Raw genomic sequence first — 144179 nt, 5'->3', positions numbered from 1 at the left:
GTAAATAAACAAATTAATAAAAACAACTATAAAACTTCTGTATCTAGTAAATAAACAAATTAATAAGAATAACTATAATTTTATTGTAAAAAAAACAAAGAAACAAACAAACAGAACGCTACCATACTGAAACTTGAGCCACAAGTTGATAAAAGAAGAATTAGTAAAGCCATACTAATTAAAAGTATCTGTTATTAACAAAGAGCTAAGTATGTCACTGTATATATCTTTTTCAATTACCATTTCCTCGGATTATTTTCAATCTAACTAAACGCCTACTACACACACAAAGATAAACTATAGTATTTACTTTACAATTGATTAAAAGTAGTATAGAACAAATAATTGTTCGTTGATAGATCATTACATAAAAATACGTTATGTTTTACTCTAAGCCTTGTGTACTTCAGAATAATCGCACCTATGATCGGAAAATCGTACAAATGAAAAATTTTTAAAGATATAGTTTGATTTTTTTTTTAGATTTTCGCGCTAGCCGTCCCTAATTTAGCAGTGTAAGACTAGAGGGAAGGCAGCTAGTCAGCACCATCCACTGCCGACTCCTGGGCAACTCTTTCACCGACAAATAATGGGATTGACCGTCACTTTATAATGCCCCCACGGCTGAAATGGCGAGCATGTTTGGTGCGACGGTGATTCGAATCCGCGACCCTCGGATTACGATTTGAGTGCCTTAACCACCTGGCCATACGGGGCCCGTTAAGAAATAGAACTCGCTGGAAAGTTGTGGCTTCTTCAGATGTATGTACTAAGAGTAGGTATACTAAAGACATTTTTATTATTAATTTATTTGATTGTGCAGACACTATTTCCGATTCCATTGTAAGACCAATGTACTAATTAATTTCATTGTGTATACAGTATAGTAGTAATAATTTTATTGCATTTACAATTAATTCGCTGTGATTACAATCTCCTATTTAGTTATTTCATTGTATAGCAGTTACATTTTTATTAGTTTGTTGTGTAGACAATCTACTATTAGTAATTTAATAGCGTATTCAGACTGCGATTAGAGATTTCATTTTACAGACATAGCGATTTAATTGTATTCACCCTTTACTTTTAATTTAGAAAATAGTCCTCAGCGAATTGTCAGTCCATATTTCACGGAATTTTAATATTCATTCTAGCGATGTATTTTAATTGAGTATATAAAAGTAGTGCTCATAGTAGGCGTATGAATTGTTTAATAAAACTAGAGAAAAAACGCTTGTTAAGCTCAGAGACTTGATAATAATATGAAACCACATAGTGTCTGAACGTTAAAACAATTTTGTTGGTTCAACTTTGGTTTCTAAAGCTGCAAACAGAATCTGATGGAGTATGGAAATTTAGTTTGATTGAGTGTGATGTATAATAATTATTATATGATTAAGAAACAGCTGGTTTATTCATGAATATGAATTGTATCTATATCTTGTATTATAATGTACCTCTTAGCAGTGGCGTAGCTAGGGTTTTCAGCGCCCGGGGACAAAGTCAGTTTTTGCGCCCCCTCGTGACAAAATGTAAGCTATAATTCCTAATTATGTAACATCAAAATCAATTTGGAACCCCCCCAGATGCTACGCCCGGGGACAGATGTACCCCCTTACCCCCTAGCTACACCACTGCCTCTTAGAAACATTATCTTAACTAATTAAAAAAAAAAAAAAAGTTTCTTTGCTTAACTAATTTTCTGGCAGCACTGTAACATGTTTATCCCAGCTGTCATTCATTGGCTATTTATACTTGTTACTTATTGGTTATGCGTCGGAAGACCGTATCAGCTGGATGTCTGCAGTTATTAATATGACCTCAGGGGAGAATAAATACTTTGTGAATGTTAAGAAACTTGTATTGATTTTTTCGTGAACAAAACAATCGTTTTCTTAACTACAGATGTTCAAACCACATCTTCTTATGCTCTGGGTTATCAAGGTGTCATTTTTCAGGATGTTTCTATGGCAACCACGTCATAGTAGACAAAGCTGGAAGAGCTGGCTACTGATAAGAATTACCGTGCGTGAAACAAGGTGGAAACCAGTACACTAGCATAAGCTTCAAACGCTATTTGGCCGTCTGTTTCCATGACTACTTTTCTCAAGTTCACGTGGCATAAGGCGAGACAGTTTGCAAGCGACAGTAAATATGTGATTAAATTAGGGTATGCCATAGGATAGGGAAAAATTCTGAATGTGATACAGAGTGTTGAGTAGGTTTAGGTTAAAATTTAAATACGAACAGTATGCGTCGTAGGTGTTTCTATACATAGTAGTTGACTGAGAGCGGAAATTTTACCTCATAAGGTTTCAGCCAGATCTAGAAAAAGAAAGCGAACTATTTTGTCCACCATGTGGGCACTAGCACTTTGACTTGCAGGAACGACTGAACCTTCGTTAAAAATTCGTGACACACCCTCGACAACAGTGAACAAGAGAGCTGCCATAAGCGCCGCGCAGCTACGGATCGATGAGGAAACATACCGTCCTTTCCGTTCTTCTCCTACAAAATACTCTGTCGTTGGTGAAAGATGCTGAGGTATCGCATGCTACAAGATACAGCTGTGAGAAGACAGGTTTTTAGGAAGCTTTAATAAACTGCCACGTGAAAACCTAATGTCTAATAATAACGAAATAGAAAAGGTGACGACAGAGCTCACCGTTACTCCTAGTGAGGAGAAAGAAGAACAGCCCCTTCATGAAATACAAATCACTCCTGCTCCTAGTTCTCCCAGAGAGGATAAAGGACTCGATGACCATTATGTTCAAGGAAGTGACTCTCCTGCAACTGTCCACAACAGTTATCTTGCATCTTGCGATCATCCTGCTGTGAGTGTTCGAAGTTCAGATTCTAAATCTCATAATGATATAATTAAAAGTAACGATAATGCTAACTTCTCTAGTTCTGATAATGATAATAAAATAAATATTACTTTTGAAGAAGTTAACCCCAAGTGTCATAATGACTTTTTTGCAAGTAGTGATACTAAGTATGGAGACGAACATCCTGTAAGTGATCAGGGTGATGATCCAAAGTATAGTGGTAATATTGACGATAGTGATCCTAGTGGAACTGATCTAGAAGAGCAAGCCTTATTTCTTCAGTTGCTGGAAGATGGTTTCAGCCAGGTTCCAACTACGTATGTGGAGGAGTCTATACGATTAAATCAATCAGAGTCAGAGGGCGTGATTAGCACTACAAATTCCGGACAGCTTCAGGGACACGCTGATGAAGGTTCATTTCAAGCAATACAAAAATTACCCAAATCTATCTTGAAAAAGGGCCCGAGTTTAATACATAAAAACACAGGTCGTAGAGTAAAGTTCAATGAAACTATGAAAGTTTTTTCTGAAGACTTTGATGAGCCACAAATCACAGCTATGAGGGTCACTGACCTCACTCTAGCGGAAATGTGTTTGATGTACGATCCTCCGCCAGAGTATCAAGACTGGCTAAACTTTGAACCACCAGCTGAGTATCGTGACCCTGCTGATGACCTTGCATTTCTCCTGCAAATGGAGTTTCCAGATGCTGTGTTTGAAGTCACTGCATTTACCTCTGACCCCAATAATGGGGCTGAAACAAAGATGTGGCATGATAGTGATCAAATAGATGAAGGAACATCAGATGACGAAGAGGTAGGTAGAAGTATTTTAGAGGATTCTGTTACAGATAGAAATGTCCTGGAAGTGACACCAAGCCAGGGTAAACAAGAAGATTTTATATCTGAAACTGAGAATAAAAGATCCGAATCTACACATGATATGGATTTAGAAAAATCAGAACGTGATGTAAAGGTCGAAGTTACTCCTGATCATGAGATCTCTATGCTTTCACAAACAAAAAAACAAGAATCTCTTGAAGAAGCAGCTTCTAAGACTCAGGAAGATAAAACTGAGCTCTTGTACAGTGAAATTATAAGAAATGAGGACGAGGGTGTGGAATCGCTGGACGAACTAATGTCTATGAATACACTTAATCAAGAAACAGACAGTGACTCTGGTATCTCCTCACAAGACACAGCCATTGTCCTTCCTGGTTACAACCTCCTTAAAAAAACCACTCAGATAGCGACAATGCTTTTCTAGAGTCAGCTGGAGACATTACTAGTCCAAATGACTGGATGGATCCATATGAGGTCTCAGGAGTCTTACGGAAAAACTCTCAGATCCGAAGGATTATTGAAATGAATGCTCTGCGACGACGTCTGATGACATCAGCTGAAGTGAGGAAGCGGAATCCACCTTCCAAGGGTCGCTTGCGGTCTCCAACACAAAGTGATTCCACTTTAATGGAAAGACTTCGCTGGTTAACTGCAGTAGACTCTGAAGAAGAAACTGAAGAAGATTTTGAAACAGAATTTGTTCAATCCCAAGGACAGACATTTCCAAAATCATCCCAAGATGATACATTAGAAAATCCTAGGACAGACAATACAAAAGGGCTCCTTGTTTCAATACCAAACTCCCTTGGAATTTCTAGGACAGATAGTACTGTTTCTCTGTCTACTGGAGTGATAACATGTTTAACACAACAAATTGGCAGTCCAAAATCTTTACAAAAAACAGTCAAACGGCCCACCTCGTTCGGAAAGGATTGGGAAAAGAGATTTCTTCAGGGCAAAATGTTCCAACGACCAGCAAGTATAGCTTATATCCCAGGGCATTCTGAAACTTTAACTCCTCAAGCTGCAAACTCAAACAATCAACCATTATTGAAGCAAAAGACTAATAAAATGGGGATTGACCAGAGGAGTGATAAAAGAGTTTTGAACATTTTAAATCGACCAAGTTCTTGGGTAGAAACACACAGTAGCCACGTAGAAAAACATTCCACCAGTCTAGAAGAACTGGCTCAGTTCGTAAAACAAGACTTGGATCGCATTGAACGTATCCGGAAACGATACAGTTTAGCTGAAAATGAGGATCCAACCTTTGGATTTGCTAGGAGACCTTCAGTGAGAGGGATTCGAACACGTTTTGGATCAACAAATGAAATAATTCAACAGATGCAGACACAGCTTCGGCCTCACTCTCTTGCAAATTCCCAATGTGCTGGAAGTCATATGACCTGGCCAGGTACAGAAGTGGGACATGGAAAGCTGAAGCAAATTTTAAACAGTCAAAAGTCTACATCAGCTCCGCCTTCAGGAACAAGGGAAGAGGGTGCTAGAGGTGGAGCTGGTATTCTTCATGGAGGGCCAGCATGGAAAATACTATTGCGAAAAACTGCCAAATCTGCTGCCAGTGAAAGTAGAAGAGCACAGGCTAGAAGTAAAGACAAAAAAGAAGGTCAGAAATGGTTCAGCGTCTGTTCTTCTAAATTGTCGCTTCGCCACAAAGCTAACATCACTAAATACTTGATGCCAAAGGATGAAAGAGGGACACCTGAAGGCGCAAGCTCTTCTCCAAGAGTCTCATCCGATTCGTTATATCAGAAGGTAACAGCCAGTGACAAAAAAAGGGATTCGGCAGCTAAAGGAATCGTCTATTACTCAATGAAAGTTTGAATTATACTGAACCTATGTATTCGGAAGTTCTGCATAGAGTAGTTTATTTAAATGTTTATGAAATTATCTGACAGTCCAGGAAATTGAAATGATTTTCCAACTGTGATATTTCGGTCGTGGTATGTAGGCTAGAAAATAAAAAGTACTGGTATAAGGGTAAGTTTTATTATCTTAATAGAAACAAGTATTAGTGTCTTCAAATGAACTAATTATAAAGATGTAAATACTAATTTGTATGTATATATATATATATACCTTGTATAATTAAAAGTACGGCATATTTTTGTTGTTTTTTTAAATGAAAATTTTAAAGTACTGTGTAGTTGAATTGTTCAAGTTTTACTCTGTACTTGTTGTCACTGTAGAGTAACCTTGAGTAAAACTTAAAATCTTGAATCTAAAAAGATTTTTGAGTTATTGTAAAACACAAAATCTTATTAAACATACATATAAAAAACACTTTACATTTTTAACTATTTGTTATTTTAGTGCAAAGCTACACAATGGGCTACTTGCACGCTATCTATTGTTAGACATAAAATTCTGGATTTTAGCATTATAATTCCATAAACTTACCGCTGACTCAAATAAACAAAAACAAGTGAATAATTTTCGTCATAACCTATTGTTCCGTTTTACTGAAAACTATGAAGTCTGAATAAAACATGTGGAATAAAGACTTCTCAGATCGTCAACAGTAAGTTTGAGGAAACTACCAGCTAAAACCAGGGACTCGATTCCATACAGTGAACAGGGCACAGATAGCCAATTGAGTAGCCTTGTGATAAATGAAACAAGTAGTGTAAAAAAAAATACAATGAATAATAATTTAAGACAAGCTGTACATTATGTCTAAAGCTGTTAAAATTTTATCTCGTTACAAACATTTCCATCTCGCTTTCTCTGTAGATTAGATTTTTGATAATGAAGAAAAAAAGTAAATTAAGTAATATTTCTTAACAATAACCGTATGAAGTTTCTGCTACAGTAAGAACACTTTTAACACGTAATCCTTTTTTGTGCTATAAACAATTAATGAAGCTTATTAGTAGAGGGAATGCAATTTATTAACCCGCATGATAATATAAACACTCAAAGGCGGATTTACGTAAATGATGAGCATAATATTTGGATACAATATAACCTTTCAAGTTTTATCAAAAATAAAGAACACACGGCGTGTAAGAGATTCAGAATGAGTGGAAACTAAATAGTTTATTTAAGTTTCATTATTTGTTTAAGATTTAGTTTAAGTGTCAGTATTTTTTAATATATCTAAGGTTTCAATACTTATGTAGTATTATGACTGTCTTTCAGTACTTTTGCTGTGAATTGAGTAGTTTGTTTTCTGTGTTCTTTTTTTGAGAGAATACGACCGAGTCTCTTACTTGTGTAATATTTTGATTGGCTATAAAACTCGGTTAATATTATGTTTTAGTCTCAATACTTATGCTCTCTTTTTTAACGAATTTCAGTACTTATTTTGCATTTTATTTGTAATTTTAAAACAAAAATGTGTAACATTTTCCTTGGTTTTCAATATTTGTAACGAGGATGATTATTAGCACATGCGCAATACGTTGTTTTAGTTGTTTTATAGTTGTGAGAGGTAATTCTTTGTTAAATATTATAAATCGTGCGTATTTTCAATCTATGTGCATCATGTACTTTTAGCAGGTGAATGTACTTTGTGATCTAAAACCATGGGCACTTGTATATGTTAAATGTACCTGTAGTTGCCATAATTTCAGATACATGTAGTACTTAAAAAGTTTGCTCTATTAATGCCAGTTGTATATTTCCAAAAAGTGTATGTATTTTGGAGTTTATTGTTCTAAAAAAAAAAAAGGTACAAGAAAACGTTTAATAAGCCGGGGAAGAAATTCTCAAAAGCAGATAGAGGTAAAGTGGACCTCTTTTAAACAACAACAAAACTTACGTGTAAATAGTTCAGACTTAAAAAAATAAGTTCTGGTATTCAATACCAAAATTTCACTCCTGATATAAACTCATATCAGCTGGCTAATACTGCTATTATATTTATTCTGTAAATTTTATAAGTATCAGAAATTATATTTCATTTTCAGTGTGAGTTTTTAGACTCGGAAGCATTTTTATTTCGGGAAAAAATATTTCTTATCTAGGGGCTGTCGTTTCTGGAAATGGGGATCTATAGACACCCTACTTTATAGGTAGAACTGTTAAAAGCAACAGACGGAGTAGTTTGGGGAATCTAGAAATATATGTAGGTTATAACTTTTCCTGAAGAAGAAGGGTGTTATTTTGTCATTAGTAAAGCTCATTGTTGCGTGTCTTTTTCTTATAGCAAAGCCACATCGAGCTATTTGCTGAGTCTTACCGAGGGGAATCGAACCCCTAGTTTTAACGTTGTAAATCCAGGTAACAAAGCTTATGTTAAATCGGTAGGACTAGACATTTGTAGATTTTCTTACTGCAGATACAGCTAAGTTACGAAGTTAGGCTTAATACCAAATCTTTAGGCTTATTGTACCGTTGCTTTAAGATTGTATAACTTCTTTTTTAAAGTTTTCATAGATAAATAGAGGGAGTTACGCAGTTGCTATTGTTATAGGGGTAGCAACAGTTCGTTAAACGACCTGCGATTGACTCGCAACAACATACCTTATAGATGTTTTAACAATACGTTCCGCGAAGTGTTTACGGGTAAAATTTAATTAATTCCCTTGGTAAATTTAACTCGAATCAACTGAGGAGTCGTTTTATAGGTGTGTTTTTTTTTCGTTTTGATAATATCTTGCTTGAAGCTGAAAGAAAAATATTAGGCTATATTCTTTTGTAAAACCACACCTCTTTTTCTTTTTTCTTCTGTGTTGTTTAGATAGAAACCAACTTGTAAGAAAAGTTGTCAGTAGGCTATCTTAACTTTACCCATTTTAACCAAACCAAATAGATATAGAAATTCATGCATTATATTCAAAACCTTGTATGCAATAAATGTTCAAAAAAGAGACGTTAACAATTACGTTTTAAGATTTTTTAAAAATTATTTTACAACCGATACAGACCAGTAGCTTCTATGTTATCCCTAAACGCTATGTTATATATATAAAAAAATAATAAAACGTAGATTTATTTGTGATAACGTAGATAGTGATGGTAGGGGGAATAAATTAACTGAAAAATTGAGGTGTAGAAGAAAGTTTAGCAGAGGGAATCAGTATAAAAATAGTTAAAATAATAGGTTTGTTACTGTTCTTATGCTAGAAGTACAGCCCGGCATGGCCTAGCGCGTTAAGGCGTGCGCTTCGTAATCTGAGGGTCGCGGGTTCGCGCCCGCGTCGCGCCAAACATGCTCGCCCTCCCAGCCGTGGGGGCGTTATAATGTTACGGTCAATCCCACTTTTCGTTGGTAAAAGAGTAGCCCAAGAGTTTGCGGTGGGTGGTGATGACTAGCTGCCTTCCCTCTAGTCTTACACTGCTAAATTAAGGACGGCTAGCACAGATAGCCCTCGAGTAGCTTTGTGCGAAATTCCAAAACAAACAAACAAAATATGCTAGAAGTATAAGAAAAAAATAGATGAGTTTAGGGTACTGGTCGAAATTAAGATTTTGATATAATGGGAATAACTGCAACATTGTTAAATATAGATGGTCAAATGAAGTCATGATTATGTGTAATTTTAATTTCAAACATTAAATGGAAAATTGTAGTTTAGCCATGAAGGAGAAAGGTCTCTGGAAACTGTTTAAGATTGATATCTTCACTAATTGGTCAAGGAACATACTAGAAATAATGCTATTTTAGACTTGTTAACTTTTAATATAATGGTTGATATAGTGGGAATTGGGGAATACCTAGGCACAAGCAGTCATTGTTGTATTAGGTTTGATGTTTTGCTGCATATAGAAATTGGGAATGCAGATATTTTGATTCCATATTTCAAAAACGAATTTTCAGGCTTGCAACAACAATTATTTGGAGACACTGAGAAAATGTGGAACATTTTTTCAATGTTAAAAACAAACATTCCTTACAGAAAGAAAAATGTAGCTACAAGTAAGAAAACAAAAACAGGTTGACTTATGAAGAATATAAGAGATAAAATTAAGGAAAAACATCACAAATTTAAGAAATTTAAATTGTTTGTTATTATAGAAGATTTAGAAAATCAAGAAAGTTGGTCAAACAGAAAATTAGGACATCCAAAAGGAGATATGAAACACATTTTGCTGAAAATATAAAATTAAAAGTTAGGATTTTTTAAAGTACACTAGGGGTAAATAAACAAAATGTTAGAAAGGCTATAGGATTCTTGAGGGATGATAAAGGAAGACTTGTGTCTGATGATTATGAAATGGCTATGTTATTAAATTTTGCTATTTACTTCAGTTTTTACTGATGAAGACTTAAGCAGTATTCCTTTTGAGCATTTGATATGTGAAAACAAAACTGAACAAGACAATTACATAAATTCTGAGCTTGTTAAAATATAATTGGGAAGTTTAAAGAATGATAAGGCTCCTGGGCAGGATAATATTTCCCAAAAGGTTTTAAAGGATGTCAAAAACTGGATATATGTGAGCCACTTACCACAATATTTTGTAAGTCCTTGAATAGTGGACAAATATCAACAGATTACTATTTAGCTAATCTCACTCCTGTCTTCGAGGGAAGTAACAGTTGTTTCAGTAATTATAGACCTGTTAGTCTTGTATATTTCAGTAGTTGGATAAAAGGGTGGTTTGATGGAAGAAAGCAAAGGATTGTTGTAAATGGAGTTTTTCCAAACTGGATTAATGTTGGAATTGGTGTACCACCTCAGGGCTCAGTCTTAGGACCATTGCTTGTTTAGATTTATGCAGATGAAAAAAAATAAATTGTCAATAAATAACTTATGTTTGCAGATGATATCAAAAGGATTTAGACCATTTTGTTAATTGGGCAAATAAATGGCAGGTGGATTTTAATTATGATAGGTTATCATAATTTGAATTATAAGTATGATTTGGATCTTGGTATAATGGTTGATCAGTCTCTTAAGCCATCCAAGCAGTGTGTTGTTGCTAGTAGTAGGGCAAATAGGATTTTAGGTTGTATTTACAGAAATATTGAATACAAGTCTAAAGAGGCTTTAATTTCATTTTATAGGTCACTGGTTAGGCCATTCGAAGTATTGTGTTCAATCTTGGACTCCTTACCTTAGGAAAGATAATGAATTGTTGGAATGAATTCAGAGGAGAGTTACTGAAATGGTACCTGGGATGGAAGAGAGGTTTAAATCTTTCAAGTTGTTTTCTCTTGGAAAACAGAAGAGTTAAACAGTATATATTTGAGGTGTTCAAGATTGTAAAGGATAATCATCTGGTTGATGCATCATTTCTCTTTATATTTAATAGCGAGAATAGTAGGACTGGTAGGGTAGTGGTGACTTTCACTTAAGACAATTTTATTTTTTCAAATAGGGTAAGGTTTGGCTGTGGAAGAGATTGCTTATTAATGTTGTGGAGGCAGTAACTATGAGTTAGTTTAAAAGATAGCTTGGTAATATATGAATGATAAGAACTGGCTTTAGATTTATTTTAATCTATTTATTTAAGTTTTAGTTTGGCTTAGAGAATGAGAAACTTGTGATGGACCAACAGATCCATTGTTGTCCTTAAACATTATGTTACATTAAAACATCAATGTGTTTTATTACTAACTTTAGACCTCAATAAAAGAAAAATGTTCATAATGTATAGAAGAAAATAACATGATGGTAAGTTCCACAGTGGCATAGCAGTAAGTTTGTGGACTCATAACTCTAAAAGTCAGGTTAAGATAGTTAAGATACTCATAGTGGACCAAGCACAGATAGCCCATTGTATAGCTTTTTGCTTAATAATAAACAAGTGAGCACTATGATAAGTCACTTCTTTTTATTTCTAAAATGTAGTGTTTGCTATTTTAGGTAACAACCTGCATGAAAATAAACACTTGGAGAAGCCTGTAGTTCCTTTGCATTTTTTGCAGTATGGTATATCATACATTTACCATAATGAGACAAAAATGAGTAGCCATCATGCAAATCACATTTAATATACTTTATTACAATCAGCATTTATTCTTCATTGTGACTACTTTATTACTAAGTATAAGCTGTGCAGTATAATCCAGTTACTTTATAAGTTAATGATGCTAATTTGATCTTTTCCTCTTAAACGTTCACTATCAAACAATGATAATTACACCTTTTTATAAAGTACTAACTAAAATCTTATTTCAACATGCCTTGTGCACATATTTAATAACTGCATATAAGTGACTGTTTGGCATGAAGCAGGAATATTTTTTATTTGGTAATTACTGTTTGATTTATTATATAAAACAGAAACTTCATAAAAGAGAATCACAATTTATGCAAGAAAATTTCACCAGCTCAGCATAATAGCACAAATACTCTTTAAATAGAGCTATATGAGGAATTCTTTATAAATCAGAGGCACTTGGGAAGCTCTGTGAATTAATACCTGATTTAATGATCAGTGATGTCGAGAAACCCACTTGTAGAGAAATATATATGTAAAAATGGCTCGTTTGGGTTGAAAAAATATTTTCTCAACCCAAATGAGCTGTTTTTATATATATATATAATAACTGATTTGTTTAAGCCTAAACCCTGCATATTGAGCATTTATACTTTTACCTATATATCACTGGTAGCACCTATCCATCTCAAACTTGCTGTGCATTCCATCTCATGAATACTATCTTCATATAGCTGGTCATTTTCTTTAAAACAGACACTTATGATTGTATTTTATTATGCCTTTCAGACACTTTTGTTTTATATGTTGGGAATGATAAATATTCCTTTGAACAACTGAATAAATTTTGTGTGTGTATGAGCTGAATTATTGTCTTTTGTTTTCAGTTTTCTAAGTCATCCTAGCAGTGTGCTGTTAACAATGTTAGAGAAAATAAATTTTAGGTTGTATCTACAGAAATACTGAATACAAGTCTAAAGAGACTATACTTTCATTACATAATTTGCTGCATAGGCCTTATATGTGGTATTATGTTTTGTTCTGTCTCAGATTCTATATTGTAGGAAGGAGATTCAAGTATTGGGAAATTTTCAGGAGAGTTACTAAGATAGTATCTAGAATGTACTAGAAGTTACAATTTGAAAATTTATGTTCATAATATTTTAAGTTTGCAGAAGTTAAATTACTGAATGATTTTACTTATCCATGTGTTTATTGACCTCCTGGAAAGTGCACTTTGTATTATATGTAAATACACTTATCAAGATAATAGACTGTATGTAGAGTGCTGTTGGAACAAAATGCATGAAACTGTGAACCTAAATAAATAAATGCTTAGATTACATGATACATTAGTAAAAAATCAGTATTTATTGTATGAAGTGTAAGAGGACCTATTCAACATTGTAATCCAGACCAGTCTCTTGTGAGGTCAGTTGTAAAGCAGTTTTCTTTAGGTAGTGGTAAGTCAGGCAAGTAGCGTTGTTTCATACACACACACATATATATATATATCCTTGTATAACAGTTTTCTTAGCCGTGTCACTAATGTGTGTATGTCATGCACATCATATATATTGTTACATATCATGCTATTCTTGTAATAAATAGTTAATTTGAAATGTTTTTTGTTGTATTACTTTTCATTGTATTTGGATATTAAACAATTTGTGATTTTTTTTTGTGTCTATTTCTGGCCCCTGGTACATGGGATGGAAAGACTATTGTATGAAGACGGGTTATAATCTCAGAAATTTTTTTCTCTTCAAAAAGAAAAGTTAGAAGAGATTTAAATCAGGTGTTTAAGATTGTTAAGGGAATTGATAATTTAGATTCATATTTGGTTTTCATACTTAATGTTAAGAATGATAGGATTAGAGAGCACAGTTGGACTATAGTAATAAGGTGGTTGGTCTTTAGAACCAGTTGCCTTCAGATGTGGTGACTGTAATAAATTTAAGAGAATTTAAAGGAAGTCTTAGTAAGTATATGAATAATAAGAGCTGGCTCTTTTATTTTATTTTAAATAGATGGGTTGGCCTAGATGGATTAACATGTCCCTTATTGTCCTTGAATTTTATATGTATGCTCATATTTTTTGTTATATGGAACAGATACTTCATCTTTATAGTTATGATCTGTATGAATATTTCTAAGTCCATATCTCACTGTTGCATCATAATTAAGATGACCATATAATTGTAGAGCATAGTGTTTGTATAAAGTGCTTCCTATATAAACTTTATAATATTTATCTACTGCAGTAGTATACTTTGTAATATATGCATGTCCAAACTGTCAACACAGCTGTTTTCATTGCATATCACACTTTAAAAAAAATATTTATGGGATTGGTTATTAGCTTCTCTTGTTGGCAGTTGGGACTGTCAAGTTGCCACTGTCGTATAAGTAGTATAAACGTTGTACAGTCCACTGGTTACATTAGAAAGTCTGTAAAGGTACAGTTGTACAAATGAATACTTAATATATGTGAACTACATGAAATATTTGTTATTATCACACATATCCATCATTAGTTTCATTGTGTAATGCATCCTTTTTTTTGCTTGCAGATTATACATTCCATTCCTTACTTTTGTAAATTCAATGCCTTTGATTTTTTTAGACTGTATAATTTTTTTTTCATATATTCTGCATGTTAAGGGTGTGGAGTCATATAAAAAATTGATGTAAAACCACAAGACCTGCAACATCAGTATTGCCATCAATCACTTTCTAAAATAATTCTAAGAAAACCAGCTATTAACTAGAAGTTTGGCAAACTGCCACTACACCTTCAGTTGTAAAAATGTAAGGAAAAAACAGAATGTAGTCATTGATGTATTTACTACAACAAATAGTTCATCTTCATAGTCATGATCTATGCAAATATTTCTAAATCCATAACCCACTGTTGCATTACTATTTGGCTAGTGATTGATTGAATTTTCGGTTTAATCACAGTGGGTAGCTAAAGATCATTTAAGCATTTATCAAGCCTGCTGTTAAATGTTCTGCACCCACCATATCTGAAAGCCACCCATTCTAAAGGCCAACTACCCTTTTGGAAAAGTAAAACTGTCTAAGCTGAAGATGAGTCCTAAACCTACTCTCCCAAGAATTTATATTTTTATTTCCATGTTTACCATTTTTACCTAGTGTCTTTCCTCTGAATCCTTTCCAATAATTCAATGTTCTTCATAATGTAGAGAGCCCAAGGCTAAACACAGTACTCTTCAAATGAGATCTAACTAGTGATCCCTTTACCAGAGATTTTCAAAATTGGAGCTGCAGAAGTATTGAAAATAGGTAGCAAAAATAAAGTAAACAGTACTCTTAAGATACTCAATATCTATAGATTCATTGACTCTGTTAGGGTGCAGAATGTTATGAGGAATTTTATTTAGGTTTATATTCAGTATTTCTGTCAGTGTGGATCAAAACATTTTATTCCATTTGGAACAGCTTGGATGGTCTGGTAAACCAAAAGATCAAGATCCTTTTATTTCATAACACTTCCAAATTATAGTGTAGTGTTTGGTTGAATCTCAGAGAAGGTAAAATTACTTTACTAGCATTTTTATATAATGTTTGGTTAATTTCAGAACTAGTGTAATGGTTTTGTTGTGTCATAGTACTCACACAATGGTTGGTTGAATCTTAAAACAGGTGTAATGGATCTCCATTTCTATTTTGCTTAATAAAATGTTATTTGTTTTAGTTTTAGAAAACTTAATGCTTTTTGGGGGGCTTCTAAACTTTTGAAATATTCTGTGGCTAAGAACTAATTTGATAGATTGGTTTAGTCTTAGTAATTGTGTACTTTTGGTTTAATCAAAGAATTGTTATGATGTGTTTTTTTCTAGCTTATAATAATCCTGTAAGGTGTTCTTGATTCCCAGAATCAGTTTAAATGTGTTGCTAACTTGCTTGAATTGAAGACTCTAACTTCTGATCAAAGCAAGCTATCTATGAAGATCAGAACTAAACATGTGTACATAGTAATGAGTTTGGCTAATTAGCTACAATATTAAAACTGTATTACTTACTATGATTAGAATCAAAGCTGGGTAGCTAGTGGTATTTGTGAATTAATTAATCAATTGGCCACTGTTCTTCAAAACCACAGTATGTGTTCTCTAACATGAGCAGGAAAAAAACAGCAGTTTCTCAGGAGTTGATGGTAAATACTGCCAAACAGAAGCTCAAAATTATTTCTGTTGACAAATGGCCTTAGTAGTTTTCCCATAATAAAGAAAGGCAAAAAGTTTGGTAGCAATGGGAATCAAACCCAAGACTCAAATTATGAGTCACACACACACCTACCCACCTTTAATCAACAGATCATGCTGGCCCGAAGCTGAATAAACTTATAGTAAAAAAGAAACATAATAATAAAATTAGATCTTAATACCAATAGTTGGTAAAACACAAATAGCACATTTTATAGTTTTGTGCTTAATAACAGACAGACATAATGGTAATATTTCATTTACTTAGATGGTTTGAATAATTAAAAGTAGTAATAATTGGAACTCCCAATTATGGTGAGCTGACTAAAATCATGACAGTTGATTTAATTGTAATTTAAATTAATCAGTTACTGAATCAACAATTGATAATATTCAGAACAATTAACTGATTAGTTGGTTACTTTTGTGAAAATCAGTTTAGCTATTTTAATTAATTAGTTGTTGAAATAATCAGAAACATTAATTTTTTATTAGTTGAGTATTTTTGTCGCAATCAGTTAATTGTCATTTCAGTTAAATGATTGGGGTTATTGGAAACACTAATTTTGATTAGTTGATTATTTTCATGGTATTTATTGGTTTAATTATAAATATGATTAATTGATTAGTGTATATAATACTAATCAATGAAATTCCTGAACATAAGTAACTAGTTAATCATTTAAATGGGCCAGCTGTAATTAGAATGTTGTTCCTTCAGATGAGTTCCCTGACTGTTAATGGTAGTTTTGACTATATTGGATTGACTGGGTGTTTGATTTTTGAAATCAGTGAACCTGTCTTTTTCAACGTCTCAGGTCTTTATAATGTTTAGTTGAGTGAAAACCATTGTAACTAGTTTGCTGGGTCACATCACATTAAGTAAAGCTGATTGAGTCTCATAATAAGTGTAATGGTTTTGCTTGATCTCCCTACTTATGTAATGATTGGCCATGTTTTTGTGGCTAGGAGTTAATGTGACTGTTTTACTGGTTTTTCAAATTTGTGCAATGTTTGATTAGTTTCAGCACTTATGTAATAAGTTTTCTAAGTCTCAAAACTTAATGTTTTGTTTAGTCACAGCACTCAAGTAATTATTTTGTTGGATTCCACTAATGTTTGATTTACATGGTCAGTGTAGTGGATTTACTTAGTCTCATTATTTATGCAGTATAGTAATTTTTGATTGACTTACAGAAATAATTTAAGAGCATTGCTAGGTTAAACTTCTTATGTTCATATTGGTTTTGTCTTGGAACAAGATTAATGGTTTAACTAAGTCTCATTACTTGTATAATGTTTAGTTCAGACTTATAACTAGTACAGCACTTTTTCTGAGTTCAGTAAATATGTAATATTCCTTTTACTGTTGTAGCTGAAGAAATAATTTTTGTTTCAGTTACTGTTAACCATTTGATTTATGGTCTTAAATGATGCAGTTTTGGCAGGGACTCAGTACATTTGTAGTGGGGCCAAGTCACATGGCTAATGTAATGGGTTTGGTTAGACTCGGAATTATTCTGTTGGTTTTAGGGTATCTTAATGCTTAATGTAATATTTGGCTGAGCTTCAGAATTAGTGTTAAGGGTTTTACTGAAGGAGGAATACGTGAGCTTCAGTATTTGTATATGTTTTAGTTGAGGCACAGAATTAGTGTAGTAGTTTTTCTGCATCTTCAGACTTCTGTCTAGTGTATGTATTTTATTGGGTTTGCTGTTTGGTAAAACCTCTGAGTTTGTGTGCATACTTTAATAACTGTCTAATGTTTGGTTGAATTTAATGAAAAAGAATATGTGTAATATTTGCTTGAAGTTCATAATTAGTGTACTTATTTTACTGAGCCAAGGTATTTGTAAAGTGTTTGGTTTTGTTGAGTCTCAATAGTTGTTTAACATTTTGTTGACTTAAAACTAATTAATGTTTTTTTTTATGGTCTCAGTACTTGTAGGATGTTTTGTTGCTGTTAAAATCAATGTATTTCTAAGAACCCATGAGTGAAAACAAAGGAGAAAATTTTATAATATGTGAACCACACTATATCCAGTGCCAGTGAGGTTTTTTTCCCAACATCAAGGCTCATGAATGACAAAAATGTACTGTACATACCACCAGTTTTGGAGTGAACCAAGTTAAGTAAATTAGTGGTAATTATTTTCAATTTTATTTAAGTCATTTATAGATGATGATTTTAGGATAAGAATAAAAAAAAACATTATTTACTTTATTTTAACACTTATGTATTTATTATTATTTATTTGAATTAACATTACCATCATTTACAAAATCAGCATGTTCCCAGAGTAAGTCAAGCAACCACAGTATCATGGAAAAAATGTACATTAGCTAATAATTATAAGAACTCATGAATGAAAACAAAGTAGAATGTATTATAACATATCAATTACATTACATAAATCTTATCCAGTGCCAGTAAGGTACTTCACCCCAGCACTGTGGATATAACAGACATAACAGTGGTCTATATTGCCAGGTATGGAAAAGAGAATTGAAGCAAGTGAGATATGTTTCTTAAAATGCATCTTGAAAGTATGCTGGGCAAGTCTCACCCAGATAAAGATATCTTGTGAAGAGCAGCTTACAAGAGGAAACTACTAAATAATGTCACAAAAAGATGGAGTTTCTAGAGCATGTTATGAGGAAAGAAGAAATTAACTGTCCGATCGTAACTGGAGAGATTAAAGGAAGGAGAGACAGAGGTTCACTTAATTATGCCAAGAGTCTATCCAAATGGATGAAAGTATCATCAGCAGAAATTATTTGTGCCTCAAGGAGAAGAGATCTGTAAAAGACTGGTCACCAATATCCTGTTTGGATATGGTCAAAGAGAGAGAGAGAGAGTAGTGGTGTAGGTGCTATATCATCAGTTTTTGTGAACAACAGGTGTTATGGTGGGAATCAGATTAAGCACATGAATTCTGACTATTTTTGCAATACTTTGGTTGGAATGCAATATATTTGGAACATTTGGATTAGTAATAGAACTTGTGCAATGTTTTGGAGGTCAGATATCTTGTATGTAGTTTGGGTGAGTCATGGAAATTGTGTAAAGTTTTTTATAGACCTGAGAAATTTGATAAAGTTTTACTGAATTAGAACTGGAGTGTTGATTTTGTTTCTTTTTTGTACTTGTTTAATATGTGGTTGACTCAGAGCTCAGTAATAGTTTTGGAGGGCTTCAGTACTTTTCATTGTTCTTCTGAGTCTGGATCTAGTGTATTGGTTTTGCTTGGCTACTATACTTTTGTAAAGTTTGGCCGAGTTTCAGAAATGATGTAATAATTTGATTGAGTCTACTTGTTTTGGTTGATTTTTTACAGCAATTACAGCAGTTTTGATGAGTTTCATTACTTTCTGTGATCTGTGTTTCAGTCTCAAATCTAGTGTACAGACTTAGTTTCGATACTGGTTTAATATTTGGTTTTCTTAATTAGTATAATGTTTTATGTAATAACCCTTAAGAAGACATAAAGGAGAAATGTTGGTTAAAGTAAGAGATATCTTTTAATTATCTTAAGCATAAAGATAATTTTTTTAACTGTATCATCAAAATTAGTGTAATACTTTTCCTTGTCTTAACTTGTGTAATGTTTGTTTGAGTCAGATCTAGTGTAATAAGCCATCTTTTGATGTCTAATTTTTGAATGATTAGTTGCAGAAATATAAAAGTTTTTTGATTCTCAGTTTTTGTGTGATGCTATGTTGAGTCTCATATCTTGAGCACTAATTTTGCAGTATCTCAGTTGTTCATTAATATTTTTTGAGTCTGTTTATTAGTGTGATATACATATTATATAAAGATGAGTCACAGAAATTGTATAATGATTTTGCTTATCAGCTGTATAATGTTTGTGGAGTTTCAGAATTAATATAATAGTTTTTCTAGGCCTTAGTATCGTGATAGTTTGATTTTATCTAAAAATTATTATGATTTTTCTTAGTCTTTGTACTTGTGCAATGTTTCTTTCAGCCTTATAAATGGTTTAATGTAGAATTTCTCAAACTAGGGTCCACAAGGGTACTATGGGGATCCATAATTCACATCTGGAATTTCATAAAAATTAGCTAAAAAAATAAGATTTATTGAATAAAAAGTATTTTTCATAAAATTGAATTTATATAATTAAAATATTTAATTTTATAATAGAACTATTCATGTACACAGTATCTTCTTTATTACACAAAAACATTGATAGGTTTTGTGGTCGATGAATAAATTTTGAATTAAAAATGGGTTCTTAAGTTACTAAATTTTGAGAATTCCTGTCTAATGGTTTTGATCCCTTATAAATCTTCTATTATATTTTATTTAATTGGGGCACCTGTGCAGTAGTTTTGGTGGTTTTCATTATTTTGTTGTAGCTTAGATCTTCTGTGGATCATAGTACTTGTATAACATGCTTTTTGAGTCTTAGAAATAATGTAATGTTTTTACTTGGGTATCAATACTTGTGTAACATTTCTCTCAATCTCAGAAATAAAATATTGATTTGGTTTTGCTTCATTATTTACCTATGTGTAGTTAATTTGCAGAACAGTATTGTTAGATTCAAGTACTAGTAAATATAGTTTAGAAAGACTGAACTTATTTAGTGATTTTTTTGTGTCTTTCTACTGTTGTAATGTCAGAACTATTATAATGGTTCTGTTGTGGATCAGTATTTGTGTAGATAAAGTTTGATTGTATATAGGTCTAGTTTGATGGCTTTGTATAAACTGGCTCACAGTATTTCTAGTATTTTGGTGACACTTAGGTGTAATGTTATTATTGAAATACATAGTGTTTGAAATTTTGATTAATTCTGAAAATTATAATAATAGTTTTGAATTTTGATGCCTATTCAGTTCTTTATTGATGTGTGAAAATAAGTATCAGAACTAGTATAATGGTTTTCACAATTCCTCTGTTTATTTGTATAAGAACAAATGTAATGTTTTTCTAGGTCTCAGTACATGCTACTATGTATGGATGTGCTTCAAAACTGCTGTGTTTATTTCAATATTTGTATAGACATTGATCAAGTCACAAATCTTATATAATGGCTTTACTTGATCATAGAGCTCATATAAAGTCATAAAACTAGTTAAATTCTTTGATAGATTGTTTAGGCAGAGTATTCATGATGAAACTATAGAATGGATAGAAACTGACTGTTGTGGAGACTTGAAGATGAAAGACTTTCGAAATGTCATCCTCTACATTTCTGTCTCCACAACAGGCAGTTGCTGTCCATTCTACAAAGTTTCAACATCGACTAGTTAAATTGTTTTCAGGATTTCTGTATTTTTATAATCTTGGATCAAAGAACAATTCTAACAGTTTTGTTTGATATCAGTATTGAATAGAGTTCAGCTGGGTTCAAAAATAATATTTATATAATTAATATTTTTTGTTTGCCTCAGAAAGAGGGCAGTATTGAGCAACACAAAATAGGCATGGGGTCTTTTTTTTTTTTAAGTATACCTTTTATTCTGCATGAATAATTTAAGTAACTTACATGCAAGTATTTATTTATATTTTTAAATGAGAAGTTAATGGACCTTTAGATTTTTCAGAATATTGGGGTATTTGTTCATCCTCTAACCCACACTATGATTCTGTCAGAACTGATGTTTTTGTTTCTCAGGAGCTCAGTACTTAAGTAACATTTGACTGAGTCTGAAATCTAATGTATTGATTTTGCATATATTGGGATTTCCATTTGCCAGTCTAGGTAAGACTCAAAGCTAGCATAATGATACTGCTTCATCACAGTACTGTTTCAATATTTTATTGACATTCAAAAGCAATGTAATTGTTTTGTATATTTGATTGAATTTCAAAACATCTCAGTACTTCTGTAATGTTTCTTTTAGTTTTATAAGTGGAGTAATAGTTTTGATAGGTTGTAAATCTTAGATAACATTTGTATAGCTCTCAGAAATGATGTTCTGGTTGTATAACACTACAATACAATGATTCATCTTTTGGTCTTTCTAGGTTGTTTTACTCACTAAATTACACTAATCCACGAGAAGCAAATATCAAAGTAAGCACTTATTTATCATTCAATTACTCGTGAAAGTTTCCTTTAAATTCCCTTAAAATAACTGCATCAACTTCATCTGAAGGCAACACATTCCCAAGGGCATTCACCCTGTTAGGAAAATAGAGCTGTCTTTTCTTCCTCACTGAAATTTATATTTTTGTTCCCTAGTCTTACAATTCTCACCATGATATATAAAAAAAACAACTAATGTACAATTCTATTAATTCCATTAATCTTAAACACCTCATTCAGATACCTTCTAACTCTTCTATTTTCAAGAGGAAATAAGTTCAGAAAACTTACCTTTAGCTCTTTATCATGGAGTTTTTTCATTTTTTTACTGACACTCAAAACTGGTATTTTGAATATTCGTTTTCTTGGAACTAGTGGAATTATTTTGTATAATGCCAGTACTTGTGTAAAATTTTGTCAAATCTCAAAAGTAGTGGTTGATCTCACAATTTTGTAAAGTTTTGTTAAATCTCGGGTGTAGTATATTGATATTACCAAATGTAATGGCTTCTTTAATATTTGGTTGAGTAATTTACCGATTTTACCAGCTCTGTAAAATGTTGGTTTAGGCCTAGTATTTACATGATAATTTCCACACTTTTGTAATTTGATTTCAGTACTTTTATAATGGCCACTGTTAATAATAGTGTGACTAGTTTTAACGTTGTATTATAGGGTAAACACGTAACCCCAATTCGAAAAAATCGACTCTAAATACCCGTACTTTTTATTTATGTATTACACAGTCTGCTGCAGGAAGAAATAAGAAATAAACATTTTGACAGTTTTTATTATCATAGCGACGTCTTGTGATTACATTTGTGTAGTTGCCACAGTTATGATTTTTAATGCATAGTGGAACATTTTTCCTTTTTAATTTTACTTTATTGGAAGAGTAAATCATATACGTTGAGAGATAAATACAACTGACACACAACACGTTTATATCTGGGATTATAGTGACTACAGATAGAAATGTTTATAGAAGTGTACCTGGCTTGGGTTTACACAGTATGATCATTATTGGTCTAGGATAATAAACTTTGGAACTCATTACAATTTAAATGCACGTCATTCATATGTTTTAACTATTTTATTGTTGGCAAGTGTAAAATCGCGTATTTAATGGCATAATTTGTTCTCTATGTGCAATAAGATGTTCTATTACTACGGAAAAGCGGCTTTACTATAAATACAACCAACAGCTTTTGATTTCATAGTGATTTGAACTTCAAGCAGTTTTGACAACGTTTGCTTTAAATGTACGTAAATCATGGGTAGAAGTGATTGGTGTATGGCCTGCGAACCTCGCCGTGCTGCGCATCTTATAACACCATTAGCTGTGTTAGCAGGTTTGCATGTCACTTTACTTTATTAAAGGAATACTGTATACGAAAGATTAGTTTGAAACTAAGATAAATCGTATTATTGTGCTTGCGGTACTTTCAATATGCTTCCAACATGTATATAACGTGATGTAAAATCTTTTTTTGCTAATTTAATTAGTAATTCCAAGGATCTCTGAAGTATGGGACAATGGATGGTGAAAGAATTATTTGGTTTGACCAGTGTTCTTAAAACGGTTAATTAAGGTATAATATTCTTCGTAATGCTTTCAATTTCGTTTTAAAAAATATTGAAAAGTTTGACGTTTATAGAACGTTAATAACACCACCGATTATTCTAATAAATTACGAAGTACGTCACATCGTCAGTAATAACACATATTATATCTGATTTTTTAAATTTATTTTCTTGTTCATTTGCCACACAAAATGACTAAAAATTAATTGAGCAAGAACTAGATTTAACACACCGTCACTGGTGTTCAAAACTTGCCTTTTATATCGAACGATTTCATAATTCAGAAGATAATTCTGGTTTTGCAACATATGAATACATAAAGTATAATACAACATTCATATGTACTTTTATTCTTAATTTTACTTGTACTTATTTTTTATCATAGTATTCGCCCTTACCTGCAATTGGTACTGTATTTTTATAACATTAATTTGATGAAATGTGTTGTTAAAAGCGCGTTATAACAACTTTTTTTTTTCGATGGTTTCGTCAAGTCATAAAATAAGTATCTACCGGTGAAACCTACTCCTCACAATATAAAAGTTTAGGTTATATAGCGATTTTGAAATAAAATCTGAGGATATAAGCAGAAGTTGTATAATACATAGCACCAACCCTTTTACTATAATATAATTAATTTATTAATTAAAAAGAAAATAACAAATACATGACTTAAAATCCACACTAATGAACTTATAAAGATAGATTAAAAGTACCATAGTGTTGTATTTATGAATAAAACTACAATTGACAGTAAGCACTAAGTACCAGAGGATTAAAAAGATTTGACCTGCAAATAAGAGAATAACTCAGGAACATGAAAAACTATTAATTGGTTGGAATAAATAAATCTTTGTTATACACAGTTGACACGAATTTCGTTTTACCGAATTACTGGTAAACTTTGTGTAGGCATGAGTTAATTGCAAAATGATACACCACCAAATTATTAAGCCAGACCAAAGCCTTTAGTAAAAGTGGTATTTCACAATCCAAGATTAACTACGTGAAAGATCATTCCCATTTTACAATTAGAGGGGCGATTGTCTCAGCGCATTCTAGCTTACACAAACATCTGTACTCTAGGGAAGTATTCACAAGTAAATAGGCCTAAAAAATGTAAGCATTATAGCATTACCACTAGCTGTGTAACTAGAGATTTAATGACAACAGACATTTTCTTCAGAGGTACCTTAACTAATTGCAAGTAAAGTATATACGAGAAAAACAAAAATCCATCCACAAATAGATGTATTGTAATATCTCTAGCATATAAGGTAATATTTAAATTTTAGTTAACTTTGCAATACAGAATTTTGTCATAAAACAAAATTATGTTATATTGCGGTAATAGATTACTGAGCTGTGAAGCTAGAATATTTGTCAGTAAACACAAGTATTATGTTTTGTGGGTTAATAATCGTAGTTTACTGAACATGTTAAGGTAAAAATCTTCTGAATGGTCTGTTATTGGGCAAGCTATATGGGACTGTATTAACTTTTTTTATTGATCTCATGAAGACTGAATTCTTGAAAAGGAACACGATGTATTATTTGTTTGCTGAGCATACGGAGAAGGAACTATTGTCAGTTGACGGAAACCATTCTATATTGGATACAATTCATAGTTTTCTTAACAGAATTCTAATAGGTTGAAAAGCAACTGTACTATGGTGGTATTACGTTCATAATTTTCCGAGCTTTGGAAGGTAGAATTATGGAGAAATAAGCATGGTTATGTCATGTGGGAAGATAAAAAAAATTATTTGTTTAAAGTATAATTAAATCAGATGATATTTATGTGTGTCTGAACTTCTTAAAACAAATTTCTTTTCATAAAGAAGGCAGAAATCTTATCGTTTAAGAAGTACCGTATTTGATGAGATGTTATTCAAAGGCACGTTAACAATGTTTATCTTTCGCGAACACCCATGGCAAGATAATTATGTAATCAATGTGGTTTTATATACAAGGTAACTCCAAAACCTCCAACTTGAACAGGCTATTTTCTGTAGTATAATAAGTCTTACGTAGTTTCGATATTCATATTCATTTATAATGTTTCATGAAACTAATGAACTTGACAGTTACAAAACATTATATCTTTGCCACTTTTCTGTTATTTTGCGTTCAATTCTTTGTATCCGTGGAATTCCCCCTCCGTTTCCAAGCCTTAAAAATTGTATCAGAATTTTCAACAATACATGATTTTTGTGTGTTTCGTGTGTAATGTAAATATAAAGTGACTATGAGAAAGAAGGTGCAATTTGACCAATATTTTAAAGAATGTCAAGTATGTTTAAATGGAGACAGAAACTGGTTCAAAAAGTTACAAAAACAGAGACATTGTTCGTCTTCTTGTCTTGATAGATATTAATATTAAAAAGCTATATTCTTCATAAATATTGAATCATTGAAGTCCCCCGCTGGAACAGCGGTAAGTCTTCGGATTTACAAAGCTAAAATCAAGGGTTTGATTCCCCTCGGTGGACTCAGCAGCTAGCCCGATGTGGCTTTGCTATAAGAAGACGCTCGCGCGCGATGAAGACATAATTATAACAGTTCTTTTTGGTTACGTAGAAAAGTTGTAAGAAGGAATGCTAAAATATAAAGGATAAATAAAAGAACGATTAAAAATATAAAATTGATAGATGGATAGAAGAGAAATTACAAAAAAAAAAAGGGTAACTAAAACGAGAGGTAAACGACGATAAGCGCTATAGAAGGAAAATCATAAGGCAGGTGGAGAAACTAATCGAGCGATGAATATAAATATGGAACTAACACAGAAAAGAAAGGCAAATCATTCTACACGAACAACGATAAAAATAAGAATGAAGATCAAATGTTTTAAAAAGCCTCGTGGAAGATGTTCCATAGGCCTCTTTGTTAGTTATTCCACTATATTACGAGATGAATAACTAATTATACGTTACCCCTCTTTGTCGTTACTACGTTTATTAGTTTCTGCTTAGTTCTATAACTAGCTCATTAATATTATTGCAGACACAACCCTACGGTAGACCTCAATGTTTGATGCACAGTGAACTCGCTTTCTGTTGAATCTCAGTACAGTCAGTCTCCTTACGTTACCAACACTGCTGCAGAGAACAGCTGTATACGCTGGTTACAATCTCTATCGATCAGCCACGTGAGGCCATAGTATACACTACTTGATGTAAGCGCAGGAAAAGAGACGCGAGTTTGTAAACATGGTTTTGTTTTACGCGCGGAAATAGAAGAAAGAATTGACGCAATTTTTGTAGAATAATATGAAGACAAATGGAAAGGCTTTGACGAGATGGTAAGTACTTTTCTCCAAGCACGAATTGTATAAGTTAACTTGTATATAATAATTTTACTTGTTAGGCATCGTTCGATATTGGCAGTATTGGCTCGTCGTTGAGGTTCAAGCGACACTTGTGCAAAACTGAAATAATACGGACGTTAATAAAAAACCTTAACGTTTAATGATACACACATTGTTGAAGATCAAACTCTGTCGGGAGCAACAGAGTTACCTGTAGTTTTCTTTGTAGATTTAGTGGAAAAAAAACCAATAAAAAACTGTCATAAAACCGTCATGGTTGTTTGTTCTCTGGTCAGCAACGTATCTTGCAGCTGATTCTAAGTTATTTTGTTTAATAATAGTAATTTAAACTTAACAACGTAGGGATTGACTTGATAATGTATTCTATAATAATGTCAACCGTACTTTTAAAATTTATTTGAGAAACACGAATAAAATGTTAGATTTAATAGATATCTCAAGCAATGGACTCTAGTAATGGTTGACTTATGGAATATTTTAGCAATAATTTTCAGTATGCAAATAATAACTTAATGATAGACTGAAGTTTCTGCTGTTCGGTGTCAATAGGAAGTTGGTTACAACAAGATCATCGTCGGCCCGGCATGGCCAGGTGGTTAAGGCGCTCGATTCGTAATCCGAGGGTCGCCGGTTCGAATCCCTGTCACATCAAACATACTCGTCCTTTTAGCCATGGGGGCGTTATAATGTGACGGTCAATCCCACTATTCATTGGTAAAAGAGTAGCCCAAGAATTGGCGGTGGGTGGTGATGACTAGCTGCCTTCCCTCTAGTTTTTTACTTCTAAATTAGGGACAGCTAGCGCAGATAGCCCTTGTATAGCTTTGTGCGAAATTCAAAAACAAACAACAATATCATCGTCGACGGTACTTTTTCGTTATCACTTTCAATGTATGTTATTTTTATTTGTTTTTTACACACTGTATTAAACGTATGTTTGTATAGGATGTAAAGAATATATAATATTGGGGCTACTAATTTATTCTTCTACGTTATTCACCGCACAAGCTTTAAGTTTAAGACGCGAAATATTAATAAAGTTGGTTACACCGGTTCCGTTAAAGTTAATTCTTCATTAGGAGAAAAAAACACTCAGACAGGTTTTGTTATAGCTCTGGACTGTGTATTGTAACTATGGTGTTTCAGGTTTTGTTATAGCTCTTGACTGTGTATTGTAACTATGGTGTTTTTTTTCCTTTTTCATGTAATTTATCCTTGCCACAGTAAACTTACATTTAAATTGAACTTTGAAAATGGATACCATTGTACTGAGATTCGCGAGTCAGTTGAAACTTAATGCAATATTTCGTGATACTGTCGGTAAAACAGTTTGAGTCCTGACATAATTCAGCTGATATTTTAATTTGTCAGGGAACCTTGTTGGTTGGCAAAACGTACTGACGAAGTCCCAAGACCATTTCCAATGGGGAAAATGAATGTATAATGTGATAATGAAACATACATACACATTAGACCTTTATGCAAAATACTTTACCCGAAAATACAACAGTCATCAGGACGTATGTATATTCAGATTACTGGAGCATGTAAACCTTCCTTAATTGTGGAAAACTTCTAAGATTACATCCATAAAGAAACTGGTAATAGGTACATGTTGGCATTACCATTTTATTATAAAGATGAGTGAAAGAGATAGACCTTTCCAGTGTTCAAGAAGGTTTGGACGCGGATGCTCAGATCGTGGCCACTCTACAATGGTGCCAATGAAACACACATATAGTAACAATTTTGTTTTCAGGTGAGCATCATGAATGAGCAGTAGAAAACATTGGGAGGAATAACTTAAGGATCCACACGTAACTTTGATGCTTTTTGCTGTGCAACATGATGCCATGTAACCATTACAAGCCGGTAAACCTAGTACTTATGTAAACGATATCGGGCATTCCTGTGGTCAGTTACGAGTGGAGGATGATATATCATAGTGTCAATATTAATCACCGAGATGTGATGTCAAGAGGAAAAGCTGGCTACATCAAGTTCTTTTTTCCACAAAACCATCCTAGATATAGTTGATCTTTTGCTAAAAGGTGAAAAAGACTGTTATTAATACTTCACCAGGTGGCCTGAAGCTTGTCCATTGGTTGATACATTAGAACAGTCCACCACAGATGCATTGATTTAAAAATGGATATTACATTTTGGAGCACCTGGAGAGGTGAACATGGATCAAAGAGCTAACTCCAACAATGAGTTATTTAATATATTTAATATGTTCATTTCACCATATCATTCCCAGTCTGATGGTTTTGCTGAATGAGTGGCATTGGCTGGCAAGCGTATGTTTGCTAAGTTTGTTAATCTTGACCAGACTGGTTGAGAATAGCACATACCATGTGTTATGATGACATACTGCGCAACTGAATAACTATTCATCTACATAGCTTCTGATGTTTGGGCTAGAAGTTAAGTTAAAGGACATTGAAGCTCTTACTGTCTGAGCTATTAAACTATATAGAGGGCTGAGAATGTAAAATTAAAAGAGATATGAGTACGCAAATTAATAAATATTGTGACAACTACAACTAATAAAATCGCTGTCAAACCTCGTATCTCAAAACGACGTTTTATATTGCTTGACATTTCGAAGGTTGTGTGATGTCACAAACAATTAATCACTTCTGGCAAGGGTATGTAACAGCTGTTTTGATACAAATATTCATACACTAAGGTCGTAAATATGTGTTTAGACCTTGTGCTTAGAATGTCCAAAAAAACAAACAAACCCGGCTGTTTATTGTACTTAATGTTATTGGAAAACAATGGAATACAGAGTAATTTGGGGCACCACAGCCATTCGGAAAGTAGCCCGCAACAAGTTCTCCAGCTAGGGTAAACACAGTCTGGAATTTTGTGACAAGTGAGAATCGACAAACACGAATGTCAGTGGAAAAAGTCATTTATGTGTCTCGGGAAATAGTTTGCAACATAATAAAGAAGGATCTCCATCTGGAAAAGCAACGACGTATACACAGTCACATTGACAACTTATCCAGGAAAGGAGACTATGTGTAGAAAACTGTGTGAACACTACCAAACTGAGGAAAATTGTAGTGTTTGGTGGCACGTGATGAAGTATGATTGTACTTTGGTAAGTGTAGTAAGTTTTATGCCATTTTCTAACGGTTGATGGGTGAATAGTATTTTGAAAAAGGGAACCACATCATGTCACAAAACGTTTTTTAATTGATTCATGATCATCACTGGATATTTCTACAGGTAAAAGTTAAGGATTAGGACAATGGATACAAAGGTCAAGGTGAATCCTGCTTACCACCAGACCATTTGTAACACACAGAAATACTAGTATTGTATGGAAACGAGGGCAACAGAATAAGGAGTTACCAAGGTAAGGCTTCCAGTCATTCCTGTTATTCAATTAACACATACGTTTAAGCAAATGGACAATGAAACAGGCATTCATGGTTTTCGTGTGAAGACATACTGGGTACGTCACAGGACTCATTGCTTATGGATATTTGTGGAATCAAACAGCTGAAATAAGCACTTGACAACCATTTTCATTACATTAGATGGATTATGGAAAGTCTTCATCTGGTAGTGATATGCTTTGGAGAATTTATATAAAATAAGCTTTATATAATTGAAAGTATGTTCCAGGGCTATTGGCAAAATGTTTGATCCTCAGATAGAGCATGATGGAATGTAACGATCATTTGAGGCTCCAAACTAATATTAATATAACATACTCAACGGTACATATTGTGCTATATTTAAGAGTCGTTTTTTAATTTTGTTTTATTTATTCGAATTATTCTGTTATTCTCGTATTTTGTTTGATGTCATTTGCTTGTTTGTTTTTTAATTTCGCGCAAAGCTACACAAGAACTATCTGCGCTAGCAGTCCCTAATTCAGCAGTGTAAGACTACAGGGAAGGCACCTAGTCATCACCACCCACCGCCAACTCTTGGGCTACTTTTTTGCCAATGAATAGTGGGATTGACCGTAACATTGTAACACTCACATGGCTGAAAGGGGGAGCATGTTTGGTGTGACAAGGATTCGAACCCGCGACCCTCAGGTTACTAGTCGAACGCCTTAACCCAACTGGCCATGCCGGACTTGTTTGATGTCGTTTGCCTGAATTTCTCCTGAGTTTAATTTGAATTCATTTTGATTCTCCTGTCTTTTAAATGCCTCTTCATAATTTGTTAAAATCTTGTGTTTTTTTATGTGTTTTAATTTCCTAAACGTAATGTGAAACTGGCCAACAGGTTAATTTAGTAATACGTTTAATTTAATATTCAATTATTATTTATTTTATTGTTTGTAATTATTTGTACAGCACATTTATTTTTAGCGCATTTTCATTTAAATTTTGATATATTTTGATCTGATTGTATTGTTTTGAGATTTCTTATGTAATTCTGTATTTTCGATTAACTTTTATTGAATTTGTAATTTTGGTTGTGAATTAGTATCTTTCTGTTATAATATTATTTTTAATTCAGTTTATATATATTTATTTTTAATTGTATTTTGTTTCACTTTAACTCGCTGTTAAAACCTTTGTGTAATCCTTTGTTCAAGGTGACGTAAAATCTTGCGTGTAGATTGAGGAAGATTGATATTATGACCTTTAGGTAGCTTTCTAATTTGACCATTAATGTTTAATGTTCCTATTTGAAACAGTCTAAACAATTCTTCATTTCACCTTTTCATAACTGGTTTAGAATATATCTTTATCAGGTAATCTTATGTTTAATTTCCTGTTCCCTGGTGGGATATCGGCAAGTTTACGGATTTACAACACTTAAACTCCTAGGTTAGATCCCCTGTGGTGAACACAGCAGATCACAAACATTCATGTTTTAAATTTCCATGCGCATGTACTTCTTAGCATGAGATGTTACCAATTCCAAAGGGTAATAATGAAGCCTGTACATATTGGTATGAGTTGGAGGGTTCTCTCCTTTGTGTATGTGTATTTCGAATGGTCGTTGATGTAGGTAATCACACAAAGAACCTTTATTGAGACTTGTCTAAATAATATACTGTATTGAATTGTTTCTATACAAACATCTTAAAAAAAAAGCACAGTAATTCCAGCAGCCAGTAAAAATATATTTTAGTGCTTAGTATCACAATGAATTTACCTACATTGGTACTGATTATATAGAAATAATTTTACATTCAGTATCAACAGAAGTACAGTCATAGTATTGTTGACTATATGGAAACTTTATTGTTCTGTAGTACTTGGAACATACTTATGTTGTTATGACTGTACGAACTGTTTGGCAAGGTGGATCAAGGCACTCGTAATCCGACGGTCGCGGGTTCGAATCCCCGTCGCACCAAACATACTGGCTTTTCAGCCGTGGGGGCGTTATAATGTGACGATCAAAGATGTTTTACAAAAATGTTTAGAAGTGAGTAGTTTTTCGAGATTTGTGACTGTAATGTAAATCACTTTCGCGTATCAGCTCCCAAATATAGTCTCCCATCATGTTTTCGTTATACGCTCCCAGGTCACAAAAGCAAAGTTTGAAGAGAAGACAAATATGTTTTTCCCCCATTTACTTTAGCAAAAGCAATTGGGAAATAACACATTCTGTCCAGGAACAAGAAAAAGTAAAAATTTTGTTACATAGTGTTATTGTTGTAAGCGTGTGGAGTCACAACAAACACTATGATAGGTGGCAGAGAATATTTTTGACAGCAGAATTATTTTAGTTTACTATATTACCAGGATTTGAATGGCATTAGGCTTGACTGCATGGAATAATATGTTGCAATTAAGATTAATATTTTCAGTGTGGATGGTACTCTCTGCCACTCTTATAACGCGTCCAACATTTGAAAGTGTGAAACACGTTCAATATATTCGCTGCACAAAACCTGGACCTTCCGTCCTGCAATCTAGCGCGTTAATTATTAGTTCACACTTAGTCCATACCATTGAGAGTATAGTCACATGGAACTGGACCACGCACCCCACAAGCCAAACGATGCATTTTGCCTTTTTTTCAACGGCTGCTATTTTACGTGGTAACACTGTTTAACTGTAGTTAAAACAAACGAACAAAAATACAATAAAAACAGAGGCCTATTTAACGTTTTTCATGAAGAAAATAAAATAAAATGAAATATTATAATTTCTATTATCTCCAGGAAAGGAATCGTATTGCTATTATTAAAGAGAATATGTTACTATTCAAAGTCACTGGGAGTGCTACTATTGTATACCGAACAGGTTATTTTTGTACTAAGGTTATTAATATTGTTGACTAAGCAGGATATTTTCGAATATGAACTGTTTGTATTATTGACTGAACAGGTTGTTGTAGTGAGGAATATCCTCGTGGATTTTACGAACCAGCCGGTACTGTATTATTCATAATACGAAATATTCATCTTTGCTGAACATGACATGAGACATTTTAGTATAAATATATTCGGCCCAGCATGCCCAGGTGGATAAGGCACTCGACTCATAATCCGAGGGTCGCGCGTTCGAATCCCTGTCACACCAAAGATGCTCGCCCTTTGAGCCGTGGGGGCGTTATAATGTGATAGTCAATCCCACTATTCGTTGGTAAAAGAGTAGCCCAAGAGTTGGCGGTGACTAGCTGCCTTCCCTCTTGTCTTACACTGCTAAATTAGGGACGGCTAGCGCAGATAGCCCTCGGGTAGTTTTGCGCGAAATTCAAAACAAACCAAGATATATACTTTTCAAAAAAGAAACGCAAAAGGGATATTTTTGTTATTTTAAAGAGAAATATACGTAATAACGTTACAAGCTCAGAGTATGTGATGTTACACGTGTTAAGGCACTGATTGTCAGACCAAAATGACAATAAAAGTTGTGCACTTTGAAAACGGAGGAAAACAACGGATTTTTCGCCAAAACGCATTCGTGTCCAATAAATTTGTTTGAGAGATCTGTATGTTCTGCAAGTGCAAAATCCCTATTAAAGTGACGGGTTCTCGGTTTCCATAGCTCAGTGTTAAGCCACCGACACGCAATACAGTTACGCCAAGACTGACTGAAGCACAACGCAACAACGCCATTGGTCGCTTGGAAGCAGGCGAATCTTGATCAGATGTTGCCAGAGCTGTGAATGTCCACCCAAGCACCATCACAAGGCTATGAAATCGTCACCAACAACATGGATCAACTTGTGACCGTCCACGATCTGGCAGACCTCGTGTTACCACGTCCGCACAAGATCGCTACATCCGGTTACGTCACCTTCGGGATAGGACCACCACTGTGACGTCTACTGCCTCAACCATACCAGGGCTGCGTAGGATTTCCGATCAGACCGTGCGCAACCGTCGATTCTTAGGCCCCATGTGCAACCCATCATGGTGAACGTCAACGACGTTTTTCAACATGACAACGCCCGTCCTCACACAGCCCGACTCACCACTGTCTTCTTGAGACACCACAACATCAACGTTTTTCCATGGCCCTCCAGATCACCAGATTTAAACCTCATTGAACATCTTTGGGACGAGTTGGACCGACGTCTGCGACGGCGACAACCTCGATCGCAGACTCTACCTCAACTTGCAGCAGCTTTGCAGGCTAAGTGGACAGCCATTCCACAGCATGTGATTTGTCATCTCATCGCTTCCATGGGCCGGAGATGCCAAGCAGTTATTGATGCTCACGGGGGGCATACTCGTTATTGACGTTGAGTGACGTTAAACTTCAACTAGTGAGCGTGGACTTCGCCTGTGCAGACTTTGGATGTTTAGCAGTGAATGTGCAAAGTTTCACACATGTCATACAGAACTACCCGGAATAAACTTGTTAACAATATGTCTCAAATTTTGCCTTTTGCGTTTCTTTTTTTGAAGAGTATATATTTGCTAATGATGTGAATTATTCAAAGGCTTCGCAGCACTGAAGGACACAGTAGTTTTCCTTACAATGTTTTTATTTTTTAGTTATTTCTGATGTTGAGTCCAGAAGTAATCTTAGGAATTTTATGGTAGCATTATGTAACTCAAAACCCACGCAGTTCTGTCTTTCAGTTTTACTTATTATGTAGCTTCGTAGAAGCGTGTATTTAAAAGGAATATTCTTGCTGTTAATAAAATGTACAGCCTTCATTTGTACACTTGTTTTAAGAAAGGTCTCGAAGAAAGTTAATCATTACCCTCGTCTCCGGTTTCAATTTCCTTGACGTTGAAAAATGCTAGCTAGCCTTCATTATTAAATCGATATTTTGAGTGTGTAAGTATAAAACACAAATAATTATTAATATTATTTTTACAACTGTATGGATTTTGAAACAAGCGAGTCGTTGTTTCGCAGTGTTGCATTTCTATTAACTTTGAAAAAAAAAAGTTACAGTTCACTGTTATTAATAAGTGTTAAGATTGGCCTTGGAGGTAGCTAACCTTTATTTTTCGATGTATTGTGATTATATTAATTTTCAAATGGTTCGTTTTGTTTGTTGCCAAGTGCAAAACTTCACAACGGGTTATCTCTGCTTTGCTCACTGAGGGTATCTAAACCTGGTTTTGAGCGTTTTTCGTTTCAAGAGACTTGCCATTGAGCCACCTTGGGAGAGGGCATTTGTTTTTTTTAAATGTTAGATACGATTATTTCAGTGTTTCGATTCTTAGTCTCTGGTATCACACTGTGTACTAATTCTATATACCTCTTAGAAAGCAAACCTTCATTGCTACATACTTTTCGCCAAAGTTTATATCGTAGCGACGGTAGCATTGTGTTACTAAAATATAGATCTTGACGAAAGATATACCTCGCCGTTACATTACGCTACGATTATGAGGGCCATAACGCAAATATAACCTTTCTTTATTGTAAAGTATTTTGGATCAATGATAGAGAAGGAAATTTTTGTTGTTTCTCTGCTTTTCTTCCAGTTGGTTTCAATGGCATATATCTACTCTCGCCATTTTTTTAAAAAATCGAATTTACCCATAAAGTCACGCTTCAACAATCAACCTCGAGGAAAACTGTTGTTCTGTTCCTACATTTTCAGCGCAAACTTCGTAAGCACAGACCGAGTTCACGGTTGTAACGTTTTTGTCCATTGTGTGACCGTAAAGAGAAGATAGGATAGAAACTCTAGTAAATGCATAAAAATGGTTTATTTTTATAATGGGCTGATGTATTTCCGATTTCTTTATTGATGTGAATAACAACAACAAGCCACTGTGTGTCAGTAAAAATAAAATTCATTTGTTTCTGTATTTCACCTTGTGCATGCGTGAAGCAACCTGTTTCCTCTATCTTCCAAACAATAGGCCATTAAGTAATAAAAGAGTGAATGTCGCCGATAACGTGAATGTTGGTTGATTTGGCGTTTCATGGCACAAACCAGCTAGGCTATCTGTGCCTAACGTGAATGTGAATTTCCTTCTGGTTGAATCATTACAATGAAAAATATCTCAATATTCTATCATGATATGTTAGCAAACTATATAAAGTATATTTAGGCCGTTTAAGATGATAGGGTTTTTACCAACTTTACACATTTAACCATTTGTTAAATATGTTAGCTAATAATTTTTGTTTCTTGAATACGCGTTGTTTACCGTATAGCAAACATTTAAGTTACACCAGTACTGATAAGAATATTACGTGATGTGTGTTTACTGATACGGCGTAATAGGTACCATGGCTTTTACAGTTTGAGAATTTATTCGTTTGATCTTTGCCAGCAGATTTGCGTGAAAATCTACAAGTTTGTTTATAGCAATGGTATATAAAGGCGCTTTATTACTCAGTACTGTTCAAACGATTCAAGCATCCGCAAACAGCAAATACATGAAGCCATTTCGCAAGTAAAAATCTACGAACTGCTTAAACATGCAATTGTCGAATACACCCACACTTTGAGTATATTTAACAAGTCAACTCTTACAAAACGTTAAATATTCTGTTTTGATACAGAAGAGAGTGCGATAAGAGCTCATAATTTCTTTTGATGTTAAATTGTCAGGTGATTGCTGTCAGTATGAACGAAAATTATTTTGTTTATTTTTCTCTTATTTATTTTACACTTTCAACAATTGACGTACATCTTGGCATGGGATTGTATTAGATCTACTGAAAACATGATTGATTTTTGTTTAAAGTTTGTGAAGAATTGGGGCGGGCGCTTAATTTCACACTTTATAACTTTATAACCTAATATTGGGTATAAAATTGGACAAGAAAGTTCTTTATTCCAATATGTTAACCTTTTCTTTTTAAATATGATGGATTGCATAGCAATGGACACCAAAGAATAAATTCTAGTGCTGATAATAAAAATTAAAGCAGAAAAAAACATTAAGACAAGACATCAAACTATAAGGTCAGACGAAAACAAATTATACGTTTTTAGTTGGCCTTAGACGAGTTAAACCCTCCAAATGTTTGAGTAATAAATAATCTACTTTTTTTTCATTGCACCACTACCAAGCTTGTTGTCACGGGATACGAAAACATTTATCATAAGGTCAGTTACCCTGACTATGCTTGTTTATTATGTAGGCTTTGATTAAATCTGGTATTTTTTGTTGCATTGGTACTTCGATTGTGTTTGCATTAAGAACTATTTTTAGTTGTTTTGTTGTGTAACGATTGTTTAAGCTTTGAAGAATGTTTTAGTATTCACAAAAAACAACACAAAAAACGTCATTTCCACTAATTGGAGGTTCGCAAAATGTCGGACAATGGAATATAATATCTCCAGTTTACAACTGGATCATATGGGGAAAGGACTTGCACCGGTAGTTTGTCAAATACAATTTTTGTTCACGAAAGTACAATTATAATATTAAAAACAAAACGAGAACAAGTACTTATTGGCGTGTGTGCTGGACTGATAAGAGTTAGATAAAGACTTTATTTAAATTTACTTAACCTTCAATGTATCTTCGTGTAAATTCAATTGAAACCTCGAAGATTAAAATTAAAATAAACCCTCAGTGAAGACTTAAAATAAAGCAGAGTTTAAACCACAGTTGAAATATTAGCTAAACTACATATTAAGACCAAATCCAAATATTTAATCTTTCTTTTGTTTAAACAGTTTACTTTACTAAGTGACAGCTAAAAACAAAGCTAAATACCATTAACTGCTCGCGATTGTTAACACAAGATCCCTCAAGATAAACGAAAAGTAAGCTAAAAATAAATCTTAAAAGGTATATGTGTTATAGTCTGTTACAATATCTGTCTTACACGGGCAAAACTAGCTTTATATTCTAATGCAAAAACAATTTTGCACATGAAATACGTGTGTTCAGTGAAAGGTAGGGTCTAGGCCTAGAGCACGACTGAATCTGACTGACACCACAAAAGAACGATATATTCTTTTGATATTTCTGGATGTCATGGCCTCTAATATTTACAAGAAAATTGGTTAATTTCCGTGCAGTGAATCCACATTTTGCACACATCCGAGACAGAAGAATTTAAGGTGTTGTATGAGTGGTAATATGCATCCAAACTAGGAAATCTGGAAAACACAATAAAGTTTTAAAAAACTGTCGTAACGAAGTGGGTGGCAGGCATATAGTACCACCCTGTGAAACATCTCCCTTCCCTCATACCTCCAGGCCAACCTGGCTATTCCTAAATATAGAACGAATAAAATCAATCTCTGACCAAACTCACACATAAAAATAGCTAGAGCTCTTGTTTTTTACCTCAGTAAAACCATTTGCCTACAATACTAACAAATATAAAGACATAAACAATTTTACAAATACGAAGGCGAAGGGGAGAGAGAAGAACACAGTTTACTACTTGTTTATTTCCTTAAGGTAGTGGTATTTTAACACACTAGGCATAAATAATAAAGAAAAGAATAAATACGTTAAAAGTAGCTCTTTAACAAAGAAAGTGCTTTCACAAATTACACATTTATACAAGACAGGCCAAAGTGAAAATCTTTCAACATCGAAAGACAGGCAAAAACAGAAGCTTTTTAACATATAGAAAAATAATGGACTCTGACCTTTAAATTATATATTTCACATAAAATAAGACTCATAAAAATGAAAATCATGAAATCCTCTTTAACATAGAAAAATTTATAGAAGGAGTCTTAAACAAAGAAGACCAGAGAGAGAATATGAAAACCTTAAAAAAAACAAAAAACATATTACAAATCATAATACCCTTTCAGTGAATAAAAGCTAGTTACTTTTACATGAATAAAAATACAAATAAATTCTACCCTTTTTCTAAAGTAAAATACGACCATAGAAAAGTAAATTACGTAAATATTGTGTGCTTAAACCGTAACCTTAACATAAAAAATACATACATGCACTATGCAAAACAAAAGTAAACTATTAAACCTAAATACACCGTAGAGATGTATACAAACACTTGAAACACGAATTTTAGCCTAAACTGTAAATACATACATGTATGTGCATCTAAAAGACGTCTACGAGGAATACTAATAAAAATTGCTGTTTTAAATATATAAGTTCCAATAAACAGTTTATCAACCCTCATGCACACATAAGACAAAACGTTCGAGTTATTCATCTAGAAGATTACTGACAGCAAATCATTCAGCACAACTAAATATTTTCATGGTGGTCTATCTCTCAGAGTACGAATCAGATCCTTCTAGAGTCAATGTATTTCCTCCTCAAACTAGGTTGACAGATCTTTGCTTCAAAAGATGGTATTTTTTCACGATTGTAAAGTATCCAGACCTACATTCGCTTGGCTACCTAATCTTGATAGTTGGGCTTTAAAATCGTTATTTAACTGAGCATGAGTTGCCCTTTTATTTTATTTGGGGTGTTTGTAGGGATCTTCATCCTATCAGTCTTTACCTCTGGAATTGCCACACCATCAGTGAAGGTGATTTAACAAATTATTTACGTGTTTCTGTTGTTGTTTTATATCTGTTGACAGTGGTGTAAACGTGAACAATGCCGGTTTGTTCATCAATAAAGAATACAACCATTCTTGAGACAGTGTATTGAAGAAGTGATATGTTTAGATCGAATAACATGACATTCGCCAAAACATCTTTTATAAAGTAATTCTGAATTTTCTAGCTCTGAGTCCATAAGAGTGGAATAAAGAAACGGCACAGTTTAAACACAATGTATGTGTGTACTGGCTTGGTTGACAAAGAATGTTCGTTCGTCTTTTGTTGTTGTTGTTGTTTTTGTTTTTGGTTTGTTTTGAATTTCGAGCAAAGCTACTCGAGGGCTATCTGCGCTAGCCGTCCCTAATTTAGCAGTGTAAGTCTAGAGAGAAGGCAGCTAGTCTTCACCACCCACCGCCAACTCTGGGGCTACTCTTTTACCAACGAATAGTGGGATTAATCGTCACTTATAACGCCCCCCAGAGCTAAAAGGGCGAACATATTTGGCGCGACGGGGATGTGAACCCGCGACACTCAGATTACGAGTCGCACGTCTTAACCCACCTGGCCATGCCGGGTCACGTTCGTCTTTACTGGATTAGATCTGTTCTCTTTCTCAACTGACTTCTTCAAGATTGTGTATCAGACTGTTTAAATCTAAACTTAAAACATTGCATTGAGTTTACACAGAGCAACTAATACTACCCACGTGACTGATAAGTATCTTTCAAACATAATAGAGATTCTATATTTCACTCGAACTATTATTAAAAGACTACTGTATACGTTCTTCCCATGCCGCATTCCAGTTAAATCCTCCATGGGCATAACAAGTGTTATCTCCAGAGAATGACAAAGGAACTAAAGTAGCTAGAATAAAATCAGCTAAACAACTTTCGTAGCTACGTGTTATGTTTGTTTGTTTTTTTGAATTTCGCGCAAAGCTACTCGAGGGCTATTTGCGCTAACCGTCCCTAATTTAGCAGTGTAAGACTAGTCATCACCACCCACCGCCAACTTTTGGGCTACTCTTTCACCAACGAATAGTGGGATTGACCGTTACATTATAATGCCCCCACGGCTGAAAGGGCGAGCATGTTTGGCGCTACCGGGATTCGAACCCGCGACCCTGGGATTACGAGTCGAACGCCTTAACACGCTTGACTATGCCGGGTCACACGTGGTATGTAAACCTGCTTATAATACAAAATAATTGAATAAAATGTTTTTAAATAATGCCAAATTGGACTATCTGCTGTGACTACTGCAGGAAATCGAACACATATTTTAGCGTTGCAAGTTCGTAGGCTTACCGCAGTCCTCCAGGAAGACATATTACAATGAGAAAGTATAAAACGCTTGGTATATTTATATACCAGAAGGACTACAATAATTTCCTCTTCCAATTCTGCTGCCCCTTCAGAGACAATGCACCTGGAAAAGTGCTGTATGTTAAATTTCAAAACTTTTATGTGACACCTCTAAAACGTTTTCGAAAATAATGACAAAATTCAGTGAATATAAAATAACAATAATCTATAGAATACATAATATTTTACTTTAATATCTAAGAGCAGTAGTTCAGTAATTTTGAATTTAATTTAAATTTACGATGTAATAAGAGTACATAACAAATGAATTTCCACAGTATAATAACAGTGGACTAGGAATATTCTCTTATGTACAAGAATACCATTTCAGAAATATTAATTGTAATATATAATAAGTAGACTTGGAGATCAAAGTAAGCAAAAGTAAATGTTACAATTACAAACAGGTTTAAAATAATAGTTTAATCTTAAAGCTTTGAACATACGCTGAAAAATTACAAGTAATGAGAATCTCAGAAGAAACCTATGTGTTCTAAGAAATTTACAAAATGTAGACATAATACAGCATTTAAAAGGTAAAACTAGTAAATTTAATTCCACATTACTGAATATGAGAAATCTAATAATTATGCCTAGAGGACATTTAGTTAATTTACACAATATACAGAACAAAAGAAATGTTATGCTTCTTGTAAATAGTGTATCTAGGACCTAGATATTCTGAAAGTGAAGGAGCATAGAGACCGACCCTTGTGAATCAACAAAAGGCCTTGATTATAAATATATGTAATATATATATAACATTCTGTTATCGGTTTCATTTATTTGAGACATTTCCTAAAAACGATTTTGTTGTCACTTTCCCTGTCTTGTTTCCTCGAGGTCTTTAACACAAAATAGTATCAGCACTAAGTTAAATTTATGTTCGGTCTCGATACATGAAACGTTACCTTTTATTTTATGTGTTTTATTCATACATTCACGGCGCAGATAGCCGAGTTCCTTTGCGCCGTAAAACACCAAACCAGTCATACATTCACTGTTCAACGTATTCTTTTTATTCCAAACAGAAATAGGCTATCTGCCTCGAAAGTATGTTTGTGTTCCCATTGATAAGGCGAGCTGTTAAAACCGTGTTTATCGTTAAAAACTTTAACCTTCACATGTTTGCAATATATTTTTTCTGTTTTTCATACCATTTCTACCTGTTGCAATTCCTTATATGCCGAGAGAAATAAAGTTAAGGGTTATAAAAATCATTTTTAGTTGTTACTTAATCACCTATACAAATAATATTGTAACAGTTAACTTGGTTGCTGGATGAATGAATATTTACGTTGAAAAATAAATTCCGGTGGAGTTCTGATGATTAAGCGAACAACAAAATACTAGAAAGTAGCAAAGAATAGCTTTTGATTTAACGTAAGATAACTTTAAAAATAATATAGTAATTTTACCCACCAGAATTATCTCAAAACTAATAAATCAGAGAGAAAAGACGAATGCCTTTGTAAAAATAAATAAAATCCACCAGGAGTTCTAGTTGAACCTTTTGAAGTGGAAATTGAGTACAGAAATTAATTTTCTTTTATCATCAAATGTTCACAAACGTTTTTACGTTTAACTCTTTCTCAGAATGAAAAAGAAAGGAACTGATAAATTGTCAGATTCGCTTGCAATAGTTAGAGATTCTTGTAATTGAGAAAAATCAATGGAAATAAATTTTGTTCCGTTTTTGTAATCGCCAGCTGTTTTCATCCAATAAGCAGAACAAAAGGCGAAACCAATCAGCCCTTGGTAAAAGTCTAAGTTGTTTATTAGTTCACGTATAATGGATGTTTCTGTGTTAGAAAACTATACATCGAGACTTGTGCTAATGTGTTTTCGTGCGGAGGCTTTTGTGTTTATTTAACATAATACTTCTGGTTTAAAATAACCTCGAAAGAGTAAGATCTCATTGATTTTCGTGTGTTTCTAACAAAGGCCAGTTCCCCACGTAACAATACCTCAAGTTGGTTTTCCTTTTGTTCGAACTGGCTCGAAATATTTGTCAGAGGGCGAGATTAAAGTTTTCGAGAGCAAACAGACTGTTAAGGTTTTTCATTCAATTTTCTTCTTCCTATACAATTTGATCAATCTACTATTTCGGGAAGATGGGAGGAGATTTCTTTGCTAAGTCATCCCTCTAGAGGATTTCAAAAATAGTTTTCTTTAAAAAAAGGAAAAGGTCTTGAGTCTGTCTTTTATTCAAAATGATAGACGAATTCTTCAGCCTTTAGTAACAAAATATAATGTACGCGGAGCTCACGTTAAAATGGAATATCTATTAGGCTAAACTCAACGATTGGCCTTCACTGTTGTATAAATGATATTTCTTTAAATACATATATTTCTCGTGTAAAAAAGAAAAGAAAAAGGCATATACATTGAAATAAGAAAAGGGAAAGTTGTAGTAAGTATAGGAATTCTTTGGGTCAGAAAGTTTCCACTAAATGAAAGAAAATATGGCAAACACATCTACTGAGCATATCGATTCAACAACACTCAGTCACGTGACGTTGTTACTAATGCCCAGAAGTAGATATTTGCTGCTTCATGCCTGCAATTCCATTTGCAGTTTAAACGTTCATGTAGGAGTATTTCATGACTTCTTAAAGGAGATACGAATTCCAACTTACGTATCACTTGATAACAGAACGTACATTTTATACAACGACTACATGTAATCTGACTGTGATCCCAGCTTTCATACACTGTCCACATGGACTAGGAAATAGTATTTTTTTTATTGTGATTTAAATTTTTTTAATATTAAACATAAGTATGATAACACGTTAAGCGTGATAATAAATAGTATGGTGAACAAAATAAAGTTTAAAAATACGAGTGCAGGAAAATATCGTAAAATATACTGGATTTATTATTGTATAGTACAGTCCATAACATTGGTGTGATTACTTTATAACTAATATATACACAAAACATTTAGATGTGTGATGATTGTTTTCGTGCAGGCGTTTTCTAGTTCACCGACAAGTTATATTTAGTATTATGTGTAAATTACTGCGATTTGCGAGTTGTATTTGTAACTACAATTCTAGTAAACATGTATCAGAACTTAAGACACTTTTTGATAGAAATGTAACAGTACTGGCTGCTATTTAACACTGACAATGCCCATTATTGTAATTTGATTTGTCAGTTTAACACTGAGAACGTCCATTATTGTCAGTTTAACACTGATAATGTCTATTACTGTCAGTTGATATGTTAGTTTAACACTGATAATGTCCATTACTGTCAGTTAATATATGTTTCGTACGCAATGTCCCTGTTATATCGTTCGTCTCTTGAAATCAGTTTTATAGGTGTAATTTCAAAGGTTCAGTGTTTACTAGCAAGATCTAGAAATACGTTAAAATGTACTGAAGGTTTTACGAGCGTATTTCTTCTTCTTGTAAGGATGGAATCTTACGTAAGTAAGTTTGTGGTATTTCAATTAATTTATTATTAAAGTATCCTCATAAGAAAACAAAAAACTGAGTTTCTCAAAATTATGTTATTAAAAATTTTATTTATCTGACGTAATAAAATTCAATAACTTGTATTAATGTCATACAGTTACAACATCAGAACTATCTTTAATCCTTAATTGACATAATAAGATGTGCAAAGATTTTACACCACCAGTTTATCTAAATATTAGCAGCGTTATCCGGGTTTTCGAAAAAATCAAAACAACAACCTACTCTCTCTGTTATCGCGTTCTGTATTTCGACAGAAAAAAAACAAAACATTTTTTTGTGAATTTATTAGAAAAGAAAAGCAACCTTGAGTTTGATTTTTGAAAACAAACTACGAACCTGTTCTAAGCATGATTAGAGCGCTTTCTTTTGATAAAATACATTCGATGATTTGACTTTACTCTCATTTATACACAATAAGTAATACCACGTAAGCCGTACTCTTTTCACGTGAAGACAGCTTTTTATTTTATAGGCTAGTCCTACTGTTTGCTTTTTCGAACACAACATTCTAATTCCGTATACATTTTTTTAGTTTGAAGTTGAATATGTGATATATTTCTATATTTATAATTAATTATGTACAACTAAATAGGCCTGTCTATTCGAATACTATATTTTTAAATTAAATGTTTACGCAAATTTGCCAAAAAAATGTTAATTCTGTGTAGAATCACAATTATATAAAACATGTAATTGACAGTATATTTATCATCATCACATAAAAAATGAAATTACTCTAAACTGTAAATAAATATTCGTATAATGTATATGTTAAGGATAAAATTATTGGTTCAGCTGGCAAACGATATACGCGTATATCAACAATAAATTATCGTTTTGTTCACCTTCATGTGTGTCCTGCGCAGTGAATGCAGCGGACAAAAAAGCGACCAAACAGACATTTTGAGTTTTATGCATTACTTTCAATGTAGTTATGTTACTAATACCTTACTTAGTTGCTAGAATACGATTTCTTCTTTGGCATTTTGGGCTGGGCGTAATGAGTGGTTAGATTCCTGAACTATGTGGTTCACGAAGCGTTGCCATAAAAATGTGCTCCACAATTTTGGACCTAGGGTTCGCTACAAAAATGGTTAAAATTCTGCTGTTCCGTCAGACGAACGTAGTCCATTTTTTGGTGGTAAATGCTGTTGACTAGCTCCTTTCCTCTAGTCTGCCTATTCAAAATTAGATATGATTCAGTGCAGATAAACCGTGTGTAGCCTGCTGAGACAAAATAAATCTAGCATTTTACAGAAAAGTGTCTTTAGAGGTTCACTCAACTTACTATGAATACGACAATTCTTGGGTCGCCATCAGTTGCCGCGACAATACACTAACTCTGTTCACCTGGGCATGTCGAACAGTAAGATTAACCCATTGAAAAACGCAACGAAGAGCCACCCTATTATATCCCATGATAAATACAGACTTTACACGAGTCACTGTGGCCGCCTATCGTCAGTTTAGAGAGTTTACTGCTTGTGACTTGGTAATAATAGTAGTCATGCCGACACTAGTCGACAAAACAAGTATAACGTATCTCAGAACGGCTGGTATAGGTATTAACACTCCTACGAAAAGTGGGGCCTAATAGGCCCCAGAACAACTTGAAAGGTTATTAATATTAGACTAATAATTTTGTATTTAAATGAAATTGCCATTTAAATCCATTAATGAATGGATTAACGAGATTCCCACTGTCCCTATCTACTATCTAGCGAAACCACAGCCAGGGGAACGGGCTTGGAGAAATCAGGACTAGAAACGTCTTTTCGTAGGAGTGTTAACACTTTTATTGATAAGGATAGAACAACATTTCCACCTTCCTAGGGTTTCTTACACGCATTTTTTTCAACGAAAAGTCTTAGGAAATGCCTGATTCAAAACCAAAGTAAAATCATAATTATTAAATAGCATCGTGGAATGCTGAGAACAACAACCGCCACTTTCAATGGATTTTCAAATTCTTCTAACTTCCAAATGTAAATGCGGCACGTGGTATCTCTGTGGACTTATATGATTAAAAACCGGGTTTCTGTACCTGTGGTGGGAAGAGAATAGATAGTCCTTTGTGCTCAATAACAAAGAGCAACCAAATATGAACTTAAAGTGCTTGTTTCACAAAGTCCGTACATTTATTGGGTGTGCACTTTAATATGAAAAAGAAGCTGAATGAATAATCTTTATTTCTTAACTAATATAATAGATAAACGTATTCTTCGCTAAATAAACTGTGTGATGAAGCAGTAAAATACACAACAGATAAATATGTTTCCTTTTCAAAACGTTATAGTTGTCTGTACTTGTTGTAGAACGCACCTAGCCCTAGAGAAAGGGAGAAAATGACGTACTTTTTTTTTCCAATAACTGAAATATATTTGATTTTCTTAGTCTATTGACGTTTCTGAAAATTAAATTCCACAGGTGTTGTGAAGAGATACTAATTCTCACACTCAAGTTCAAACCACAAGGCCCGGCATGGCCAAGCGTGTTAAGGCGTGCGACTCGTAATCTGAGGGTCACGGGTTCGCATCCCCGTCGCGCCAAACATGCTCGCCCTTTCAGCCGTGAGGACGTTATAATGTGGCTGTCAATCCCAAGAGTTGGCGGTGGGTGGTGATGACTAGCTGCTTTCTTACACTGCTAAATTAGGGACGGCTAGCACAGATAGCCCTCGAGTAGCTTTGTGCGAAATTAAAAAACAACAACAATCACAACACACTCAGGCGCGTTTGGACACTATTACGAAATTAAAGGGGCAGTGTTGGCTTTGTGGGTATAATGCACACAAGAGCGGCTTAATATATTATATTAAAAAAGTCCCAAAATGAGTTTAGTAAGGATGATTTATTTGGTCAAAATGACTTTTCATATGGACTTTACTACTGTGGTGACAATCATACGAATTATATCTAATAGTAGAATTTTAATGGATCATCAGACCGAAACGAGAACCTGCGATGGTTTGTCGTTACATGGGCAATTCATCACTCGATTTCAGTTGTACCTAACACTAATAGAAAAATATTCAGTCGTCATTGTTATTTTATTTAAACAAAGTAATTGCTTTTCTTAATCGAATATTACCACTGAAAAGCAGTATTACAAAACTTAACATCTGACTTTTTACAACAGTGTGGTCTTCACTGAATAATGTATCCAAACAAAAGTTATTTTTTTACAAATGTAAATTTTGTTAAGGGTTACCACATCTAAGTTTACCTACTGCCATTGTCGTCACACGAAGATATTAATTTAAAAGGAAAAAAAAAAGTTGGATAACATTTCATGTCAACAGCCAAGTTTTGAAGTAATAAAAATTTCTTGTATAAATAAATTGAACCTAAATCCAAACAGTTCAAGAAATTAGTTTTCTTACATTTTGATTAACCATTAAATGAGATCTTTCTATTTGAATTTCTAACGTGAAAATTTGTTAATTTACTATTTATAGATAATAACTTTAGAATGTGTTTGATATTATTTTAGTTACAAAACAAAAATTAAAAATACAAAAACTAAACTAAAGGTTAAAAAAACAAAAAAACAATATAATATTAAAGATGGCGACACGTTATGTAAGCCTTGAACAACAACAAAAATCACGTATAACTATCTGAAGTCCGTAATAATAATAAGTTACCAACAATAACATACAATAGACCTAAAAAGGTGATGTAAAGGAATAATATATTCATATGGTTGATATCTTACCAGTGTTAGGCCCGGCATGGCCAGGTGGTTAAGGCACTTGACTCGTAATCCGAGAGTTGCGGGTTCGAATCCCCGTCACATCAAACATGCTCGCCCTCTCAGTCGTGGGGGCGTTATAATGTTACGGTCAATCCCACTATTCGTTGGTAAAAAAGTAGCTACAGAGTTGGCGGTGGGTGATGATGACTAGCTGCCTTCCCTTTAGTCTTACACTGCTAAAGTAGTGACGGCTAGCGCGGGTAGCCCTCGTGTAGCTTTGCGCGAAATTCAAAAGAAACCGAATTTACCAGTGTTAATCTGGCATCATCAGGACGAGACGATTACATTAAAAAAGATTATTGGGAACGATAGTGTGGAACCAGTTATGTTATTGAAAACGATAGTGTGAGACCAGTGTGATTATGTTAAGAAGATCGAATTGTTTGAATATATTTGCTTGTTTTAAAATTTTTGCAAAGCTACTAGAAGGTTATCTGCACTAGCCGTCTCTAATTCAGCAGTGATAGACTAGAAGGACAGCAACTAGTCAACACAAACCACCGCCAACTCTTGAGCTACCCTATACCAACGAGTAGTGAAATTGACCATCACATTATAATGCTCCAACAGATGAAAGGACGATGGGGATCCGAACCCACGATCGGGAAATTGTGAATCGAGTGCCTCTAGTTGCCAGGTCTACTGAAAAAGAAACACTACATGTAATTAAAAAAACATTGCGGAATTTAATTACTAAAGAACTCGCAGAATATGTATCACTTGTAATTATAAACCGTTTTAAATCACTGAAGAATAAAATGTAACACACATTGTTTACACCTTTGTGGAACTAATCATTATGAGTTTCTCGTGAGTTGGAAAGTTTAGAATCAGTAGTAACTTAATTTTACAAGAAATAAAAAGAAAATGCAGATTTTAATATAAAAATAGTAACATTTGTCAAAACGTAACTTAACACTTCAATCTTAATGCGTGAACTTGTTGAAATCAATTGTATTAAACAGTGATTTATATTAAGTATTATAAAACGAGCATGTGAAAACATACTGAGTGTGCTGCAAGATGTACATCATGAAACAACTTATTCAACTGTCACCCACAGTTTAGTCCAGGGTAAAACAGCGTATTTTATAATGAATGTTTGTTTGTTTGAAGTTAAGTTCAAAGCTACACAATGGGCTATCTGTGCTCTGCCCATAAATGGTATAAAAACCCGGTTTCTAGCGTTGTAAGTCCGTAGTCTTGGGTGGTGTGCCACTGGGGACGTTTTGAATGAAAGTTCTTTCCAAAGCTTTGACTCCTGGTAATACATTGACAAGTTTCAGTTCTTATAATAATAAAAATTACGTTTCGATAACTGTGATGGAATGAGCACACGTAGCTCTCTTGTAGCTTTGTTCTCAATAACATAAATCTAATGCTGTGAGCAAAGCCTGCAAAAAAAAAAAGTTAAACATTTATAGTGAAATTGTTACTTTCTTGAAACCACAGAGATTTTCCAAAAATTGAGAAATAAAAGTTAATTATTTTTGTGTTCAAATCTCAAAAAATCGTATTTGAGGTGAAATTTTTGTAAAAATTATATAACACAAGAAATTCCCATTAAAAATAACCGAACCGTAAGAGTCATCCTTTATACATGTATTAACAATTTAAGTTCAGTAATGCCGAGACGAGTCAAATATTTATAAATGGAGAGGGCATCTTAGATATCACATAATTTACATTATTTGTTATAACTTCTTAAGAAAGATACGTATTTAAATAAAAGGCAAGCGGGTAGAAAGGCTACCCAACTGATGGTCTGTGGCAGAGTATTTGTAAAAGGTTTTTGTGGTCCCTACTATTCTAAATTAAGACTGTTTATTGCTGACTGTACTTATTCTAACATTTAGGGACTCTTCTGGTTTATTATATTGTTGTGTTTATTAATGAGGAAGTGTGTCACGAAAGTTTGTCTTTACTGACCAGGAAATATACTGACCACATCTTAGAGTTTTGAAGAATATCGGTCTGAAATTGATAAGTTTTGGATATAAAGTTAACATGGAAAATTTTCAATGATAACTAAAACCTGAGTGTTCAGAAATGCGTACTATTTATTTGCAGGAAACTTATATAAGGAAAACCACACACCTTCAAGAAAGTCTTCTTAGGTTTTATTTTTTATCCGTCCTGGTCCTCCGCTGGGACAGCGGTAAGTCTAGGGAGTTACAACACTAAAATCAAAGGTTCGATTTCTCTCGGCGGACGCAGCAGATGGCCGAATGTGGATTTGCTACAAGAAAAACACACACGCACTCTCCGAAAATTGTTAGTGTACTGAAATATAAGAGTCGATGATTTATGCGGGCTTGAATCTCCATTCTTACTTTAACTACTGGATAGATAAATGGAGATGGTATAATTTGACATAAATGGCCTAGGTGGGTAGGGCGCTTGACTCGCAATCTTAAGATCGAGGGTTAGAACTCTTGTATTACCAAACATGCTTACCCTTTCAGCCATGGGAACATTATAATGTGACGGTCACTCCTACTATTCGTATGGTAAAAGAGAAGCCTGAGGAATGGTATTAATTAGCTGCTTTCCTTCTAGTTTTACACTACTAAATTAGGAATGGTATTAATTAGCTGCTTTCCTTCTAGTTTTACTAAATTAGGAATGGCTAACGTACAGTCCTCGTATAGCTTTGTGTGAAATTTAAACCACACCAAATTTACCCCCCCTTCCCATTGTATAGTTTGGCTCTTAATAACAAACAAATAAACACACAACTTTCATATTTTTATGCTAACAAGACAAACGTATAAAGAATGCCTTTAAATACACAAGTACGGTCTTTTTTCGTCCTGCAATGATTTTTGTGAACATGAGTACAAATTTTAAAAAAATCACAATTGCGCTGTTAGAAAATAAGTGATTTTCAAAACATCAGGGTAATTATTAATAATGTATCAATGCAGAAAATATATGTGTTTACAAATTTGTTATGAAATTTGACCAAATATGACTTGAAAATCAATGATGTGTATTGGAATAGGCAAAACTACGTTTACTCACAACCAACTTTTTTTACAATTCCAGATAGAAAAACCTCACTTCAAAACGTAAAATAAAAACGACAATTCTTTTATATGCCTTTCAGTAAATAACTTTCTCCTGTGAAATTCCTCTGCTGGTATCTGCAATAATGGTGCCATTTTTCTGTTATGCGAGGTTGATATGTTTAATGTAATGTTCCCAATGGTGATGGTGATATAGATGTTCTCATTATCACACAGATGAAGTCAGCTTGTACAATGGTAGTCATGAACTTCATAAAAAATTGGAGTTTACCTGTAAACCTACAAATGAATACTACATGCAAAACATATCAATTTATTAAACGGCGTTTTTACTTATAAAATAACCCAAGTACAGGTAATGAAGTTTTAATTTATAATTTCTATCTATTTCCACAAGTGTGCCCAAGCATGCGTGACGTAGCCTCTTCTTAAGTTGTAATTAAACTCAGTGAAAACGACTGCTTTCATAATTAGGCTTAACATTCATAACTCGTGTGAATAATGTTCTTTTTAAGTGCTGGTATTTTGAACTAGACATGGACATATCTCATATACCAAACTATATTTCTGCTTTGCGTGATTTTTTTCCTACACTTATAGTTTCTAACAATATTCTAACATTAAATATGTTCATTTCAAGTAATAATAAAAATAATATAACATTGCTCGCTGTATATCAGTTTAACAAAAATTATCAGGATATCTTTATTAGTTTTACATGCGATAACAATAAATACGCTTCCTCATCTTTCACTAAAGAAGTAAAGTATATTTTAGCCTGTGGAATAATAAACATACTAGGTGCACTTTTGCAGGGTCCCCAGAGTGTTATGTTTCAAGAGTAAATAAAACCATAGTCAAGAGAAACAAATCTTTTTTTATTTTTTTGCTTTTAGAGTTCATGTGGCATGCTGTGGTGTAGCATATAGTGTGCATAATACTCGTGATTCGTAGCACGCGCACATTTTACTGACGTCAAGAGAGTACAAATTGCAACGTCATTTTAGTGTTCACTGCCTGTGATAGACAACACACTACTGTATAGTGATGTAAATGGTTAAAATAGGTTACCCCTCCAGAGGGTCTTCGTCTCCCTTTCGGGAAATGAGATATTTACTTGAACATCACTACTGTAAAAACATTAATTAAAATATCTTCACAGCGTTTTACTTTGTAATTTCTAGATCCCTCTAACTTTTAATAAACAACTGCAATGCTTGTAAGTTTTAAAGTTTTGTACTGATTACATTGTTGTTTAATAGTGTGTCTTAGGCCTCTTTATGAGATATAAAACTCGGACTCAAACCGCTAGAAACTGGGTTACGATACCTTTTGGTGGGTTGAGCACAGATAGCCTATTGTGTAGCTTTGTGCTTAATTTGAAAACAAACAGACTAAGCTTTAGTGGTGGCACTGTATACAGATATAATGTTGTTTTTTCAGCTCTTAATGTTTGTTTTATGCAAAGTTACTGTTACATCCTAATTTTGATTTAACTAGTGACTTATCAATGAGTTCACTTTCTTCGTCATATTTACAGAGTTCTCCTCGCTGAGAAAATACAATTCCACTCTTTCTGAAGTGGCTTACATCTTGTAATCTCAATTTTGTAAAGCGCACCATAAATGACACGGTCAGATTATTTCAGGACTTCTTTTACTGCCGTGAAATCGTAACGTATTATTGGTAACACTTGTTACCAATATTTTCTTACTCTTAATTATCGTTTAGTAATTTTAAATATCATTTGCATTTACTATATGATTCTTTCGTGCATTTTTTTTTTTAATTGTGCACCCAGTTATAAGAGTTTTAGTTACGCTCCTGGATTATCTCATGTTGTGTGGTAATTATCAACTACTGAGTTGCCCTCTGCCGTGGGTGTAACTTTTGGATCACTAACCTTCGTTTCTTCATGATTTATTTTTGCAATTAGCCACAGAACACAAATAATAATCAATACAGTATCCCTCGATATTCGCGGGGGTTACGTTCTTTACCCCCCGCGAATAGCGGAACCCCGCGAATATTGGATGCAGTTTTAAAACTTCTATGTATGAGATTATATACGGTACTAAATGCTTCCCAGACACTTTCTAAAGACACTCTTACTCATTAATACAGTAATAATGTAGTAATATTGCATGCAGTCATGTATTTCACTAATGTAGTAATGATAATGTAAACACATTTTAATTTTGTACTGCAACAATATTTTGATCAAAAAGAAACGTAAGTACAGGAGGACAGTAACACCGCATAGTATAGTTACCCATACTGTATTACTGTACCGTAAAGTCATTTTCTATGCGTACAACACATGTATTAGAATTGACAGAAAGTGGAACAAATTTAAAGGCAAACTTAGACATAAATACAGTACGCACAGTTCAGGTAATAATAATACAGTACAGTACAATTCAGTAATAATATGCAATTAAAAACATTATTAATACACGGTCACAAAAATATGCACTGTACATACAGTGTATGCATTTATAAAAAAATACGTACTGTATTGCAATAATAATTGAAAAAAAACTTTAATATTGTTTGTGCACTCACCAATAATGAATGATAATAAAATGATGATGAAATTTGCTGTGCCATACGATGATGATGATAACACTAATGTACAGTATGGCACAGCTTAGCTGCTGCTTTACAGCACTTTAGGTGCCTCTTCAGGCACTTAAGGAGAAAGCTCCATTTCTTCAGGAGAGTCAAGAGGTTGTGTTGTTTCTTTAGGAGAGTCAGGAGGAGGTGTCGTACTTTCTTCGGGTGTGGCTTGGTTTGACGTTTTGGGTACCTTCTTCAGGAACATGGGTATTGGCAGCTGGTTCCGTTGTTTTTTCATAGTGATGAATAGAGTTTTGTAGGTCGACATGGTAGAGTTAATTGCATTTGAGAATTGCAGCGAACGAACCATGTAAGGGTCCCATGACTTAGCAGTCTCTTGCAAATCCTTTGCTTTTGACATGAGTTCAGCCAACCGTTCTAGAGTTAGACCCTCGTCCTCTTCCTCTTGTGACGGTTCTTCCTGGCCCTCTGTTTCTTCTTCACTGGCAGATTTCGTCAACTCTGCCAAATCTTCGTCCGTTAGAGGCTGAGAGTGGGCGTTAATCAGGTCATTGAACTCTTCATAAGTTATGTTATCAAAGCCTTCACCACCGATTAACTTTGCTAGTTTAACTGACTTGTTGACAGCATCATGTTGAATTTCATCCGGTGAGAACCCTTTGTAATCATGAACACATTCTGGCCACAGATTTTTCCAACATGCATTAAATGTTTCTTTTTTCATGTCTTGAAGTGCCTTGTGTATGACTATCAGGCACGATGCAATTGTGAAATTGCGCCAGTACACTTTCAACTGGAAGTCCTCATTCTCGTCTATTTCATCAACTAATTGTTGAAGACAGTTACCAGTGTAAAGTGCCTTAAAGGCACGAATCACTCCTTGATCCATAGGCTGGAGGAGGGATGTTGTGTTGGGAGAGAGGAACTCGATCTGGACTCCCTCATGATACAAATCCACAGGGTGACCGCCAGCATTATCCATGATCAGCAACACTCGAAATTCGAGTTCTTTTTTGCGAAGGTATTCTACCACTTGAGGGATGAAACACTGATGAAACCAGTTGGATGTCAGGAGCTTCGTAATCCAGGCCTTGGAATTATGCATCCAGAAGACAGGCAAAGTGTTTTTATTTTTGTTCTTCAGAGCCCTGGGCTTTGCAGATTTATAAATGAGGCCGGGTTTCATCATCCAGCCAGCAGCATTGCCACACATAATAAGTGTCACTCTGTCCTTTTGTGCTTTGAATCCTGGGGCTTTCAGTTCGTCCTTCATGATGAAAGTTCTGGAAGGCATTTTTTTCCAGAACAACCCAGTCTCGTCCATGTTGAAGACCTGCTCTGGCTTGTATCCCTTCTCCTCAATGAGTTTCTTAAAGGCCTCAGGATACTTTGCTGCAACTTCTGTGTCTGCAGATGAAGCTTCTCCGTGGGATTTTCCAAGTCGTAGTTGGTAACGTTTCAGGAAACGATCGAACCAACCCTTGCTGGCATGAAATTCTTCGGCATCAGCTGCTGTTGATGGTCCTGGTTGTCCTTCAGTGAATTGAGAATATAATTTCAATGCCTTCTTTTGAATGATCTTGGTGTCCAAAGGGATATTTTTCTTTCGCAAGTCTTGTATTCACAATGCTAAGGCAGATTCCATGCTCACGATTGCCTTGTTTCTTACAACATTCACCATCTTAGCACTTCCACAAAAATTCGTATCTACACTAGCTTTGATTGCTTGTTCATTTTTATTTATGTAACGCACGGTGCTCTCATTCACTCCGTAATGGCGTCCTACAGCAGCATAACCTTTTCCTTCCTTTATCATATCAAGCAGTTGTACCTTCTCATGCAGGGTCATAACCTTTTTCTGGCGCTTAGGTTCCTTGCCAGAAGCTGGAGGTGTAGGGTGTTTGAATGGCATTGTAGGGTGTAAATAATATTGTAAAAATAAACACTTGAATTTACAGTCCAAACAACCACGTTGAAAACTCACGCGCGAATGAAAGAGAGAAACAGCTGATCAGCAGCACGCGTATGCAGCCACTCAGCAAGAAGGAGAAACTAAAGCTGTCAGCCATTGGCTAAATTCAAACCTATTTCCTAGCCTCCTTGGGACCGAGCGCTGTGTGTGTGCGTGTGTAGTGCGTTACCGGCTGTGCTTTGCCGTTTGCATTGTGGGGGAAGCTGAGGCAGTCAGCCAATAGCAGCTCAGCCCATTGTTCGATAAAGACGTCAATCGATAAAACTGCTTGAGAGAGTAAATACAGACATACCCTCGAAAAGCGCTTTTAGTCTCTATAACCTACAAAAACCCGATTTACCGAGCATTCGTTTTTATGACGTTATAACGCTAGCCCGGTATACCGGCATACGATGCGATAGGGTTAAGAGCCTAACCCGCGAATATGCGGGGCCGCGAATGGGGAACCGCGAACAGGTGATGGTATACTGTAATACTAAAGTAACTGTAGCACAGACGATCTAGATTCACGTACACTGCACGGTTGAGAGATGTTAAATATTGTTGAAATTCTATGTACTGGTATTAAATTAAAAAACAGCTATCTTCATATTAAAAACGGAGGCGATAGACTAAAGCGTTTTTATCACGCAGATTCATGCACGGACTTTTCTATACGTTCAAATACATCTCTTTAATATGCGAGCTATCGGCCCTTTTATCGGAGCCTTCATCAAGCAGCAATATACTGAGCAATTAATTATCAATAAATCTACCTAGTTTTAAATCTTAAACAAGTTTTATTTTGTCACTTGTCGATTTCTCATCCAAGTATTGCTTAACCCAATTTAAGTGTATGATAAAGCCTTCATCAATAAATTATACTGGGGAAGATTAACATGTTCAATTTATTGAAGTGATTAGTTTCGGTGTAGGTCAAAATCAATTTGATATGCAACAAATCCCTGAGTCGGTTGTAGCTGTAGGCCCGACACGGCCAGGTAGATTAAGCCGTTCGACTCGTAACCTGAGGGTCTCGGGTTCGAATCCCGGTCGCACCGAACATTTCCCCCCCTTCAGCCGTGGGGGCGTTATAATGTGACGGTCAGTCCCACTATTCGTTAGTAAAAAAAAGTAGCCCAAGAGTTGGCGGTGGGTGGTGATGACTAGCTGCCTTCCCTCTAGTCTTACACAAGTAAATTAGGGACGGCTAGCGCAGATAGCTTTGCGCGAAATTCAAAACAAACAGTTGTAGCTTGAAGACAATATTGATTCGTTGAGAATTATTGAAATAATTAGTAAATTTAATCAGTAGCAGTTTAATTAGTAGTCAGTAATGATGGCCTTCCGCCGTAATTCATTATTAACACAGCATTAAAAGTTCAATCTTAAGGGCAACGGACATAGATAAAATAGTCTATTATCACAGTGTATATATCTTTGGTACATAAGTAATTAATATTTCAGAGAATCCTCAAAATATAATAGCAGTTTAATTGGGCAATATAATAAAAATAAATATTTATTTGCTAAAATCGCAAGCGTAGAGGTGTTTAAAGACATCACACTAATGAACTTTTAAAATATATAGCTATACAAGTATACATGTACGGGATGACTTAGGTTCTTGTTTTTTTACAGTTGCCAAGAGAAAACATAACTATCAAACATCTCATGTCATAATTGTGTAGTAATGTTACTACACCATCAATTAATTTCACCGTTTTATCCATTTTTTTACAGGTAAATGTTCAAAGGTTGAATAAAATGTGTTACACAACATATTTTTTTTTCAGATTTCATCTCTCTTGCTGGGAATGTATAATTTCAAGATGTTATTATCCGGAGGCTCAGTAATATTAAAACGATTTTGGAGTCTCGCCACGTCGTCGCAGTCCACGTCATCACGACCAGTCATGCTCTATCTGACGACCTTGAATTTTGACAATAGTCCTAAAGCGTAGTTTTCATTGTAAAAAAGCGTCGTTGAAAGGTTTCCGTGTTCAAAGAGTATCACTCCTCCATGCATGCTTTCCATAATCCATCTAATGTGCGAGGACAACGGTTCCCCAACTCACGTTTTCGTAATATAATCGCATAGGTGCTGCATCTCGCGACTTGACTGTTTCAGCTTCGAACGAAATAGCATAAATAACAATTCTACAACTGCTTGAGGTATATGAAGGTTGAATGGATATGTGATTGCTTTTCCAAATAGAAAATCTTTCCGACTATATTTCATTAGGTATGCATATGGATTTACGCACTGACCTTTGTGTTAATGAGTTCTCACATGTTACAAGATGCCTTACTTTTCTTACCATGATTTGTTGCAGGCATTTTTCTGAATCGTCCTGATTTTCCAAGTTGATCCATATTCCCGTTTACTAATGCTGTTAAGTGCAGAAGATATTTCTGTCGTGTAAATTATAAATCCCCGATTTGAACATAAATAAATGATACGAATGTACAAATATTTTGCAACAGAAATGAATTTTGCGTTCCTTTTCCAAAGCACCGTTTATTTAATTGCGAAAAAGTGCTCCCCAGTGGCATAGCGGTATGTCTGCGGACTTATAATGCTAGAAACTGTGTTTCGATACCCGTGGTAGGCAGAGCATAGATAGCCCATTGTCTAGCTTTGTGCTTTATTATAAACAAACCCCTTCTAAAGCTGATCGCGCAGATAGTCTTCGTGTAGCTTTGCACGAAATTCAGACCAAATCAAAAGTGATCAATTTGCGGTGGAATCAAACTATTAGGTTGTTCAGGAACAAATGTCGTTTCTGAATTGCGAAGTTTGGAAAAGTGTAAATCAGTGTTGCAAAACATGCTTTAATCAAAGTAAGCACCATTTGCTTAAACACACTTTTTCCAACGTGTAACGATACTGTTTATGCCCCCTACTGTAGGAATCAGAGTTTCTGTAGTCAGTGAACTCCCTGAAAACTTCTTCTGCAGCTGCCTAGTTTTGAAAGCGTTTATTGTTCAGAAAGTTGTCAAAGAGCTTGAAAAAATGAAAATCTGTAGAGGAAAGGTCTGGGGAATAAGGTGGATGAGACAGAACTCTATTCCCAATTCGTTCAATTTATGGAGCGTCATTCTTTACAGGTCTCGTAACGCCGATTTTGTTGATCTTCAGTCAGCTCATGCGGAACCCACTTATTTAACTTTTCATCTTTTCAATCGCACTCAGGTGGGTGACAATGCTTGATTTGCTTTTGCCTAGTTTTTCTGCAAGTTCACGTACTGTTGTGCAAGGGTGTGTCTCAACTGCTTCCTTTAATGTGTTTTCATCTAAAGTTGGCTTCCTTCCGCAACCTTCGTGGTCTACAAGACTTTCATTTCCATGTCAAAACCTTTGGAACCAACGCTGAACTGTACATTCAGTAACAGATCAATGGCCAAAAGTCTGGTTGATGCCCCATGTAGTTCTGGTAGCTTTTCGTCCAAGTTTGATGTCATAGAGAAAAATCAGACGAAAGTCCTTCTTGTCCATGCTGCCTTAGGGGTTGCAAAACTTACTCTGAATAGAGATAAAAGAGGAGATAATTAAGACACCTTGTAAGTAACAAATGTTGGATTAAACCGACCAACCAATGATAAGTTACTCAATATTCAGCTTCTAAAGGTCATCGTGAGAATTACGAGATTTATTTCTGGACAACCTAATATCTATGAAATGCCAAGTAATACCAGAATGTAGTTCTGATACATATTGTTCCACTGGAATTCTATATCGGCTGTGCTTGTCACGTTGTTTGCTAATATTCAATATTCAAAATCGTTTTAATATGAAGTACTCAACCATCTACACTTTTATTTTTGAACCAAAGTGTTTACTAATTGTAAATTACAACAAGAAGTTTTTTAAAAATTGAACTAATATTTGCGTAACATGAGCAAAAAGAAGGGCATGGACGATATTTCTAGTAAATAATGTCTGTGAAGTATATTTATGTAGACCTTAATAAAGTACAGAGCACAATGGAGTACATAATACCAGTTGAAATGCGAAGCAAACGCATTGGTTAGAACTCTTCGCAACATCACATAACTTATTTAGATAAAACACTTTGAAGTTTTACCGAAAAGAAATGCAAGATAAGGTCTATACGCTCATATGTGTGATACACACTGAAGTTGATACTGCTATCAGGGCTTACACAGTTTCACACATAAAAAAGTAACAGCTGTTGGTTTTTAGGAGGTGACGGAAGTCAAACTGTGTAAGTCGCAAACACAGTCAAATGCAGTTCTGTTTCCAAACAAATGTTTACATCTTTTAGATTAGAAAAATCTAATAAATAAATATTATTACACTACTTAAAGTACTAAAACGTTGTTCTTAACTGACTCAAGAACGCCATCTAATTGGATCATTATTTTATAACAGACCACTAAGACGAACGAACGATGCTGTGACCAACCCAGCCAAATACACTCGTTAGCCACGCTTACAACCCACAAAAAAGATGATGAAATACCAGGAGATATTTCTGTCTCTTTTGCTGAAATTTTTATATTATTGCACTTTTAACTGTCTGCATAATGTTCTTTAAAAAAAAGGACTAAATGAAAATAACATATAAAGTTTAACCGCATGATATAATGACAAAACGCCTCCTGGTGACATACGATCATCTTTCTATACCATCGGTGAGAAAGGCACAGATAATCCATTGTGTACTTTTGTACTTAACAACGAAGCTATATTAGTATCTATAAAGTTAATTACGATTATTATCTTTGAAACTTCAGAGAAAGTTTCAATACAACTTTAAAACTTATTTTGTCACGGAGTCAGCGTACACATTATAAATACTTAAATCTCTCATATAAAATTCATAGTTTTATCACTTCGTGTACATTTTGTGAAAACAATAATCAGAGGAGCTAATTTTAAGTTGTTTTTTTAAACTGATTTACGTTTAAAGATAAAACCAATCTTAATGCTAAAATGTTGTTTATCTTCATTCTATGGAAATATACTCTTCAAAAAAAGAAACGCAAAAGGGATATTTTTGTTATTTTCAAGAGAAATATATGTAATAACGTTACAAGCTCAGAGTATGTGATGTTACACGTGTTAAGGCACTGATTGTTAGACCAAAATGACAATAAAAGTTGTGCACTTTGAAAACGGAGGAAAACATCGGATTTTTCGCCAAAACGCATGCGTGTCCAATAAATTTGTTTGAGAGATCTGCATGTTCTGCAAGTGCAACGTGTGCAAAATCCCTATAAAAGTGACGGGTTCTCGGTTTCCATAGCTCAGTGTTAAGCCACCGACACGCAATACAGTTACGCCAAGACTGACTGAAACACAACGCAACAACGCCATTGGTCGCTTGGAAGCAGGCGAATCTCGATCAGATGTTGCCAGAGCTGTGAATGTCCACCCAAGCACCATCACAAGGCTATGGAATGGTCACCAACAACATGGATCAATTTGTGACCGTCCACGATTTGGCAGACCTCGTGTGACCACGCCCGCATAAGATCGCTACATCCGGTTACATCACCTTCGGGATACGACCACCACTGCGACGTCTACTGCCTCAACCATACCAGAGCTGCGTAGGATTTCCGATCAGACCGTACGCAACCGTCGACGAGATTCTTATGCCCCATGTGCAACCCATCATGGTGAACGTCAACGACGTTTTTCAACATGACAACGCCCGTCCTCACACAGTCCGACTCACCACTGTCTTCTTGAGACACCACAACATCAACGTTCTTCCCTGGCTTTCCAGATCATCAGATTAAAACCCCATCGAACAACTTTGGGACGAGTTGGACCGACATCTGCGACGGCGACAACCTCAACCGCAGACTCTACCTCAGCTTGCAGCAGCTTTGCAGGCTGAGTGGACAGCCATTCCACAGGATGTGATTCGTCATTTCATCGCTTCCATGGGCAGGAGATGCCAAGCAGTTATTGATGCTTACGGGGGGGCATACTCGTTATTGACGTTGAGTGACGTTAAACTTCAACTAGTGAGCGTGGACTTCGCATTTGCAGACTTTGGATGTTCAGCAGTGAATGTGGAAAGTTTCACACATGTCATACAGAACTACCCGGAATAAACTTGTTAACAATATGTCTCAAATTTTGCCTTTTGCGTTTCTTTTTTTGAAGAGTATATATATATCCAAATTACTGAATACATATTTCTAAATGTCAATTCTGATTCCCCTGTCGTATCTAGAATAAAGTAGGAAATCACTTTACAAGGTGATTACATGAATTATTTGTTTGTTTGCTAACCGTCCCTGATTTAGCAGAGTAACACTAGAGAGAAGGTAACTAGTCATCACCGCGCATCGTCAACTATTTGGCTACTATTTTACCTACGAATAGTGGGATTGACCGTCACATTATAATACCCCCACGGCTGAGAGGGTGAACATTTTTGATGTAACGGAGATTCGAATCTGCGACTCTCAAATTACGAGTCGAGCACCCTGACCACCTGATCATGCCTATACGAAAAGAATGGAAAAGAACTGTGAATTTTTAAGGTAGTATATAAACTTAGAAAACTATGATAGTAATGATGTTGTTGTATGGTAATATTTACAAAAAACTTTAAAACCTGGTGAATTTCTGCGCAAACACTATTAAACAATTGTGACTTTTTATGAGGAACGCAACAAGAGGCTTAACTACAATGGTGACTTTACTTGGCTGTGTCTTAACAGATATTTTGAGATAACTTTGAGTTGCTGTCGTAACTGAAAGTAAGAGAGACAGGCGCATCTATTGTCACAAGGGCTTTGTGAGGTTCTTTGAAAGAAGTAACGCGATTTAGTGTCACATTTATAACACACCCACAGCTTAAAAGGCGGAGCACATTCACTGTACCACGTCTCAAACTGTAAATCTTCAATACGCAGCCCGATACGCTAACCATTGAGTATTTACAATAAACTATTGAAAAAACTTTGAAATATAACTCTGGCTTTCTGATGTAACTTCCACACTTAGTAAAAGAGAATTGTGACGTCCTATGATAAAGTCTACAAAACCTCAAAAGATAAAGGTAGTTTTTACTATAATATTTACATGTCTTGGTATGTTACTGTAACTGCTAAAAGCTTCGGAAGTATTGCAAAATTACGATGACAACCATGATAACATTTGTAAATTTTCTAGAACATAACTAACATGGAATGGCTCGAACTTTAGTGTTAACTCAATGATACTGTTCTCAATTGGCTATAAAATATATGTACTGAATAATTAATAAGACTTTTTTCATATTATAACTATAGTTTCAGAGATAAACCGGTCACGGCCTAGCGGTTAGAGTGCCTAACTGTGAATCCGAGAGATCGTTGTTTAAGCCTTGTTGCTGCAGCAACAACTTTCACTCTGTTGACCTCAGAATACTGAACAGTAAATCTCTTCCGCTAAGAAAGGCAGTGAAAAATATCTCATCTACTAGTCGTCATGATTACACCTAACCCCAGAATTAATATGAACTTCCATAAAGATCACTGCGTTCTGTTAAAAAAAAAAAAAGCTACATACTACATAATCCAAAATTAGCCTGTACTTACTTAAAGAACACGAGTATCGCAAGGCATTAAAAATATTACATCACACAGCATTCTGTGAAAAAAAAAAACTGTATACACAAAACCTAACAATTAACCTGAATTTTCGTAAGAATAATGACTGTCACACGGCATTATGTGAAGAAAAAATAGTGCATACACAAAACCCAAGAATTAACCTATACGTCCATAAAAATCACGACCAACACACAGAGTTCCGTTTCTTTATATCTGATGAAACGTATCCGTGTATTTCCTTTTGCGTTGCCTTGTTACTTTGGACTTTCTCCAAAATATTTTTTCTCATTTTCTATATAAAAATCGATAAACGTTTACAACTTTTTTTAGCTGATTTCCATGGCAACCTCAAAGGGCAGTGCCATACTTCTCAAATTTGACTAGTAAAGTGTTGAACACGTTGGAAGACGTTCATATAAAGACTAAATTAAAACTGTAATTTCTCGTAATTAAATTGAAAGAAAATCATGTTAAACACATTTATGTTTACCATGTCTTTTTAAACTGATAAAAAGTAAAAGATAGTTATACAATATTATAGTCTTACATTCTTTGTTTGCGGATGATGAACATAGTTCGTCGAGTTAATGACAGGATGAAGAATATTTTTTTTTTTATAGATGGCATTATTATTAAAATTATATGAAATAATATTATAATATTATGCTTAAAACAGATGTACTTCAGAAAATATTTATGATTTTCCTGGTTGGGTCAACAAATAATTTAGAAGGTTTGGGTTTGACTTGAATTTCCCGCAAAGCTACTCGAGAGCTATCTGCGCTAGCCATCCCGAATTTAGTAGTAATACAGTAAATGGAAGGCAGCTAGTCAACACCACCAATAGCCAACTCTTGGGCTACTCTTTTACCAACGAATAATGGGATTAACCGTCTCACTATAATGTCCCCAATAGCTGAAAAGGCGAACGTGTTCGGTGACGGGGATTCGAACCTGTGGATTTTGAGTCGAGCGTCCTAATCACCAGGCTTACTTTAGAAGGTAATAGTGACTTTTTTAATAGGGTTAACAAATTCCTTAGAAGCTAATGGTGACTTTCCTGATAAGGTTCAGAAATACATTAGAAGAAAATTGGAATATTTCTGGTTTAGATAATGGTTAATTTTTCAATAGTCGGTGGTATCTGTCAGAGATTATCATGTCTTTCCTGGTAATATTCATAACATCTTTGGAAGAAACTCTTGTTTGGTCTGGAAATATCTATAACATCTTTGGAAGTAACTCTTGTTTGGTCTGGTAATATCTATAAGATCTTTGGAAGTAACACTTGTTTGGTCTGGTAATATCTATAAGATCTTTGGAAGTAACTCTTGTTTGGTCTGGTAATATTTATAAGATCTTTGGAAGTAACTCTTGTTTGGACTGGTAATATCTATAAGATCTTTGGAAGTAACTCTTGTTTGGTCTAGTAATATCTATAAGATCTTTGGAAGTAACTCTTGTTTGGTCTGGTAATATCTATAAGATCTTTGGGAGCAACTCTTGTTTGGACTGGTAATATCAATAAGATCTTTGGAAGTAACTCTTGTTTGGTCTGGAAATATCTATAAGATCTTTGGAAGTAACTCTTGTTCGGTCTAGTAATATCTATAAGATCTTTGGAAGTAACTCTTGTTTGGTCTGGTAATATCTATAAGATCTTTGGGAGCAACTCTTGTTTGGACTGGTAATATCAATAAGATCTTTGGAAGTAACTCTTGTTTGGTCTGGAAATATCAATAAGATCTTTGGAAGTAACTCTTGTTTGGTCTGGAAATATCTATAAGATCTTTGGAAGTTACTCTTGTTTGGTCTGGTAATATCTATAAGATCTTTGGGAGCAACTCTTGTTTGGACTGGTAATATCAATAAGATCTTTGGAAGTAACTCTTGTTTGGTCTGGAAATATCTATAAGATCTTTGGAAGTAACTCTTGTTTGGTCTGGAAATATCTATAAGATCTTTGGAAGTAATTATGATTTTCCCCCACTAGTATCTACAACAGGTTTAACAGACAATGGAAGCTTTCCTACAACTACGTGCAGTATTTTTGGGATATAAATGTGACTTTCCTCTTAGTATATATCAAAGAAATTTCTCTTAGTTCATCCCCACGGTTTGGAAGGTAATAACAAAGAAAGAAGTGACATTCTTGCTATTAATAACTGATATTCTACTAGCAACTTAAACAGTTTCTATAATAACGTTGTTATGTATTAGCATACTGAATTATGTTTATATATATATATATACTCTTCAAAAAAAGAAACGCAAAAGGGATATTTTTGTTATTTTAAAGAGAAATATACGTAATAATGTTACAAGCTCAAAGTATGTGATGTTACACGTGTTAAGGCACTGATTGTCAGACCAAAATCACAATAAAAGTTGTGCACTTTGAAAACGGAGGAAAACATCGGATTTTTCGCCAAAACGCATGCGTGTCCAATAAATTTGTTTGAGAGATCTGCATGTTCTGCAAGTGCAACGTGTGCAAAATCCCTATAAAAGTGACGGGTTCTCGGTTTCCATAGCTCAGTGTTAAGCCACCGACACGCAATACAGTTACGCCAAGACTGACTGAAGCACAACGCAACAATGCCATTGGTCGCTTGGAAGCAGGCGAATCTCGATCAGATGTTGCCAGAGCTGTGAATGTCCACCCAAGCACCATCACAAGGCTATGGAATCGTCACCAACAACATGGATCAACTCGTGACCGTCCACAATCTGGCAGACCTCGTGTGACCACGTCCGCACAAGATCGCTACATCCGGTTATGTCACCTTCGGGATAGGACCACCACTGCGACGTCTACTGCCTCAACCATACCAGGGCTGCGTAGGATTTCCGATCAGACCGTACGCAACCGTCTACGAGATTCTTATGCCCCATGTGCAATCCATCATTTTGAACGTCAACGACGTTTTTCAACATGACAACGCCCGTCCCCACATAGCCCGACTCACCACTGTCTTTTTGAGACACCACAACATCAACGTTCTTCCCTGGCCCTCTAGATCACCAGATTTAAACCCCATCGAACATCTTTGGGACGAGTTGGACCGACGTCTGCGACGGCGACAACTTCAACCGCAGACTCTACCTCAGCTTGCAGCAGCTTTGCAGGCTGAGTGGACAGCCATTCCACAGGATGTGATTCGTCATCTCATCGCTTCCATGGGCAGGAGATCCCAAGCAGTTATTGATGCTCACGGGGGGCATACTCGTTATTGACGTTGAGTGACGTTAAACTTCACCTAGTGAGCGTGGACTTCGCCTTTGCAGACTTTGGATGTTCAGCAGTGAATGTGCAAAGTTTCACACATGTCATACAGAAGTACCCGGAATAAACTTGTTAACAATTTGTCTCATATTTTGCCTTTTGCGTTTCTTTTTTTGAAGAGTATATATATTTCTTTGTCGTACAATTAGACGAAATTGTAATTTGTATATTATTAATACCAATTAAGTAATTAAGTACGTTACAAAGTATTACTGTTATGCATCGTTCTTTTGATTTCTCTATTGTTGTGTCAGATTGCGAGTCGAGTGTCCTCCCCACCTGATCTTGATGGGCCCATATCGGGTTTAACCCTTCTCTTGCAGTAATTGCGCATGATGCAGTGTGTAAGGAAACATTGCTAAAGTTGACCGAAGAGTCTTAAGAGCAGTTTAAATCTACAAATCCAGCACCTGACGACATTACATGCACTAATACTGGCTTTTTCTGCTACGGCATGATTCAACGATAGTTTCAGTAGATAACAGTGAGAAAACGACCACGAATACTATACTGAAAGCACATCTATCAATCTAGATAACAGCTGTTGTTGCCAGTGGGAATTATGGATAATGTGATTAAGGCTTGGGAATCCAGAGCTTCACCACTTCGGAGTGGAGACTGTGGGAGAGGAATTCTGGCAAAATTAGTGGCTAATAAGCTACGGCTGTCGCCTTTAGTGATTATTTAAACATAGAGCACTGACTCGTGTCACTGTCTACCATTAGTATCGACAAATAGAAACTGGAAACGATTGCATTTAAACAGCAAATAAGGTAAGTTAGATATATACATACGTGTGTGTGTGTTTCTTATACCAAAGCCACATCGGGCTATCTACTGAGTCCACCGAGGGGAATCGAACCTCTGATTTTAGCGATGCAAATCCGTAGACTTATCGCTTTACCAACTGGAGACATATATATATATATCAAACTGTCATTTGTATCAAGTTGTTTAAAAGAAAGATTATAAAAGTATGAACAAGGGTTATGTAAACATTAATAACGATTTTAGTACGCTTAACACCTTTTTCTCTCTCAACAACAAACAAATTAAACGTATAGCAAATTAATTAGTTAAATGTAAGATGAGAGAAGTGACACGTTTTTCAATAGAACCCCCCCAAAAAAAAATTCTTACGTGAGTGTATAACAAGATAAAATAATTTTAAACACAAGAGGCAGAATTTAATTTATTAACATAATAACAAGTCCGATATTTTAAAAACAAACTAGTTTTAAGAACAAAGCAGAATTTGATTTATTGAAATAGAGATCTGGCTGTTTTAACAAGGTAAAATAAACAAATGCACAAACTTGTGAATAAAAATGTCCAGTTGCTTTATTAAATGCTATAAATGAAAAAAAAAAAATACAAATGTGGGATAGGAAACTCTTTGTTTTCTTTTTATAAAGTAATATTTGTTCATTATATAAGATGTGTGTCGACAAAAGAAACCGGGTTCGGGTTCAAATGAAAAATGAAAATTTGTATTCGATCTACACTATACATTTAGAATACAATTTCAACAAACTAGTATTCATACTTAGTAATTCGTAATTTTCGTGTGAAATAAAATATCGCGAATATTTCCGGAACACGAAATAACCGCGAAGTCGCCGAGTCGCAGTTTAGTTGCTGTACAGTTGTAGTTTCAAACTATTGATCGCTGTGTGTTACAAACTAATTATTAGGCCAGGCATGAGGAACCGTCTCTGGCAGTGGCATTCCAACAATGTGACGTGGTTCTCATGCTCGCAGTACATTCTACACTCTACGCCGATCCTTGAAAATGTTTAGTGGAAAAAAAAAATATTTCTTTGCAGTGTCATGGATTTTTATTCACTAAAAACTGACCTTTTTAAAAATTTAAATAATTTCTTCATTACAAAAAACAATGATTACAGGTGAATATATTTTATATCAGGTAATTATGTGTATGTACGATAACTTAAGGAAAATTAGAAGAAAAAACAAAACAACCAAAGACCTCTGTTTTCCTGTCCCTCACATACTAACATATGCAACGACCTCTTGGCTCTGTTTTACATTCTTGTTATATCGAGTGAGCTTTATTCGATTTATCTGCCCTTTGTTTTATTAATTCGCAAATTTAAATTCAAATAAGCGCTATCTTTTCAAATTCAAGATTATGTTCCCCAACTCTCCTCCCGCGTTTTAATTTCAGTATTGATTATTTGTTTTGAATTTCGCGCAAAGCTACACGAGGGCTATCTGCGCTAGCCGTCCCTAATTTAGCAGTGTAAGACGAGAGAGAAGGGACAGCTAGTCATCACCACCCACCGCTAACTCTTGGGCGACTATTTTACCAACGAATAGTGGGATTGACTGTCACATTATAACTCCCTCACGGCTAAAAGGACGAGCATGTTTGGTGCGACGTGGATTCGAACCTGTGACCCCCACATTACGAGTCGAGCGCCTTAATCACCTGACCATGCCGGGCCTCTTCAGTATTGATCAGTTCTATTTCGTGGCATCTACTATAATATATATTAGGAGAGTGAAATCTTCCAACTTCTATACTTTATTTTGCATACAGAATAACAAGCTTTGCCCTAAACACTATTATGTCGGAGACATTTCAGTTTTTTGCTTTTTTATCATTTTAGATTTCAAAAATTTCATATCGAATGAGAATAAATTGGACGTTTTAAATTTTCTTTCTCTCTTTTATAAATTTGTAATTAGTTATTCTACAAAATTTTTCAAATACTTATATCGAGGGTCGCTGGTTCGAATCCCTATCCAACCAAACGTGCTCGCCCTTTCAACCGTGGGTGGGTTATAATGTGACGGTCAATTCCATGATTCGTTGGTAAAGGAGTAGCCCAAGAGTTGGCGGTGGGTGATGATGACCAGCTGCTTTCCTTGAAGTCTTACACTGCAAAATTAGAGAAGGCTAGCGCAGATAGCCCTCGTGTAGCTATGCACGAAATTCAAAAACAAACAAACTAATATTTAAATACAAATAAAAATCATAATTCGCTGAAAGACTTTAAAGTTATTGTGGGCTATTCAGTTATTAAATTTAACCTATATAAAAACCCGTGGTTTCATGTCACGCTTCATTTCTTGAAATAGAATGAGTCATAAAAGCCAAAATGCATTTATATATACAGAATAGTTTGATTACCGTCTACCCATTACAATTTCAGTGACGCGGGTGAAAGGGCCGCGAGATCTTATATATGTATTGAATGTACGTACATTAAAACTGAAGTAATGACGTGGTCTAGGGTCACCTAGCCTAGAGCTAAATTATAAGATTTATATCATGATAGTGAAAATGTTGATTTAATTTTAAAATGAAAACATTTCCAAGTTAATCTACTTTCTGTTATATAACCAAAGTTTTTAATGAGAAACAACTGACGGAGACTGTAATGAAAAAATCAAGAAACATATTTTCTAGTTTTGTTGTCTATACATTTCATTTTATAGACATTACATAAACTAACAACAAGATTAGGTTACACTTTTGTTGCTAAGCAACATGACATAAAAGCCGTTGTTGGAATGTAGTATTGCCAAAACACACTGGCTTCTCTATGAATTATATATGTTGTTAATCTAACCGATTTTTATCAGTAATTATTCAATAAATAAGCTACGAATTTCACGCATCATCTCAATTTTAACTCGTTTACAAATGAATTCACCGACGTTTGACTGCCTCGATTTTACTCTTCTGCCTTTTTTGTTGGGCAAGCTTGATTTCCCAAAATAGATTTATCAGTTAGCTTATGAAATGTGAGGTTAGGGTAAACTATGATGAGTGCCCCATCAGTTCTTACAGGCTACACGCTAGTATTTAATAATTAATCAGAAACGTAACTGGTTTAAAGTAAAGTTATCAAAGAAAGCATAACAGGGTTAATGATGCTTTGAGCCGATGCATAAATTGCTACGAATTCTTTTAATTCAGCAAAAACTAAAACTTTAGAATCTTTAAAAAATATTTTCTAGAGGACATCACTATATTACTCATACACTGGTTTGCCCTGCTTTACAGTCAAGTACGCAACTTCGTACGATGCTGTGAAGATCGGTTTATTGATGGGTACAAAGCCGAGAACAGGCAAAGTAACCTTTACATCTAACCTGGCTCTCTTTACCTTGAATTCAGCAAGGATTGTGTTCTTGTATTTCCCATCTCCATGCAGCTTTAGGGAGTGTTCTCTAAGTTTTGCTGGTACTAGACTAGAATTGCTCAACTTGGCATTGCAAATCATGCATTGAGGACGCTGACTCCCATTATGTTCCGTTATACACGTGAATCCATATTGTACGTATTCGTCCGACCACTTTCTGTTTTTGCTCGACATAGTTAGTATGAAGGGATTGAAAGATTAGGAAAAAAAGTCACAAATGACGCACGATTACTACAGTCACAAGTCGACTGCTAATCGCACGAAGTTCCCCGCCCGCACAGATATTAAGGCCAAGTGATGTGACGTGATCAGCCGCAGCCAATGATGGCCAAGTGGAACATGACGTCACGAATCATACGAGTGGGGTGAACGGAACGGACACACACACTGTGTGTGTCTTGACCTCCGCCGAACCCCTGAGACTGACTCACGGAACCTCTGGGGTTCGATTGAACCCAGGTTAAGAACCACTGCACTGGAACGTGTCTTTATGAATGAGAAACGATGTGCAGAAATGAGGAAACTAGAATGGAGCCAAGAACAAGTAACGAAACTAAACTTATAAACAATCACACTTACATAATAACTCTGTAAAACTCTCGTTGAATTTCACCACATAACATTTATACGTAAAATAAGTACAAATAATCTTTAACTCAGTTATAAACGTCTCCTGATACATCGTTATTGTTGTTTTTAATTTTGCGCAAAGCTACACACCAAATATACTCGCCCTTTTAGCCGTGGAAACGTTATTATGTGAGAGTCAATCCACTATTCGTTGCTTAAAAAGTAGAACAAAAGTTAGCGGTGAATGGTGATTCAAACCCGCGACCCACATGTTACGAGTCAAGCACCCCTAGCCACCTGGCCATGTCGGGCCGTCTATTAATGCATTAATTAGGATAGTTTTAGTGTATTAACAGCGGTTTTAGAAGGTTAACATAATTAACCATAGATGCATGAGAAAAAGGGTGGCCCTTCTAGAGAGTGTGTAATGGAAGTGACTGCAGCGGCTTTGTTTGTTTATTTTAATTGAAAGCCTCCTCTGTTATGGTCTAGCCTAGTTAGGAAACTGTCTCGGACCATACATAGGCCATATGACTTTCGCGTGTTTAAACTTGTTTTTCCCCTCACAAATAACATGGTAGAATTAAAATCATGATATTGTACAAGGAGGCTGGTTGAAGTGGTTAACCCTTACTAATCAAATTATAAAGGACCCATACCATTTTGTAGTAGCTTTGTAACAATTAAGTAAAACATTCACTGAATACGGAGCTAAGAAATGACAAATTACATGTTACCACAATAACAGTTTAGGCCTTTTTGGAGGCCGTTATTTCTACTTTTGAACACGGATCTCTCACCAGCCTACTTATGCAGGTCTCCTACTATACTATACAATGAGCCAATACGTACTATCAGTGACAAATTTGTCAAAACGTTTGTAATTTTTGTCTTTAATGACTTCTTATTATTCATAAGCGGAAAGAAAAATACCCGCGTTCATAAAAACAACAACAACAAAAAAACGCTTTAATAGACGCAAATAATAGCTAATTGTACGCAATGTAGAGGAAGTCTTTTAACGCTTGCCAATTTTGATAATGACAGATCCCTCTTGTTGTCACAGGATCACGTGTCAATTGCGCACTCTAGTGTTAAACATACTACTCTTTGTGTTTCTACTGTATACCACAACACGGCGCCTGTACCCACAAAAACATTTTTCAATCGAATGATTCGCAATTTACAAATTCTAGTATCAGTGAACTATAACAGAAATAAGTTAAATAAAAAATAGCAATTTTACGTAAAATATTTGGTTTTATCTGTAATTTAGGACAAACAAATGTGCACCTATTGCAATTATAATTTGATGACAGAGATTTTGTTTGTGAAATTTCGCGTAAAGCTACTCGAGGGTTGTCTGCACTAGCCGCCACTAACTTTGAAGTAACCGACTAGAGTCAAGGCAGCTACTCAACACCACAAACTGACAAATCTTGGAGTATTCTAATCGAATAGTGTGATTCACCGTCCGTTATTTCGTCCCCAAGATTTACAGGATGAGTATGTTCGGTGTTAGAGTTCAAAAACTCGACTCAGAGATTACGAGTCGAGTGCTATGCCAGGCCCAGTGTAATAGAAAATTATAAGTTAATACAAATATGATGAACAAATCTTGGTTATTATTTAGCATAAGCAGAGAGCCGCAAAACATTTGCGGTTATATTAGTATCTCTACTGCAACATTACTTTAAATACAGGATTTTAAAATAATACAAAAAATTCTAATCACGGGCACCGAAATCTCTAAAAGTCCATTTATTTTAGGCTTAACATTAGTTAAGCCTTTTATAATAAGGCCCATATTCGATAAAGAGAGAAACTAACACTAACTTTTTCCTTTTTTAAATTTAGTTTAGTTAGAGCTAAAGTTTACCAAGCTTAATACTTTATAAATAAAAAAAAAATCTGTAATATTATTATACGACCTAACGTTATAAATCTTTTTAAAAAATTTAATAAGCTCTTAATATACTGTTATACAACATGTCTACTGAACTATATTGAGATCTGCTTTTTGTTTACATCCAGTGGAAAAAAAGTGGGCACGTAGATGTATTTAAATAGAAAGATGTGCATGGGTTTTCAGGACAGACAAAAACTGATTATTATTATATTAGGCTGAAAATTCAATTATTATCAGTGACTTATCTTTGATTAGATATACTTATTTGGAAGATCTAGAGGAACGGAATTTAAAACTGTTTTGGTTATTGTTGTCACTGTGTATGCACATTAGCGTCTGGTGAAACAAATTTAAAATGTGTCTCGAGACGGCTTGTATGGGTATTAAAACTTTTATTAAAATAGAGAACAACATTTCGACCTTCTTAGGCCATTTTCAGGTTAACAAAGAGAGTTCGCCGTTTCGAGATACATTTTCATATCAAGTGGGTTTCTCGTCATCACGAATAGATTAGAAACGAACTTACATTTTGGAGACAGCTTGAATGGTTAGTAAAATAAACCTTATTACAAATGTACAATACAATGTTCCGACAAATTTATGTCATTATCAGGTGCAAATGGCTTACAGAGACACAAGAATGCATATTATATATATAGTATTGAACAAAGAGGTCACATGACCAGAGATTGTTAACAGCTTAGCAAAGGTATCTTTATGCCCCTGGGTGTTGGTTTAGTGTATCGCTGTTTTGTTCAATTAATTAAGAGAGCTTCATTTATCTTGCGTTTGTTAATATTTAGTTCTTTGTTTAAAATTACAGTGTTTTGCATAGATATACGGTGTTTTTTATTGAGTTGGAATAGTAGTAAACACAATATGTTTTTTATTATGCGGTTTCTCATATGTAGAGTTCTAAACAGTTATTCGCAATAAATTTCTAAATCTAAAGACTCAGTATTTCTGTATACAATGTAGTGTGAATTTGGCGAAAAGGAAAATTATTCTAACTACATGTTCGGGTTGTGGCCTGGCATGGCCAAGCGCGTAAGGCGTGCGACTCGTAATCCGAGGGTCGCGGGTTCGCGCCCGCGTCGCGCCAAACATGCTCGCCCTCTCCTATAATGCCGTGGGGCATTATAATTTGACGGTCAATCCCACTATTCGTTGGTAAAAGAGTAGCCCAAGAGTTGGCGGTGGGTGGTGATGAGTAGCTGCCTTCCCTCTAGTCTTACACTACTAAATTAGGGACGGCTCGGTGCAGTGGGCTAAATACCTGTTGAAGAATCCGCAAGCGATTGCGGCCCTATGTTCCTTGATGGAATCTAATGGTGATAACTAACTAACATGTTCGGGTCAACAGGGCCCGGCATGGCCAGGTGGTTAAAGCACTTGACTCGTAATCCGAGGATCGCGGGTTCGAATCCCCGTTACACCAAACATGCTCTCCCTTTCAGCCGTGGGAATGTTATAATGTGATGGTCAATCCCCTACTCGTTGATAAAAGCGTAGCCCAAGAGTTGGCGGTGGGTGGTGATGACTAGCTGCTTTCCCTCTAGTCTTACACTGCTAAATTAGGGACGACTAGCGCTGATAGCCCTCGTGTAGCTTTGCGCGAAATTCGAAACAACCCAAACCAGGTCAGCAGACAAAATAACTGATTTACAATTTACCGCAGGAGAAAGATTTATATTCTCACACACTTGTTTAACAGCTTTAAAATTATGTTAAACGAGACTTTATGCTTAACCTTTGATAGGAATGTCTCTCTATTCATTCTAAAATAACCTCTTTACAAAACATCCCACATTTATGCTTATCCTTTGATAGGAATGTCTTTCTATTCATTCTAAAATAACCTCTTTACAAAACATCCCACATTTTCTCTAAACACTAAAATTCTTTCAAAATAGAATATTTTATGAAATTATAAATACCAATTGCGTACTTCAAAACGTCTGCTGGTGCTAATAGTATTGATCGCTCCTTTTGAGGGTTAACGGCCACAACATTCTTTTTTGCGTCAAAACTCACAACAAATTTTCAGCAAGTTAAACCTATAAATCCCTCTGCGCAGTTCAGAAACTGCTTAAAACTTTTCCCTATAGCTTATGGATTGTTTAAAAACAAGGTATACCAATAAAGTATATCAACGTACGGTCGCATGGGACTATCTAGCAAAATTGCTTAACAATCTAGCAAACTCTTTAATTACGAATACATTGTAAAAAAAATAATAACCATTCTGTATCTCAAGACGGTTGGTATGGGTATTAAAAGTTTTATTAAAACAAAGTTGAGAACAACGTTTTGACCTAAGAAGGTCTCTACTTTATTTTAACAAAAGTTTTAATACCCATACCAGTTGTCTTGAGATAAATTTTACTTCAAGTGGGTTTCTCGTCATCACGAATCACCAATAACTATGTTATCGCTATTAAAAAAAAAAAAAAAATTACACCAGGAGTACCCAGAAAAATCGTTCATTCAATTTTTACGGATAATAAATGTGCAGAACGTTCTGATAAAAGTGTCATAATACAAAAGTCACTTTGTATGAGGTCATAACATAGCTGTCAACCTTTCAAACCCACGAATGAGTGAGAAACTTAAAAAGCCAGGATCTAGATCGAAGCCCTAGGAAGGGGACCAGAGGGGTGAGGTGAAGTCTGTTGGCCAACTTTCACATTTTATACTTTTAATTAAATTCGTCTTTCAACATCAGTCAGTTCTTGATGCTTCCGGCTGGCTGAACGATTGCACACTGTGCATCGAAAATAAATGTTACTGAACTATCCGAGCAAGATGCATTGGTATTTATTTTGTCCATTCTGGATTGAACTTAATATTATACTTTGCAGCACCTTGATATTTCATCAGTTTGTTTTGATGTTGATGGACCATCAGATATCAAACGGCTTTCACTTACCTTGTTCACTAAACTGATAACAAACGGCGCACATTTGATTGTATATAATAGTTCATTTCAATGGTTATTCGATATAAAAACCAAAGTTTGGCAACACACGTGCGATAACATAATAAAAATTCACAAAACATATATATTTATACGCCCAGTTATTGAATATACATCACCTACAATGGATAAATGTTGCACTTAAAAGAAATTAAAACTAAATTACAAACAGTACAGAACTCACTATTTACAACACCATACAAAGCACCAAGATCAACATCCCTCAAATTCATGCACAATTATGCAAACAAAGAAACGTTAACCAATACACTACTACATAGTTCGATAAATTATTTCGCGAAAAATTGGCACAAAAATGACTTACTGTGCTTGTTTGGTCATTACTGTATAAATGATAAAGATAGCCCTAAGTATCTCCTTTCTACACATATTAGGAATAAAAATGAACTAAGGCCACCTAATGTTAGACTTGTTAATTATCATTAGTTTTAATTTACTGTGACGCCATCAAAGCTAACTTCTGATCCCCCTGTACTAATTAAAATATTATAAAGGAATTATTAATCATGTGCTGGGGGAACAATCGGTCAAACGAACCTTACACTCTTAGGTCTATATAATCTAAAGCTCGGTGCCGAGAATACAATGACTACTGGGCGAACAAAGTACCAATCATTCGACGCGTACGCAAGCGTAGCAACTATCTATATTAAGTACATTTAAAGTTTACGACTAAGAATGTTCTAACAGTATTGTAAAGAGAATTACGTTTAATTATCATACAATGAAAAAAAAAACATTATTAATCCTGAGATTTTAACAGCCAGACGTGAGAACGTGATCTGCATCAAAATGCGTGAAGGTTGAAAGGTTTGATGTCATAATCATCAATGTAATCTTACAAATGCAACATGCGCTGTATAAAACACTTCGTTACATAACGTCACAAATGCAACATGCGCTGTATAAAACACTTCGTTACATAACGTCACAAATGCAACATGCGCTGTATAAAACACTTCGTTACATAACGTCACCAATGCAACATGCGCTGTATAAAACACTTCGTTACATAACGTCACCAATTTACGTTCTGAACTGTATCTTTCATCACCATATTGTACGCTACTACATAATGAGTTACGACTTATCACAGCTTTACAGCCTACCTAATCAGTCATATTCAAGTTTCATGGCGTTAAAGAGACCAACAGATATTTCAAACTTAAAATCACTGTCAATTACAACTTGTCATAAAACTTAATCCGTTAGGGCTAGTTCGTTGCCATAATTAAACTGTAGCACCAAGTTCCTTTTAACTCTTAAGTAAATAATTCATAAATTTTGATTACTTTGAAAAAATGATAATACAAATACCACTCATAGATACTATAAAATTATAATGTGAATAGTAACATCACTTATAAAACCATGGTAACAGAGGGTCCAATGACTTTTATTTACAAATGAAGAAGTGCAAACGAAGAATTTGCTTAGCATCACATACAGGGTTATACATATTGTTACAATAAACACATACATTATTTTATACTAAGCATACACTATACATGATAAAAAAATACAGTGTAAATAAGAGAGATCTTTCTTCACAACAGATACCAGAACTGCATCATTTTTACTAAGAGTTCTGTTGTCACCAATATTTAACCATTTCCTGTCAGAAGTTCCATTACCATGTCTTTTTTTATAGATATCAATATTTAACCATTTCCTGTCAGAAGTTCCATTACCATGTCTTTTTTTATAGATATCAATATTTAACCATTTCCTGTCAGAAGTTCCATTACCATGTCTTTTTTTATAGATATCAATATTTAACCATTTCCTGTCAGAAGTTCCATTACCATGTCTTTTTTTATAGATATCAACATTTAACCATTTCCTGTCAGAAGTTCCATTACCATGTCTTTTTTTCTTTATAGATATCAGTATTTTACCACTTCCTCCCATGAGTTCCATTATCATGTCTTTTTTTTCGTAGATATCAATATTTAACCACTTTCTACCAGGAGTTCCATAATCATGTCTTTCTTTATAGATAACAACATTTAACTACTTCTTGCCAGGAGTTCCATTGCAATGTCTTTTTTTCTACAGATATCAATATTTAACCACTTCCTGTCACAATTCTCATAATCATGTCTTTTTTTATAGATATCAATATTTAACCACTTTCTACCATGAGTTCCATAATCATGTCTTTCTTTATAGATAACAATATTTAACTACTTCTTGCCAGGAGTTTCATTACAGTGTTTTTTTTATAGATATCAATATTTAACCACTTCCTGTCAGAATTTTCATCACCATGCCTTTTTTCATGGATATCAATTTTTAACCACTTACTGCCAGTAGTTACATTGCAATGTCTTTTTTATAGATATATTTAACCACTTCCTGTCAGAATTTTCATCACCATGCCTTTTTTCATGGATATCAATTTTTAACCACTTACTGCCAGTAGTTACATTGCAATGTCTTTTTTATAGATATATTTAACCACTTCCTGTCAGAATTCTCATTACCATGTCTTTTTTTATAGATAACAATATTTAACCACTTTCTGCCAGGAGTTCCATAATCATGTCTTTTTTTATAGATAACAATATTTAACTACTTCTTGGCAGAAGTTCCATTGCAATGTCTATTTTTTTTTACAGATATCAATATTTAACCACTTCCTGTCAGAATTTTCATTACCATGTCTTTTTTCATGGATATCAATTTTTAACCACTTACTGCCAGTAGTTACATTGCAATGTCTTTTTTTATTATAGGTATCAATATTTAACCACTTTCTGCCAGGAGTTCCATTGCAACAGGAGCATAGATCCTGTGGGGATACATCCCCCTTTCATTTTTGGTGGGGGGTATGGTGCATACAATCATCCCCCCTACAGTTTGGTCTGTTGAATTGTTTTATTGCATCACAGGCCTACAAAATGTGTGTTTGTTCTTGTGATTCTCGTGTTCTTACCAATCAATTTACATAATTAGGCCTAGATGCTGGCTTTTTCAGTAGCCAAAATGTACATCTTTAATATAGGCGTGCTTCTAAGCTTTTCGATCTAAGCGATAGTTCGTAAGTATCAGTCAGTAGGCCTAAGTATACATGCAAGACTTGCAAGCACTATTACAGATCTACCTACGTCTTGTACGTAGTGTAAGATTAAGTAAAATTTTCACCACAACAGATTGAACAGAGCATGAAATTCGAAAATATTACTCTCAAGCGTAAACTCCTGTGATCTAGGTCTGGCAGGCCATTTGTAGCTTGTAGCTGCATCAATCTTATGTGCATATTGTGCGGTTTTCCTGCGCCATTTGTTCTTATGCATGTCTAGCTGGTTTTATTGTCGAACGCCTTACTCTCCTTAGCTGCCGAAGTCGCTGACCATAGTGTACGTTTAGTGTACAGTTAACGACAGGTTCGGGCCGCTCGGATACAGACGCGCCCTACATCATCCCCTCCGCTCCCTTTAGTCTGAGCTTCGATTTTACAACAGGGCTCATTAGACCTGTATTTGTGACCCTCATTAATCCATGAAATTTCATATTATCACCGCCCTCTAATAAAGTGCTGGTGGTTTATGGTAAAAGAACAATATATTCTCTTATCATAAAGAGTAAATATATTCTATTTTCTTGTATAATTAGAACACAAAAGGAGCGATTTCAACGACACGAAGCTTCAACTCGAATTGTATTGCTAGTTTTTGTTTAGGTGTTTTCATTTAATAGACGTGCTTATAAACATTATATCACAACGTGTTTGCCTTTTGATGAGCTTTAACAGGAATATAATATATTTGTGATTGTTTAAGTATTTTTTGAGAAATTTGCAATTACTTGTGTTGTAACTAGCACACATTATTGTCTCAGCGATGCTCAGGCGGTCAGTCGGCTCGGTAGTCACTGTGAGGTTCGCGCGTTCGACTTGAATACATTGTACAGTTCAGTCCCACTTCCATTCTGTTCTATCTTCGATCGTTGTACGTTAGAGTTTTTCAATAAAGACTATTTTAGCCTGTTAAGTTATCTGGGAAACAGATTCTAATTATGACAAGCAAGCGTCTGAAATTTTCCGATGTTAGACAGTTCTACAAGCCAGTTACTAGTACTACAAGAGACAATGTAGATGCAGATAATCCAACAACCTCAAGCAAAGGAATAAAAACTTGCCATGCAGAAGAAATACCATGTTCATTAGAGGACGAGTCTGAAAATGCTTCTTGTGCAACTATTGCACATCATGAATCTCCAGATAGTTCTGAAACAAGTTTGTGCAGTAATGAAAAATCTGACACTCCACAGATACAGTGTGGAAAGCCATATCATCCAGACACACAACTAATACCACGACAGAAAGCAAAATCTCAAAATATCAACTTCCAGGGCAAGTGGTTTGATGAGTTCCCATGGCTGCACTTTGACAATCAGACTCAAAAAGTCATATGCTTTCATTGTACCAAGGCGGAAAATAGAGGCCTTTTTACAGGGAAATTGGAGAGGCCAGTGGAGTATACCTTCATATCCACCGGTTTTTACAACTGGAAAAAGGCAAAACAGAAATTCAACGAACACCAATTCTCCTTTCAGCACAGATTCGCTATATCTCCAGAAGGTTCACTTGATGTAACTCCAGTGACTGTCCAGCTACATGATGGAAAAAGAAGCAGCAGGAAGAATGCAAAAGAAGTCTAGCTAAAATATTGAGAAATTTACGTTTCTTACTGTGTCAAGGTTCAGCACCACGTGGACATACTGATACAGAGGGGAACTTCCTGCAGTTAATGAAGCTCCTGGAAGAAGAAGATCCTGAGTTGACGGCCTACTTGTCAAAGAAAACCACATTCACATCACCCCAGGCTCAGAATGAAATAATGGAGATATTCAGCCATCAAATACTGAGAAACATAGCACACGAAGTGCAGCAAAGTAAAATCTTTGCATTAATGGTTGATGGCACTCAAGATGTTAAAGATGCCTAACAGAAAGCAGTTTGTGTACGATACGTAGATGAGAACCTTGACGTCCATGAGACATTTCTTGGTTTTACAGTGTTTCCAATACAACTGGTGAAACAATATTCTCGACTATACTTGATGTACAAACTAGACTCAATTTACCACTGTCAGGATTAAGAGCACAAACTTATGATGGAGCCGCTAACATGAGTGGTGCGTACAGTGGATGTCAGGCAAAAATAAAAGAGAAGCAACCGTCAACTTTGTTTTTTCACTGCGGAGCATACAAGGCTAATTTAATAATGCAACATGCAGTTGAAGCTTGTGAATGTGTTCGAGATTCTATCCAGTGGGTACATGAACTTGGTGTTTTGCTTCAAAGGTCAGGCAAATAAAAGACAATCTTTGAAAATATTGTATCGTCAGCAGGGGCGTAGATCTTTTACACCCGATGGGGGGTGGGGTGATTTTTGCAACCACTTATGTGGACTGTTCAATTTGCAAATTGGTAATCTCTGATTACGTGAACCTGAAAGCTGTAAACATGAAATCACGGAGTAATCTTGTTGCCATGATACTTGCATGTATACTTAGGCCTACTGACTAATACTTACGAGCTATCGCTTAGATCGAAAAGTTTAGAAGCACGCCTATATTAAAGATGTACACTTCGGCTACCAAAAAAGCCTACATCTATGCCTAATTATGTAATTCGATTGGTAAGAACACGAGAATCACAAGAACAAACACACAATTTGTTGGCCTGTGATGCAATAAAACAATTCAACAGACCAAACTGTAGGGGGGATGATTGTATGCACCATACCCCCACCTGAAGTGAAGGGGGGGGGTGTATACTAGACTAGAGGACTAAATGAATTTTACTTCAATGAAAAGTATGAATAATTATGTGCTATATTGTATTGATGTGTAATTTTCAAGAGTTCGCAAAGAAATTTCAATTATTTTTATCAAACAACATAAACAGTTTTTCAGATATAAACTTATCAAGAGTAATTACTGATTTTATTAATAGTTGAAAACGTAATTCATGCATTCAAAGTTATTAGTAACCTTATCAAGTATAATGGCCATCTTTTATACTGTGCAGTGTGCAGGAATAAATACATGTGGCAGTTAATTTGTGACACATTTGTCTTTATTCTATTAACATTTTGAAAACTGTTCACAACACCTCACTTATACAAACCTACATGGAAACCTTGGAGTATTGTGGCAACAAGATTACTCTGTGACTGCATGTTTACAGCTTTCAGGTTCACGTAATCAGAGATTACCATTTTGAAAATTGAACAGTTCACATAAGTGGTTGCAAAAATCATCCCCCCCCCCCATCGGGTGTAAAAAATCTACGCCCCTGCATGATCGCAATGTCTTTTTCTTTTTTTCTTTTTTTTTATAGATATCAGTATTAACCACTTCGTGTCATCAGTATCATTACCATGTCTTTTTTTTATAGACATAAATATTTAACCACTTCCTGTCAGGAGTTTCACTACCATGTCTTTTTTTCGGAGACATCATTACTGCACCAATTTATGCCATAAACTACACAGTTATTCTTCTTCATTAAAGATATCTGCGATGTGCTACTTTCTACCAGAAAATTATACTATAATCTCCATTTACCCAGTAACAATAAATCATTCAGTTACTAAATTAGAGAAAAATTCAAAAGTTAATGGTTCAAAAACATTTGTGTGGTTTTCCTATTTTATAAAATATCTTATTTTTACAACTAGGAATCCACTTGGACAAAGCAACTTAAATATTTTACAGCTGACTTTGTAACAAGTGTATAACTCACATATATTATCAATTTGATTTCTATTTTTGACTTTTCACCACTTGATCTGCTAAATTGAAACAAATAATTACGAAGCATGTGATATGAACAAGCAATAAAACAATAACCTAACCAATGTTTAAGCTACTGTCAGGTGTGAACTGGTGCACGTACAATGTATTTCGAAGTATGGACTGTGTCCCTAAACGAAACTGAGCGATTTATATGGCACGACTGAATTATATGGAATCATCTATGGTATTATGACCTTCTAAGTTATCATTACATACATATATACACACACATACATATGTATATATCATAGTCTTTCAAGAACTTCCTTATACTTTTGATGTCTTCCCACATTGTAACATACACGACATTTGAATTATATTGTTGTGGTCTTCTGCAACATTGTATGAGTTAGGTTATTACAGCACAAAGTAGAAAGGTATTAAGCAATAAGTATATTACAATAGAGTAATTTATATTCATAAAAGGATATTTATTGTGTAGGGTGATTACAATGTAGGCAACTTGTTATATTATGCTACGAATTAGGCTGTTTGCTCATATTGATAAATGTAATAAATAAAGTATAAACTGGATTATGTTTTGAACAATCACACCTGTTAACATCTGTGTAGCCTACGAAATAAAATATGTCTAGAAATTAAGAAGTCTACTGACACAGGTACCTTGGTTACATGTATACAGGTATTATTTTTTCTATCAGCTCTTCTTTAAACACATAATAATTTTGTTTAATGTGATTAACTAATTCACTATACTAGCAATGCTATAAAGATTATCACTACAAATATAGAATAAAATAATTTAAATTTGAAATACCAACTTCTATATAAGGTGTAAACACAGCAACTCACTTTGCAAGACACTAGTACCTGCAAGAATAACTTGATATAACCAAAATTATCAAACCCAATGATGGCTTACCTTTACAGTCATTGTGCTAATTTTAGGTTCTGAATGGTGAGTAAAATGCCAAAGATCTAAAGATGCACTCCAAACTAAAGTCCATAAGAATGGGAACAAGAAAGTTCAAGCAGTCAAAAGTGAAAGGCGTAAAAAATTAAATGAAAACGTCTAACATGGCATGTATTTTAAAAACCTTCACTTGCATGATGTTCTAAACAAAAGTTATGGTACATATCATAACACATTATAAATGACACCAGTTTTTGTCTTGTATTTCTTATAACTTGACAATGTAAGTTTTATGCATGAGAGGTTTTATGAAAGCAAGATTGGCTTTCAAAGGTTCAAACATTCAGTGGCACTAGTTTGCATAAATTACTGATGATGTCAGTATAATGACATATGTTTGACTGAAGAAAAACCCCTATACGTAATTCACAAAAATTGAATAAAGCAGTTTAAAAACATTATAAAGTTATCATGTTTCATATTTTTAAACAAAGCACACTATTTACGTAAATATACTTGATGGTATGTACAATACTCATGCAGCTAGATACGACAAGCTTTCATTTCAAGAGCACCACACTGAGCTGATTTAAGCAAAACAAATCTTTGTTTAGTAGTCAGTGTTCCAAGCAAATTAACAGTCAGTCTTTTTAACATAAAACTGCTGATTAACTAAACGTACCCAATAAACATATTAACAGAACAGAACAACACTGGCATTTTGATGTGAAAATAAAAATGTACATTCAATTCTGAGTAAAAGTTGCAAGTGAGATGAGTGTTATTATCAGTTAGATTTGTTCCAGTGTTGATTAATTAAGCACACACCTTGGAAGAGGAGGGGGAGATCTAAAATTAAATCAGCGTTTTTGTTTTCAACACTGAAACTATTAGTAGTGTCTATTTGACGTTTTGCACTTGTTATACCATAACACTTCTCTTATACACTGGGCTTTCAACATGTTTTATTGAAGCAACACAGCTGTTAAACATAACTACCACTGTATTTTACAACAAAGCTTTGCTCAAATGTACACAACTCAAAACATTGAAGTTTCCAGAAGTGACATTTAATATGTGATTAAAACTGAAATGTTGTTGAATGGTTTCTGACACTGTTCAGTTTGAATGCCACCTGATAAGTTTAGAACGATCTTTAAATATCTAACTAATAAACAAACCTTCTGAACACAGCCTTCAATAACAGGCATAACTATATTTTCTAGCATTAAAAATAATTAACTATAGATCCCAGTGATTGCATGAAATACTGAAATAGGGGTATCATAATAAACTTTCTTATCAGCACTTGTATTAGTCACGTATACTGGTCATTGTATATACAATACAATGTAGGTTTTCTGGAAATGTCAATTGACCAGGCAATTGCAGGTATAATATTACAGATTCTTTTATTGGTGTAAAACAATTCACCTCCAATATGTTGAAATTTCAATCCATATCTGTATACAAATATTTGACACGTTACAAACTCTGTAATACAAATGTTAACATTCATATTATAGGTATAATTTTGTGTATGTTCCAAAATTTGAAAACAATGAAGAAAAATGCATACATCAACATTTGTAATGGGGTGATATGATACATATATCAAGATGTGGAAGTTTAACCAATATTTTTGACAGTCTTGTCTGTAATTTATTTTCTATGTTACAAACATTATCCTGTTACAATTAAAGTAATTCTAGATAGAAAAAAAAAGGATAATTTTGATTTATTTTGTATTTCTATGGTGATTACAAGGCTAGTCAAACTGACCAATTTCACATAAAATTAGGGTAGTAAACATAAGATACATTTTCAACCTTTTTTTTCAATAAATCTTTTTAAAATATTATTTTAGAGGTTTTAGAGATTACACAAAAAGTTTGATAATTTTTAAGAGAAGGAAAAGTATTTTTAATCTTAACATGAAAATCGCTCTACATTCAGACCAGTAACTACTTTAACTCCTTATAATAAAACATTAATTTTTAGCAAAAATAGTTCATTGAAAATTCTGATGTTTTTCATACAAAAGACTTATAATGTTTACTAAAAGCTTGATAAATTTTGTGAGAATGCATAAATAGAATCACATCAGATATATCGAACAACGTATCAATTCAATCATGTCAAACCTTCATGATACGATACTGCTGTATCACATTACCTCTAATTTATAACCATTAATATTTTATCAGTTCGTATATTGGTAATGCTTATAACTTTTGATATTAACTGTTTTCTTTCATATTGATTTGCTAAATGTGATGAAACTGTTTCAATTTATGTAAAATTAATTTTGCACATCTGCCCCCTTCTTCCAAGAAACATAAAATCAGCATTTTACAGAAATTTGTAGTATAAGGTCACTGTAAAATCAATACCACCACCACCACTGAAAGTTTTGTATTTAAAACTAAAATCCAGTCTTTGTATTAATTGCTTTGTTTTTTAATTATCATGTAAACAAATATTATAAACACACTGTAATGTTATCTTCAATCTGCAAACATATTTTTGATATTTTAAACATGCAGCAATTATGATTAATGTCCTTCAGCTGTTTAGAAAAATAATTTAATTTTTACACATATTCATAAATACAGTTCTAAAGTTCCTTCTTTGCTGAGATCTAAAACTTTTTGTTCCTAATTCTCCCAAAAAATGACCAATAAATACTTACTTTTACAATTACTTTGCATTCAACTCTGCTTCTGAAATGCATTTGGTAAGAAAGGTTTTACACCAAAAAGCAGTACATAAAATGATCCTTTAAATATGATAAAACTCACTATTGAAATTAAGTCATATTATATGTGTGTGTTGTACATTGAAGAGCATGCACTACCAATGTCTAACATAATTGATGTGGCTGAAATAATGCTTGCACATTTTATCAAATATATTTAGAAGTATTTTCATGTATTGTAAAAATATCTTTCATGACAAATTGCATAAAAATATTCCACTAGCTTCTTTATCTTTTACAAGAAGAAACACTTACTGTACATAAATAACTTAATCAGAATATCACATTAAACTTTAAAACATCTTATAAATCAAGTTAACATACACATTTTATGAAATAGTATCAATAACTTTTATTTTCATTACAAGAAATGTCTGCTTTGAAAAAACAAACCAGTAGGAATATCACATTAAACCAGTAGGAACATCACATTAAACTTAAAAATACTATAAATCAACTTAATATTTGTTTTATGGCAATGATAAATTTTATATATCTTATTACAAAAAATGACTGTTTTCAATAAACAAACCACTAGAAATATCAGTATTCATAACCATATTTCAAATAATAAATTCTGAGAAATAAGATGTTTTTACACTAAAGATCAGAGAGACTATTACCTTTGATATCCTGTATGGAACATTCATTGTATATTTTGATGTATTTCTCGTGAAAAATATATCGGTTTATGGATCAAGAAAACAAAAACAAGCCAACAGAATTTTAGTGAGAAAAAATGTATAGACTGGTATGTTTTTAAAATAGGTTTAATATTCTGAACTGAAACCTTTACACTTCAGTGATGTCGATAAAACCTACTTGTAGAGAAATATATATGTAAAAACGGCTCATCTGGGTTGAGAAAACATTTTACGATGAGGAGCGAAGAAGGTTGAAACGTTGTTCACGCTTCATCATAAAATGTTTTCTCAACCCAAACGAGCCGTTTTTACATATACCTTTACACTTCATTTGCTGTTAAAGAACAATTAAAATGCCAAAAAATGAACACATGACACAAGTAACATCCTATGGGATGCTTAACAGACACTTTACATATAGATACAAAATAATGTCCTCTCTCTTTCTTATATTGTTATTTAAAAAGACTGCAACAAAATGTCTTCTTTAAACCCTTAAATGTTTCAAATAATTCTGGACAGTGGTCACTACTTTAGTATGATGAAAGAAAGTTGTTACTTGGTTTGAAAGCAGAAAGTTTTATTTTTTCATAATGTCACCTTTTACTTTGAGAGTAAAATGGAAACTGAATGTTTATTATAGTTTTTTACATTAACTTTGTCATATTAACTATATCTGTTATTTTTATCTCTCTAGAGATATCGCATATTATACTTACTACAAAAAAATATAATAGTGAATGCTGCAATATTTAATAATTTGGCCAATATTAAGTATGTTGTTTAGTAACTCAATAACAAAAAAACTGCCACATTGTATTACTACTTCCAGGCCTACTTCATAATCTGGTTGCCCTTATAATTTCCAGGAATGAGAGGTAAACATACTATACAAACTATAACATCAAAATTAAACATACTATACAAACTATAACATCAAAATTAAACATACTATACAAACTATAACCTCAAAATTAAATCAAAAGAACAACTTACCACATTTTCCCAAAGTTTTACCATGTATCTGTGAAGTTTCAAATCTAACTTTGGGATTTCAGTTAATTATATGTGGGTTTTATATAATACATGATAATTTCGCCTCTGTTTCCTTTCTCTTACCAGGAAACTTATAACAAGTTGTTAGATTATAAATGCCACTAACCATCTGTAATTTAGTAAGCTGACTGAGAAATACAGTTATTTATTTATTAAATATACAAGAACATTCATACCTTTCCACTCATTTTATTAAATAGCTTATTTATACACTGAATTTACAAAATGTGCACAAAAAGTTACAAATGTGCTCCACCATATTAAAACACATGCTCATTTTCTACAGGTACACATCAATTTATAAATCTACATAATTTATACATCTATAAGGTTAGTTAATAAAACTAAGGTTATAAATTGTCATCTACATTTAATAAATCAACAAATATATTTCTCGGTGAACTTAATGAATTTACATATAGTACTGACGGTTATAAACTAAGTTTATAGTATGTAAATTGTGAATATGATTCAACTTAAACTGCAAAGCTGCATTTGATATTTTGTACATCTTCAATATCATATTCATAGTTCATTCAGATATATAATTTAAAAAAAATTTAAATTTACATCATCATATCTTACGTAGGTAAACAATCTATGAATTTAACGCCTCAAAAAAGTTTCTGAATCACGATGATCATACACAACCAAATTCAGCAACTAATCTATATATTAAGTATCCAAACATGCATCTTTAACATTATTAAATTCTTATATGTACAACTATAGGGTAACCAATGCAATGTGACCTATCATGACCACCTAATTAAACAAAAACAAATTACCTTTTCCCTTTAACCCAAGAGTCAATAACCAACACAATAATACAATCTGCTTAGTGCAACTATCATATATAAATGACTACAAAACAAAATATACCTCAAACAGTTAAAGATTAATAAGGATAATTATGACCAGCCTCGTTAACAAGTGTAAATATTTGCCTAATGATATCATAATGCACTTTTCAAAATAAACATTTTTTCTTGCATAAATTTTTTTTCATTTTAAAAAGTTATTTTATCATCTTTCATTAGCTTTTTTCAAAACATAATATATAAACCTACAGCAACAACTAAAATAATTGTGTCTGAATCCGTGGTTAAAAATTTCACTTCAAAACACAAATTCAAACTTTTCTTTTCTTGGGGAAAAAAATTAAAAAAAGAGAAACCACAATTTTCTGAGAAACAACAGCAAATACAACAAGTAAGGGACTTTTAGTTGTGAAGTGTGCACTTAATACACAGCATTCAAATTTTAAGCACAAGATATACAAAATTAACTTTTTAATTTTAAAAGACACATTTTTCTTTTATTGTAACAAACATGTTTATGACTGAATGGTACAAGCATAAATATATTCATATACATATATGGTAATGATCTTTAATTTTTTTCTTAATTAATACTTTCCATTTGGTGGAACATGAACTTCAGAATCAAATTATGTAAAAAAGACAGTTACATGTTAACAAAGTGCTGGCTAGAATCAACTTCTCACTAAAAATGACTTACTGTAAAGGAGTGTATTGCACTAAACTTGGTTGTTCTTCACACAAATTCTGAAGAAAGTGGACACAGACTACTTTTATCTACTATACATAAAACAATCTCACTTTAGAAGTGCTTACTAGGAGGTCATCGTCAAAGAACTTGGTTTCTATTACCACATTCCCACTGAAAAGAAGAAAAATATGTTTTAATGGTTTATCACACAAAACAAAATTAAAAGTAAAATTAGGTTAAAAGGGATGCCACTAGAGTACAGACTTAACCTTATTATGTGAAAAAAACAACAATTTGTGGGTTAAAAAATTTAGTGATTTTAGTGAAAGAACACACAAAGGTAAGAAAGACAAATAAATAAATATTATACATCTCTAAGTAAGTGTAATACAGTCCTTCAATCAAATCATTTCAAGACCTTAACACGGACCACTTATGAATAAGACTTCTGTATAAAAGACAGTTTTCTTATTCATAAGGCTAAAGCCTAAAATGAGACATGTCAGTTCAGCTTATAAATTGCTGCTAATTTTATAACCATGTTTCTAGCATATGAAGTACTTATATGTTCAATTTATATAGCCTTTCTATATATTATGAAGTATCCTTTGTATCTTAAAAAAACTACTAAAATACCATACTTTGTAGTGTATCTGTACATACAGCTGTCATGATGTTTTAAATATGGAAGTTTCCTGCAGGATTTAGTTAGATATAAAAGATATTTCTTCATCAAAAAGATCAAATGTAGTTTATAAATCTTATGTGACCTTGCTGTAAGGTTATATTGGTTCCATGACAAAATGACTACTGAAACAAGTGAAGGAATGTGCAAACTTAAAAATGCTAAGCAAATCAAGTGCATTGGAGTACACACTGGTGAGTGTGATGGAGTCATCCATTCAAATTATTCTAATATTTTAACAAGTCATTGATGGTCATTGCCTCTATATAAAAGGAAACTTACTCATTCATAAGCAGAAACCAGAAATTCAATCAGATCAATTCAGCTTGTAAACTGTTAGTTATTTACAAGTTTGAATACCAATAAAGCATGCTGGCAGAGTTTACTGTACAAAAAGAAATATATGGTGAACTACCTTAGCTTAACCAATTCTTAAGTCTATATCAGAATTACAGTAACTATTCAAAACGTTTCAACATAAAAAATGATTTTAAAATAAAATTAAGTTTGCTTCTGTGGTTGTTACCTTGGCAAGCTATTTTGGAATTATTCAATACATCAATATATGCAGTACAGGCATAAAAAAGTTCTGTCAGCACAATTGTAATAAAAGTAGGGCCATATTTTTTTTTAAAAAAAGGGAGGTGAAAAATGATAAAGGGAAATTTGTAATCAATGTCAAAGGTTGTCAGTGTTCAATGAAGTAACATCAAGCTACATTATCAATATACAAAATGTGATGTTTTTATCATTTCCTGTTGCCTGAATAATTGATCAGATTCAGTATACTTCACTTGTAGCCTGTGTTGTTGATTAAACTAGGAGTTTTAAAATTTGGTCCAACCATTATTCACCTGAACTCAGTGTTAACATCTATTTTCAACAAATGCTCCTAACTATGAAGAAGTTGATTTTTATTATGTTTAAATTTTGATTTTTTTTCTCAGTTAATCTGTGTTTTTAGTTTCTTTATGAAATACCAGCTAACTACAGTTAGTTAACTTTGATACTAAGGCTTGACATTGAGGTTTTCAAAATATTAGTTAGAGTACTCAATCTTATGTAAATCAGTTTGTCCCAGTATGTAAACATATTATTTGTTCAGGTCACTGTTAATTATAATTAAATAATTCTAACTATTAAATAGATTTGTTTGATAATTTTCAAGGTCAGGATATTATTTCTGGATCATTTTCCTAACTTTGTATCAAGTTTATATTCTTCAGTGGAGTTTATTTTGTGATGTATCAAAAATTCTAATATACGATTATTCAAACAGGAGAAAAGAAAAATTATTCTCACAACTAGACCAACTAGATATCAGCCTCTTAGATCTTTAAATGCTGAAATAATTATAATAAATATTACTAAATAACAATGATTTCTTGCTTTCTAAAGTTTTGCATTATCAATTTTATATGGTCAAGATTTTCTATAAAAATAGGATTTAGTTTTAAAATTTCTAATTAGATCTACTATTGTGAATATTTTCAATGAGTCTCAATAAGCAAAATGTACTAGAGAAATTAAAGTTTACCAGTTTGAAGGATGACAGAAGTTGAAATATAAAAAACTTAGTACTGAAATATTCTGGTAATTTTATTGAAAAAACCAGGATTAACTAACACGGCTGAAAACAGCACTGATACTACTGCTGAAAACAAAAGATGTATTTAGTAGGTCACACAGTTATCCCTCAGCTAAATAAGGGATGGTCACTTGCATCCCATGATTTTTTCTCCTTCCTTCTCACAATGGAAAATATTAACAGGGTTACATAGAACTTAAAGTTATGTAGCATATAGAATTGTTTTAAAAAGCAAAGATATGATTTAATTTTTCTATCATACTTTATACTGTTAAGTTTCTAAACTTTTGGTGAGAGACAGTTTTTAAAAAGCATTAAAAGTACTTTTTTCATCTTAGTTCTCATTATTTCATTTTGTTGATCAGAAATTTACATTTTTATATATAAAATCAGTTTCAACTCAACTGATATTCAGTAACGTAGTTAATCCAATGTTTCTGTAGTGCTCACTACTCATGGCTATAACTCATAAAATCAAAGAAAAAATTTATTGTCACAATGTCATTAAGTCAGTCCAAGTAACTATATTTTTGCCCTTTTACACATTAGCCAAGGTTAATTTACTTATAGTAAACAGTTTCTTGACAACAAATATTAATTATATTACTTACCTATGTTTTCTGAACATGATAAACTTGACAGTAATATTCAATAAATAAGAATTTGATCATTATAATATCTTGCAACTGCTTATTGTACTCTCTATACATAAATAGATTTACCTGATACTTTGTCATACAAGAAAATTTGTATAGCTATCAAACAAGTATAATTTTTAAGGAATTAAAAGAACATCTAAACAAATTTTAAAAACATTCTCAGCTTTGTGGTTTGTTCCTAACCCTTCCAAACTTCCCACCAAAATTTTTGTTCTCTGCAGAATTTACTTCTAATCACATTATCTCACAAAACTGCAAGTTACTTTAACTTTACTCACTATTCAATTATTTAAATAGTTTATAAACTGCTTCATCCAATGGTATTTAAACTTTACTTGCAGACGTTTTTAAGGTTGAAGTTCACTAGTTGTTGTTTTTTCAGACCACATGTCATGAGATTACTTTTAGCACAAGTTTATAATAGTTAGAATTGTTATTTGTACTTCATTTTTGAAATTTGATATGTGGGTTCACACTCAACACTTTAAATGTGGGCAATAGCTCAGATAGGGTTAGGGAATAATTAAATTGTGTGTTCAGTCATGGTTTCAATTGAGCCATCACAATGGAAAGAATCACTGCCATTTATCATAGTAAAGAAAGAAAATGATGAATTTAAATGTTGTTTGGATGAAAAACAACAACAACCCAAATACAGGAGCAGTAAGAGACAGATTTATGTTATCAGTTATTATTGGTCTATTACCATGTTGTAAAACCAATGCAGTATGCTCCCCTTGGGGTGGGGGTCTTCTAAAAGTCAGTAGGGGAGTAAGGGGGGGGCAAAGAACTATGACTACAAAATAATATAAATTATATCTGAAAGTACAACTTTAGAAATAAAAAAGATATAATGACCATCATGAAAATATTACTACTATTAAGTAATATCATAACAATGATTACCACAGGCAAATGACGGCAGAGTACCAAACTACATATTTAGAAAGAGTGTACACAAAAAAGAGAGTTGCTTATCACTGATCTATTAAATAAACTAGCAAATTCAAAATACATTAAAAAATTATTTGTCATGTGGTTACTACTGGTAGATTTCGGTACAATCTGACAAAAGACCCAAAACTGAATTTATTATAAATTGAGTTGTGCAAAGTTCTTGCTTCACAGTTATTGTTAGTTGTATTTAGGAAACTGTCAATGTTGTTAAACAAATTTTTTTGTGATAATTTTGTAAGCTGGATTTTACTTTCTGGTTCATTTTCCATTGTTTCTGCCTTGTTTATATTCTTTGATAAAGATTATTCTTTAACATTAAAAGTTTTTGAACTTTCAGATGAAGACTGTAAAAGGCTGAGCCTAACATTACTTTTGGATTGTAAGCATGCTCTGTTTTTTGACAGTTTTGATTAATATTCATTTTATTAAGAAACCTCACAGTAATGTTTCAACTGTTCCTACTAAAAGTAAAAGTTTTCTCACACTTCTTACTTTATGTGAGCAATGAGAAAATACAGTGTTTCATGCCCATCTACTCAAATGTAAATGATACTCATGAAGTTCCCATTACACATTATTATAAAGAACACCTGAACAGAAAGAAACCCACAGAACCTGAGATGTGATAAAGATTACCTTCCTTCAATACCTCCAAATCTATAATTGTTGGATCATAGCTTGATCAAACAGTGAAATCACTGCATTAAAATATGATATCACTGTTATTTGGAGCAATAATCTATTGACAACATTAATTTTAACAGAGAAAATATGACAAGTTCCCAAAAGGTTGGGCATTTATGCAAAAAAATAGTAGAGCTACTAAGAGGCCTGAAGAGAGAGAGAACAAATGATGAAAATTATCACAAAAACTCCAGAATGCCACCAAGTAAACTACTGTTACACAAAAGAGGTGTTGTCTTCTAACTAACAAATTTGAATATCCTAATTTGTCTCTCTAATAACAGTATTTTTTTTAAATTACAAGTATGCTTCTCATTTGTTAACAATAGATTAAGTTTTGAAATTTCTATAAGAGAAAACAGATGGAAAGTTTGAGTATTCCAAACTCTACAGGCTGCTTTTAGTTTTATTTTAAATAAAATAAACTTGAAACTGAAACTCACTTTTGATGTGATATGTAAGAAAAATGTCCAAATTTATTTGAACTGGTAAAAAAAGAAAGAAAAGAAGGCTTTTGATAGTAAATAGTAACCTACTTCAACACATTGGCTGGCATCATCTGGGACTCGGGAGCTGCCTCAATCAACGACTGCCAAGTGTTTGTGGAGTTTGGAATCACAAAACCAAATTCAAAGAACCACTCTAAAGATACGTACAAATGAGAGATTGTTATTACTAGTGAACATAAAATAAATGGAAGTAAAAACTTCATGTTCAATAATATTCAGTACCAAAACTCTACTGTACATTTATTCATAAAATCATGCAAATAAAAATACAAATATTATTCAAACTTGCATTTTTAAACATGAATATAATATTGTCAGTACTTCCCAACCTGCATGCCATTGAAGGGTCTCAGGTGTGCTGCAGAATATTTGTAATTAAGTAACTTTTATTTAGTAATATAAACTTACTATCAATTTAATAAATTTTTAAAATTTCAAATTTAATTTATTTTATCCTTGATACATAACATTAATTTTCACCTGTCTCAGTCAGGAGGGTGCCACTAGGCCTACCTTATGGACTTATTTACACATGCTGCACAAAGTTTGGGACATTAAAAGTGCAACACAAGCTCCAAAATTTGGGAAAAACTCATCTAAAAAATTATAATCACATTTTCTGAAAACTGAAAGATACTTATACATGAAATAAAACAGACTTTCTCTAGGTATCCTTGTTTGTTCTGAATTTTGCACAAAGCTACACAAGGGCTATTTGTGCCAGTCATCCTGAACCTAGCAGTGTAAGACTAGAGAAAAGGCAGCTAGACATCACCTTCCACTGCCAACTCTTGGGCTAGTCTTTTACCAATGAATAGTGGGATTGCCCATAACTTTATAACACCCCCATGGCTGAAAGGGCGAACATGTTTTGTGTAACGGGAATTCGAACTCGCGACCCTCAGATTATTAGTCAAGTGCCTTAACCACCTGGCTATGCAGGACTCTCTGGGCATCCTTACATGCCATATTCTTAAAAATAAATATTAGAATTTTACTTTGTTAACTGTACTTTCCATAATTGTAATGAAGAAAAAAATTATCAAACTCATTTCTGAATATGACAAATTAATTACTTATTTTTAAAACACTGTACTGATCAATATTAAAATTAAACTTAAGCTAGAAGTCTGAAGATGAAGTTTTCACAGTTTTGAAGGTACTGTACTTAACTTTCCCTAACAGAAGTTTGTGATTCTATGCTATCAAATACTGATAGTTATCACCAAGTAGGTTGGAATTAAGAGCACAAAAAACTACGCTACTGCTACATTTATACTTCATTTGCAAAAATAATAAATAATTTATAACATTCATTGTTTTCGAGCAATGGGTATATCAAGTTTAATACCACAAGGTATCATTTTTGCAAAATGCAATTCACACATTTAGTGTTTTGTTAGGGAAGAAAATCAATACAAAATAAAAGACAACACTTCAACTTTTAAAGCCTTCCTGGCAAATTTGAAGTTGTCATGATTTTCCATTCTTACTTTAGAGACATAAATGTTATAATATACCAAACATGATGCACTATAATAGAGCCACTATGCTAATCTATTCATACTTTAAATATTTCATCAAGTACTGCTCTTAAGTTTCACATGATTTTCTATTTATATTCATAGGCTGTACATTTCATTACTTAAGACAGAATAGACTTAACAAAGAAACAGTTTGATCTAAGCTAGATTAGAAAAACTTAAAATGTACCAGTACATGGATTGTAAGATTAGAGTAATAAAAAATAATCTCCAAATGATTTCTTAATGTCCAAATACTTTTCTCTTGGAGTAACTTTTTTTTTCTTACCACAATTTCTAACAGTTGATTTGATTGTTACAGATAAAGTAGATAGTTGTTAGTTCCACCAAATGAATATTAAACATTTTTCTATTTTTTAACTCACCTTCAAGGCAGCGACCTTTGAAAAGAACTTTTTGTTCTAGACGAAATTTTTCCATTGCCTCAACTGATGAAAAATTTATCTCACGTGAAACAGCTCGACATTTCAGAATTTTTTTAGGAACCCTTGCTGAAAAACAATTTAATAAGAATTGTATTTATTAATATTATATTTGAATGATTTATCATAATTTAAAAAATCTTAACAATTAAGTACAATAATATTTGATGGAAATTTAAAAAACCAATCTTACAACAAAAATTTACCACCTTATAAATATTTTTAGAAAAACTATATTGTTGCTACTAAAGTCAATCAAATTAAATTTATTTACATTTTTAGGTATGATGAAAAGTCCTCAAATTTCACACTCTTAGCAAATGCTGCCTTACTGTCAAATTTGCTTTGCAATCACACAAATAAATGTGATAGTCAATTTTAGTTATTGTAACAAGTCACTACAATTAGACAAATGTTATAATTTAGGCTTTGAGTTATTTTATAATATAAATATGCAATAAGTTAACAATTTTCAATACTTTTAGCCACAAAAATAAAGTTAGGTAAATATAACTGAGAACATGAATGGAATATCTAGAGGCCTATAAAAGTACCAGAGTACTTGATACAAAAGATGCTAGAAAACTAAAAAAAGCATACGAGAAATATTTGATGAAAAGTATTAAACTTAATAGTGAATTTATCTGTTTACAGTTAAGAACAAGGCTACACAATGGGCTATCTAAGCTGTGCCCACCAGAAGTATTGAAACCCAGATTTCAGCATTTTAAGTCTGCAGATTTACCACTGTGCCTCTAATAGTGAATGTCCGAATAAATTTTGGGCCTTTAAAAACTAAAAATGAAAGGATCTCAGCTAATGATCACAAGATATTTGAGCATCTAAATGCTTTTTATCACCATGTTGTATTAAAAATATTTTCTGATATCCTTAAGAGAGATCAGGATGAAACCAGAAATGGTAAGATTGAATATTAGAAAAATGAAAGGTAACCCACCTGGGCCAGATAATATTTACCCTTCATTAATTCTAGGTTATTAACTTTAATTTTTAATTAACTTATTAAAAGTTACAAGTTGTAGAAATATTGGCACACATCAAATTTTAGGGGAAGGGACAGAGAGTGTTACTTCAGTAAAAAGGAAGTTACTACTCTGTAATGAAAGGAATATCTTCAAGAATACTCAGACAAGTTTCAAACTACCACAGGTAATCAGCATAGATTCAGAAAGGGACGACCATATCCTACAGTTTGCTACCTCTGAAATTTTATAATCAATCCAGACAGCAGTAGTACAATGAACTTTTACATTATAGAATTAAAATGAATGATAAACAGGCACTTACCTCTAAAATACTCAAAGCCTTTCTTTGTTGAGTTTGCTCTCATATTCTCAACAGAAACATGACTCAAAATTCTGAATGTCCTTTATGCTTTGCAAAGCATGTATCACTTATCCCTAATTGTGCCTTCTACCACCATCCATGTGACTTCTGCATATGCATCAGAAAATCTTAAGCTCTGCTTTATTATAAAATTTAATTTTTGTTTGAAAAGTTGCAGATGTTACAAAAACCACACACTGCCTGGTTGTGGGTAGGTGGGTATTTCAGAGATAAGTACTCATCTGAAATTCATTTTAGCAGATAAAATGTAAAATTCAGATCAGATAGTCTTACCCCTGAAATACTATAGGCCAAAATACCCTTGTTGAAAAAGGAAGTGTGAACCATTGAGAAAGAAAAAAGTGATAAGAGTTATATATGTCACAAGACAGGAAGAAAATAACCCAGACTACGACAGAGGTGTAGTCAAGCAGAGTTACAGTCAAATAGAGAATCAGAGAGAATCTAATAAATGGATTTAATGGAGGATGAGTGGAGTGGACCAGCTTTATATAAAGACTGGACACAAAGACATTCAGAAATATGCAATTCTTCTTATCAGGGTGCCCCTTTGCCCTTGAAACCCTTTGGGTGCTGAAAAAACGGCTGTGGAACCAAGAATAAAATTCAAATGGTGGTGAGATAAATAATTGGGAGGAACACTAGATCCTGCTCTTCTAGTAGAATATTTCCAGGGGAGCAGCCCAGTCAAGTATTATATGGAAGGTAGAATGCCATGGTTGGAAGAAACAATAGGTAAGATATATAAACAGTATCACAGTATTATAACTCAAAGGCTGAAGTTCTTCTCCATCTATATCTAGGAAAGCTAGTGCCACTAAACTGGCCAAAGTGGTGGATACCAGTGAAAAACCAAAAAAAAGACCAAAGATGATGATCAACAACTTAAGGGTAGAACAATGGTTACATCACAAATATAATGGAAAGAAAATAATAAAAAAAGTAACTGACCCATATCCTGTCTGAAAAGAGGCATTGTGCCTTAGATATCTCTTAATATTATACAAGGCTGTACATGTGGAGTTGAGAAAAATATTTACAAAGGCATTATTAGCCACCAGAAGGCACTCTGTTCACTTCCAGAGAGCAAAAACCTGTAATGAAGCCTAAGTGTAGAAAGCACAATTGTGTCTGTGACAAATGCAGAGGTTAATGACCACATGAGTCTTAACTGGATGAATCCAGATAAAATATAGTACTGAATCTACTAAGTAACAGGGAAAAATATTTTTTCTTTCGAAACTTAAAAATCTCAAGTACTCTTGAGGTGGATTATAAAACGTTTTGAACTGAATAGAAATATACTCTTCAAAAAAAGAAACGCAAATAGGATATTTTTTTATTTTAAAGAGAAATATATGTAATAACGTTACAAGCTCAGAGTATGTGATGTTACATGTGTTGAGGCACTGATTGTCAGACCAAAATGGCAATAAAAGTTGTGCACTTTGAAAACGGAGGAAAACATCGGATTTTTCGCCAAAACGCATGCGTGTCCAATAAATTTGTTTGAGAGATCTGCATGTTCTGCAAATGCAATGTGTGCAAAATCCCTATAAAAGTGACGGGTTCTCAGTTTCCATAGCTCAGTGTTAAGCCACCGACACGCAATACAGTTACACCAAGACTGACTGAAGCACAACGCAACAATGCCATTGGTCGTTTGGAAGCAGGCAAATCTAGATAAGATGTTGCCAGAGCTGTGAATGTCCACCCAAGCACCATCACAAGGCTATGGAACCGTCACCCACAACATGGATCAACTCATGACTGTCCACGATCTGGCAGACCTCGCATGACCATGCCCGCACAAGATCGCTACATCCGGTTACGTCACCTTCAGGATAGGACCACCACTGCGATGTCTACTGCCTCAACCATACCAGGGCTGTGTAGGATTTCCGATCAGACCGTACACAACCATCTACGAGATGCAGGAATCCGACACGTCCAGTCAGAGGCGTCATCCTCACCCAGCAACATCGTCAAGCACGGCTGCAGTGGACTCTGGCACATCGGGTATGGCCTCATCGACGATGGAGGCATGTCTGGTTCAGCGATGAATCACGTTTTATGCTTCGTAGGCAGGATGGAAGGACCCGTGTTTACCTTCGCCGAGGTGAATGTTTTGCAGCAAACTGTGTGCAGGATGTTCACAGATATGGTGGTGGCAGCGTCATGATGTGGGCTGCCATTGCCTACAATGCCAGAACAGACCTTTTGCACATTCGAGGGAATCTTGCGGCTCAATGATACGTCAACGAGATTCTTAGGCTCCACGTGCAACCCATCATGGTGAACGTCAACGACGTTTTTCAACATGACAACGGCCGTCCTCACACAGCCCGACTCACCACTGTCTTCTTGAGACACCACAACATCAACGTTCTTCCCTGGCCCTCCAGATCACCAGATTTAAACCCCATCGAACATCTTTGGGACGAGTTGGACCGACGTCTGCGACGGCAACAACCTCAACCACAGACTGTACCTCAGCTTGCAGCAGCTTTGCAGGCTGAGTGGACAGCCATTCCACAGGATGTGATTTGTGATCTCATCGCTTCCATGGGCAGGAAATGTCAAGCAGTTATTGATGCTCACCGGGGGCATACTCGTTATTGGAGTTGAGTGACGTTAAACTTCACCTAGTGAGCGTGGACTTCGCCTTTGCAGACTTTGGATGTTCAGCAGTGAATGTGCAAAGTTTCACACATGTCATACAGAACTACCCGGAATAAACTTGTTAACAATGTGTCTCATATTTTGCCTTTTGCATTTCTTTTTTTGAAGAGTATATTTGTGTTACTATACACATCAAACAAAAATTGAACAAAAAATAATTTACTTGCTATGGATTTCTTTACGCTTGGAGAATAACCACTGTCAGTAAACAGAACTAAAAGCTTAAAAAAAAGACCTTGAAAGAGTGGAGATAAAAGAATGAAGAATGATTTCTTTGGCAATCAAGGGTGGAAGGCAAGACAATCATAAAATAAGTACATAAAAATTAGGCAATCTGTAGAAGATGTAAAAAGTGCAAAATGAATTTTGATAGCACAAACTCCCAAGAGACTAATTAGATGATTGATATATGGTCAGTGATGAATGTCTGCAAAAATGTGAACATCTGAGCTATAAGGGAAGAAAAGCCAGCATCTGTAAAAAGAAGTACTTTACAAAGTCAGCCATTATGAAAGATGGACATCCAAGGCTTGCAGAGAAGACGCTTCCAAAAAATAAAGACACAGAATTCCTTTGAGATAGGCAACATAGTGATGAAACCATGGTTTAGAAACTGATAATTCCACAAGCTAAGACCAATGAAGAACATTTTCAATCACCCCTATTTACAAAAGATTGGAAACTTCTTGATCCAAAATATGAATTAAAGTTGTTTCAGCTAAAAGAAAAATTTGGATGGCATAAAAATGGAGGAAGGGGAGGTAAAAATTGGATAAAAGATCAAAACTGAAAGATCTGAGGAATCAAATGGTTTTGCAGATGCACATAAGATCTCACATGGTCTGCCCAAAAGATTAGGAAGAGTGGCTACTTAGAAAGGAAGAAAATCAAATCAATGTTTGGGTTAAGAAGATCCACCCCAGTTGCTTCTGTGTTTTATAATTTGAAAGGAGCAAAACATAAATTTGCAATAGCAGAAGAAAATGTGGGTAATGACGAGGATGGCTATTACTAACTAAATTTTAAAAAGCAGGAAAAAGACTCGATGTAATGTATAAAGCCACAGCCTTAATTTGTTCCTGCTGACAAACTAGTATGGGAGAAATATTGACAAAAACAAAATAGTGAAAGAAATACCAGCAAGGAGGCAGGTTCTTCTTAAAATATTTTTATGAAGTGATAAATGAAAAAGAACAAGCAAGCCACATGGTAACTGAGACTAAATCAGTGGGTACTACTGAAAGAGAAACACCTAGAACATTCACTTGCTCTTGACAAAAATAACAGATTCTGGATAAAAATGAGCAAAGACAAACTGTTAATTAAGCATAATTATTGAGTGAAGGTGAAAATACTGATGAAAAGATAGGATAAAAGACAATGTGGATAATCACCTCTCTCTCAATAATAAACAATATGAGGGTTTAAAGTATGAGATAACAAATGAACAGATAAAACTAAGACCTAGCTTACTGGTCAGATGAATGAGAAATATTTGCAAGTTTCCTTTATTTCTAAAAGCATGAGTCATAATCTCAAAATGAGGGAGAAATTATTCCAAAACAGAATCTTCTTATCAAATGTTAGAACCTAAAGGTGTAATAGAAATTAGCTCAAGTTTCAAATGTTACAAACCTATGAAAAACAGATGAATAATTTCAAAAGAACCTTTGCCAGAACTTGGGCTGGTTGGTAAATCCTGCTCCTTCGACAAACATTAAATAAAATCTGTTCAAAAGAATTGGTTTGTTCTTGGAAAGAAGAAAAGAGAATTATGAGCAGTGTCTGTATAATGGCTAAAATATCTTGGTCAAAAAGGCTGCTTATACAGCTACAAGAACTCTCTGATAGGTAGGGGGACAATGATGAAATAAAGCTTTAACAGAAGCAGAACAATTTCTATCTTTAATAGAAGCATTAAAAGGTGAATTGAGAGAAGCAATTATTGAAGTGTTAACTACAAGAGTTATGTGAACTTAAGAATCCATCATGGATGTACCCAGTATGACTGTCAACAAGAAAGTCTAAATTATGGCAGGAAAGTAGACTTTATACAATATCTGATGCATGTGCAACATGTCACAAGATAGGAGAGTGGAGAATTATGGATAAGTAATTCTTGCTCTGGAATATATTAAGTACATTCAGAATTTTTGAATTACATGTTTGTTGACATCACGAGTGCACACTGAACAAGAAAATGCTTGCAGTATTTCAGAGATAAGACTGACTATCTAATTTGAATTGGTGCATCTGTTCTTCCGAAAAAAAAACTTTTGATAAGGTTCTACATAAAAGATTTCTTACGAAAATTGCACCTCTTGGAGCAGAATATAATCTGGTTAAACGGAATAAGAAGGTTGCTATTAATAGGACAAAAGAACAGCAGTTAATGCTAAAAACCTGCGACTCAGGGTTTTGTGCTAAATTCTTTATGATTTGCTATTTTCAAATGATATTAAATTATTGGATATTTCAAACTAAACTAAATATGATGAAAGTTTTGCTGAAAGACTTATTACTTGATAAGCTATAAATACTTTGCAAAAACTTTTTAACATTAATAAAAGTAAGGTTATGAATATGTTACATTAAAATGTATTACGAATTACTCTTATAACCTTGAAGATGAAGTTCATAAGGTAAAAATATCTGGGCATAGCTGTAACAAAACATATACAACATCCCAGACAAGTTAACTAGCAACAAAACAAAGATAATATAATCAAGATGATAAACTTACAAGTGCTCCATACAGGATGAAATAGGTTCTTCAATTTATTCTATAAAGTGTAGATTAGACTTGATTTTTAATAATTGTGTTCAGTTTGGTCATTTTATCTGAGAAGAGGTTGAGTTACTAACCTACTGAAGTTTCCAGTTTCCAAAATAAAGGCATTTCAGTTCTTGTTGCATACTTTAACTTTTAGAAAACCCTTAACTTGCCTGATAAGGGATATTGGTTTACAAGCAAAACCACCCATTCCCAGTGATGGGAGAAGTTTAACTTCATCTGTTAGTTTAAATTATTTCATGGACTTTTTTTAAAAAAAAAGGTTAATTGTGTTGCACTGTTGGTTTCACTGATGTATACTACCCACCATGAAAACCAATTACTGAGCATTTCAGTGAAACTAAGAGCCACTCAACGATAACACAGTAAATTTACATGTTACATCACACTTTGAAATGCAAAGGATAGTGTGATTAAATTGTTAACAATATACTGCTTGCAAACTAAAATTTGGTATCAACATTGTTCATGCCTGTTCTCCATCATTTTAAAAGTGAATGCTGAGACTTGCCTGCATGTACAGCTTTTCAAAATGGAAATGGATGAACACTTGAACAGATACTTTGGTTCACAATGTATTGAGATGGGTGCTTACAAAACCCAAATTTTATTACAATTTATTTTTTTAATCTTAATCAAGACTCCTGAAACTCTGCCCTAACTGTTCAGTGTCTGACTGCTTGACAATAATGATACAGCTTTAGCAACAAAATCTGATAATCACCAGCTTCTTTTCCCATTATTTTCTTTTCATTCCCAACTTTTCTTTGTGCTTACTTTTATTTTTCTACTTCTTCCCCATTTTTGTTTTTCTCTCTCTCTTTTTTTTTTTCTATGACCAAAGATTCTTCCAGGATTTTCAAAATCTCAAAATAATTCCATTCTTTTTGGACACTTGAAAGAATATTTACCCTTAATGAAACTGATTGGAAGATTAAGTTAAAATATAAAAGACTGATAATTACTGGACATTTCTCTAAATGAGATAGTGTGAATAGCAGGATTCCTCACAAGCCACAGTTGGGACTTCTGTTCTCTGTGATTTGATAGCCTCCTGGACAATATTATTTTTACAATTCAGTAATAAGATTTTGGGAAGGATCAATTCTACTGGGAATACTCTCTTTACTAAAATCATTTTGACACTCCTGCTGACTGGATTAGATCATGCAAAATGGGTTTCAAGAACAAAATATTTAAAGATGGATACCAGGAAATGGAAATAGAGTCCTGGTTTTGATAACAGGAATTTAAGAGCAACAGTTTTTTGTATCTTTGCAAAGTGTTCGTAGCTACATTTGATGTATTGCCTGTGGATTTGGTCCCTTAATAACGGTAATAATATTAATATGACTGGATGTACTGCAGAAACAGATTGTTGAAAAGGCACATACTTTATGTGATACAAGTAAAGGATTAGAGTTTTACACTTGTTTTTCTGAAGAGCACATGTGTAACAGTCACAAGTGTTCTAATTCAGACATTTAAAGCATTTATCAATTTGAGTAATATTCTAGTAAAGAGTTTAACTGAATGGAACAAAAAGGTTGGAAATATTAACTTCAATGTTAAGGGTAATATAATCACATTTTAAAGCTCACATACAAGCTAGTTCCTCAACAAAATTATTTCCCAATTAGAATTATAACTTTATTGAATGTTTTGCTTGCTGATGTGGTGTGTACTGTTTGACTATGTTAATAATTCCTTGGATGCGAAGTGTAAAATTTGATCTGTTTTTTTATCTTCATATTGGCCATTATGGTAAGAAATCAACTCAACAGACTAATTATTTACATATGTTACCTTGCTTTATCATGTTTCTTAATATTTTATTGCTATCAAGCACTCAAATTGTTTAATAGCTTACCTTCATGTTCAACATCTGGCTTAGATCTGAAAAAAAGAAAGGGAATAATAATTTATTGAGTGTTTTTTTACTTCTGTAAGTTTTATATACTTAAATATTTGAGCATGCCACAGTTGGACATGTTAGCAATAGTAATGAGTAAAACAATTATGTTAAACATTACAAGGTCCAAAGAAAATTATACGTGCAATATATAAAAGGGGAAATAATAATAAAGAAACATATTAAAATAAAATTTAGCATAAATAAAAATAGTTCATCCAGATCTCTATCTTCATGATCAATACTATTTAAACAGGCTAACTCAGACCTTTATCTTCATGGCCAGTATTTTTTAAACAGGCTAACTAGTGAGTAATTAGAATAAAACTGTAAAAATCCTGTTCTAAATGTACATCAGCAATGTGTTTCAAAAATCATAATACCTCATCTCTAACTGCAGCAGTGAGACACAATGTCAAAACACTTGAGAAAGATTTATAACTGTTTTCATGATAATGTACTTAGAGAGAGCAGCTAATTCTTGAAGTTAAAATCTTACTTGAAAAACTTTAAATGTGAAGATAAAAATATAACCCAGTTACCTTTTTTAACATTAACTGATCCACCTTATGAATCTATATATATATATATAAAAGATTTGGCAAAGATTTTATTAAACACCTCCTAACTTTTTCTAGAGAACTTGGCTATGCAACAGGTCTACAAAAATGAATCAGGCAACTATCAATTGAAAAAGACTTGGTAATTGTTCAAAACTGTTGCTTATGATAGATAGTCTCTCAGCTGTGTGGTGTTTTAAATAATCCCAGAGACAGCTGCAAATGCAGAGAGCTTAGTTTCACAATATAAAATGATGAAGAGAAGTAACTACAAAGTTTAATGGCTCAAGAAAGCCCAAGAAGGCTGGAAATTCTGTCCTTCAACCAAGAATGGGCTGCTGATAAACTAACAACTTCAAAGAAGAGCTGACATCTTTACCAACTTGCATGAATAAAATTTCAAGTAATGCATTACAAAAATATAATTTGTCACATATTTTAATGTTTAAAAATAATTTTTGATGTTATGTAATTAAGAAACAGAAAGGTGACCAGATGAAAGACGTTAAAGTATATGTGCAATTGTGGAAGAAGGGCTAATAAGTAAAATTTTTTCTCAAAACTTTTCTGTCACTGCAGTGCCACTGCTTCTTATATTAAATTTAATTCATAACTATATACATGCCACAAAAATATCATTGATAATAATTTGTAGAAAAAGTCAAGTAATAAGTCACAATGCCCTGTCTGTTCCAAAGGTTGGTGGCTATGACTCTTCATCTCTACTGAGATGAATCATTTCTAATGTTTAAAATGCAGTTGTTATCTTGCCATTATTTAACCAGTTTGACTTCCTTTTACTCTCTTACATTCTACATGTCCTTTTCATTTCCATCAACATGTCATATCCTTGTACTACATGCCCAAGATAACTCACTTTTATATCTTAAACCACTCACAATAGGGTCATTCCATGTCAAATCATCCAGGAGGCTGCAGGTGACCCCCACAGAATGCCTTGAAAAAATTCACACGTGCTCATCTACCCATATAATGAAAAACTGCCAAAGATTAAATCAATATCTATAATAGTTTCTGATTTACAGCTCTGTAAAATTTAATTAATTTTTATTTTTAGCGACATCATTTTCAGGCAACTTTGGCTGCTTAAAGCTGCAAGAGTAATGGTGGTAGAAGGCTGAAATTTGCTACACTGACTGAATTAATCCCACAGAATTCAAAAATGGTCTCAAACCAAGTTTCTCTCTCTTACGATTTGTATAGTGAGGTGGGTAAAATCACCTGAAAACTCAAAATCATAAAAAAACTTTGGTTTATGTAATAAGCCATAGCTCTAAGACTTAATATGATACAAAGCTGAAATTTTTTTCAAATTTCCTATAACATATCAGTTTATAAATCAGCAATTGTTGTAATTAAAAGTCTGTTAGATATCCTGTGAAAACATTTAGTTGCATGCAACTTATGATTTAGCTAACATAGCCCTATTTCAAGCCACAGTTTGACCATGTCACCAGTTATTCAGCCTTTTCAGATTTGTACCATATATTCTTACATCTCTGAATATGATCTACAAAAAAATATCACAATGGTGTTCAACTTACTTTTTGAGTTATAATTATTTAAAGTATCCTCTGACCATACGTTTTTTATTTAAAAAAAAATTCAGTTCAGGTGTGTTACTGTATGCAAATATATCCATATAATTTTGAAAAATACCTGTCAGAATTTTATGAATCACACTGAAATATTTTAACCAGCCTTTCACAATGTTAAATAATGAAGTTGTAAGACACAAGAAAGATTTAATTCATTTCTGAACATGTTTATTGGCATAACTAGTTAGATCACATGGCAATGCAATTATATTGTGTATGCATTACAGTTATGCAGATATGGCCGAGTTTAAGATTCATAATATAATGAATACAAAGGTAAATTAGATACAAAAAGCACAGTGCTACAACAGGGGATAACTGAGAAAGATTATAGTCGCACCAAACTGCAATATTCATGACAATGAAGAGTTTCAAAAAACTGCTTTGGCAATAACTTAGCCTTAACAACATCAAATAAACATCGCTTTGTTCAGACAGCTTGAATACATTTCTGATATTTGAGTTTGATTATGTTGAGATCACTTTGACTTAGAACATAGTGGTGAGCACTACTGCCTTGCACAGCAGGTTAACTTATCAGACAATGAACATGTTGGAAAGGAATCCAGCTTTCATTTTTACATGCCCTTGCAGGCCATGAGAAGAATTTGTTTCTTGACTTCTTCATAAATGATACCAACACATCGGAATGTTTATCTGATCTATCTTTTATGTTTCCCACATACCATTCATGATCGTATATGCATGCCACATATTTCCCTGGCTGATAATTGTCATTGCTATCATTAGACCCTATTTGAGCTGCTGCAGGATCACTTTCACTACTACTACCAACAGTTACAACTGTGTACACATCATCATCTGATAGCCTTCTCATATGCAATTTGTTGGTAGAATAAAGCTATGATGTGACCTAATACCTGCCACAGTTTTGTGTTTTTCATAGCACTCAAGTAGATCAAACTTTACACAATTCTGCAGGACTGATTCCTGATTGACCATAAAGAACTGAATGCCCTGAATGTGGTCCTTTGCCCAATGGTACATATCAGAGACACTTACAAAGTGATAATTTATTATTTTATACAACCTTGCATCTTTTGAGGATCATGTTCAGAGATGTAAGAATTTATGGTAAAGGCTGATTAGAATATTTCAATGGGATTCATAAATTATTTCAAAAGTGTATGGATACATTTTCACACAGTGACACACCTGAATTGAAGTTTTTTGTTTCAAGTAAAAAACGTATGGTCGGATGATACTTTAAAAAATTATAACTCAAAAAGTAGGTTGAACACCATCTTGATTTTTTTTGTAGACCATATTCAGAGATGTAAGAATATATGGTACAAATCTGAAAAAGCTGAATAACTGGTGACATGGTCAAACTGTGGCCTGAAGTAGGGCTATTTTTAGCTAAATCATAAAAAGTTGCATGGAGCTAAATTTTTTTTTACAAGAGATCTAACAGACTTTTAATTACAACAATTGTTGATTTATCAACTGATATGTTATAGGATATTTGAAAACAAAATTCAGCTTTGTATCATATTAAGTCATAGAGCTATGGCTTATTGCATAAGACAATGTTTTTTATGATTTTGGATTCTCAGGTGATTTTACAGCCTCACTATGTAAATCCTGAGAGAGATAAACTTGGTTTGAGACCATTTTTGAATTCTGTGGGATTAATTCAGTCAGTGTAGCAAATTTCAGCCTTCTACCACCATTACTCTTGCAGCTTTAAGCAGCCAAAGTTGCCCGAACATGAATTCGCCAAAAAAAAAAAAACACAAATAGTACAGGGGTGTAAATCAGAAACGATTAGAAATATTGACCTAATCTTTGGTAATTATTCATTACATGGGTAGATGAGCCCACGTGAATTTTTTCAAGGCATTCTGAGGAAGTCACCTGGAAACTTTTCCAAAATCTTGATGATTTGACATGGAATGACTCAATAGTTCCTTGTTGTGTCCACATGGCCTAAACACTGCTTCATTAATCTTTCTTTAAGCCTATCTTACCAATATCATTCTTCTTCTGATGCCAACAAACAGTCTGACATGACTTGACTAACTATGCAAGTCTCACTAGCATACAATAAGAGGTGACCACACACAAATTAGTAGATATAATAGATTGAATAATATTATACAATGTGAAATCATCATCATGTAACCTCCAAAAATGCATGTTTTCATTTAGCAAAGCCATCTTGGGCTATTTGCTGAGTCCACTGAAAGGAATCGAACCCCTGATTTTAGCATTATAAATCTGTTTACTTACCTCTGTACTAGCAGGGGACCCCTCCAAAAATGAACCACCACTGCAAAAGTAAATGAAGTAAGATTCATCTGAATACATCACACATCATTAGATCAGATTCCTTACGACTGGATTATCAAAGAATACATGACATCCTAATGGGATCTCTAAGCACCATTACACTTGCTCTGTCTGTTCACAACTGAATTCACAACTCCAGACAAAACAGTTGCTCCGTCTTGTCTTTTTCTTTAAAATGCTGCATAGGTGGTGATAGTCCTAATTAATTTTCACCTTGTTTTTCCCATTCAGTTTTCCTTATCTGACTGGCTTCCTCCTTTAATATCTAGAGGACTTTATGACTGCTGCACTTCCTGTCTAACCCCTACAATTAGTCCTATTTCAAAATGTTATAAATCTACTACTTTTATCATATATCAGCTGTTTTATACTTTTAGATCAAATGTTGGAAACACAGAAATACCATGTTTTACATAAATCTAATCTTTTTTGTCACAAATCTTTGTAATGTGTCAGTCATTGGTTTCTACAAGTTTGGGTAGACAGTGTACATTATATAGTTAAAACAAAAATTAAAATAACTCACAGATCCTCAGTTCCCTGCCATAAGACCTTTCCTGTGTCTGCATCTCTAAGGTTCATCCAGTTTCTAAAATTTGTGTTAAGGTATTTTTATACAAAGAATAATATTTTACTATATAGAAGTTGCTCTGAATAGACAATATAAATGAGCAATATATGGCACTAATACTGATTTAAATGCATGATACTAGAATTTCTTTGATACACACTTCATAGGTGATATTTTAATACTAATTGGATAAAACCATAAATCAAACATGTTAAAATTGAAACACACTAACTATATATAATCACCCAACTAGTTCCAACCGACCAAGTTTTTCATTACCAAGGACAACATTAACTGAAAGAAAAACATAAAAAAGAATGGCTGCAAATAAAATAATGAGATTAACTCACAGAAGGCACCTTATTATAATGGAACTTTCAATGTATACATCCAAAACTCAGTTCTCTGAAACTACTGCAATGATCATCACAAAATCATAACTGGGTATTGTATCTATAAATAGCAGTACTTTTAAAGCTGAGCAATATATAAACAGTTAAAATTTTCATTAAAGAAAAATATTTTTTTATGTTTGGTTTTGACTGTTTTATATCAGAAACTTACTCCCTTTCTGTAATTTTTATTGGTTAAATTTGAAACTTAATCCTTTGTTTGTAATTTTCATTGGTTAAATCCAAAACACATAATTTTTGTGGAAATACTTCAATAAAATCTACTCTGTGATGTAAATTTTGTGATGATAGCTCATTTTTAAACTAATATTTCAATGAAATCCTTTTACTCAAGGATAGTAATCATTATTGAATGTCAAGTATGAGTACATTGTTGTAGAACTGTCAGAAAATTCCAGAAAAGACTGCAGTTATACCTGCTAGTAGGGCTAATATTAAAGAAAAGACTGCAGTTATACCTGCTAGTAGGGCTAATATTAACAAAAATACTGCAGTTATACCTGCTAGAAGGGCTAATATTAAAGAAAAGACTGCAGTTATACCTGCTAGAAGGGCCAATATTAAAAAAAAGACTGCAGTTATACCTGCTAGAAGGGCTAATATTAAAGAAAAGACTGCAGTTATACCTGCTAGTAGGGCTAATATTAAAAAAAACATCACAACTTTAAAAAGTTTAAACTAACTGCAATGATGGGAGACTCAAAGGATTATACAAGATCATAAAAATTGGTCAAACAGGAAATCAAAAATGACATAAGAAAGACTGGTGGAAAATGTAAAAATTAACAGTAAGATAACAAATTTATGTCATAAACCTAAAATCATCTCAGGTGGATTACATAAAATGATTTCCACGTTGCATTAAGTTCTACTCCATTCAACTGTTTATAAACCTATTTGTATATATGCATTTCATTTGATCCTCAAATATAATTTTGATGATAATAATCTGGTCCAGTATTTACTTTTTTGTCTGAAGTTGATTTTATTGTTTGTTTCAAAAAGATGCTCGGTAACTAACTTTTCTACCACTTGATGTAAGCAAGTTTTAATCTTACAGCAAGGAATCACTTAGTTTGCTTAGTGTAGACCAATCTACAAAAGCAATGAAATAAGTATACAACTTATCCACATTGTCTTTACCCTATTTCAAATTTGCAATAAATATCTACAATAAGCCTGTAAATTGGTCTAGCTTGATCACTTTTGGACAATAAAACCTATTGTATGTGAAATCCCTAGATGTAAGGTAACATTTTTTATCTTTTCCATTCTTCTCTCTTTGTCAGTTGCCATTTGGACAATTTTACGTTTTAAACAAACGTGTTGTTTCATTTAGCTTCAAATCCTCTGTATGCAGAAAGAGTAATTTTTTGAAATAATTTAGTTTTGTAAACCATTTTTGTTCTCAAACATTCAACACATCCCAAACTAATGTTTGATAAACATCAATCTCCTCTTCTAATTGATACTTTTACAGATGATTCTGAAGACAAACTGTTTGGCAAGCCAGAAAAAAAACAACATTTTTGTACATGCAACACAGGTGACATTTTCACTGTAATACTAAAGGACAAGTATTAGCTAAAGAAACTCCACAATTAGTTAAACTGTTAATCCTGATATATATTATTCTTTTCAAGGGGAAAAACTACTCTGATTCCTTTCCTGGACATACTGATTACATATTAAATCCAAATTATAATCTATATATGTAAATTTACTACAGATCAAAAAGCGTGAATATTTTCACCACAGAAGGTTGAATTACACTTTTTTTCCAAAACTGGTGAGTGTAAAAGATTCAAGAGTAATACTATCAACATAATATTGACAGATCAAATGGAGTACACAAAAATAAGTTACACTTATAGATAATGAAATGGGTGTAGAACTCAAAACAATATTTTGTTTTGTAATGTATCCATGCTGTAATGACACTGATGGTGTAAATAAGTTTGGTAGTGGTTGTGACTGTTTTAGTGTTGTCCTTGTTAATTGCAATTTTGGTGTTTCCAAATTAACTGGGCATTTTACATTGTAACTTATCAATTTTAAAGATATATATTTTGCTTAAATGGCTGTTTTATGAATTTTTCTCATTAATTTTGAACACAAGATACCCTTGAATTTTCAAAATTTTAATACCATTTAATACCTCTATATGAACAAATGATAAATGAAATGTATGGTATCATTATACAGTCAAAAAATATATCTTAATTTTGTTAAAAATATACTCTTCAAAAAAAGAAATGCAAAAGGGATATTTTTATTTTAAGAGAAATATATGTAATAACGTTACAAGCTCAGAGTATGTGATGTTACACGTGTTAAGGCACTGATTGTCAGACCAAAATGACAATAAAAGTTGTGTACTTTGAAAACGGAGGAAAACATCGGATTTTTCGCCAAAACACATGCGTGTCCAATAAATTTGTTTGAGAGATCTGCATGTTCTGCAAGTGCAACATGTGCAAAATCCCTATAAAAGTGACGGGTTCTCGGTTTCCATAGTTCAGTGTTAAGCCACCGACACGCAATACAGTTATGCCAAGACTGACTGAAGCACAACGCAACAACGCCATTGATCACCTGGAAGCAGGCGAATCTCGATCAGATGTTGCCAGAGCTATGAATGTCCACACAAGCACCATCATAAGGCTATGGTATTGTCACCAACAACATGGATCAACTTGTGACCGTCCACAATCTGGCAGACCTCGTGTGACCACGCCCTCACAAGATCGCTACATCTGGTTATGTCACCTTCGGGATAGGACCACCACTGCGACGTCTACTGCCTCAACCATACCAGGTCTGCGAGGATTTCGATCAGACCGCACGCAACCGTCGATTCTTATGCCCCATGTGCAATCCATCATGGTGAACGTCAACGACGTTTTACAACATGACAACGCCCGTCCTCACACAGCCCGACTCACCACTGTCTTCTTGAGACACCACAACATCAACGTTCTTCCATGGCCCTCCAGATCACCAGATTTAAACCCCATCGAACATCTTTGTGATGAGTTGGGCCAACGTCTGCAACGGCGACAACCTCAACTGCAGACTCTACCTCAGCTTGCAGCAGCTTTGCAGGCTGAGTGGACAGCCATTCCACAGGATGTGATTTGTCATCTCATTGCTTCCATGGGCAGGAGATGCCAAGCAGTTATTGATGCTCACGGGGGGCATACTCATTATTGACGTTAAACTTCAACGAGTGAACGTGGACTTCGCCTTTGCATACTTTGGATGTTCAGCAGTGAATGTGCAAAGTTTCACACGTCATACAGAACTACCTGGAATAAACTTGTTAACAATATCTCAGATTTTGCCTTTTGCATTTCTTTTTTTGAAGAGTATATTATCATATGTCTATAGAAATACACAAATAAAACATTTAAAGTTAATGAATTAGCATAAAAAAATCCATAATAATGAGAAAACCCACTTGTAGAGAAAATTATATATTTAAAAACATAAAACTCAAAAGCAGTGGTGAAATAGCAAACGAGTCCTAAGTGGATTATACAAACAAGTTACTTTTATAACCTACAGACGGTGACAGAAAATCATGCTTTTATGAGAAAATATACAGCATTTCATAAAATCATTGACTTTCACAGGTAAATAAAGCCTTAAAGTTGTCAGTTACCAACAATTTGACCTTACTTCCTCAAATAACTTTCTATAGCAAGCTGGAAGACAATCATAAGTATTAATTTGAAAAGGAACAGAAAACATTAACACCTTGAACATTCAAGTCACAATAACTATTAAAAATATTACAACTATTAATCATAAAAACCACACTTGGATCAAAACTTAACTTGTCTAAAAATGTCTCTGTGGGACCTAATAAAACTTTCAAGTTACATAACTAAACAGAGTAATTAGAATGACAGTAATGAAAATATACTGAGTTAATCAATAACATAAATTTACAAATATTCAATACAATCTCATTGCAAACTCATAAATTCTTAGTACTTTAAAAATGCTAGAAAACAAATCATATGTGGATTTCAAAAGTTTTGTTTACACATAGTTTTCTTCTGTTCAACTGCTGGGAACATGTGTGGTCTATAAATTAACAGCCACCACACCAATAAACTTCAGGAATACAGGGTAAATCACACAAAACCTAAAAACTTTACACATCCAGTATTTCCGGTTTATGTATATTGTTTTAGGCTAAATTTAACATAAGCAGAAGATAACCTAAAACTGACTGGTGGGACTCATTTGAATAAGTGACACAATGTATTTGTCATTTCTTACAAGCATGTCACTGGAGGTAAACCTTTGTTATATTTCATAATCTTAAACTGAAAAATGACTTGCCTTAATACTGTTTAAATTACTGCTGTGGACGCTGATATATATTTATGTTACTATTACAAATCTTCCATTTATCAGAGGGAATTTGATAAATTTTACAATATAACATTCACTTCCAGTGTCACTTACACCCACCTTGAATATTTATTTTGATACTGGACATCAAAATCAAAACATAAAAATTGTAAACTTTCAAACAGCATTCAACATTTGATGAAGAATGTCCATCATCCCAATGAACATAACAAAAAGCAAACTTTTACATTTAATATTTTAGTTCTGTTTATAAAAATGTCTCCATGAAATGGAAAATAAAATAATCTGGTCACCATCACACATTAAATATTTCTAGCCTACTCCCTTAAGAGTAAGCACAAAGAGTGTATATGATAGAGCATCACGACCAGACACGGTGTCATCCTTAGTGTTTTAAAGATGAAACATTCACACCTTTCTTTTATTTTTGATAGATCAGTAGAAAGTGGGTAGATACCTGAGAATTAGAGTTGTTAACAACACAAAAGTTCAAATCCCACTCTGATCATTTAAACAGTTATCAATTCTTCCTTACATTTACTGCATCCAGCTAAAGGCAAACCATTCTGTCAGGAAAGTAATACTATCTCAAGTTAAAATTAATCCTATCCTGTCAAAATGTATATTTGAATTTCCTTGACCTATTGTTCTCACCGTTAAATAACTAATGTCACATTTGAGTTAAATGAGAGTAATAACAGTTGCCTTAGAAATTACAGTCCAGTTACTCTTACTTCTGTGGTAGGAAAAATCCTAGTCTGATAGAAATAGCTTTAAAAACACTTTAGTGAATGAAACAAGATGGAATAAATAAGGCCAACACAAATGGGAAATCTTCACTTATTAATCTGCAAATGTCTATGATGATGTTACTTGTTACGTGGATAAAGGAAGGGGGCATAGTCTTGATACACCAAGAATTTCAATAGTTACTCACACAAAAGGTTAGCTATAAAGATCACATTATTAGAGTTGGAATATGACTAGTTTATTTGATTTTACAGTAGTTGTGTGGGAGAAAGCAAAAGCTTGTTATTAATGAAGTCCTGGCAAACTGGGCCTTTTCACTCATGTAGTGTATCAAAGGTTAGTGTCTTTGTTTTATCTTATTCAGTCATTAACCCTTAAACAGCAGGAATGTTGCAGGCAGCAGCATCAGTTGATGGTGGCTACCATTTAAGGGTTAAAGAACATTCACTTGAGCAGAAGAAAGAAATTAGTATATTCTGCTAATGAAATTAAACACTTGCGTATTTCCAACTGTATTGAAGTATTACAGAATGACTTTGATAAATTGGCAATTTAAATAAATATTCGACACAAATGATTTTCAATTATAATAAGTGCAAAACTATGCATCTGTAGTGTTAAAATCTGAATCACACATTTAACACAGATGGGAATACAATCATGTGATTGAAGGAAAAAAACTCTGACATAGTCATCAACAAGTCACAAAAGAGAGAGAAGCAGTGCTCTATTGTTACTAGTAAAGCTAATACAATTTCAGCATACATTTCAATACATAATGGTTACAAGTCAAAATAGTTAATTATCTTGTAACAAATCATTTGTCATAACATGTACATTGTATAATCATGGTCTATTTATATAAGGGAGGATACTGATTGCACTGATAATAAAAATCAGAGGGCTACTAGAATGATTCCATGGATGAAATGATTCTCTGAGGATAGGTTAAGATATCTTAGTTTCTAATGAGAAAAGATGACTGTGGCCTTAAAAACAGCTTGCTGGTTCATCAGTTGTTCCAATTGATGAGTAAACTTAAGTAAAATTATTATATACGGTGTTTGGAAAGTCACTACACACTTATATATTTATTAACAGACATGTTCAGTATAGAATACAGGAGGTAAATATGAATGGCAATTATGTTGAAAGTGGCCCCCACTGGCATCAATACAGACTTGGATCCTTCTTATTTTGTTTCTAAACACCACTATCAGTTGCTGGCTTGAAATAGACTGAATAAAATATGATTACAAAACTGCACAGTGACTTTCCGAACACTCTGTATAATATATAATTGGTCTTAAAACAAATAATTCTTAGTCAAATATTTGTAAATAATTCATATAAAATCTATAATAATTATACCATTTAATCTAATTCACACTGTTGTATCAGTTATTCGAGAAACTTTATAACATAAATAGCATCTCAACCACTGCTGTATTTGTTATCAGTTAGTCTCGTATTGAGTGAAAAATTCATCAGCAGTAGATGCAGTTTGGTTGACATTATTATGCATTCTTCATTATACTCACACTTAGGTTCTTGAGAATTATTAAAGTTCATAAGATTATGGATGGGATCAATCATTCTGAATAAGACAAAAGGACTAAAGTTTAAAGTTTAGAAGACAGAAAAAAAAAGCCAGATTATGTCTTAGATAAAACAGGTTTATTTTTCTCTTCCAGCAAAGAGCTTGATCTATGGAATGAGCAGCATTCAGTACTTTACAATACTTCGAGAGGATAATTGATAGTTTCCTGAAAATTAATAGATGAGCTTTAATTTGTTTTACATTTCTTGAGGATGAGTGTTTAAGGGCAGCCTTAAAACACCAAATAGGCCTTTGTTATCCTTATGTCAATTGAATAACAAAAAAACTAACGTGTGTATGTATGTATGTGTATAAATTAAATATTCTTAAAAATATTTTTTTAAACTAGTTCTCTAAGTTGCATGTTATACTATGAAAACAAAATGATCTTTTCAAGGAATAAGTACAAGCAAGAAATGTTCGTTTTAACAATTAATTTCAAACTTGTGCTTTAGTTGTTGTATGGTCCACGTAGGTAATTTAAAATTATCAGGCAAACGTATAAAAATCATGCAAAATACAACATTGATGTTTGACGTTATGCATGAATTCGATTTGTATTCAATGCTGCAGAATGAAATGTATGCTCAAATTAGATCTAGAAATAATTTCAATCTGTAAAATAAAAAGAATACAGTTTGAAACCCTTCAAAATATCTTCTGCTTTGGCTGGCATCTTCTCTAAGTAACTTCCTAATCGAGCAAGAACTTCGGGCTTAAAAGTTAAACGCGAACTGTCAGACAAACGTTTTTGAAAACAAATATACCGTATTTTTTAAGATTTAAATGAATTATAAAGGCTCTTCACACCATCCGTCACCAACCAACGTAACAAGTTTAACGTTTATTGTTGTTACTCTTCAGTAAACTAACCAGGCTTCGCTGATATTACGTCATGAGGTTTGGTAGCGCCCACTACAAAAATATTTCTGTACCAGTTGGCGTATCCTCACATGCAATTGTAAAAAATGCTGATAAAAATTGCAAAATACAATATATGAAACCGCAACTTTACACGTATTTCTCCAAGTACAAAAAACACTCGTACCAAATTTGGTGCATCAAAAGAGGGAGAAATAGTGGTAAAAACGCCCGTAAAAACCACATAAAGCAAATACAAAACTGAAATTTTGTATCCAGCTCCTTATAGACCCTGTGAACCTCCATTGCAAATTTTATAAAGATCTATCCACAGGAGAAGAAATGGTGGTAAAAAACGGGAAAAGGCCCATCAAAAATGTAAAATACAAAACTGGAAATTTGTATTATCTCCCAATTTATCCAATCCATCTGCAGAGGGCAAAATAATGGTAAGAAACGCAAAACGCCAATAAAAAATGTAAAATTCAAAACTGAAAATTTGAATGTACCCCCGCATGGACCTAATAAGCCCCCATAACAATGGAGGTGAAGATCTATCCACATTCTGCGAAGTAGTTATATGGCCGTACAACAGACAGTACTATTATATTTAGATAGATTTATTCGTTTTTTAATATTATCAAAAGTAGATGTATTTAATCGAATAAGTAGTTTGGATACTTTCGTATTATACGTAATGTCTAAAACTATTAATACGCATTTCAAATTAACTCATAACTCACAGGTTGAAAGACAAGCACAAAAATTAAGCCAATATATTTAAATACATCATTAAAATGATAGATATGCACATAACTTAGTGCTTTAGTTTGTGATTATTCGTAATAAAAATAACCCTAGGCTACATACATTTATATATTTTTCATTTTATTTTCAATGTGACCACTGCTGATTTTAATTAAAAGTATGAAGTTTCGCGTTTGAGATCTATCTTTTTGGCTATCACAAATTATTGTCTAGGAATTCATCAACTGGGCTGGACTATTGTAATTGAAACTATCTGAAACACTATTGATATCTGCAATACAATAAATTAATTTACGGAATTGACAGTGTAAAGGTGTCGAAGCAATAAAAGACAGTACACTTTAATTATTGGGGATAAAAACCATACTCTTCTCAATTTGTCCATGACTGTTTTAATTAAAACAATGCTCTTAAAATGTTTGTTTTCAATGCCTTACAGAATACATTATTTCTTTATTACTGCTAATTATTCACATTTAATTATGAATTTAAATGTTATATTTTAGATTATTATATTCATCGAAAATATAATAATAATTTTCTTACTTTAACAGCTTTGTTTTACGTCAAATTATAATTATTTATTTGTTAACAATTGTCAATGGGCCAGTTTTATCGGCGACTTCATTATTTGTAGTTTCATTTAAAGAGTAGCAACATTACTTTCCACAATCAATGAATTTTTATACCTTGGATAAATCACCTAACAAAAGAAAACATTTGTTTTAGATACAATTGTTCATAGTATAAAACTACAAACTTGTCAGGAGTGATTTATAAATCACCACAGTGATACACCGAAAAGACCTTCTTAAGCAGGAAGAAAGAATTTGAGTAACTAGTTGAATGGCGTATTTTTAGACGAGTTATCTCAAATTATATAGATTTTTTTTATTGTATATCATTATACAAGATACTTTTTTCTAAACATGAACATTTTATTATTCAAGATTTGAAACCACAATTAAAATTAACATAACTCTAAAACTGCTTTGTGTAAAATCCAAACTTTATCATTTATTTACTTATATTAAAAAAAAAGTACACAACTACACGCGGTGAGGAGATACTATTTTGAGAAACAAAGACAAAATGTAATTTATATACAAATTTCAACATAAATGTACCACAAAGATATAAAAATACTATAATTATTTCTATATACGTACTATCGGTTAAAAAACTATCACCTACCATAGCACTTATATTCAAGTTTTCGAAAACAAATAAAACTTTATAGGATTACACAAACGTAGATTAGGCGTTTAAAAGTGGCCCTGTAGGCGACTTTTACTTTTAAAATCTAGAAAACTCAATTGGCTTCAAGGTTTTAATAACACAGACAAACAAATTAATTAAAATCCAAAAATAAAAGATTGATAAAAACGCAAAAACAAATCTTAATTTATACACTGTACCCTTGAAACTATTAAATATTCATGTCTCGTTAATTTTCATAATCATTTGAATAAGCAGTTCACTTTGAGTCAAAAGAGCTAAGTTATCGGTTACAGTATTTAAATTTGTGTTATATCTGTACATATGTTTCTGTTTGTTTCTAATGTTAGTCTGTTTGAAAAAATATTATTATTTTTCAACTTTTAAGCAAAATTTCTAAGTAAAATATTCATAATTGAGAGACCTGTCTCTTTCTATATATTTATTTTCTTCGATTAAAGAAAAACGAAGAGCCAAATTATAAAGGTTGTTTAAAATACAGGTTGTGGTATCTGATATTCCGTCCATATGTTTAACCAGTAAACCTTATTTTTCTGTAAGAAATAATACAACTTATACAAATTGTTTGAAGAAAAATATTAAAAGTTGGAGCATTTATCAATTCAATACTTAATGCACAAAATAATACAAGTGTGCGTGTGAGTAGTAGAAATTATAGAACGTATGTATCAACATTCATAAAAATACTTTTTGTGTTATGTCTTCTGAGTTACACGTTTATTGTGTTATCATGAACATAACAAAATCGATTACTGGTGTGTTCTAAACCACAATGAATCAAAAAGATTGAATAGAATAAATTTGTAAGGTACAGAAGTGTCTCGACAGTATTAAATTCTTATAAGGTACTTATTATTTGTAACTCAGGTAATATTTGCACAGTCGTTACTAACAGAATAAATATGTGCAGCTCTAACATGAGTTTTATTTTTTATTGGAATTTAACTGAAGACGTAGAGAAACTTAAAATGCATAATTACTTTTCATATCACATCATATTAAATCTGGTAATAAAAGAGAGTGGAAACCTCTCCTTAAGACAAGGTTGTGAAATATCGAGAATTTTCAAGTTTGTTTTGTTTTGAATTTCGCTCAAAGCTACTCGAGGGCTACCAGCGCCAATCTGCAAGATAACCCTCCTGTTTTTCTTTTGTCTGAAGGAAAGACCCATTTCAAAGCCTGAAACACTAACATCACAGCCTTGTTCTTATACAACTAATCTGGTACAAATCGAAAATTTAATTGATTATTTAACATTTGAATTTTCTACTAAATTGAAAAAGATTATGATGGAGACTTTAGGTTGAATGAAATAGGTATTCATTTATTTTTCATTTCCTTGTTTATATTTACAAACAAAAATGCTGTGAACTCGTATATTTTGAGGAAATTGTTAGTGGTATTAATGTCTAAGGATCTGTCACTTTCCTTCCTGTTGTTGTTTAATAATTTGATTCTGCTGAGTAAGAAAAACAACCATGTAGCAGATGTTTTGGTTGTTCGTGTGTTTCTTGAATATTCAATAAATACGCTGGTAAAGGGCTACTTCATGACCATGTAAAAAAAAACTAATAAAGCACTCGTCTTAAACATTCCAACGGTATCTCTAAAGAGATTGTTATAGTGTAGAGGGCGCAGTGCTTCAAGAGTCTTGAGCAGTCGAAATTGTCTCTAGTCCTTTTACTTCCACACCAATGTAACAATTAGAAACACAAATACAATTTTAAAATTTTACTTAGTCCAATTGTCATTGAAAACTACGTTTTACTTTAAAGTACTCTTACACAAGTTTAAATTTTTGTTCTGCCTTTAAAAAGAAAAACAAAATTTTATCTTACTTACCAATTTTTATACCTAAGGACTCAGTCATATTAAAAGAAGGTAGTAACGGAAAGGGTTATAATAACCACATGCATTGCAGTTAGCAGAATCCCTTAATTAATTAATCGTTTGTTCGCTCTAGCGCAATTCGCAGAGCGTGAAACACAACAGTATTTTTTTCGCTTATACATCTCACCCCCTGGCACAGCGGTAATTCTACGGATTTACAACACTAAAATCAGAGGGTCGATTCTCTTCGGTGGACTCAGCAGATAGCCCGATGTACCTTTACAATAAGAAAAACACACACATACACGCTTATACATTTTATCAGAATATAAGTAATTTTAGTATCCAGCAGTTCACAATATATTATCACCCAAACTACAACATATATGAGATCTTTTAATTTTTTTTTCTGCTTATGAACGAAGGTATTTTATTATTGAAAATAAACTTCTGAAACATTTTGGTTGCAACAAGTGTAAATGCAAAATGTCTTCCAGTGGGTCAGCGGCAAGTATACAGACTGAGAACAATAAAATACGAGGTTCAAATATTCGTCGTGTGCTGAACGAAGACAGCATGTAGTGTAGCTTTGCGTTAAAGCAACAGCAAACAAAGATACAGTTGCTCTAGAAATATGTTTCGAAATATTAAAACAAATGGATATGAAATATTCATAATAGGTCGAAAAAGAAAAAGTGACATCTATATAAGTATATAAAAACTAAAATAAGCTATTGTCGTAACTCTCTCAACATCTTACGTATTTGCCAAGCCTAAAATGTTATTTATTGGAATCATTTTGTTAACTAAGAAATCATTCGTATGTTTTATGCACAATATAAGTACAAAAATTATATTAATGTGTATAATCAAAAGCTATGATTAAAAACTATGAGTAATAAAAATATGTCGATTTCTTAAAAATCGTTGAATTCAAGGTGTCAAAAATATACTTATTTATAAACACATAAAAGATACAAGTTACACAGTATTAGTATAAGTAAACTGTATATATCTTCTATTTTCTTTTCCTGTGTCCCCCGCTAGAACAGCGGTAAGTCTTTACATTTACAATAGTAAAATCAGGAGTTCGATTCCTCGCGGTGGACACAGCAGATAGCCCGATTGGATTTTGTCATGAGAAAACACACACACCACATTTTTTCCCTGTAATGAAATCTAGAAAAGTTGAGGTCAAAATGATATATCTGGTGAAACAAGGCGGCTTACAATACACAAAAAAACAAACAAACAATCATCGTCTTGAGTTAAACTAACTGAAAGTACGGAGTATAATGGAACATTTAAACTTACATAATATGTCCAAAATAAATTTTTGTATATAAAATTAGTGGATTATCTTTGTTTTATTTCAAACGCAGAACGGCCACCTTTGATATTTTAGTAAATACGATTTTCATACATGTTTTACTGGATAATTACACGAGACGAAATTATAATCAGATTACTTCGTATCATCTGCGTTCTGTACAGACGCCATCTTTACAAGCCTGACAGAGGTCACTGTTGTGTGGATTTCGTGGTTTCCCAGGGCGACGGTTCATGTGAATTGGAGGTTGATAAAAACCATAAAATAGTTGCCCTACTCGGTTATAAATGTTGACCAGAACCTGAAAAAAAAGTCATAAAGTAAAGTAGTCTAACAGACAATGACAACCATAAATGCTTTTGTCAGTAATATTGTAGCAATATCCACTAAGAGAGCTCTTCTTTATTATTCTGTAAAAAACAATGCAAAGCCCAGTCCTCTTAACAAAACGGGCAACGTTTCATTTCTTCTATCGCAAGTTCTATAATTCGTCCTAACTCACAGATACAATTGAACAGCCACTTACTTATTAAATTTCCTCTTGTATCTGCAGCAAAAACTCGAAACTGTTTGACTAATACATTTGTTAACTCAGCAATCGACCAGTAACATGGTAACAAGATCATTAACAAACTAACTTATTAGTGATAACTGTGTTTTGCATTAATGCAATGACCCCTCCTACCAAGCTCCTATAAAGTTCGAGACATACATGCATTACCTATTAAATCTGAACGATCAGGAATTTTTTTAGGCGTGGCTCATCATCGCTGGATCCTGCCAAAACTCCCTCGAGCAAACAATACAAAACGTCTAATTTAAAATATAAAAACTTCATTTATAACACTAATAAACATTTTTGGAAATACATTCCCAAATAAATATATGATCAGTTAGTTAGAGGCATAAAAATAATTTGATTTTCACGAAAGGGTTCGTTTCTTTCTTGTTAAGCGCATATCACGGGTTTTGAAACCAGGTTTTTAGTATTATAAGCCCTGGAACTATGATGAATAAGTATAATAACATGAAGTATCGGATTAGGTGGTTAGTAAATGTGAAAATACTGAAACATTATGGATAAAGAGTGTTGTATTTTGTGTTCTTGGTAAATAAAATAACCCTCGCAGGACTAATGATTCTACGGAGTTTATAAATTTTTTTAAATGCATGTAGTCTTGGGTGAGTTGTTACCTTTTCAAATAAAAACATTTAATATGAATACATTTTAATTTTTTTAAAATATTGCAAAAACTAAGGGGTAGGCAAAAATTTCTCCGGGTGAATAAGGATCGATCAATATGCGTGTAATTAATATTATTATAATAAAATAATACCATTTCGAAGAGATCTGGTCCGCTTTGAAATATAAATTATTCATAGTCCACTTAGTTCTTTAATATTATGAAAATATGTAAAGGAACTTCCCATTCATCGAATTCGAGACTGTTACATCGTCTAAGGATTTTCTGTTCAATTAACCAAATGTTCCTTGTGTTACGGTGGCATCTATGAACAAAGTTTTAACATATGTTCCTATCTCACGTCATCGTGTCTCAAACTCTAGAACTTTAGCTTCAGAGCCTGACATGCTCATCATCAGGACAGCCTCTGCCGAGATATACACTCAATACTGTATATTAAAGTAGTGCATTGTCAATAACCATCCAAACAAATGAGATTCCAGTTGTGATTTAATTTTATATTTTATACGAACGTAAGTATTCAAAATCTTTGTAGTATTTAATAGTACTTATTATTTTCCAATAATACTCAGTGAGTATTACTTACTTTGACTACTTCCTCCGGATACCACATGGCTGGCTCATAGCGACCACACTTGCATCTATCACATTGCTGGCCATAGAGTTTAAAGGTCACGATGCCTTCTCCTACAGTGGGATTAAAGATGAACCAAAATCCAACTCGTCCTTTCATGGAGGTCCATCCATGACCGCATTCCTAAAGTATCATTACAAGTAGAGATGGAAAGGCTATGAATTTTTTGCCATCATACCTTTATAGTATTCAACGTGGTCAATTAATACCAAATTGAATACCATTGCCTCATATTACAGAAACTTTTAGATGTATTAATAGTATCTTGGTTTGTTTTGAATTTCACACAAAGCTAGTCATCCCTAATTTAGCAGTGTAAGACTAGAGGGAAGGTAGCTAGTCATCACCATCCACCGCCAACTCTTTGGGCAACTCTTTTACCAACAAATAATGAGATTGACCGTCACTTTATAATGCCCCACAGCTGAAAGGGCGAGCATGTTTGGTGCGACGGTGATTCGAACCCGCGACCCTCGGATTACGAGTTGAGTGCCTTAACCACTTGGTCATGCTGGGCCTAATAGTGTCTTATTCATACTATTTGGAGAATGGGATTGAATACAACTTTAATTTCTTTGTACTCTTTTACCTGTTTTTAAACATTATTTCATCATTGGAACATAATTATAAATGTTCTCTTCTATAAGTGGAATATTTATTTATATCAAACAATAAAAAAAAGGTACACAATATCTTTTAGTGTATTTTTGAAGCATTTGAACTTCGACCTCTACTACATAATACGCATTACTGATATAACACATTTACAAAATAAGCAGGAAACGAAAGTCCCAATGGTGTGAGTTAAAACATCTTCACAAGCCTATAATGTTTATCTTTGTTTCTGCTTCATGTTCCTCATGAATGTTAGCGTCGTTTCGGCCGTGACTGTCAAATATAAAGACCGATCAGCAGTGATTCTAGGTTGATCCAATGTTTAGTAATTATTCAACTTTGGTTGCTGAGTCAGCGTCTTCAAAACAACATTTCAGTATTACTAAGTGTGTACAGGAGAAACTAAAGTGCTCACCAAGCATGACTTGACTTCATTAATAATGTCTAGAAACGACCGTCGACAGAGTATAATTGTTTTTTTCAAAAGCAATAGATACTCTAAAACTTGTGGAGGAGATATTTTACGCGAAAAAAATTCATGAAATGACACTCAAAACACACGCGTATTTACTCTCATAGATACGTAACCTAGGGTGTTCGTGTATTTAACGATTATACGTTTATATTTTGCTTGTTTGATGCTTACCTGTCTGCTATGAGCATATTTATTTCGTTATTACTTTGTCCTTCTAATGCCTTTCTATCCATTCAGATATAGATTTATAAATCTACCTATTCTTTAACGAACTACTTACTTCTATCTGTATATTGCCTTTCAATCTATTTACAGATCTGTTTGTATACTTAAATCAACATTAGCTTTCTACAACTTGATAATTTAGTTGTCAACAAAATTATTTACTAATCTAGGTGTCCACTACATCCCATCTACCTGTTACTCTAGTTATCAAGTTATTATCTATCCACCTACTTTCTCAACTGTCAACCTATGCCTTATCTCCCAAACTACTAATCTGTAGTTTAACGTATTTTTTATTTGTCTACCTGCTACCATATTCATCGACAAAATAACCACGTGGTAACTGAAATAATAGTAGTGAGACCCTAAGGTAAGGAAGACGTCAAGGTAAATAAGGATTCTTTATTCACATAATCAGAAGAAAGAGAAAAACTAAGTTGGTGCGAAAAAAGAACTCAAAATAGAACGAACCATAATGTGCAGGTCAGAAAAAATTGATCATGGGTGAAAGTATAAAATCATGTGTAAGGACCCCACCCCCCAATTTCTAAACTGAGTGACATATCTTAAGAATTAAGATAGAAAGGGAATATTAAGAGTGTGAAATACAGTACTATAGATTCGTACCCAGAATATTTGAAAGTGGTTCTAATTTGTAAGATCAGAAGCCAATATGTATTGTGCAAAGCACAATCAGCATCAGACATTCTAATGCTACGGGAGTTGGGGTATGCGACTATTTCAAGCTAGAAGATGCTAATGTTTCCATTGAAGAATGCAGGCTGTTTAAAAAAAAACAACGTTGAATAAGCAGCTGCACTATAACTATATAAGCATAATTATTTTACGTTGCAAAATAAGAGTTCGGCCGAACCCGCTCAAACCCCGTGTACGTGCGTGACTAATTTCGAAAAATATCTGCAACGAGTTATTCCTAAGTGTTATTAGGAGCAGGTGAGAGAAATAACAGAAACAAGTACTGAAATAATCTCACATGACAAAACACCCTCAGGTATAAAGGAAGTAGGTTCAATTTTGAAAATATACAACTCACTGTACTTTTGAGAAAAATGAAATGAGGCTAGTAGAAGGATTAGGGCTAGCATTGCAGCAGGCAGACTCAGCTCTACAGAATCTGAATACAATTAGGCCTGAACAAAAGACAGACCTTCGTCAAAAACAAAAGAAAGCAGCGATCGAGATACCTGATAGAAATATCAGTATACACACCACAGATATGCAGAAAGATCACAGCTGACTCAGCACCTATAAGTTGCCCTACACATTAACTGCAAATTGCAGAAGTTTTATAAATTCCGATTGCAGTGGAAATAGTTGCATATGGAAAAAAACCATTCTAGCATAGTCGAACGCACGACCAATAGTAGGCAGACAAATGAAATCCTAGTGGGTAAGCAAAATTTATGTAATGAATCACATAGAAAGTAAGACAGTGTAGAATTGTGGAAAATTGACATTTGTTCTGGATTGAGTAAAGAAGAATTGGAAATGTTTAGTCACGGGTGTTTGGTAACCTGAGTCCCAACTCGACAAGTAAGTCTAGCTGGTTTAAATTGTCTAATTACTGCATGTCTGAATATACACTAATCTCTTTATTTACCTATTGCTTATCTACACACCTTCTAATTTATTTTCCACCTATTTCTATATACTAACTACTGATTTATTTCTCTACTTACCTATTACTGTATCACAGTTATGTCTATTTCTATATATATATCGCTTAAAAACAAACATATTCGTCGAATTACAACAAATCTCTTTCCCCTGTTCACCCACATATTTCCCACACTACTGATCTACTCGTCTATTTACTGTTTAAACCCCCTCCTCATACAAAATAAACTATTGGGCTACCTCCTGCCTAACTCCCCCAAAAATGAAGCATTGGTCTAACTATTGCCTAACTTCTCAGATACCAAACATATTGGTCTATCTATTGTCTAACTAACCAGATACAACCTGTTGGTCTACTTACTGCCTTACTTCCTAAATACTAAACCATTGGTCCACCTGCCATCAAACTTCCCAGATAATGTTGGTCTACCTACTACTTGACTCTCGAGATGCTAAATAATTTGTCTCCCTATTGCCCAACTCCCCACATGCTAAACTATTGTACATATCTACTAACATATTCGCCAATGTATTGCTTATATCCGAATATACTAATCTTTTTGTCATCTTATTCCTTATATAGTTACCTTCGAATCTAATTGTCTGTTGATAACTAAACATTGACCTCCTAATTTATTTATCTACCTATTGTATATTTACTTATCTGCGTACTGAGGTATTTATCCACTTTCTCATATACTTACCTATATCCTATATGTTTACCTTCTGCCTATTTACCTACCTACTAATTTATTTATTTACATACTATCTATCTCTCCAAATACTAAATTGTTTGTGTACCTATTGATCATCTTCCTATCTGCTAAACTAATTACCTTCCCACTAATTTATTTGCTAACACATCACCAGTCTATCAAGTTTGGAAATGGCGGGAGATTGAAAACAAAGATTAGGCTTCCAGACCGGACAATATTTACCGAAAAATTATTAAAAGGATTTTTAAGAACTATATTTAGTCACTGCTTTACTCTCATTAGATAGGTGGACAAGGGACATGTGCCAAGAGATTGAAGGATGGCTAATATCAACCTAATTTTAAAGAGAAAGATAAGCATTTTTAATGGAATTTTAGGCTGATTTATCTTGCTTTAGTAATCGGAAAAGGAGTAAAAATAAAAGATATTTTCTGGGACCATCAGGTTTAAAATTCTATTAGATCATCAACATAGCTTTTAAAATAAGAAGCTGCTGCCTTAGTAACTTTTTAACTCTGTTGAAAAATGTTGCTTTTTATCTGGACTGTATTTTAATAAGACTCTACATATAAGTCAACGTAATGGGATTATAAAAAAGCTAAATATTTGAAGGCTGATTATTTGGATTCTTTGTAATCCTCGTTTGCAGTGATGGCATTGATAATGCCACAGTTGTATAATGGTTGGGTTTTTATATGAGGACAGATTGAGATCTCTTAACCTGTCCTCTCTTCAAAAGAGAACGTTCAAAAGGTTCAAGAATGACCTGATTGAAGTATTAAGATGTTTGATAAGACTCAATAATCAAAATTTTATCCCGTGTTGCATTCTGTGGGCAAAAGGCAATAAATCACCATCTAGAGTGATACAAGCTGCAACTCTGCTTGAGTTTAGAAAAAACGGTTGATAACATATTTACTGTTATCCATCTATGTGATGGATCAGTACTGAGGAGTGTTAGGAGTCTAAATATCCTAGATGGGATAAAAAGTTCAGTTCCTTGATGTTCCCTTACTTATATGTTCTGCACTAAGACCTAACAAACGACGTTACTCTGGTGGGAAAACATACAAGCGTTTTTCATCCTTAAAGTGTTCTTAATAGATGTTATTTTTCGGCCTTAGGCCTGCATCAGACATAAGTGAATATAACAGGGATAAAAGTAACAACAAATTCTGTGTTAAACAAATAACACACATACATATTCAAACTAAGATGTAAAACAAATCTGTTAAAATCACCATTCATTGTTCTTCGAATGTACACTTTCTCTTTTTCTTTTCTTTGCGCGATAAAACTACACTTTTGCACACGATATTACTCTATTATTTATCTCTTACTAAATAAATACATCTTCGTTTATGTATAAATGTAGCTGTTTTGTGTGTGTTTTTCGTTGTGTAATTCAACTTTGGTTGTCTATTTATGTTTCTTTTTAATATATTATTGTGGTAAATGTTGTCTAATAACCCAGTTTTCCTACAGTATCCTAGAAACAATTCATTTACGTTGCAGAACTAACGACAAGTGGAGAATATAGAAAAATGTGTTTAGAAATGTCATGAGTATCAGTATTATTTAAAAAATGACGTTTTAAATACAGTAAATTAACACAGTGCTGATAGTCTGGAAACAAATAACGTATTATTGTCTGTATTGTATGTACTATTACGCTCTTTTTCCGTACTAGATAAATTCTTTACATCAAAATGTGCATAATTAGTGGACACCGTGTTTATAAAATAAAAGATCGGTAGCGATTTACTCAACACATAACAGCTGCCATTTTACTTGTAGTATGTTTGTTTGTTGTTGTTTTTTTAAATTTCGCGCAAAGCTACACGAGGGCTATCTGCGCTAGCTGTCCCTAATTTTGTAGTGTATGACTAGAGGGAAAGCAGCTAGTCATCACCACCCATCGCTAACTCTTGGGCTTCTCTTTTACCAACGAATAGTGAGATTGACCGCCACATTATAACTCCCCCACAGCTGAAATGGCGAGCATGTTTGGTATGATGGGGATTCGAATTCGCGACCCTCAGATTACGAGTCGAGTGCCTTAGACCACCTGGCGATTCCGGGCCTTATTTAAAATAAATGTTGATTGTTTAAAATTAAAAAAACAACTCACCATTAATTTAAAACCACGATTACTTAATTCACAGTTTTAAAAATAAAACAGTTTCTGGTCTCAAAGGTACAATAAGATCCCGATAAGTTTTCGTACAAAATTAAAATCTGTAAAACAAAAAACCGTTAAATATAAAATTTAATGACAATTGGTTGTTTTAAGTCTGCAGATATGCTGCTGTGCAACTGGGAGCAAACTTAATTATATTAAATATAAAATAGTGAATTTAAATTATTAAAAGGATGATGGACCTGATAGAAATGTTGTTAGTAGATGGCGTGAAATTCTTTAATAAACAAATTGGTTTTCTCGTAATTTGGTTTGCTAAACATTATACTTCTGAAGAAGGCACATTGATATACGTTGAAATACATAAACAGTATACGAGACTATTTTTTAGTCTCCTCGGGTTTCTTTGTTGATTTTAATCTTGTATAGTAAGTTATTGGTATTTATTGTATTTCTGAGACTGGAAACATAAGACTGTTTTTGTGTAATAGAATTGTGTAATAAATAGTAGTGAGTTTTTTGTTGTTGTTTTTAAATAAATGTGGATTGATTATGTATTCTGTTTTATAAAAAGTTAGTCAACAATTTCATTTTACAGAACCAGAACAACTTGAAATCATACCATAAATATACTAGAAGCACAAGAGGATTTTTGAAAATTTTGTTTTTAATAAACAAAATATGGTAAATGGACTTAGTGTATGCTCACGTACTTCACAACAAAATCGTACTTTAGCAGAATCCACAAAAATGTTCCAAGCGCCAGCAGGTTTGTGGTCCAAAGCAGTAAGGTACCAGCGGTGAGGCAGATATTGGTTGAAGAGCTGGTGAAACTCTGCTAGCCATACTTGTTCCATTCCACTGGAGAGAAAACATAAAATAATTACTAAAATGAAAAAAAGTGGTAAAAATGAAACATTTACCCAATGTCTTTTGTTTAGATCAGCGTCTCTGAACGTTTACGACACTAGGAGGTCCGGGATGGCCAGGTGGTTACAGTGCTCAACTCGTAATTCGGAGGTCGCAAGTTTAAATCCCCGTCACACAAAACATGCTCGCCCCTTTTAGCCCTGAGGGCGTTATAATGTAACGGTCAATTCCACTATTCGTTGATAAAAGAGTAGCCCAAGAGTTGGCGGTTCTACATTGCAAAATTAGGGATGGCTTGCACAGGTAACCTTTATTTAGCTTTGCGAGAAATTTTGAAGCTACAGGCTTCCAAAATAATTGTTCTTTCAAAACAACTAATGATAACTAGATAAAGAAGTTTGTTTGTTTTAATTTCGCGCAAAGCTACTCGAGGACTATCTGCGCTAGCCGTCCCTAATTTAGCATTGCAAGACTAGAGGGAAGGCAGCTAGTTATCACCACCCACCGCCAATTCTCGGGCTACTCTTTTGCTAACGAATAGCAGGATTGACCGTCACGTTATAACGCCCCCACGGCTGAAAGGGCGAACATGTTTGGCGTGACAGGGATTCGAACCCGCGACCCTCGGAGTACGAGTCGAATGCTTTAACCGGGTCCAAGCATAAACAACTTGTAACTTTATAAGTTCTCTAGTTTACCATAAGCTGAGGTGTTTATTTATTAAATATATTGAAATGATTTATCATAAAATGGTGTAAAAAAGTTTTCTCTTATCAAATCAAGAAAACAATAACTGTAACTTTTTCATTGATGATTCTGATTTCATAAAATACAATTAAAGGACTGTCAAACCAATGTCAGTTCAAAATTGCTACAGCTATAGATTGAAGTCGTCGAGAGACGTTCAAGCTAATATGAATTCCTTACTGCAGAACACATCTGGAGCTATGCTGCCCAACTTGAAAGTTAAAAATAATCCAACCTAACAACTTTAAATAACGTTATGCAACTCATTAGGAACGTCCGGATTGAGTCGGTTATTTGATATTGTCGTACCCAAAACGATTCGGTACGGGATTCTTTACTTTTTGAAAGATTTCCTGAAAATGACAAAACAGCATTGACCTGTCTAATATCCTGCTAAACAGTCTGAGATATTCAATTCAAAACAGTTTAATAGAAACCCCAGAACAATGAATAAAGTATAATAGTGTCGATTTTCTTTTGTAAGGAATATCCGAAATATTACAAAGATAGTCAAATAAATTCCTGCAAATTGAAGTATAATACATTTGTAATTATGTAATGGACTTTTCTAAATGAATTACGTTTATCCACTAAACTTTCTTTCAAATACATAATTATTGACACGTTATTGTCAGCCAGTGAACAAATATAGTTTTTTTGTGATGATACTTACTATAACTGTTTCCATACCGGCATTGTTAACACCGGACAGTATGATGATGATGCTGACCAGTGTGTTGGACACATTGTGGGACAAACACCAGATACGCTAGTAGTACACTGGACTCCAGGGATTACGGATGCTGTGCATACAACCATTGTGTAATATTCCTAAACAAAGTAAATAACATTTGTGTGATAATTCATAAACAACTGAAATTAACCGAAAGGAAAACAATATCAAATTATACGTATTGAAGTGAGAAATTGAAAATACATCAAATAAGATTGCTTAAAGAAAAGGTAATAGTCTAATTAATCGAAAATTATTCGTACAATATGTTCAAATATAAACTTGATCAACGTAAAGTTTGTTAAATGCACAAACGTACCAAAAGAGAATTCTATTTGAAATAAAAAACAAACAAACAAAAAGTCACTAAGGGAGTTGTGTTGAATTTTAATATGAGATTACTTCAGTTTGGCACGTTATGCAGAGTTATGCACTATACAAATGTTTTGCTTTATTGTAAATTTGTTATTGTATTTATCCATTCTTGACTGGAAATCTATTGATTATAACAACAAGCTGGGTTTGATTATTTCAGTTTTAAAACTAAGCATTATAATAACAAAGTTGTTAAAACTGTTGCAATTTACATTAATGACAAAGTAGTCATAATTGTTTTCAATTTACGCTAATGAAAGAGGATAATTTATTTCGAGGTTTGGCTTTTTTAAAACAGTTTTACGTAATTTTAAAACTTGTCCTCAATTGCAAAGGAATTTAATAGACCTATGGAGTTCTTTTATGTGTGTGAGGGTATCTTGGTGATTTTGTTATTATTCTGATTTCTTTGTGTTGAATTTTAATATGAGATTACTTCAGTTTGGCACGTTATGCAGAGTTATACACTATACAAATGTTTTGTATACAAACAGCTTAGTTTTGATGTCTAATGTACTTTAAGTCTTAAAGATATTGAGACAAGACATGGTTTAACTGTAATATTACTGATAATTCATGTTAGTCTAGACTCTATAGAGTCGTATGTAATGTCAGGAAGTTTATTGTTTCGGTAGTTGTTATTGTATTGTTATTTTACTGTAATTTTGATTCTGTGGGTCGTTGCTCTCCATTTGTTGCACTTAAACGTCTGATTTATAATCGTTTAGAATATCATGTGGTTTATGGTTCGCGACCCATTAACTAAAAAAATGTTTTAATTATTATCCATGGTGTCCTGCATGCTTGTCGTTATTAAAGTTAATTTATCCACGATTTTATTTTATGATTCAGTTTAGTAACATTATACTCTGAAATAAGTATGTTTTAGGTGTTTCCTCAGCTTACGTTGTTGTCATCTCAGTTGAATCCAAGTCTATTTTCTTTATATCCTCTGTAAATATAGATTCGTTGTGGGGACTAAAGAAGAAATCAAAACATCAACCATATTATATATACTTCATCACTTTAAGATGCCTGGTCTTCTTCTCTTAGTTTGTCCTTGTCTGGTATTACTGAGTGATGAGGGTGGAAACCAGTAAAGTCAGTGACTTGAGTAAAAGGGCATCTTGCATAACGTCTAAAAAAAGTAAGTAACTTAAATCATTCGTGATTACATGTTAATCAGTTATCTAATCTGGCCATTCAAGTCTCAGTTTTTAAAGGTTGACAACTGGGAGTGTCATGAGATATATCGGAGTGTGGTAGTTATAACCTTGTCAGATTATACACTTCTATAACTAGAACGTAATATATCTTTGTTTAGGTATATTCACGTACGTTTTTAATATAGATTTGTGCATTCATTTAAAGCCTGCAGTGAGAAGCATAATGTTCACAAAGGCTTTAGCGCAGAAGTAAGGGAAGTCGAGTTTAAGTCCGATGTAATGACCACTTTGGCATAGCGCTTAAACCCGCTTTCCGTTACTTCTGCGTCAGTACCCTCTTGAAGTGTGATTTACAACAAGATGTCCCAAGTTTTCTATAAGTTGGTCTGAGCTAAGATTTAATTTTCTATTTGAATACGTATGATCAGAATGATTACTGATGTCATTAATGTAGGATTGTGAGATACTGCATTACGACTTTAGTCTGAAAGTACAATACAGATACAATCTTGTAGTAATTTGTCAGGTGGAAATGTTATTCCTTCACTGTAGCAGCTATATTGTTCAAGTATCATACTGAAGCTGGTCACTTCCGAAGTAAAACCCTAGCACATTTTGTCTGAGCATGAAAAATATTTCATTCCTCTTTCATACATATATTTTCTTTATTATGTGTATTAACTTGCTATCACGTAATTTTGAAGCTACGGGCTTCCGAAATAATTGTTATTTCAAAACAGCTAATGATAACTAGATAAATAAATTTGTTTGTTTGTTTTATAATTTCGCGCAAAGCTACACGAGGGCTATCTGCACTAGCAGTCTCGAATTTAGCAGTGTAAAATTAGAGGGAAGGGAGCTAGTTATCACCACCAACCCACCGACGGCTCTTGAGCTACTCCTTTACCTACGAATAGCGGATTGCCGTCACATTGTAATGCCCCATGGCTGAAAATGCAAGCATGTTTGGCGCGACGGGGATGCAAACCCGCGACCCTCAGATTATGAATCCAACGCCTTAACCACCTGCCCATGCCAGGCCAGGATAAAGAAGTAGCAGCTTTTCTTCTAATAATGTAATAATATACTAAAACATTTTCTGTTGTTTGAAAAACGTAAATAGCCCTTTTTTCCACACTTTATTGACAGAAATGCTTTTGTGTGTGCCCGAAACTATAAATATATTGCTGCTGAAAATTAACCTGAAAAGGTTAGTTAAGTAACCGAATAGCATTGCAACGAATAATTATATCTCAAGGAATTAACCATAATAATCTTTTCTATCAGTATCATTTCTACTGATATTAAACTCCCATGAATGATTTTGGTAGCTGTATTAGCCATTCTGCTAATAATAAACCTATATGGCAGAATAGCCTTTTGGTAATAAGAAACCTACACAGATGACCTTAGTAACCAGATTGGCGTTACTGTTAGTAATAAACCTGTGTGGGTGGATTTAATAACTAGAACAGCTTTACCACCAGTGATAAACCTATATAGCAGAATAGCCTTTCTAATAATAATAAATTTACATGGATTGATTAAACAACCAAAGCAGCATTGCTGCTACTGATGATAATAAGACTTTAGGGAGGAACCAAAACAGATTTTGCGTGTAATACTTTACCAAAATAGTCCAGGTGATAATAATTAGTTTCTATTATTTACCTAATCAATCAAAATATAAAATAATTAACTCTTATAGGCCAGCTGTGAAAGTAAACAGCAAGAAGTGCAGGTACCACACACTTCACTCACTTATAACTCTTTAGTATAAAAATATCTACTCTCTAGCAAAACATATGGAAGAAAAATTTTATACTGATCTGACGGCAAGTTCCCAAAAGCCCTCTCTTGAATGCAGTGGGGTGAACAAACCTGTATTGATAGCCACAAATAGGATCATAGGCATGCCGTGATTCCTCGTCTGTACACAAACCCACATACAAGAGTACCAACACCCACATTTACCACATTAATGGTGTAGCATGAACCCAGTAGGAAGTCCTACCACAAACTTAACATGAGTATGTGTTATATCAACTACTGTCATGCTGGAGCATGGTTTATTATACATGTTTTGCAACTCACTGATATTCATAGCTAGATTTGTGGATGTTACATTTCCAACCTCCAACTTCTGCCCAATGTTTGACTATTTTATACCAGGTTAATTTTACTTCTGACGGAATTGTCGTGCTCCGAGTGTTCCACAGTATGGAGTACCAGATCATCCAAGCCAAGCAGCAGAAGCTGAGTTGTTTATTCATAGGTTCTGGGATTACAAATTGAAACTTGATAAAACTTCCTTGAATCCCTTTACTGACACCATATGATTTTCATCGACCTAAACCTCTCAACTACCAGATGTTCTTGTTATCAACTTGTTGAACGCATGAGGTTTTCTGATAGCCAGGATTTCATATTTAAAAACATTCTCCAACAACAACAACAACAAAAGATGATGTTCCCATGATGACGTGTCACTCAAGTGAGAACAATAGGTAATCTAAAGTTTTGTGTAATCTGAGGGTTCCAATCAGTTGAGAAACAAAATTAATTACCAGAGTGAATGGAGATGGTAATGAATAGTTGCCCTTACTGTTTGGAGAACGAAAAGATGTGTGTCTTTCATGAGGATTAAGTTGCTATATATACATATATTAATGTAATGAAAGATTGTCATATTTGTGGTTTATATGTGTATAATCGTACATTTGGGTTGACTGTAAAGAAATGTAAATGCCATTACTGATATTTAATGTCTGTAACATTAAGGTCTGCTTCTCACTAGTCAACTTCTGAATAACATCAGGTGACACTCAAGTTAGTGCTACATTGTCAAAGGAGCAGATAGAACGCTTGTCTTTAAATTGATCACAGAACATACATCAAGGGTCCTAAGTCAGCCTTTTCTATAAATATACTTTTCACTGAACATCAACACGTTTTATTTTATTTATTATTTCTCACACTGCGACCAAATCTACGTAGTAAAAAACCAGCCTAACACACACAAGACAACTTACGTAACATTTCAATTAAAGATGAACACATGCCTGTAGCTCGACATTTTAACAAAACTTACCATTTCGTTAAAAACTTTAAAGTACTTTCACTGTGACATGTCCCTTGAACATCAATCAAAGAATCATAATTGAAAATAAATTATTTTCATATTAGGTTTTCCAAGTCCATTTGGTGTTAATAAACTGCTCGACTCCTTATACATTTCAAAATAAAATTTTTATTTTTTTGACAAATAATTTCTGTTATTTTTTTCACGTATTTTTAAACTTATTCTTATTAACCTTCATTCCATCGAACATTCTAAAGTACTTGACTTACAATGTACGCTCTCCAGAACCAATCAAAGAATCATAATAGAAAAAGTAATTATTTTGGAATTAGACTATATAGATCCTTTGAGTATTAAAGAATGCTCCCTGTCTTTCTTCAAAGAACTTTCATTATTGTTTTTTAAAGCTGCGTAACTTATTTTTTGCAGCTTTTTAATATTGTTTTTATTAACTGTTATTATATACTTTTATATATCTTTTTTGCGCTAATTCTAGTGCTAATAGTAGCTCGTTACTATTTTCTTTAGGCTTTTTGTACTTTCTTTGCCATATTATTTAAATTTCGTGTTTATATCTCGCGCGTTACATTATGTTCTCGCTTATTCTTTTCTTATGCATTGTTTCTTTCCAGAACACCCCACTTTAGCTTGTAATTAACCGATAGTTTTGTTTCTGGCTTCAGAAAGAGCTTTTGCTCGAAAAGTCTATAGCAAGAAAATAAAAAAAAAGAAACTAAAGTTGTTTTTAAAGCGATTTATCTCGAGCAGTATAATTACTGCTATATATACACACACACAAACACGTATGTACACACAACAGTGAAAATAATTACGACAAAAATAATGAAAATATTACGAAATACAATTTTAATGGGATTGCATCAAACTGAACAGCACAAAAATAGTCTCGTGTTGATAGTTTTTCCCTATGACATAATATCACCAGTAATGTGATGAAATTCATCCCTGGCACATGACAAAACTGAAAAACTGAAAATTTTAACTGGTGATAGTTACTCTTTGTAGCAGATTGAGGCTAAATGTTATATTTAAATAGGAGATGTATGTAAACTCTGAATATGATGCGTGGAACCCGGAATATTGATAATAGAAGTAATCGAAGAATAAAATCCCATCTCTTCAAAACTGGTGTCAAATAACTCATAACATGCTTCTGACGTAATAAGTCATAATCCGGCAGAGATCTTGGAAATGATATAAATATAAACAAGTGTGTGAATATGGCCTTCTTATGTACACCTTAGCATAAAATAGTTTTATGAATGTGCAGGTGCTCAAAATCCTCTGCTCAGGAGAGATGACTGAACAAAAGGCTGAACGAATAAGCATAAGACTTCAGTAAGTGGGATGATCAGAACTGGAGAAGGACTACTTTTTACAGACGATTCGAAGTAAAAATAGTTTTGTTCTACAGAGAAGAAGGCTGGGGGAACAGTATAGCATATGATGAATCTCAGCCCACAGTGTTGGAAATCTACACACAATTGATGGCTTCCTGGCTGCTGATAGGTACATCAAAATTCTTTCCCGTCGTGCCATGCCCCCAGGAAGAATATCTGTTGGGTAGAGAGAGATTCATCTCTCAGCAAGCTATTGTAGCGAAATCATACCTGGAAAGAAAAAGAAGGTAATGGAACTTGTGCAGTCATGACGTGATCAGCACAAAATCCCGACATGAATTATTGAGACTGTATGGACTTATATGGAGACTGGAGGCTCAAACATCAAGCAAACTTCTTTCCCAAATTTTCGGAAAAACACATAACACTTAGAATATAATATCAGTCATAAATTTATGGTAACATAAAAACAAGATTCACTGCTCAGCTTAAAACAATTGCAAAATCATAGAGCCTTATATAACTATTTGATTCCTTTCATATTTTTGTGATGATATGTTTATAATAAGTTAACTTTTACTCGAAATTACTCATTGTATGTGACTTCTGTATGTGTATCACCCGTGCTTTATCATAATTATCCCCAATACAACACAAATATGTCTCTTTTCTAAGCAAATTTTTAATAATGTTTTACTTTTATTGCTCGCTGTAAGTGTTACTACCCCTGTGAATAGCATGTATTTGTATTATTTTGTATGTAATCTGAAATAATGGGTTTACATTTACATTGCTATGCCATTTAAAGAGTTTCTAATACTTCCCTCTTCCTCTGATTACTGTATTTCAACTTTTTTTTTTAAAATATGCTTGTCTACTCTAGATCTTGGTTTCAATTCGTGATATATTTTGTTTAGTTTTATTGTTTGCCTTCAGCTATGTGTCACGTGATCAGAAGGTGAGAGGTTTTTCTATTACAAGTTTCTGAATATTGTACGCTACCTTTAATTCTGTATTTTGTTTTGTTCTCTGTTCAACGAAAGTTCTCGTTAAATGTACTTAATAATTTCCTTTAGGAGTTTGTGAAAATTAATACAGAATGATATTTTGTCGGTTTCTCTATATTGTTTGAAAAACAGGGGAATATTGCTTTTATGTAACAATAACTGAGACTAAAATTCTAGTTATCATTGTAAATGATCTTAGTTCCATGCATTTTCTTACTTCCTTTTATTGTAAAAGATTTATATGTATGTGTATATATACACACATTGTATCTGTTTCCATGTACGTAGATGGTTCATTCGATCTTTTAAAGTGCTACCGTAAGGTTTGTTTTGTATCTTATTAAGTTGTTTGTTCTGCTGTCTGTTTACTTTTAGTTGGATATGTTGCGTAGGGTATTTATGAAGTCTAGCGCTTTGTGTACATGTCCATATACAGTTTTATGTAGCACTGTGTGTTCCACTGTTTCGGAATCTTGTTTTTGGTCCTTTTTTAAGAAAAATGTTATTACAAAATAGTGTATCTTTTTTAAGAAAAATGTTATTACAAAATAGTGTATCTTTTAAGTAGAAATGTTCTTATTGTTTGTGAGAAAACCTATCACACAAACAACATTTGCATGATAGGTTTTGTGGTATTTAATAGCTATAGTGTATGTTTATCCTTTAAAACGACACTGTATGTACGCAAGACTTACCCGAATAATAAAACTGACAGTTACTGTTATGACTCATTTAAAACTGAAAGTGCGTAACATGTTTTGTTTAAACAATTGAAGGAACTATAATACACTGATCAAATATCTTGCTATTTTACTGTACTACACATTAATGATGTTAGGGTTGAGAAAGAAAATATATATCTTTCGTAAGGATGTTACATGTGCAGAGCACAGTGTTTATAGATCTTTCATGATAATAGTGTAGTATTTATAGTTCTAAAGCTTTAACAGATCCTACACGACAATAGTACAGTATCTATAATTCTGAAGTGTTTATAGATCGTACACGGTAATAGTACAGTATCTATAGTTCTAAAGCTTTAATAGATCCCACGCGATAATAGTACAGTATCAATAGTTCTGAAGTGTTTATAGATCGTACACGGTAATAGTACAGTATCTACAGTTCTGAAGTGTTTATAGATCGTACACGGTAATAGTACAGTATCTATAGCTCTGAAGTGTGTATAGATCCTACGCGATAATAATACAGTATCTATAGTTTTGAAGTGTTTATAGATCCTACAAGGTAATAGTACAGTATTTATAATTCTGAAGTGTTTATAGATCTTACACGATAATAGTACAGTATCTATAGTTCTGAAGTGTTTATAGATCTTACACGATAATAGTACAGTATCTATAGTTCTGAAGTGTTTATAGATCTTACACGATAATAGTACAGTATCTATAGTTCTAAAGTGTTTATAGATCCTACATGATAATAGTATAGCGTCTATATTTTTCAACATGGATATAACGTTCCGTTGCAAACATGGAAAATTACTTACCTTGATTGGAAGTAAGCCAGCTGAAGAGACTGCACGATTCTCTCACGGTTCGAATTACTACTACTAGACCACGTCGATAGAATACTTTTTGTCTGCTTCTTGGTCTGTGCCTACCTCAGCAGTTTAGTTTCGGAAACTTGATTGGGCGAGCTTTCATGTCGTCACTAGTGAGAAGTCTGATACAGTATTTAAAAAGTAAACCATAAAAATTTTCTCACTCCCCCATTATTAATATTAAAGTAGTATGATGAGACTAGTACCAATTGGATAACTATCATTTTAAAAATAAGACTTGAAGCCTCCTGTGGGAAGATTCACGAATAAAAAAATAAATGAAGCACTGTTGAAGGATAATCATGAAGTTTCTTCTGTTTTTATGTAGGATTTGTTTATCTTTATAACTATTTGATAAAACTAATATAATTGATAAATTTATTTCTCAATACAAGGATTTCATTACAGTTCAACCATACAGTAACTTTTTGTATATCTTACATAGTGTTGGGTCGGTAGGGAAAAATACACGTGGTCTGTTACGACACACCAGCTGCAGCTTAAAGTGGATAGTTATAGAACAGTACATGTTATGCTCTCTATCCCCATCTGTGAAATTAAAAAGTTTTATTTACAACAAGCATGGACACGAAGTTCTCATTTCAATACTATATAACGTTAGTTTGAAATGTTGAATTTTATTTCCACCCAATGGAAACTTTCGTGAATCGTACAAACCTGTTTTATTATTACCCTTCAGAAATGTTTTGGATCATGTAAAACAGTCCTAGCCGTACCTTATTTAGGATCGTCGTGAGGATATTGCCTCGAACGACCCCTATAGAACCTCCGCACATTGTTTGTTTGTTTTAAATTTCGCGCAAAGCTACACGAGGACTATCTGCACTAGCCGTCCTTAATTTAGCAGTGTAAGACTAGAGGGAAGGCAGCTAGTCATCACCACCCACAGCCAACTCTTGAGCTACTCTTTTACCAACGAATAGTGGGATTGACCGTAACATTATAACGCCCCACGGCTGAAGAGGCGAGCAAGTTTGGTGTGACGGAGACTCGAATCCGACCCTTAGATTACAAGTCAAGTGCCTTAACCATCTGGCCATGCCGGGCCTGTTCTTTAGAAACAGGCGAACTCTGTACGAGTTTTTTTTTAATTAGATGGAAACTATGAGTTGTGTTCTTTACATACTAAGAAATAACCATAATACCTCAACGCTGGGCGAAAGTGAGTATAAAGAAAGTATGAAGAAAATTAGCAGGAATAACTTCAAAATTAGATAGCTAGCAGACGCATACTTACTGTACCAGCTGTAGAGTCTGTAAAAAACAACAACACCATAATGCAGCGCCTTCCCCTTTTTTGGCACAAAAAAATTTAAATTCGGAGTCCATGTGGACTGAAGTACACTGAACCAGTGTTATCATCATAGATTGTTTCACCATATTTTCTGTACTACTGGGATCATTTTCTTTTTGGAAAACAAATTTCCTCTCGATGAGTGATGTTCTTGAGAGAAAGGCATGATGAAACTGGAATTCTCTGTACCTTTCAGCAGTCAGGGTGCCATCAGTATTGTGCTGATAACATACTCATTCAGCCGAAAAGTAGCCCCAAACTTCTGTTGAGCCTTGTACCCGCTTTACTGTAGGTTTGTACATTAACTATGATACCGTTCTTCTCTCCGTC

At 33.7% G+C, this 144179-nt stretch overlaps 2 protein-coding genes and 2 long non-coding RNA genes across 7 annotated transcripts; 2 read left to right on the top strand and 2 right to left on the bottom strand.

Moving 5' to 3' along the window:
• Positions 1–7445: 7445 nt before the first annotated feature.
• LOC143230994 (uncharacterized) lies at positions 7446–20278 on the top strand. Its single transcript, XR_013016740.1, has 2 exons — positions 7446–7915; positions 17696–20278. It is a non-coding gene; the product is annotated as an uncharacterized LOC143230994 (long non-coding RNA).
• Positions 7927–13202, top strand: LOC143230993 (uncharacterized). Its single transcript, XR_013016739.1, has 2 exons — positions 7927–8262; positions 10647–13202. It is a non-coding gene; the product is annotated as an uncharacterized LOC143230993 (long non-coding RNA).
• Positions 20279–88598: 68320 nt separating the features above from the next.
• Positions 88599–123765, bottom strand: LOC143230992 (retinal rod rhodopsin-sensitive cGMP 3',5'-cyclic phosphodiesterase subunit delta). 2 transcript variants are annotated; one of them, XM_076465409.1, is made up of 6 exons: positions 123630–123765; positions 110760–110822; positions 105700–105725; positions 96929–97054; positions 95047–95152; positions 88599–90108 (listed from the first exon to the last, which is right to left on the bottom strand). In XM_076465409.1, the coding sequence occupies exons 2-6, from the start codon at positions 110813–110815 to the stop codon at positions 90027–90029; spliced, it is 396 nt and encodes a 131-aa protein (XP_076321524.1). In that variant the 5' UTR covers positions 110816–110822; positions 123630–123765; the 3' UTR covers positions 88599–90026. The 2 variants fall into 2 exon arrangements, with proteins under 2 accessions (XP_076321524.1, XP_076321523.1); XM_076465408.1 differs by lacking the exon at positions 123630–123765 and adding an exon at positions 118589–118851.
• Positions 120500–142685, bottom strand: LOC143230991 (receptor-transporting protein 3-like). 3 transcript variants are annotated; one of them, XM_076465405.1, is made up of 6 exons: positions 142481–142685; positions 135261–135332; positions 133920–134077; positions 132343–132490; positions 125773–125943; positions 120500–124282 (listed from the first exon to the last, which is right to left on the bottom strand). In XM_076465405.1, the coding sequence occupies exons 3-6, from the start codon at positions 134063–134065 to the stop codon at positions 124127–124129; spliced, it is 621 nt and encodes a 206-aa protein (XP_076321520.1). In that variant the 5' UTR covers positions 134066–134077; positions 135261–135332; positions 142481–142685; the 3' UTR covers positions 120500–124126. The 3 variants fall into 3 exon arrangements, with proteins under 3 accessions (XP_076321520.1, XP_076321521.1, XP_076321519.1); XM_076465406.1 differs by lacking the exon at positions 135261–135332 and having other exon boundaries at positions 120500–123830; positions 124121–124282; positions 142481–142684; XM_076465404.1 differs by lacking the exon at positions 135261–135332 and having other exon boundaries at positions 142481–142682.
• Between the last annotated feature and the right edge of the window lie 1494 nt (positions 142686–144179).

Source organism: Tachypleus tridentatus, chromosome 10 (assembly GCF_004210375.1).
Source record: "Tachypleus tridentatus isolate NWPU-2018 chromosome 10, ASM421037v1, whole genome shotgun sequence".
NCBI classification, from domain to species: Eukaryota; Metazoa; Arthropoda; class Merostomata; order Xiphosura; family Limulidae; genus Tachypleus; species Tachypleus tridentatus.
Note: the sequence above shows the minus strand (reverse complement) of the source record. Positions and strands in the feature narration are given on the sequence as shown.

Bases quoted from the DNA above. Each gene is read 5' to 3' on its own strand.
- LOC143230991 (XM_076465405.1), bottom strand. From the start codon at position 134,065: ATGGTTGTATGCACAGCATCCGTAATCCCTGGAGTCCAGTGTACTACT. The intron at 132,491-133,919 runs GTAAGTATCATC...TTTTCTCTCCAG, and splicing joins CCGGTATGGAAACAGTTATA to TGGAATGGAACAAGTATGGC. The intron at 124,283-125,772 runs GTAAGTAATACT...CTTTTTTTTCAG, and splicing joins ATCCGGAGGAAGTAGTCAAA to GTTCTGGTCAACATTTATAA.
- LOC143230992 (XM_076465408.1), bottom strand. From the start codon at position 118,629: ATGCCAGCCAAAGCAGAAGATATTTTGAAGGGTTTCAAACT. The intron at 105,726-110,759 runs GTGAGTTATTTT...TCTTTTTTTCAG, and splicing joins TGGCAGGGAACTGAGGATCT to ATCTAAGCCAGATGTTGAAC. The intron at 95,153-96,928 runs GTGAGTTAAAAA...ACGTATCTTTAG, and splicing joins CAAAGGTCGCTGCCTTGAAG to AGTGGTTCTTTGAATTTGGT.